The following is a 144,179-nucleotide window of genomic DNA, read 5'->3' as shown; positions in this document are numbered from 1 at the left end:
CTCTCCGAGGGAACCTGGAGGGCGATAAATGATAAGGATGTTAAGCTTGAAAGGGCTAGTAACTGTGACAGCATGGAATTCAAAGGAGGCGATAGACAGATGGGTAAGGGGAGAAAGAGAGAATGACCACTTGGGAGAGATGAGGATCCCGGTGCCACCACCCCGCTGACCAGACGCTCTCGGGGTGTGCGAGAACACGTGGGCGGACGAAGAGAGAGCAGTAGGAGTAGCAGTGTTGTCTGTGGTGATCCATGTTTCCGTCAGTGCCAAGAAGTCGAGGGACTGGAGGGAGGCATAGGCTGAGATGAACTCTGCCTTGTTGACCGCAGATTGGCAGTTCCAGAGGCTACCGGAGACCTGGAACTCCACGTGGGTCGTGCGCGCTGGGACCACCAGAGTAGGGTGGCCGCGGCCACGCGGTGAGGAGCGTTTGTATGGTCTGTGCAGAGAGGAGAGAACAGGGATAAACAGACACATAGTTGACAGGCTACAGAAGAGGCTACGCTAATGCAAAGGAGATTGGAATGACAAGTGGACTACACGTCTCGAATGTTCAGAAAGTTAAGCTACGTAGCAAGAATCTTATTGACTAAAATGATTAAAATGATACAGTACTGCTGAAGTAGGCCAGCTGGCAGTGGGTGCGTTGTTGACACTACACTAATCAAGTCGTTCCGTTGAGTGTAATAGTTTCTGCAGTGTTGCTATTCGGGGGCTAGCAGGCTAGCTAGCAGTGTTGTTTACGTTACGTTGCGTTAAAAGAACGACAATAGATGGCTAGCGAACCTAGAAAATCGCTCTAGACTACACAATTATCTTTGATACAAAGACGGCTATGTAGCTAGCTAAGTAGCTAGCTACGATCAAACAAATCAAACCGTTGTACTGTAATGAAATGAAGTGAAAATGTGATACTACCTGTGAGTGCGACCGGGTAGTTGAGTTCTATACAGAAGACGTTGGCTAGCGTTGGCAAGCTGTTGGCTAGCTAGCAGAGTCACCTACGTTAAGGACGACAAATAGCTGGCTAGCTAACCTCGGTAAATTAAGATAATCACTCTAAGACTACACACTCTAAACCTAAACAACACAATTATCTTGGATACGATGATACGAAGACAGCAAAGACAGCTATGTAGCTAGCTAACACTAAACTAATCAAGTCGTTCAGTTGAGTGTAATAGTTTCTCCAGTGCAGCTAATCAGTGGACGTTAGCTAGCTGGCTAGTGAAGACTACGTTAGGACGGCGAAATACGATAATTACGCAATTATCTTTGATACAAAGACGGCTATGTAGCTAGCTGAGAAGAAATTGCTAAGATAAGACAAATCAAACCGTTGTGATATAATGAAATATAATGAAAAAGTTATACTACCCGTTGGAGCGACGTGCAGATGCGACCACTCGCTCCAACCGGAACCGGAACCATTTGTTGTTTTTGTTGAAAGCAAAACATTGATTTAATCATTGTAAAATGATGACAGTGTGCATTGACACCAATCAACCCAGTAAAACCAACACCCAAATATCAAATAGCAGATTTATGTCGCTCTTGCTAAAAGTAATGAACTATATGGGGAATAGGGTGCAAGTCAATGAGATGGCTGGAGACTCGACCAGTGAGATGAATAGGAATAGATATGCTAGTTCCCTTAATGGCAATGAACTTGACTCTTGCTCTGAGGACATGATAAGGGGAAAAGACACCTTTTAAGATGAGAAGCACATTTTTACTTCCTGAAATAAATCCCTCTCTTGAACCATACTACCTTCTAGTTGAGAAAGATGTATATAATTTCCTGGCTAAGAAACGAGAATACAACTATACATGGTATTCCACAATATATCCAAAACAGAAAAATGATCCCTTATGGTAGTGGTTCCCAACCTTTTCGGTTACTCTATCACCAACTGAATATTGCTCAGCCTGGAGTACCCTTGAAGTACCACCTGCATTTTACCAGTAGACCTATGCTTCCATGAGTCTTCTCAAATACCTCCTGTGGATAGGCCAAGTACCCCCAGGGGTCCTACTACCCATGGTTGTGAACCACTGCCTATAAAACCTGCTGACAAAGGAGGTACAAAAGTCATGCAAAATGCTGCAGACTATGAAAAGGAAATTCTGTGACAACTCAGTGATGATGAATTTGACAATACTCCCTAGGGATCCTTCTAATCATTTCATGTATACACTGAAGGGGAAATTACAGAAACAGAATATGGGTGTATGAAAGTTGACTGCCCAAATACACTTGTCATATACACCCTTCCCAAAACCCGCAAGAGCATGACGTCACCTGTACCAGGCTTGACCATTGTGAGTGGTAACAGATCTCTGACAAAATAAAATGTTTACCTTTTGTAGACCATTTTTGAACCGTGGGCAAGCTCTCTACCCACATACATCAGAGACTCAATTGATTTTGATCAATCTCCTGAAATCTGTGGACCACATACCAGAACATTATATTCTGTGTACTTTTGTTACCAATTTACTGTATATACTAACATCCCCCACCAGGGCAGCTTAGAGGCCCTCAAGTTCTACCTTATTGAACGTCCCCCTAATGCTCTTCCCAGCACCAATTGTATTGCTGAACTGGTACTAACCTCCAACTATTTTCTCTTAAGAGGAGACTTTTTCTGACAGAAAAAGAGGCGAGGTTATGAGATATCAGGTATCTGTGTCTGTAGTATCAGTGTGTCAGTATGTTTACTCAAGCTTCTTCTCATGGGAACACTGTAACCTGATCTCTCTGGGGTCAACTTTCACCACAAAATATTATAGGACAGAGACTGGCTGTGTGTGTGTGTGTGTGTGTGTGTGTGTGTGTGTGTGTGTGTGTGTGTGTGTGTGTGTGTGTGTGTGTGTGTGTGTGTGTGTGTGTGTGTGTGTGTGTGTGTGTGTGTGTGTGTGTGTGTGTGTGTGTGTGTGTGTGTGTGTGTGTGTGTGCGTGTAAATGGCCAATAGGTGGTGCAATTGAACCTGAAAACTCACTGCATCTGTCAAATACTTTCAAATCCTTGAGCTGCCCTTGACTTAAGTACAGTGGAACCAATGGAATAGTCCCAAAAGGGGAAGTATTTTACATATATGACCCAGGTCTGGTATAAATATCTGATTGAATAGGATAAGTAGTACAAACTCTTATATCAATCGATATTCAATAGATGTTCAGGTTACAGTTCACTTTATTTCACAGACCACTACATACCAGAAATTACACTCGATTTGGTCTTATGTAGTAAAATGTTACATTTGTGTTTTTTACATTGGATAAAAGTAGAGACTCAGAAATAGAAAATGGTGCATCATACATTGCAGTTGAGGAACAATGGGAAAGTAATTCTGCATTGAAAGTTGATAAATTGTAATGCCACTTTTGAGAAAATGGCCCTTGAATATTTTGGTACACCTACTGGAGAGCTCTTATTTGTCTACACCTATTCAGAATTGTTCACAGCCTCTTAAGCCTTAGCCCCACCCATCTCTTTAAGGATTTACATTTGAGGCCATGTGCTAAACAGAGTGAGTAAGGTAGTTTAGTAAACAAATAAAAGACTAAAAGTGGTTTAAGTAGTAGTCCACTGACTTTGAAAGTGTGTTCATGAAATACAATAGATGGCTGTAATCACCCTGGCTTACTTGCTGGGCCGTGTATTCATTATTTTGTGAAGTGGAGTCTTTTGTTTAGACTTCCAGCAAGCTAGCTAGCTACCTAAACAATTAACCAAAATCCCAACCCATAGCTACAGTACAGATGAACTGTCATAGCTAGCCACCATGTATACAGTGCTAGAGTATGAATCTGCAGGAAACTAAAGCTAACCAACAAGGTTCAATGTTAGCTAGCTAGCTAACATTAGGCTTTAACTAGCCATGCAAATGGATTTCTAAGATATAAATAATATTACTACACAGATCATACACATAATATTTGGTAGCTAGCCAGCAAGCTAATGTTTACTAACTAGCAAACAGTACGCTTTAACTTGCAATGAAAACTACTTTATGACCAAATCAGAAATGTATAATATCTGAAAATGGATCTAGACTCTTACCCATATATGGATGAATGCTTCATGGCAGTGTGTCTTTACCGTTTGGTTTGTAGCTAGCTAGAGCTTGTTTAGCCCATTGTTGTGTGAAGTCACTCTGGTTCACACTGACCGTGTGCAGAAAGTCACTTTTTCCCACTGATCTTTGTCGATTGCACCGGCTAAATGTTGCGGCTAAGTGGTGGCAGGTAGCCTAGTGGTTAGTGTGTTGGGACAGTAACCGAAAGGTTGCTAGATCAAATCCCCGAGCTGACAAGGTAAATATCTCTCATTCTGCCCCTGAACAAGGCAGTTAACCCACTGTTCCTAGGCCGCCATTGTAAATAAGAATTTGTTCATCACTAACTTGAATAGTTAAATAAAGTTTTAATAAAATAAAATGTAACAATCAATTATGGGCAGCAATGTTGTTGAGAGCAGTAGCAACACTTTTGCATTTTTTCATGGCTAATGTATCTTTCAAAAAATCTGCGGTAGCAAGGATGTTCTACACATTTTTTATTTCACCTTTATTTAACCAAGTAGGCCAGTTGAGAACAAGTTCTCATTTACAACTAAGATAAGGTAAAGATAAAGCAAAGCAGTGCGACACAAACAACAACACAGAGTTACACATGGAATAAACAAACTTACAACCAATAATACAATAGAAAAGTCTATATACAGTGTGTGCAAATGAAGTAAGATTAGGGGGGTAAGGCAATAAATAGGATATAGGCCAAGAGGCAAAATAATTACAATTTAGCAAATAAACACTGGAGTGATAGATGTGCAGAAGATGAATGTGCAAGTAGAGATACTGGGGTACAAAGGAGCAACATCAAATAAATAACAATATGGGGATGAGGTAGTTGGATGGGCTATTTACAGATGGGCTAAGTACAGATGCAATGATCTGTAAGCTGCTCTGATAGCTGATGCTTAAAGCTAGTGAGGGAGGTATGAGTCTCCAGTTTCAGTGATTTTTGCAATTTGTTCCAGTCATTGGCAGCAGAGAACTGGAAGGAAAGGCGGCCAAATGAAGAGTTGGCTTTGGGGGTGACCAATGAAATACACCTGCTGAAGCACGTGCTACGGGTGGGTGCTGCTATGGCGACCAGTGAGCTGAGATAAGGTGGGACTTTACCAAGAAAAGACTTATAGATGACCTGGAGTCAGTGGGTTTGGCGATGAATATGAAACGAGGGCCAGCCAACGAGAGCATACAGGACGCAGTGGTGGGTAGTATATGGGGCTTTGGTGACAAAACGGATGGCACTGTGATAGACTGCATACAATTTGCTGGGTAGAGTGTTGGAGGCTATTTTGTAAATTTCATCACCGAATCGAAGTCAAGGATCGGTAGGATAGTCAGTTTTACGAGGGTATGTTTGGCAGCATGAGTGAAGGAGACTTTGTTGCGAAATAGGAAGCCGATTCTAGATTTAATTTTGGATTGGAGAGGATTAATATGAGTCTGGAAGGAGAGTTTACAGTCTAACCAGACACCTAGGTATTTGTAGTTGTCCACATATTCTAAGAACCGTCCAGAGTAGTGATGCTGGACGGGTGGGTAGGTGTGGGTGAGAGTGGAGGCATATAGCTTAGATTGTAGGGTGGCCGGGGTGTTAAGCATATCCCAGTTTAGGTCACCTAACAGTACAAACTCTGAAGATAAATGTGGGGCAATTCATTCACATTTGGTGTCCAGGGCACAGCTGGGGGCTGAGGAGGGTCTATAACAATTGGCAACAGTGAGAGACTTATTTCTGGAAAGGTGGATTTTTAAAAGTAGAAGCTCGAACTGTTTGGGCACAGACCTGGATAGCATAACAGAACTCTGCAGGCTGTTTCTGCAGTGGATTGCAACTCCACGTCTTTTGGCAGTTCTATCTTGGCAGAAAATGTTGTAGTTGGAGGTAGAAATTTCAGAATTTCTGGTGGCCTTCCTAAGCCAGGATTCAGACACAGCTAGGACATCAGGGTTGGCTGAGTGTGCTAAAGCAGTGAAAAAAAAACTTGGCCTCCCGGGTGGCGCAGTGGTTAAGGGCGCTGTACTGCAGGAGGTCCGTGGGGCAACGCACAATTGGCCTAGCGTCATCTGGGTTAGGGAGGGTTTGGCTGGTCGGGAAATCCTTGTCTCATCGCGCACCCGTGACTCCTGTGGCGGGCCAGGAGCAGTGCGCGCTAACCAAGGTTGCCAGGTGCACGGTGTTTCCTCCGACACATTGGTGCGGCTGGCTTCCGGGTTGGATGGCGCTGTGTTAAGAAGCAGTGCATCTTGGTTGGGTTGTGTATCGGGGGACACATTACTTTCAACCTTCGTCTTTCCCGAGCCCATACGGGAGGTGTAGCGATGAGACAAGATAGTAGCTACTAAACAATTGAATACCACGAAATTGGGGAGAAAACGGGGTAAAATTTAACAACAAAAAAACACAACAACAACAACAAAAAACTTAGGGAGGAGGCTTCTGTTGTAAACATGCATGAAACCAAGGCTTTTACGGTTACAGAAGTCAACAAATGATAGCGCATGGGGAAGGGTGGAACTGAGCAGCTCATGTTATAGTCAGAAGCGAGCTACATGGCAGACCAATAGGAACACATCTCTCGGCATATCCAGCCCAACCATTATATCAGCCAATCACAGCTAGCGGGAAGGTACATGTCTTTTTCCGTGACTAAACCAACTAAGTTCGTAATTTAACAATTTTACTTGTTTTTACAGATGGCATACAAGTTTGTATTAAGGCACATGAAAGTTCATACGTTCCAGAAGGCATTTCGCACACCCCCCCCCCCAAAAAAAAAGTTAAAATGACTAGCTTCTTGAAATGGTTCACAAATGGTAGTTAGATCAAATTGCATCAAACGCAATACTGTGTTCCAGTAAAGCAATGATGTGAGTTAGGATTAGGGCTTTTAACGGCACACTGGCAGTCACGAGTGATGGAGTCAAATTTCACGTGACCATTTAGTCACTACTCCAAGCTCTGCTGTTGCTGATGGTCATTAGTAGCCTACCAAACTTGCTAACTGCCTGACACTTAGCACTCTATTGTCCCTCTAACCACTCTGACATCAATGTAAATATAATCGAAAATCTAATCAAACACTTCATGAGAGCTCTTGACTGTGTCATGGGACCTGCACCTACGCTTGGCACACTCCATTGAAGCAGAATCAGCTCTCACAACTCCTCTCTGATTGCTTCCAATGTCACCAAAGTGCTGTCAAGCCACAATTTGTCCATCACATTTCATATAGCAGTGGCTCCCTCATTGAACGTGGATGCTACCATACTAGCTGCTGCGTCAATGCAGCTTTTGCCCACAAAGACAGTTTTGGGGCATCGCGACCATATTACAGAGTTTAGACATTAATTTGCATTCTGGGTTCCTCCGTGCAACATTCTTTTGAGGATGTTATCATTTGACATCCTATGATATACAGGTACAATTTTCTGTGCAACCTCTCTATTTAAAAATGTATGGCCTTCATGGTTTTGTGACTGGGTGGATCTTCACTATTTTCTAAGGCTCGCTGGTACGAGCACCAATGCACACACCTATCCCGTAGTTGGAAGTGAATCCTCTCTTGTGCCAAGTGCCATCGAAGGATACATGAATGTCTATGATGACATCCTCATCCTCCTTCAGCATTTCTGCTATGTCTGGGTCTATATCTGCGTATGCTCTTCTAATTATCTTTGCAGCACTTTCCATTCACTGTAGCCCTCTGAATCTCTTCAACTAAAGTGGGGGGAAAATGTACTTATTATGTCTGTCGACATTACAGTCATAACTGCATATCAGCATGTATTTACTTTATGTAAAGCTAATTTATCAGTAATCACAGTAGGCTACAGCCCTATGACACTCTGGCCTATGTGACAGTCTCATTGTACAGTTGTGTTTTCCTGTTACTCTGTTTTATTCACTTTGAATACATTTGCTGGAGCAAGAAATTAAATATTATTTATACACAGCAAGTCACCTGACAATAATGTGCTACTCTCCCTTTTAATTTACCTGTCACTTTCCTGTCATGTCTCTGATATGAGCTGAGAAGAAAGGATATGAGCTGCATGACCAAGTCCAAGTTTGTGGGCTCAAAGAACCATCCTCACATTTATATCAAATGCCACATCTCCCCTGGAGCTGTCACGCCCTGACCATAGTTTGCTTTGTATGTTTGTATGTTTTGTTTGGTCAGGGTGTGATCTGAGTGAGCATTCTATGTTGGATGTCTAGTTTGTCTGTTTCTGTGTTTGGCCTGATATGGTTCTCAATCAGAGGCAGGTGTTAGTCATTGTCTCTGATTGGGAACCATATTTACGTAGCCTGTTTTGTCATTGTGGGTTGTGGGTGATTGTCTATGTTATGTTGCTTGTTAGCACAGTGTTTGAGTAGCGTCACGGTTGTCACTTTGTTGTTTTGTAGTGTTCAGTTTTTCCCTTTAAAATGACGAACACTTACCAAGCCGCATCTTGGTCCTCCTCTCTATCTCCAGACGTCCGTGACAGAATCACCCACCAACCAAGGACCAAGCGGCGTGGCAACGGGCAGCAGCAGCAGCAGCAGCAGGGGAATCAACGATACTTGGAGAGATGGACTTGGGAGGATATTGCTGCCACTGCTTTTAATCAGGGCAAGGTGTCTGGTAACATGACCGAATACAAACAGTGCAGCTATTCCCTCCGCAAGGCTATCAAACAAGCTAAGCGTCAGTACCGAGACAAAGTAGAATCTCAATTCAACGGCTCAGACACAAGAGGCATGTGGCAGGGTCTACAGTCAATCACGGACTACAAGAAGAAATCCAGCCCAGTCACGGACCAGGATGTCTTGCTCCCAGGCAGACTAAATCACTTTTTTGCCCGCTTTGAGGACAATACAGTGCCACTGACACGGCCTGCAACGAAAACATGCGGTCTCTCCTTCACTGCAGCCGAGGTGAGTAAGACATTTAAACGTGTTAACCCTCGCAAGGCTGCAGGCCCAGACGGCATCCCCAGCCGCGCCCTCAGAGCATACGCAGACCAGCTGGCCGGTGTGTTTACGGACATATTCAATCAATCCCTATACCAGTCTGCTGTTCCCACATGCTTCAAGAGGGCCACCATTGTTCCTGTTCCCAAGAAAGCTAAGGTAACTGAGCTAAACGGCTTTGAGAGAGTAGTCAAGGACCATATCACCTCCACCCTACCTGACACCCTAGACCCCCTCCAATTTGCTTACCGCCCAAATAGGTCCACAGACGATGCAATCTCAACCACACTGCACACTGCCCTAACCCATCTGGACAAGAGGAATACTTATGTGAGAATGCTGTTCATCGACTACAGCTCGGCATTCAACACCATAGTACCCTCCAAGCTCGTCATCAAGCACCATAGTACCCTCCAAGCTCGACCCCGCCCTGTGCAACTGGTACTGGACTTCCTGACGGGCCGCCCCCAGGTGGTGAGGGTAGGCAACAACATCTCCTCCCCGCTGATCCTCAACACTGGGGCCCCACAGGGGTGCGTTCTGAGCCCTCTCCTGTACTCCCTGTTCACCCACGACTGCGTGGCCACGCACGCCTCCAGCTCAATCATCAAGTTTGCGGACGACACAACAGTGGTAGGCTTGATTACCAACAACGATGAGACGGCCTACAGGGAGGAGGTGAGGGCCCTCGGAGTGTGGTGTCAGGAAAATAACCTCACACTCAACGTCAACAAAACTAAGGAGATGATTGTGGACTTCAAGAAACAGCAGAGGGAACACCCCCCTATCCACATCGATGGAACAGTAGTGGAGAGGGTAGCAAATTTTAAGTTCCTCTGCATACACATCACGGAAAAACTGAATTGGTCCACTCACACAGACAGCATCGTGAAGAAGGCGCAGCAGCGCCTCTTCAACCTCAGGAGGCTGAAGAAATTAGGCTTGTCACCAAAAGCACTCACCAACTTCTACATCTGCTAACCATGTGTATGTGACAAATAAAATGTGATTTGATTTGAGATTCTGGATGGCAAAGGACCCTGGACTCAGCCAGGGGAATATTGCTGTCCCAAAGCAGAGCTGGAGGCAGCAAAAGCAGAGAGGCGCCGGTATGAGGAGGCAGCACGGCGGCGCGGTTGGAAGCCCGAGAGTCAGCCCCAAAAATGTATTGGGGGGGGGGCGCACAGGGAGTGTGGCGAAGCCAGGTAGGAGACCTGCACCAACTTCCCATGCTTACCAGAGAGCGAGAGTGACCGGGCATGCACCGTGTTATGCTGTGGAGAGCACGGTGTCCCCGGTGCGGTACATTCCAGCTCCTTGTATTGGCCGGGCTAGAGTGGGCATCGAGCTAGGTGCCATGAAGCCGGTTCTACGCATGTGGTCTCCAGTGCGTCTTCTTGGGCCGGCGTACATGGCACCAGCCTTACGCATGGTGTCCCCGGTTTGCCAGCACAGCCCAGTGCGGGCTATTCCACCTTGCCGCACTGGCCTGGCTACCGGGAGCATGCAACCAGGTAAGGTTGGGCAGGCTCGGTGCTCAAGAGCTCCAGTGCGCCTGCACGGTCCGGCCTATCCAGTGCCACCTCCACGCACCAGCCCTCCGGTGGCAGCCCCCCGCACCAGGTTCTCTCTGTCTTCTGCCTACAGGTGCTTCCTCCTCTCCAGTGCTGCCTGAGTCTCCAGTCTGTCCTAAGCCGCTAGAGTCTCCCGTCTGTCCAGAGCCGCCAGTCTGTCCTGAGCTGCCAGCAAGCCAGGAGCCACCAGAGCCGTCAGCCAGCCAGGAGCCGCCAGAGCCGCCAGCAAGCGAGGAGCCGCCAGAGCCGCCAGCCAGCCAGGAGCTGCCAGAGCCGTCAGCCAGGAGCCGCCAGAGCCGTCAGCCAGCCAGGAGCCGCCAGAGCCGTCAGCCAGCCAGGAGCCGCCAGAGCCGTCAGCCAGCCAGGAGCTGCCAGAGCCGTCAGCCAGCCAGGAGCTGCCAGAGCCGCCAGCCAGCCAGGAGCCGCCAGAGCCGCCAGCCAGCCAGGAGCCGCCAGAGCCGTCAGCCAGCCAGGAGCCGCCAGAGCCGTCAGCCAGCCAGGAGCCGCCAGAGCCATCAGCCAGCCAGGAGCTGCCAGAGCCGTCAGCCAGCCAGGAGCTGCCAGAGCCGCCAGCCAGCCAGGAGCCTCCAGAACCGTCATTCAGTCCGGAGCCGCCAGTCTGTCCGGAGCTGCCCCTCTGTCCGGAGCTGCCCCTCTGTCCGGAGCTGCCCCTCTGTCCGGAGCTGCCCCTCTGTCCGGAGCTGCCCCTCTGTCCGGAGCTGCCCCTCAGTCCTGTGATGCCCCTCAGTCTGGAGCTGCCCCTCAGTCCAGTGGGGCCCTTTAGCAGGGTTGCCAGTCCTAGGTCGGCGGTGAGGGTCACCGCTCAAAGGACGCAACTAAGGTGGACTAAGACTATGGTGGAGTGGGGGCCACGTCCAACAATATATTTGTTCTTCCAATATACAGTTCTTCCAATATCTTCAATATGCACCTCGGAATTGGATAAGGACACGCGCAGTTGCGTCCCCGATGTGTCTGCCTTCACTTGTAGCCTGTGAGAAAGACCCGATCATATAATTGAGAACCATGTGAGTGAGAGGTGCTTCTGAGCGCGCAGCACTCAGGAGAAGGGCACAACGCAGCACTCAGGAGAAGGGCACAACGCAGCACTCCGGGCCAAGGGCACAACGCAGCACTCCGGGCCAAGGGTACAACGCAGCACTCCGGGCCAAGGGTACAACGCAGCACTCCGGGCCAAGGGCACAATGCAGCACTCCGGGCCAAGGGCACAACGCAGCACTCCGGGCCAAGGGTACAACGCAGCACTCCGGGCCCAGGGCACAATGCAGCACTCAGGAGAAGGGCACAACGCAGCACTCCGGGCCAAGGGTACAACGCAGCACTCCGGGCCCAGGGCACAACGCAGCACTCAGGAGAAGGGTACAACGCAGCACTCAGGAGAAGGGTACAACGCAGCACTCAGGAGAAGGGCACAACGCAGCACTCAGGAGAAGGGTACAACGCAGCACTCAGGAGAAGGGTACAACGCAGCACTCAGGAGAAGGGCACAACGCAGCACTCCGGGCCAAGGGCACAACGCAGCACTCAGGAGAAGGGCAAAACGCAGCACTCCGGGCCAAGGGCACAACGCAGCACTCAGGAGAAGGGCACAACGCAGCACTCCGGGCCAAGGGCACAACGCAGCACTCAGGAGAAGGGCACAACGCAGCACTCCGGGCCAAGGGTACAACGGCCAATGGTTACATAAGCCATGTATTGTTTTAGGGGGCATTACGGCCACACAAAGGGGATGCCGCCAGGAAATTCAAGGCATTATCAAGGTCTTGTCAAATTGTGAAAGAGAGACTGCTGAAGTGTGTACAACCTGTGCAAAAACAACTTAGCAGAGCTAATGCCTTTCAATGTATTAGAGTCGCATCATGCAGCCTTTCAATGTATTAAAAATCTAAACATATAGCCCAACGTTTGTATAACTAAGATTATATTAATAACTCCAAATTAAGCATATAGGAGTACCCATATCTTTGTTAACCACTCAACATCGAATAGCCAGAAAAGCTGCATGTGCGCACTTCCTCAAATGTTTGGGGAAAATATCCTTTTTATTTTATTCAGCTTTGTTCAATTGTATTTTTCATACTATAAAATGTTAAATAATGCCAAGGAATTCTAAGCAAATCTTGTCTGCTAAATTAACTAGTGTAGCCCACAGCCATTTGGCATAGCCAGATCAGGACCCAACATAAGAACAGGCTATGTGTGAAAGCCAGGAGATGTTAAATGTGTTGGTTAATTAACGGTCAATTACCGTGAGAACGACAGTTATTTGCTTGACAATCACCGGCTGATGAAATGTTGTGACCTCCACAGGACGTGTGTTTGCCTGTTGGGTCTAACCACTAGGCTACCTGCCGCCCCAGTATGAGTATGAGCCCAAATAAAATTGAATTAAAATAGTCATTGTGCTGTTATACAATACATAGCCTACTGAATATTACGCACAGCTGATTTAAGATGTCTTTTAAACATCATTGGTCTAGCCTATACACCAAAATTAAACAAACTGTAGTAATTGCCTTTGAGTGTGGACTGTATTATAATGCTCTCGAGTGGCGCTGCGGGCTAAGGCACTGCATCACAGTGCTAGAGGTGTCACTACAGACAACTGTAGTGTTAACTACAGTTAACTGACTTACCTAGTTAAATAAAGATGAAATCAAAATAAAAAACACAAATCAAATGCATCCTAGAAGGACTGTTTATCTTATGCTACGCTCCAAACTTTCTATCCTTTAGTCTGGGATCATATATGCCTGAGTGATGCTTTTGGTTCGTTGATTGTGCAGGGCAGCTTACAGAGTATAGTCGGCCAGCAAAAGTAGTGAATTTGTATTTGATTTTGAATAGCCTTTTTTCATAATTAATTGGATGACAAATGACCTTTTGCTACAGAATATCTCACCACCGTGAGTTTCCAACTCCGCCCTCTCTCCTCCATTCCTTTCCCCTCCCCCTCTCATTATCAGGACAGAGAAACCAGAAACATGCTCATTGCTCACATGGAGCACTCCAAACAAAAGACAAAGAAAACATTGACAAATCGAGTAAATGATGGTTATGAAACAGTGGTGGTCAGTGCGGTTTATGGTGAGGGAGGATAATGAAAAGAATATATGAGCCACAGGAGGTTGGTGGCACATTAATTGGGGAGAACAGACTGGTGGTAATGACTGGAGCAGAATAAGTGGAATGGTATCAAATACAATGTGTACAACATGGCATCAAACCATGTGTTTGATACCATTCCACTTGCTCTGTTCTAGACATTATTATGAGTCGTCCTCCCCTCAGCAGCCTCCACTGGTATGAGCATGGCCTTATTCCTATTACAGCATATTGGACTGTCATTCATATTCCACTCACCCTGCTCAGTGTAACATTGATAGGTTTAGGCTACTACATGACTACTATACTCTAGATTTCCCTTTACCTATGCCCATCATGAGGTTGCTACAACCTAGCCTATGAATGAAACATACGTGCAAATGTCCAGAAAATTTTGATTAATCAAGGTGACAGACAGTGACACATTCAATACCACATTGCACACTCTTGCCAGCATCTAGCTCATCTAGGGTCGATTAGTCCAACAGTTGCAAATTAGAGTTTCTATTGGAGAAATTCAGGTATGCTTATCCCCGTTTCGTTCCTTTGCTTCCATTTATGAAATGTTTTTCAACAGAATCGGCAGAATGAATACACCCCTGATCACACTCAAACACAATTCACTTTCATAGCAGCCACAAAAAACAGCATGATCACTTTGCTCGTTATATATATATATTTGACTCTCGCAGCTATCTACACACTCCTCCTCTCACCTTTTCCCTTCACTTGTGGACTTCAGTGCACAACACATCAGCTGTCTGTAACCAGGCGAAAAAATCTTTACAAGCCAAAGCTTCATATCATGACCGCTAACCACTACACACAGCCTACATCGTTGTCATGTCAAAGTCAAAATACTAGAACTAACGTGTTAGTAAACCCGTTACAATCATCCAGTACAGTGTACAGTCAGAACATAGCATCCCTCTTTGTTTGAGTAGGCTAAACTAGCTAGATGCATTCACTAGCTAAGTGAAAGTGAATTTAAAAAACAAATACTACCAAATACTAGCTATCGCTTTCTCTTGCTTCTCCTTAATTTTGGAAGAAATTAATTTGTTCAAAAGTGTTCAACCACTGTCTTTTTCTCTCTTTGAGTCAACTACTCACCACATTTTATGCACTGCAGTGATAGCTAGCTGTAGCTTATGCTTTCAGTACTAGATTCATTATCTGATCCTTTGATTGGTTGGACAACATGTCAGTTCATGCTGCAAGAGCTTTGATAGGTTGAAGGATGTCCCCGGAAGTTGTCATAACTTCTGTGTAAGTCTATGGAAGGGGTGAGAACTATGAGCCTCCTAGGTTTTGTATTGAAGTCAATGTACCCAGAGGAGGACAGAAGCTAGCTGTCTTTAGCATGCTGCTACCGTACAGACTGCTGCTGAGACGACTGTAGACCATTGCAAAACGGTGTGTTTTAATAAATTATTTGGTGACGTGAATATATTTTGCATAGTTTTATCTAAAAAGTCAAACTTTTTTTATGTTTCACTATTTTTATTTTCATGAAATTCAAAACTTGTTTATTACAAGTGTAGAAGGTTGTTAACTCTGCAAACAACATTTCCACTCAGAGAATGAGAATGGTAAATGACTGTAATTAGTACATACATTAACAGAAGTAAACGTAACCAAATGACAGGAATTAACGGCACATTTACTACTGGTGACGTGAAATAGGGAATTGATTAGAAAAAATTGCTAACAATTAACACAATTAAATAATAAATAATGAATTCCCAAGAATTGTCGGGAGACAGCTGAGCCATTCTGGAGAGAGACAACGATATCTTCACCACACCTCCCCTCTCCCCTTCTTCTTGTCTCAACATTGTAAATTATACTCAAGACATTATCTTCACACATATTTTAGATAGTGTTGCGTTCGAGACCATCTAAAGTGAAACTGATTCAAGACTAAGACCGGAGCAAATCGAGTCAAGGTCAAGACCAGAGAGGGGGAGAGACCGAGTCAAAACCGAGACTAGGAGGGGGACAAAGGGTCCGAGACAAAGTCAAGAATGACACCAGAAAAATGCCAATTCAAGACCATGATTATAATTTTGTCAAATCACCATCATAATAAGAGTTCAAAATGTCCACTCTTTCTGTGTTCATATTTCAGAACAACATATGGATTCTTTAGAAATTCAAAATAGTGAAGAATATGCATGTTGAGGGAACATAGAGTCACTCTACAAATTATCACTAACCCAAACACAGTTTGGAACAATGGGCCTTCTACGCCTTCAGAAAAGGGCTAAGGATTTATACAATAATGATTATAATAATAATAATGGTAATTATTATTTTCAATGATTTTCTGATGTTGTGTTGGAAAGGAAAGGGTTAACACTGAAGAGAAAAAAAGATCCAATCAGCACCTTTCTTTGCGGGTTCTTTGGGGGGATAAATCTAGCAAGCTAAGTCAGCTGTTGGCTAGGCCATCAGAAGCTAGATAAAGGCATCTACCATTTTACTGTATTAGGGAAACATTTTGGAGTGACAGAGGAATCAATCAATCATATTTTGACTTAATGGGTGGAACATTTTTTACAAAAACGCATGGAAACTTCTGTCTTGTCAAAGGCCAACAGGTCACTGCACGATAGCGAGCAGTGGTTTTCCCACGGTCTAGCTAACTAGCTTTTGTTGTCGTCTAGTTTGCACCTGCTGCAGCAGGTGTTATCAAAGAGGATGTTGTTGCTAATTTCTTAGCTTCTCCCTTTCAAGAATAACATTGAACAAGAGGTTTGTAGCGCTCTTGCTGTTGTTAGCCATCTCTTTGAAAATAACTTATGTGTGTGAAACATTGTTGCATTTAAAGTGGAATTGACAGCATTTTTGCAACATGAATTCTTAATCAAAGCTTTTCATATACAACCTCATGAAGAATATGACACATTTTCTGACAAACGACCACTTAGATCAAATCAAATGTTATTTGTCACATATGCCGAATACAACAGGTGTAGTAGACCTTATAGTGAAATACTTACTTACAAGCCCTTAACCAACAATGCCGTTTTAAGAAAATCCCTAAAAAAGTAAGATGTCTTACGATGTCTTTGGGGATACCGCATTCCAGAACATGAGTTAATGTTTCTGTTCTGTATGGTACCAGGGAGACATGGCTCCAGTATGGAGTTGGGGGGCCAGACACTGGTCTCTATACAATGAAAACTGTTGACACAGCAGATGCTGTCTGCTGTGAATTATAAGTATCTTCCATACAAATCTTAACTTTGTGACCCATTCCGTACATCTGTTGTGTGTCATGTAAACTGAAGGAGGATAGACTTTGCTATAAAATGCTGTGGCTCAAACCAACTCGTTGAGTTCTGTTATCGACCAGCTCCATTACTGTAGTAATTAAATAATAAAGTTTGATATCTTTGAATAATTTTAAAAGTCGCTCCTTTTTGATTACAATAATTCCACCACAGGTAGCAGAGAGAACAGACTATGACTGGGGTGGCTGGAGTCTTTGACAATTTTTTGGGCCTTCCTCTGACACTGCCTGGTATATAGGTCCTGGATGGCAGGAACTTGGCCCCAGTGATGTACTGGGCTGTATGCACTACCCTCTGTAGTGCCTTGACGTCGAGGCCGAGCAGTTGCCATACCAGGCAGTGATGCAACCCGTCAAGAGGCTCTCGGTGGTGCAGCTGTAAAACCTTTTGAGGATCAGAGGACCCATGCCAATTTTTTTCAGTCTATTGAGGGGGAATAGGTTTTGTCGTGCCCTCCTCACAGCCATCTCGTGTGCTTGGACCATGTTAGTTTGTTGGTGATGTGGACGCCAAGGAATTGAAGCTCTCAACCTGCTCCACTACAGCCCCGTCGATGAGAATGGGGGCGTGCTCGGTCCTCCTTTTCCTGTAGTCCACAATCATCTCCTTTGTTTTGATCACATTGAGGGAGCACCACAGGGTCAGGTCTCTGACCTCCTCCCTATAGGCTGTCTCATCGTTGTCGGGGATCAGGCCTACCACTGTTGTGTCATCAGCAAACTTAATGATGGTGTTGGAGTCGTGCCTGGCCATGCAGTCATGAGTGCACAGAGAATACAGAAGGGGACTGAAGAGCACACAGCCCTGAGGGGCTCCTGTGGTGAGGATCAGCGTGGCAAGTGTGTTGTTACCTACCCTTACCACCTGGTGGGGTGGCCCGTCAGGATGTCCAGGATCCAGCTGCAGAGGTAGGTGTTCAGTCATAGGGTCCTTAGCTTAGTGATGAGATTTGCAGGCACTATGGTGTTAAATGCTGAGCTGTAGTCCATGAATAGCATTCTCACATAGGTGTTCCTTTTGTCCAGGTGGGAAAGGGCAGTGTGGAGTGCAATAGAGATTGCATCAACTGTGGATCAGTTGGGGTGGTATGCAAATTTGAGTGGGTCTAGGGTTTCTGGGATAATGATGTTGATGTGAGCCATGACCAGCCTTTCAAAGCACTTCATGGCTACAGACGTGAGTGCTATGGGTAGGTAGTCATTTAGGCAACTTACCCTAGTGTTCTTGGGCACAGGGTCTATGATGGTCTGCTTAAAACATGTTGGTATTACATGTTGGTATTACAGAATCAGTCAGGGACAGGTTGAAAATGTCAGCGAAGAAACTTGGTCAGTTGGTCAGTGCATGCTCGGAGTACACGTCCTGGTAATCCGTCTGGCCCTGCAGCATTGTGAATTTTGATCTGTTTAAAGGTCTCACTCACATTGGCTACGGAGCGCGTGATCACACAGTCGTCCAGAACAGCTGATGCTGTCATGCATGTTTCAGTGTTACTTGCCTTGAAGCGAACATAGAAGTAATTTAGCTCGTCTGGTTGGCTCGTGTCAGTGGGCAGCTCGTGGCTGTGCTTCCCTTTGTAGTCTGTAATAGTTTGCAAGACATGCCATATGCGACGAACGTCGGAGCCGGTGTAGTACGATTCAATATTAATCCTGTATTGACGCTATGCCTGTTTGATGGTTCGTCGGAGGGCACCGCGGGATTTCTTATAAACTTCCAGATTAGAGTACCGCTCCTTGAAAGCGGCAGCTCTACCCTTTAGCTCACTGCGGCTGTTGCCTGTAATCCATGGCTTCTGGTTGGGGTATGTACATACGGTCACTGTGGGGACGACGTCATCGATGCACTTATTGATGAAGCCAGTGACTGATGTGGTGTACTCCTCAATGCCATCGGAAGAATCCTGGAAAATATTCCAATCTGTGCTAGCAAAACAGTCCTGTAGATTAGCATCTGCTTCATCTGACCACTTTCTTATTGACTGAGAAATCAATGCTTCCTGCTTTAGTTTTTGTTTGTAAGCAGGAATCAGGAGGAAATAATTATGGTCAGATTTGACAAAGGAAAGGAAGAGCTTTGTACGCATCTCTGTGTGTAGAGTAAAGGTGGTCTAGAGTTTTCCCTCTGGTTGCACATTTAACATGCTGGCAGAAATTTGATGGAGTTTCCCTGCATTAAAGTCCCCGGCCACAAGGAGCGTCGCCTCTGGATGAGCGTTTCCCTGTTTGCTTACGACCGTATACAGCTCATTGAGTGCGTTATTAGTGCCAGCATCGGTTTGTGGTGTTATATAGACAGCTACATAAAATACAGATGAAAACTCTCTTAGTAAATAGTGTGGTCGACAGCTTATGATGAGATACTCAGGTGAGCAACTACATCAGGTGGGCAAAACCTGAAGGCTTCCTTAGATTTCGTGCACCAGCTGTTGTTTACAAATATACATAGACCGCTACCCCTTGTTTTACCAGAGGCCGCTGTGCTATACTGCTGAAACAGCTTAAAACCCGCCAGCTGTGTTATTCATGTCGTCATTTAGCCACGAGTCGGTGAAACATAAGATATTACAGTTTTTAATGTCACATTGGTAGGATATACGTGATCGTAGTTCGTCTATTTTATTTTTGATTGATTGTATGTTGACTAATAGGACCGATGTTAAAGGATATCACCCTCTCGGCGACGGATCCTTACAAGGCACCCGGACCTTCGTCCACGATACCGCCGTCTCTTTCTCCTGCGAATGACGGGCATGAAGACCTTGTCAGGCGTCTCAACTCTTCTTGGGTATGACGCTACAAGCTTGGTAACCTGTATTTGTCGTTGTCCTGTTGTCCTGTTGGTAGGTGAACCTTCGCCCCAGGCTGAGGTCCTGAGCGCTCTGAAGCAGGTTTTCATCAAGGATCTCTCTGTACTTTGCTCCGTTCATCTTTGCCTCGATCCCAGTCCCTGCCGCTGAAAACATCCCCACAGCCTGATGCTGCCACAACTATGCTTGACCGTAGGGATGGTACCAGGTTTCCTCCAGACGTGACGCTTGGCATTCAGGCCAAAGAGTTCAAACTTGGGTTCATCAGACCAGAGAATCTTGTTTCTCATGGTCTGAGAGTCTTTAGGTGCTTGTCATGTGCCTTTTACTGGGGAGTGGCTTCTGTCTGGCCACTTTACAATAAAGGCCTGATTGGTGGTGCTGCAGAGATGGTTGTCCTTCTGGAAGGTTCTCCCATCTCCACAGAGGAACTCTAGAGCTCTGTCATTGTGACCATCGGGTTCTTGGTCACCTCCCTGACCAATGCCCTTCTCCCCCGATTGCTCAGTTTGGCAGGGAGGCCAGCTCTAGGAAGAGTTTTGGTTTCATCCATTTAAGAATGATAGAGGGCACTGTGTTCTTGGGGACCTTCAATGCTGCAGACATTTTTTGATACCCTTCCCCAGATCTGTGCCTCAACACAAACTTGTCTCGGAGCTCTACGGACAATTCCTTCGACCTCATTGGCATGGTTTTTGGTCAAGTTGTGTGACAGTTGTGTGCCTTTCCAAATCATGTCCAATCAATTGAGTTTACCACAGGAGGACTCTAATCAAGTTGTATAAACATCTCAAGGATGATCAATGGAAACAGGATGCACCTGAGCAAAATTTTGAGTTTCATAGCAAAGAGTCTGAATACTTATGTAAATAAGTTATCTGTTTTCAATTTTGTATAAATTTGAAAACATTTCTAAAAAACTGTTTTCACTTTGTCATTATTGGGTATTGTGTGTACATTGCTGACCATTTTTTAAATCCATTTTAGAATAAGGCTGTAAAATAACAAAATGTGGAAAAAGTCAAGGGGTCTGAATACTTTCCAAAGGATCTGTATATTAATACATTGATTTATTAGACTTTTTAAAAATGTAAATGTCCCAAAGGTGTGCATTAGCAACTTGTATGCGCTGAGGACTGGAGGTTTATGTTGATTCATAGTCAATTACCATGAGACGGCAGTCATTTTTATTTATTTTAATTGTATTTTATTTAACCTTTATTTAACCAGGTAGGCTAGTTGAGAACAAGATCGCATTTACAACTGCAACCTGGCCAAGATAAAGCAACAAAAAAAACAACAACACAGAGTTAGTTACACATGGAAAAAACAAACATGCAGTCAATAATACAATAGAGAAATTCTATATACAGTGTGTGCAAATGAGGTAGGATAAGGGGGGTGAGGCAATAAATAGGCCATAGTGGCAAAATTGTTATAGTATGGCAAATTAAACACTGGGGTGATAGATGTGCAGAAGATGAGTGAGCAAGTAGCGGTACTGGGGTGCAAAGGAGGATGCTTTGTTGCGAAATAGGAAGCCGATTCTAGATTTAATTTTGGATTGGAGATGATTAATGTGAGTCTAGAAGGAGAGTTTACAGTCTAAACAGACACCTAGGTATTTGTAGTTGTCCACATATTCTAAGTCAGAACAATATAGAGCAATGATGCTATGCGGGCGGGCGGTTGCGGGCAGCAAGCGGTTGAAAAGCATGCATTTAGTTTTACTAGCATTTAAGAGCAGTTTCAGATCATACTTTTTGGTGAAATGTCCACTGGTCTGATGAAACAAAAATATAACTATTTGGCCATAATGATCATTGGGGGAGGCTTGCAAGCCGAAGAACCTCATCCCAACCGTGAAGCACTTCACAAAATAGATAGCATCATGAGATAGGAAAATGATGTGGATATATTGAAGCAACATCTCAAGACATCAGTCAGGAGGTTAAAGCATGGTCGCAAATGGGTATTCCAAATGAACAATGATCCCAAGCATACTTCCAAAGTTGTGGTAAAATAGCTTAAGGACAACAAAGTCAAGGTATTGGAGTGGCCATCACAAAGACCTGACCTCAATCCTATAGAAAATCTGTGAGCAGAACTTAAAAAGCGTATGCGAGCAAGGAGGCCTACACACCTGACTCAGTTACACCTGCTCTGTCAGAAGGAATGGGGCAAAATTCACCCAACTTATTGTGGGAAGCTTGTGGCAGGCAAACCGAAACATTTGACCCAAGTTAAACAGTTTAAAGGCAATGCTACCAAATACTAATTGAGTGTATGTAAACTTCTGACCCACTGGGAATGTGATGAATTAAATAAAAGCTTAAATAAATCATTCTCTCTACTATTATTCTGACATTTCACACTCTTAAAATAAACTTGTGATCCTAACTGACCTTAGACAGGGAATTTGTACTAGGATTAAATGTCAGGAACTTTGAAAAACTGATTTTAAATGTATGTAAACTTTCGACTTCAACTGTACACAGAATGGTGTCGTCTGCATAGAGGTGGATCAGATAATTACCAGCAGCAAGAGCGACATCGTTGATATATACAGAGAAAATAGTCGCCCGAGAATTGAACCCTGTGGCATCCCCATAGAGATTGCCAGAGGTCCGGACAACAGGCCATCTGATTTGACACACTGAACTCTATCTGAGAAGTAGTTGGTGAACCAGGTGAGGCAATCATTTGAGAAACCAAGGCTATTGAGTCTGCCGATAAGAAAGCGTTGATTGACAGAGTCGAAAGCCTTGGCCAGGTCGATGAAGACGGCTGCAAGGTACTCTCTTTTATCGACGGCGGTTATGATACTGTTTAGGAACTTGAATGTGGCTGAGGTGCACCCATGACCAGCTCAGAAACAAGATTGCATAGTGGAGAAGGTACGGTGGGATTCGAAACGGTCGATGATCTGTTTGTTAACTTGGCTTTCGAAGATTTAAGAAAGGCAGGGCAGGATGGATATAGGTCTATAACAGTTTGGGTCTAGAGTGTCTCCCCCTTTGAAGAGGGGGATGACCGTGGCAACTTTGCAATCTTTGGGGATCTCAGACGATACTTAAGAGAGCGTGAACAGGCTAGTAATAGGGGTTGCAACAATTTCCACTGATAATTTAGAAAGAGAGAGTCCAGATTGTCTAGCCCAGCTGATTTTTAGGGATCCAGATTTTGCAGCTCTTTCAGAACATCAGCTATCTGGATTTGAGTGAAGGAGAAGCAAAGGGGGCTTGGGAAAGTTGTGGCAGGGGGTATAGAGCTGTTGGCCGGTGTAGGGATAGCCAGGTGGAAGGCATGGCCAGCATTAGAAAAATGCTTATTGAAATTCTCGATTATCGTAGATTTATCGGTGGTGACAGTGTTTCCAAGCCTCAGAGCAGTGGTTTGCTGGGAGGAGGTGCTCCTATTCTCCATGGACTTTACAGTGTCCCAAAACATTGGGGAATTAGTGCTATAGGATGCAAATTTTTGTTTGACAAAGCTAGAGTTAGCTTTCCTAACTGACTGTGTATTTTGGTTCCTGACTTCCCTGAAAAGTTGCATGGGGGCTCTTTCAATGCTAATGCAGTACGCCACAAGATGTTTTTGTGCTGGTCAAGTCAAGTCAAGTCTGGGCTGAACCAAGGGCTTTATCTGTTTCTAGTTCTACATTTTTTGAATGGGGAATCCTCTACTGACGGGGTGAGGTCAATATCCTTCCAGGATACCCAGGCCAGTTTGATTAGAAAGGCCTGCTCGCTGAATTGTTTTAGGGAGTAAAAACTCTGAAGATAGATGGTGGCAATCAATTCACATATTGTGTCCAGGGCACAGCTGGGGGCTGAGGGGGGTCTTCGTGTTTTTTTCTGGATTTCAGAATTTTTGGTGGCCTTCCTAAGCCAGGATTCACACATGGCTAGGACATCAAGGTTGGTGGAGTTCGCTAAAGCAGTGAATAAAGCAAACTTAGGGAGAAGGCTTCTGATGTTAACATGCATGAAACCAAGGCTTTTACGGTTACAGAAGTCAACAAATGATAGCACCTGGGGAATAGGTGTAGTGCTGGGGGTTACAGGGCCTGGGTTAACCTCTACATGACCAGAGGAACAGAGGAGGAGTAGGAAAAGGGTACGGCTAAAAGCTATAAGAACTGGTCGTCTAGTGCATTGGGAACGTAGAATAAAAGGAGCAGATTTCTGGGAGTGGTAGAATAGAGTCAGGGCATAATGTACAGACAAGGGTATGGTAGAATGTGAGTACAGTGGAGGTAAACCTAGGCATTGAGTGACAATGAGAGAGGTTGTGTCTTTGGAGGCACCAGTTAAGGCAGGTGAGGTCTCTACATGTGTGGGGAGTGGGACAAAATAGCTATCTAAGGCATGTTGAGCGTGGCTGGGGGCTCTACAGTGAAATAAAACAGTAATAACTAACCAAAACAGCAGTATACATGGCATATTGACATTAGGGAGAGGCACGTGTACCCGAGTGATCATAGGGTCCAATGAGCAGCAATAGGTGTGCCAGGGAGCCATTCGGTAGTCGCTACTAGTGTGGCAAGTGGGAGACACTGCGATTCCGAAGCTAACAGGCAGGAGCTAGCAGATGGGTCTTCGGCGACATCGCAATGGAAAAGCCTGCTGAAACCACCTCGGACGATTAAGTCGGCAGACCAGTCGTGATGGATCGTCAGGGCTCCGTGCCGGCAATAAAGGGTCCAGGCCAATTGGCAAAAGAGGTATTGTAGCCCAAGAATTAGCTGGTATACCTCTTCGGCTAGCCGGGAGATGGGCCTAGCTCGGAGGCTAGCTCAAGGCTAACTGGTGCTTGATTCGGGACAGAAGCGTTAGCCGGCAATAGCCACTCCGTTGCAACTAGCTAGCTGCGATGATCCAGTGTAATGGTCCAGAGCTTGCGGCAGGAATCCGGTGATGTGGTAGAGAAAAGTAGTCCAATATGCTCTGGGTTGATATCGCGCTGTGCAGACTGGCAGGTATTCCCCGAGCTGAAGCTGGCTGATGTCCGAGTTAACGGTGAAGACCGCTAGCAGTGGCTAACTGACGACTAGCTAGTAGCTAGTTAGCTGGCTAGCTCCTAATGTGGGTTCCAGTTCTGAAGTATAAAAATAGCAGATCCGTACCACATCGGGTGAGGTGGGTTGCAGGAAAGTATATTCAGTTAATAGATGGAAAGTGAGATTAAAATATATACAAAAAAACGAGGAAAGCGACTATTTACACGGGAAAAGACGGGACAAGACAAACACATGTCTGACTGCTACGCCATCTTGGATTAGTTCTCAGTAGCATGCTCTGTGTAAAGTAAAGTTATTATGAGAATTTAGCAGCTCCGTTTAACGTTAGCTTTTTACTTAATCCTTCTAGCTGGCTAAGTAATACTAGCCAGAGCGCTTCAATGTTTCTGCAATAGAAGCCTTGCTAGTAGCTAGCCACGACTGACATAAGCGACTACAAGTTGTGTACTCCTTCTCTGAGAGTGAATTTTTGTTTGTTTGGGGGATGTAAAACTTAGCAAAAAAAGAAACGTCCCTTTTTCAGGACCCTGTCGTTCAAAGATAATTAGTAAAAATTCAAATAACTTCACAGACCTACATTGTAAAGAACTTCCGGCGCCGACTGAGATGGCCGCCTCGCTTCGCGTTTCTAGGAAACTATGCAGTTTTTTGTTTTTTACGTGTTATTTCTTACATTAGTACCCCAGGTCATCTTAGGTTTCATTACATACAGTCGAGAAGAACTACTGAATATAAGATCAGCGTCAACTCACCATCATTACGACCAAGAATATGTTTTCCGCGACGCGGATCCTGTGTTCTGCCTTACAAACAGGACAACGGAATGGATCGCATGCAGCGACCCAAGGAAACGTCTCCGAAAAAGAGGGAAACGAGGCGGTGTTCTGGTCAGACTCCGAAAAAGGGCACATCGCGCACCACTTCCCAGCATTCTTCTTGCCAATGTCCAGTCTCTCGACAACAAGGTTGATGAAATCCGAGCAAGGGTGGCATTCCAGAGGGACATCAGAGACTGCAACGTTCTCTGCTTTACGGAAACATGGCTTACTGGAAAGACGCTATCCAGGGCGGTGCAGCCAAAGGGTTTCTCCACGCATAGAGCCGACAGAAACAAACATCTCTCTGGTAAGAAGAGTGGCGGGGGCGTATGCCTCATGACTAACGGGACATGGTGCGATGAAGGAAACATACAGGAACTCAAATCCTTCTGTTCACCTGATTTAGAATTCCTCACAATCAAATGTAGACCGCATTATCTACCAAGAGAATTCTCTTCGATTATAATCACAGCCGTATATATCCCCCCCCAAGCAGACACATCGATGGCTCTGAACGAACTTTATTTAACTCTTTGCAAACTGGAAACCATTTATCCGGAGGCTGCATTCATTGTAGCTGGGGATTTTAACAGTTCATTAGAACGTGCGTCGAAGATGTCGTTCCCATAGCAACGATAAAAACATTCCCTAACCAGAAACCGTGGATTGATGGCAGCATTCGCGTGAAACTGAAAGCGCGAACCACTGCTTTTAATCAGGGCAAGGTGTCTGGCAACATGACTGAATACAAACAGTGCAGCTATTCCCTCCGCAAGGCTATTAAACAAGCTAAGCGTCAGTACAGAGACAAAGTGGAATCTCAATTCAATGGCTCAGACACAAGAGGCATGTGGCAGGGTCTACAGTCAATCACGGACTACAAGATGAAATCCAGCCCAGTCACGGACCAGGATGTCTTGCTCCCAGGCAGACTAAATAACTTTTTTGCCCGCTTTGAGGACAATACAGTGCCACTGACACGGCCTGCAACGGAAACATGCGGTCTCTCCTTCACTGCAGCCGAGGTGAGTAAGACATTTAAACGTGTTAACCCTCGCAAGGCTGCAGGCCCAGACGGCATCCCCAGCCGCGCCCTCAGAGCATGCGCAGACCAGCTGGCCGGTGTGTTTACGGACATATTCAATCAATCCCTATACCAGTCTGCTGTTCCCACATGCTTCAAGAGGGCCACCATTGTTCCTGTTCCCAAGAAAGCTAAGGTAACTGAGCTAAACGACTACCGCCCGTAGCACTCCACTTCCGTCATCATGAAGTGCTTTGAGAGACTAGTCAAGGACCATATCACCTCCACCCTACCTGACACCCTAGACCCACTCAAATTTGCTTACCGCCCAAATAGGTCCACAGACGATGCAATCTCAACCACACTGCACACTGCCCTAACCCACCTGGACAAGAGGAATACCTATGTGAGAAGGCTGTTCATCGACTACAGCTCGGCATTCAACACCATAGTACCCTCCAAGCTCGTCATCAAGCTCGAGACCCTGGGTCTCGACCCCGCCCTGTGCAACTGGGTACTGGACTTCCTGACGGGCCGCCCCCAGGTGGTGAGGGTAGGCAACAACATCTCCTCCCCGCTGATCCTCAACACGGGGGCCCCACAAGGGTGCGTTCTGAGCCCTCTCCTGTACTCCCTGTTCACCCACGACTGCGTGGCCACGCACGCCTCCAACTCAATCATCAATCCCTCTCACCCACCCCCCCCTAAGTTTTAGATGCACTATTGTTAAGTGACTGTCCCACTGGATGTCATAAGGTGAATGCACCAATTTGTAAGTCGCTCTGGATAAGAGCGTCTGCTAAATGACTTAAATGTAAATGTAAGTTTGCGGACGACACAACAGTGGTAGGCTTGATTACCAACAATGACGAGACGGCCTACAGGGAGGAGGTGAGGGCGCTCGGAGTGTGGTGTCAGGAAAATAACCTCACACTCAACGTCAACAAAACTAAGGAGATGATTGTGGACTTCAGGAAACAGCAGAGGGAACACCCCCCTATCCACATCGATGGAACAGTAGTGGAGAGGGTAGCTAGTTTTAAGTTCCTCGGCATACACATCACAGACAAACTGAATTGGTCCACTCACACTGACAGCGTCGTGAAGAAGGCGCAGCAGCGCCTATTCAACCTCAGGAGGCTGAAGAAATTCGGCTTTTCACCAAAAGCACTCACAAACTTCTACAGATGCACAATCGAGAGCATCCTGATGGGCTGTATCACCGCCTGGTACGGCAACTGCTCCGCCCTCAACCGTAAGGCTCTCCAGAGGGTAGTGAGGACTGCACAACGCATCACCGGGGGCAAACTACCTGCCCTCCAGGACACCTACACCACCCGTTGTTACAGGAAGGCCATAAAGATCATCAAGGACATCAACCACCCTAACCACTGCCTGTTCACCCCGCTATCATCCAGAAGGCGAGGTCAGTACAGGTGCATCAAAGCTGGGACCGAGAGACTGAAAAACAGCTTCTATCTCAAGGCCATCAGACTGTTAAACAGCCACCACTAACATTGAGTGGCTGCTGCCAACACACTGTCATTGACACTGACCCAACTCCAGCCATTTTAATAATGGGAATTGATGGGAAATGATGTAAATATATCACTAGCCACTTTAAACAATGCTACCTTATATAATGTTACTTACCCTACATTATTAATCTAATATGCATATGTATATACTGTACTCTACATCATCGACTGCATCCTTATGTAATACATGTATCACTAGCCACTTTAACTATGCCACTTTGTTTACTTTGTCTACACACTCATCTCATATGTATATACTGTACTCGATACCATCTACTGTATGCTGCTCTGTACCATCACTCATTCATATATCATTATGTACATATTCCTTATCCCCTTACACTGTGTATAAGACAGTAGTTTTGGAATTGTTAGTTAGATTACTTGTTGGTTATCACTGCATTGTCGGAACTAGAAGCACAAGCATTTCGCTACACTCGCATTTAACATCTGCTAACCATGTGTATGTGACAAATAAAATTGGATTTGATTTTATTTGATTTAAAGGGTTTAAACACTATTTCCCATGCTTGTTCAATGAACCATGAACAATTAATGAACATGCACCTGTGGAACGGTCGTTAAGACACTAACATCTTACAGACGGTAGGCAATTAAAAGGTCACAGTTATGAAAACTTAGGACATGAAAGAGGCCTTTCTATTGACTCTGAAAAACACCAAAAGAAAGATGCCCAGGGTCCCTGCTCATCTGTGTGAACCTGCCTTAAACATGCTGCAAGGAGGCATGAGGACTGCAGATGTGGCCAGGGCAAAAAATAGCAATGTCCTTACTGTGAGACGCCTAAGACAGCGCTACAGGGAGACAGGACAGACAGCTGATCATCCTCGCAGTGGCAGACGACGTGTAACAATACCTGCACAGGATCGGTACATACGAACATCACACCTGCGGGATGGCAACAACAGGATGGCAACAACAACTGCCAGAGTTACACCAGGGACGCACAATCCCTCCATCAGTTCAGACTGTCCGCAATAGGCTGAGGCTGTACTGAGTGAGGGCTTGTAGGCCTGTTGTAAGGCAGGTCCTCACCAGACATCACCGGCAACAACGTTGCCTATGGGCACAAACCCACCGTCACTGGACCAGACAGGACTGGCAAAAAGGGCTCTTCACTAACGAGTCACGGGTTTTGCCTCATCAGGGGTGATGGTCGGACTCACGTTTATCGTCGAATGAATGAGCGTTACACCGAGGCCTGTACTCTGGAGCAGGATTGATTTGGAGGTGGAGGGTCCGTCATGGTCTGGGGCGGTGTGTCACAGCATCATCGGACTGAGCTTGTTGTCATTGCAGGCAATCTCAACGCTATGTGTTCAGGGAAGACCTCCTCCCTCATGTGGTACCCTTCCTGCAGGCTCACCCTGACCTGACCCTCTGGCATGACAATGCTACCAGCCATACTGCTCGTTCTGTGCGTGATTTCCTGCAAGACAGGAATGTCAATGTTCTGCCATGGCCAACGAAGAGTCCGGATCTCAATCCCATTGAGCACGTCTGGGACCTGTTGGATCGGAGGGTGAGGGCTATGGCCATTCCCCCAGAAATGTCTGGGAACTTGCAGTTATATTGGTGGAAGAGTGGGGCAACATCTCACAGCAAGAACTCGCAAATCTGGTGCAGTCCATGAGGAGGAGATGCACTGCAGTACTTACTGCAGCTGGTGGCCACACCAGATACTGACTGTTACTTTTGATATTGAACCCCACTTTGTTCAGGAACACATTATTCAATTTCTGTAAGATGCATGTCTGTGGAACTTGTTCAGTTTATGTCTCAGTTGTTACAATCATACAAATATTTACACATGTTAAGTGTGCTGAAAATAAATGCAGTTGACAGTGAGAGGATGTTTCTTTTTTTGCTGAGTTTAGTTAGACACGGCAGGAGTCTAGCGATGGTTTTGAAATGACCTTTTATCCGTGTTAAGGGAATTTTTATCAATGATGACTAATTATGTTTACATTTCAATCAGGACTGACTAATCAGAATACTATTATGTTACTGTATATGTACTAATCAGAATACTATTATGTTACTGTATATGTACTAATCAGAATGGTATTATGTTACTGTATATGTACTAATCAGAATACTATTATGTTACTGTATATGTACTAATCAGAATGCTATTATGTTACTGTATATGTATGAATTTTCTTTTCAATCTTAGTACTGAATATAATGTGTGCAAATATAATCAAGAATTAGAACAATGACTGTCTGTACCATGGTAGAAATGAATGAACTTATAGCCAGACTGGCTAGAAGGCTTATCTACACCAGCTGGCCTAGGCTCGGTCATATATCATCTTAATAGGGAGAAACGATGTGAGAACCATACAGCCATTGTACTAGAGCGGAATTGACACGGGCTGGTACTAAAACTAATGACGTCCTTTTCAGTTTATAACCTGTGGTAAAATGTGTAATGGGGAGTACTCTCGTGAATAAAAGCTGCTGGTTGACTTTAAGACTGGGCTCTGTCCATTTTAATACAAATAAGGGTCATTCAAATCCTTATGAATTGACAGAGTGTTTGATTTTAATTGGGTATTAAAACAGAGGAATTTAATTCCTGTAACAATTCGGCAAACACAGCATCAGCAGCGTCTCTAGTTTTGCCTACTTCTCTAGTTAGCCGACTCTAAGCTGGGGTGGTAGTTCATTTCACATCTCAGGGCCTTGGCCTGTGCTGCAACAGGATGGAGTTAGACATTTGAGATAGTGGTGAATGTGCTGCTAAAATGGTAAATCCAGGAGGCAAATCCAGAGGACTCAGGCGAACGTAACGAACAACTACTGATCAAACTTCCACTTACTCGCAAAGAGGAATGCACAATTAAAACTCAGTCAGATCAAGAATATAAGTATTCTGAGCTTTGATCAACGATATACAGTACTAGTCAAAAGTTGACACACCTACTCATTCAAGGGTTTTTCTTAATTTTTACTATTTTCTACATTGTATAAATGTAGAATTACTACATATGGAATTATGTAGTAACCAAAAACGTGTTAAACAAATCAAAATATATTTTATATTTTTGATTCTTCAAAGTAGGAACCCTTTGCCTTGATGACAGCTTTGTACAGTCTTGGTATTCTCTCCACCAGCTTCACCTGGAATGCTTTTCCAACAGTTTTGAAGGAGTTCCCACATATGCTGAGCACTTGGTGGCTGCTTTTCCTTCACTCTGTGGTCCAACTTATCCCAAACCATATCAATTGGGGTGAGATCAGGTGATTGTGGAGACCAGGTCATCTGATGCAGCAGCATACCACCCTGCATACCACTACTGGCTTGCTTCTGAAACTAAGCAGGGTTGGTCCTGGTCTGTCCCTGTATGGGAGACCAGATGCTGCTGGAAGTGGTGTTGGAGGGCCAGTAGGAGGCACTCTTTCCTCTGGTCTAAAAAAAATTCCCAATACTTCCCTGTGTATGGTGCCGTCTTTCAGATGGGATGTAAAATGGGTGTCCTGACTCTCTGAGGTCAATAAAGAACCCATGGCACTTATCGTAAGAGTAGAGGTGTTAACCCTGGTGTCCTGGCTAAATTCCCAATCTGGCTCTCAAACCATCACGGTCACCAAATAATCTCCAGTTTACAATTAGCTCATTCATCCCCCTCCTCTCCCCTGTAACTATTCCCCAGGTTGTTGCTGCAAATTAGAACATGTTCTCAGTCAATTTACCTGGTTAAACAACAGATAAATAAAATGCAGCACTCCACTCTCCTTATTGCTCAAATAGGCCATGCACAGCCTGGAGGTGTGTTGGGTCATTGTCCTGTTGAAAAACAAACAAGTGCAAACCAGATGGGAAGGCATATTGCTGTGGTAGCCATGCTGGTTAAGTGTGCCTTGAATTCTAAATAAATCACTGACAGTGTCACCAGCAAAGCACCCCCACACCATCACATCTCCTCCTCCATGCTTCATGGTGGGAACCACACATGTGGAGATCATCCGTCCACCTACTCTGCGTCTCACAAAGACACAGAGGTTGGAACCAAAAATCTAACGTTTGTACTCATCAGACCAAAGGACATATTTCCACCGTACTAATGTTGATTGCTTGTGTTTCTTGGCCCAAGCAAGTATCTTCTTGTTATTGGTGTCCTTTAGTAGTGGCTTCTTTGCAGCAATTTAACCCTGAAGGCCTGATTCATGCAGTCTCCTCTGAACAGTTGATGTTGAGATGTGTCTGTTACTTGAAATCTGTGAAGCATTTATTTGGGCTGCTGTTTCTGAGGCTGGTAACTCTAATGAACTTGTCCTCTGCAGCAGAGGTAACTCTGGGTCTTCCATTCCTTTGGAACAACACTGGAGTGTGACTTTAACATTTTGATAACAGCTGAAGACATAATTTGCCTATTAACATTGGTTGTTCCCATTCTTGGACATTGCTGACGCATAACAGATCTTCCAACACCTGGATAAGTATTTTACGTATCAGCTAACCTATATGTTATATCAGTCTGGTGCCCCATAGCACAGTCGATGATGCAACCATTGGTTGATGGAGCGAACATCTGAGCAAGGGAACACCATTATATTGATTTGTTTGGTTGGTTCAGACACAGGATTGTTGTGCTGCATTTAAGAATAATACAAATATATATTTTGTACACAATAAAGAAAATCAATTACGGGTCAACGTTTAAATATTGCTCCCAGAGTTCATCAAAGCTAAGAAGGATTTTATTCGTCATCTGATTGTTCTAATCACGCCTGCATCTTTGCGAACGAGTGAACAATAGTTTGTGAACAATGGAATCGTGAACAATGGAATCGTGAACAATGTTTTTTTTATGTTTGCCTGCGTCCCATGGATTTGCCTTTTTAGCAGCACGTTCATCATTCTCTCAAACAGCTAACTCTGCCCTCTTGCGGCACAGGCAAAGGGCCTAAACAAATTATCCCAGCTTGGAGTCGGCTAGAGACACTGCTGACAGTGTGCTTGCGAGATGCTGGAAAAAAGCTATTTTAAAAGCGTCCCGTGACTCCTGCCGTGTCTACAGACATCCCCCAAACAAAGAAAAAAAGATGATCTGAGAATGAGTGCATAACTGGTAGTCTCTTATATGTCAGTCAGGTGGCTAGCTGCTGGTAGAGACTTCTATTGCAGTAACGTTGAAGGGCTTATTTATTAGCCAGCTATGAGGATGAAATAAGAAGCTAAGCAAGCAGAGATAGTGGTTAGTAGAGTGGTTCCCAAACTTGGGGTCGGGGCCCATGTTGGTCCCGTGAGATTTATTTTTATTTTTAATATGAACATCTCCACATGGCCCATCTTCCCTATAGGCCTACATTAAAATGCTATCAACATGCAAACAATACAGTTTTAAAATGTCATTCGTCTCATTTAATATCTGTCGTTTCTCTTATCTCGATCGCTCAATGGAGTTTAGAATTTATCCATTGCCCACTTTTTTTACCAATACATCACGGATATTAATGCAGAATTGTAAGTCATATTTTAATAAATCATGTGAATGTAATAATATGATCATCTGTGTGCTCCATTGATGTCTGTTTGTTCAATGCTTGATTAGTAATGCCTAGGAATACGAATGTGAACACTATGTCATTTGAGAAAATAGATATCTATGTCAAATCAAATCAAAGAGTATTGGTCATGTACACAGTTTAGCAGATGTTATAGCGGTGCAGCGAAATGCTTACATTACTAGCTCCTAACGATGCAGTCAAATGTCAAAACAATTCAAATGTAAAGAAAAATACAACACAGAAAAGTCAAGAAATCAAAAGATTTCTGAACGAATCCAATTAAAAACACAAATAGCACTTTAACAGTAATCCAAATGCAATCTATAAGTATCTACACCAGATAAATGTACACAAGATAAACTAAGAATGATATGTACAGCAGTAGATATTCGAGTGAGCAAAGTCAAGAATCCAGTATATAAATAAATATGTGGTGTTTAAAAACAGTGTGAAATACAACATACAGTAGTAGAAATATTAAAATGATCTATGTCAGGATACAATATTTAAATACAGTGTGAAATGGGAAGTGACCAGTGGTTTAGTGTCTCAATAATCAAATCAATATATGTGCCATAATACACATGGTTAGCAGATGTTAATGCGAGTGTAGCGAAATGCTTGAGCTTCTAGTTCCACCTAACCAACAATTCTGTTTAAAAACAATATGAATAAGAATAAGAAATAAAATAACAAGTAATTAAAGAGCAGCAGTCAAATAACAATAGCAAGACTATATACAAGGGGGTACCGGTACAGAGTCAATGTGCGGAGGCACCGGTTAGTTGAGGTAATATGTACATGTAGGTAGAGTTATTAAAGTGGCTATCATAGATGATGATAACAACAGAGAGTGGCAGTGGTGTAAAAGGAGGGGGCAATGCAAATAGTCTGGGTAGCCAATTGATTAGGTGTTCAGCTGTCTTATGGTGTGGGGGTAGAAGCTGTTTAGAAGACTCTTGGACCTAGACTTGGCGCTCCGGTACCACTTAACATGCGGTAGCAGAGAGAACAGTCCATGACTGGGTGGCTGGAGTCTTTGACCATTTTTAGATCCTTCCTCTGACACTGTCTGGAACAGAGGTCCTGGATGGCAGGAAGCTTCGCCCCAGTGATGTACTGAGCCGTTCGCACAAGCCTCTGTAGTGCCTTGAGGTCGGAGGCAGAGCAGTTGCCATACCAGGCAGTGATGCAACCCGTCAGGATCCTCTCGATGGTGGAGCTGTAGAACCTTTTGAGGATCTGAGGACCCATGCCAAATCTTTTCAGTCTCCAGAGAGGGAATAGGTTGTGTTGTGTCCTCTTCACGACTGTCTTGGTGTGCTTGGACCATGTTCGTTTTTTGTTGATGTGGACACCAGGGAACCTGAAGCTCTCAACCTGCTCCACTGCAGCCCCGTCGATGAGAATGGGGGCATGCTCGGTCCTCCTTTTCCTGTAGTCTACAATCATCTCCTTTGTCTTGATCACATTGAGAGAGAGGTTGTTGTCCTGGCACTATATGGCCAGGTCTCTGACCTCCTCCCTATAGGCTGTCTTGTCGTTGATCAGGCCTACCACTGTTGTGTCATCGGCAAACTTAATGATGGTGTTGGAGTGGTGCCTGGCTGTGCAGTCATGAGTGAACAGGGAGTACAGGAGGGGACTGAGCACGCAACCCTGAGGGGCACCTGCATTGAGGATCAGCATGGCGGATGTGTTGATACCTGCCCTTACCACCTGAGGGCGGCCCGTCAGGAAGTCCAGGATCCACTTGCAGAAGAAGGTGTTTATTCCCAGTGTCCTTAGCTTATTGATGAGCTTTCAGGGCACTATGGTGTTGAACGCTGACCTGTATAACATGGAAAAGCAGCATTGGCTGTGAGTGTGTATGAGGTGTGTGTGTGTTTTGTGTGAGTGATTGTTCATCACCTGGTAGACAGACGGCAAATGGTGGCTGTTCAAAAGTCTGGTAATAGAAGCTCTTGAACATTCTGATGGCCTGGTAATAGAAGCTGTTCAACAGTCTTTCCAATGGAAAGCTTCATTTGCCTTGCATTGCATTGCAGAGGCAGTTGCAGTGCGTTTTGATTTATCGAACGTATCCGTCAAACTGTATGTGTAGAAGGCTTTACAGAAATGGTAGTAAAAGGTGAATGTTGAATGTTTGTTGCACACATATCCAGATAGACCTGGACTTTAAACTACTCCCCTCTTGGTGCAGTTATAGGGTACCCCTCAGCTGGAAAAACAGAACTAGACAATCATTTGTGCCAGGTGTGATATCCCTCCTAAATAGCTCGGGCTAATTCCTTTCGACTCCGTAAGGCCAACAGGCTAGTCTTTTAAAAAACATTTTTGTATTTCTTTATTTATTTTAATAATATTTAAAAAATGTATTATTGGTATTTAACTGTTATAAAAGTTGTATTGTCAATTTTGTTTTGTATTTAAACGGCACTATAAATGTGTACATGACACTGTGTAACGGCTTTCCTCTTCCTCTTCTGGGGAGGAGTAGCAAGGATCGGACCAATACGCAGCGTGGTAAGTGTTCATATTGGTTTTAATAAGAACACTGAACAAAACAATAAACGACAAAGTGAAAAAAACTAAACCGAAACAGTTACGTGTGGAAACACACACTGACACGGAAAATAAGCACCCACAACTCAAAAGTGAAACCAGGCTACTTAAGTATGGTTCTCAATCAGGGACAACGATTGACAGCTGCCTCTGATTGAGAACCATACAGGCCAAACACAGACATACCAAATCATAGAAAAACGAACATAGACAACCCACCCAACTCAAGCCCTGACCATACTAAAGCAAAGACATAACAAAAGAACTAAGGTCAGAACGTGACACACTGCAATAAAATTTCGCCATAGGGACAATAAAGTCAGTAAGGTAAAGGAAAGTAAAGATGAGGCTGCGTACCATTTTGCGCAATGACACTGTAGGTGTGATGGAGGCATTAGCCCTGTCCACTGCTGCCGCTTTGCAGTGAGGTATATTTAGGGGCAAGGCCTGTGTGCAGGGCCATTACCAGGGTTTGAGTTTTAGTGAGGTCAGGAAAGTTGAAGCTCATTTACTGCATTTCTATAGAACAACAAAAAACTGCTGTTGGTTCATTCACCTCAGTGGAACTACAAACACATAGCCTATTAGCTATACAATTGTAATGTTATACACCTGAAAGGACGGAATTATAATACATGATTAACTCTGACATGTAGCATCAGTGACGAAACTAAAACGTATGACATTTTTTAACTGTATTGTTTGTATGTTGATAGCATGTTAATGTTGGCCTATAGGGAAGATAGGCCATGTGGGATGTTCATATTGAAACATAACTTATTTATTTAAGTTCCTAACTATTGCAGAAACGTTAAAGGGCTCTGTCTAGTATGACTTAGCCAGCTAGAAAGATAAAGTAAGATGCCAGGAGAATGCTACCTGCCCAAATGCATAGTGCCAACTGTAAGGTTTGGTGAAGGAGGAATAATGGTCTGAGGCTGTGTTTCATGGTTCAGGCTAGGCCCCTTAGTTCCAGTGAAGGTTAATCTTAACGTTACAGCATACAATGACATTGTAGAAGATTCTGTGCTTCCAACTTTGTGGCAACATGTTGGGGAAGGTCCTTTCATCTTTCAGCATGATAATTCCCTGGTGCTCAAAGTGAGATCCATACAGAAATGATTTGTTGAGATCAGTGTGGAAGAACTTGACTGGCCTGCACAGAGCCCTGACCTCAACCCCATTGAACGCCTTTGGGATGAATTGGAACACCGACTGTGAGCCAGGCCTAATCGGCCAACATCAGTGCCCGACCTCACTAATGCTCGTGTCTGAATGGAAGCAAGTCCTCACAGCAATGTTCCAACATCTAGTGGAAAGTCTTCCCAGAAGAGAGGCGGCTGTTATAGCAGAAAAGGGGGGACCAACTCCTTATTAATGCCCATTATTTTGGAATGAGATGTTCGACGAGCAGGTGCCCAGATACTTTCGGTCATTTGGTGTATGTGTGTAGGTGTAAGCATGTGTGTGTGTGTGTGTGTGTGGTGTGTTGCTGCTAACTGAATTGTATGCATTAGTCAGAGTTTAATATTAGAAATTTACGGAGGCGTAAATTGGAGCCATCAATCAAAGCAGACATTTACAGTGGGGTTGAGATCTGGAGACTGGCTAGGCCACTCCAGGACCTTGAAATATTTCTTATGCAGCCACTCCTTCGTTGCCCGGGCGGTGTGTTTGGGATCATTGTCATTTGAAAGACCCAGCCACGTTTCATCTTCAATGCCCTTGCTGATGGAAGGAGGTTTTCACTCATTCAGTCGTCCTGGTCCCTTTGCAGAAAAACAGCCCCAAAGCATGATGTTTCCACCCCCATGCTTCACAGTAGGTATGGTGTTCTTTGGAAATGACATTCTCCCAATCTTCTTCTGGATCATCCAAATGCTCTCTATGTATTTCTTTGGATCTTGCACTCAGCCACCAATTGTGCAAGTTCTCCCACTTAAAAAGATGAGAGAGGCCTGTAATTTCCATCATAACTACACTGGTGTCCTATGACAGCTCTTTGGTCTTGGCCATAGTGGAGTTTGGAGTGTGACTGTTTGAGGTTGTGGACAGGTGTCTTTTATACTGATAACAAGTTCAAACAGGTGCCATTAATACAGGTAACGAGTGGAGGACAGAGGAGCCTCTTAAAGAAGAAGTTACAGGTCTGTGAGAGCCAGAAATCTTGCTTGTTTGTAGGTGACCAACTACTTATTTTCCACCATAATTTGTAAATAAATTCATTAAAAATCCCACAATGTGATTTTCTGGATTTTTTTTCTCATTTTTTTCTGTCATAGTTGAAGTGTAGCTATGATATATTACAGGCCTCTCTCATCTTTTAAAGTGGGAGAACTTGCACAATTGGTGGCTGACTAAATACTTTTTTGCCCCACTGTACCTATTGGTCCAACAGTTTAGGATGTTGGTTGTTCCTGTGGGAGATCTAGGTTCATATCCTGCGTGTTACACATACAATGCATTCAGAAAATATTCTGATCCATTGACTTTTTCCACATTCTGTTACATTACAGCCTTATTCTAAAATGTATTAAATTGTTTTTTTCCCCTCATCAGTCGACACACAGTACCCCATAATGACAAAGCAAAAAAACAGGTTTGTAGACATTTTTGCAAATGTATCAAATAAAATAAACTGAAATATCACATTTACAGTACTCAGACCCTTTACTCAGTACTTTGTTGAAGCACCTTTGGCAGCGATTACAGCCTCGAGTCTTCTTGGGTATGGCGCTACAAGTATGGCACACCTGTATTTGGGGAGTTTCTCCTATTCTTCTCTGCAGATCCTCTCAAACTCTGTGAGGTTGGATGGGGAGCGTCGCTGCACAGCTATTTTCAGGTCTCTCCAAATATGTTCTTATCGAGTTCAAGCTGGGCCACTCAAGGACATTCAGAGACTCCTGTGTTGTCTTAGGCTCGTTCTCCTGTTGGAAGTTGAACCTTCTCCCCAGTCTGAGGTCCTGAGCACTCTGGAGCAGGTTTTCATTAAGGATCTCTCTGTACTTTGCTCCATTCATCTTTACCTCGATCCTGACTAGTCTCCCAGTCTCTGCAGCTGAAAAACATCCCCACAGCATGATGTTGCCACCACCATGCTTTTTTTTCACCTTTATTTAACCAGGTAGGCTAGTTGAGAACAAGTTCTCATTTGCAACTGCGACCTGGCCAAGTTAAAGCATAGCAGTGTGAACAGACAACACAGAGTTACACATGGAGTAAACAATTAATAACACAGTAGAAAAAAAAAGGAAAAAAAGTCGAGTCTATATACATTGTGTGCAAAAGGCATGAGGAGGTAGGCGAATAATTACAATTTAGCAGATTAACACTGGAGTGATAAATGATCAGATGGTCATGTACAGGTAGTGATATTGGTGTGCAAAAGAGCAGAAAGGTAAAAAAATAAAAACAGTATGGGGATGAGGTAGGTAAAAATGGGTGGGCTATTTACCGATAGACTATGTACAGCTGCAGCGATCGGTTAGCTGCTCAGATAGCAGATGTTTGAAGTTGGTGAGGGAGATAAAAGTCTCCAACTTCAGCGATTTTTGCAATTCGTTCCAGTCACAGGCAGCAGAGAACTGGAACGAAAGGCGGCCAAATGAGGTGTTAGGGATAAGGATGGTGCCAGGTTCATCGTAAGGATGGTGCCAGGTTTCCTCCAGACATGACACTTAGCATTCAGGCCAAAGAGTTCAATATTGGTTTCATCAGAGGACATAATCTTATTTCTCATGTTCTGAGAGCCGTCAGGTGCCTTTTTCAAACTCCAAGCAAGCTGTCATGTGCCTTTTACTGAGGAGTGGCTTCTGTCTGGCCACTATCATAAAGGCCTGATTGGTGGAGTGCTGCAGAGATGGTTGTCCTTCTGGAAGTTTCTCCCATCTCCACAGAGGAATTCTAGAGCTTTGTCAGTGACCATCGGGTCAGCTCCCTGACCAAGGCCCTTCTCCCCTGCTTGCTCAGTTTGGCTGGGCGGCCAGCTCTAGGAAGATTCTTGGTGGTTCCAAACTTCTTCCATTTAAGAATGATGGAGGCCACTGTGTTCTCAGGAACCTTCAATGCTGCAGAAATATTTTGGTACCCTTCCCCAGATATGTGCCTTGACACAATCATGTCTTGGACCTCTACAGACAATTCCTTCAACCTCATGGCTTGGTTAATGAGGAATCAGGTTCAACCTCATGGCTTGGACTATCAGGAATCAAGGTAAGACCCAGATGCAGACACGTCGAATTGACAATGGTTTAATATTCCAACAGCGGCAGGCAATGGAGAGGTCAAGGCAGGCAGGGGTCAGTAAACCGGAGGTGGGGTAAAGGTACCGGACGGTAGGCAGCCTCAGAGGTCAACAATCCAGAGGTGGGGCAAAGGTACAGGTCGTCAGGCAGGCGGGCTCAGAGTCAGGACAGGCAAGGGTCAAATCCAGGAGTGCGAGAAAACGAGAGACTGGGAAAAGCAGGCGCTGAGAACAAACACGCTGGTTGACTTGATAAACAATACAAGCTGGCAATGGACAAAAAGAGAACACTGGTATAAATACACAGGGGATAATAGGGAAGATGGGCAACACCTGGAGGGGGGTGGAGACAATCACAAGGACAGGTGAAACAGATCAGGGTGTGACACTGACATGCACTGTCAACTGTGGGACTTTCTATAGATAAGTGTGTGCCTTTCCAAATCATGTCCAATCAATTGAATTTACCAAAGGTGGACTCCAATCAAGTTGTAGAAACATCCGAAGGATGATCAATGGTAACAGGATGAGCTCAATTTCAAGTCTTATAGCAAAGTTTCTGAATACTTATGTAAATAAGTTTTTTTCTGTTTGAAATGTTTAATACATTTCCAAAATGTAAAAAAAAAATCAGTTTTCACTTTGTCATTATGGGGTATTGTGTGTAGATTGATGAGGATTTGTTTTCATTTAATCCATTTTAGAATAAGGCTGTAACATAACAAAATGTGGAAGAGGTCCAGGGGTCTGAATACTTTCCGAATACCCCACACATACACATACTCACATATTTGACATATAAAACTTAATTCAATTGCATCATGTAAATGATTTTTTACACACAAGTACTTGATGAACTCTGAAACGCTTAAGCAGTATGTGAAAACATATTGGTTTAATGGCCATCAGAATGAGTAAGAAAATCAGATTTCATGAACAGAATCACATGAATCAATTAACAATGTGCAATTTCACAGTTGAAATACATAACTGCCTCTGAAGCCACATTGGCAAATATATTAAGTCAATATAGCTTGGAGTCGGCTCAAGTAGGAAACTAGGGACACTGCTGACAGTGTGCTTGCGAGATGCTGGAAAAAAAGCTATTTTAAAAGCGTTCCGTGACTCCTGCCGTGTCTACAGACATCCCCCAAACAAAGAAAAAAAGATGATCTGAGAATGAGTGCATAACTGGTAGTCTCTTATATGTCAGTCAGGTGGCTAGCTGCTGGTAGAGACTTCTATTGCAGTAACATTGAAGGGCTTATTTATTAGCCAACTGTCACGAGTCCAACCTAGGGTTTCCCCTTCCCGGGCGGGTGGAGCTCGGCGCTCGTCGTCACCGGCCTATTAGCTGTCACTGATTGTTTTTCCTCCCCCTCCTTGTATGTTTAGTGGTAGCACCTGTTCATGTTAATTAGTTTGTCTTTATTAGACAGCCGGCCCGCCTGGTTGTTGTGCGGGGTTATTTCAATGTAACCTTCGGCTCTGTTGTAGAGGTACGTGTTAGTGCCTGGTCGTGATTTTTTTCCCCATTGTATTTTTTGATTCCCTGTGGTTGGGAACGTAACTTTTGTGAGCACCCTGTGGTGCGTTGGTGCTATTAAAAGACACACAGCATTGAACTCTTGTCTCCTGCATTTGACTCCACACCCACGACACCCGGAGCATTACACCAGCTATAAGGATGAAGTAAGAAGCTAATGTTAATCGGAGCCTACCTCAGCAGGAGTAAAATATACACTACTAAGTTCTCATAACTTTGCTTTACAGAGCGCATGCTACTGAGACAGACAGTGATGTGGCCCTCAGTGGTGAGGCTGAGGCAGGCTGAAATACATGCAGGAGGAAGCAGACAAGACATGGAGAGAGAAAGCAAGCAGAGATAGTGGTTAGTACAGTGGTTCCCAAACTTGGGGTCGGGCCCCATGTTGGTCCCCTGAGAAAGAATATATGTTTTAATATGACCATCTCCACATGGCCCATCTTCCCTATAGGCCTACATTGAAATGCTGTCAACATGCAAACAATACAGTTTTAAAATGTCATACGTCTCCTTTAATATCTGTCGTTTCTCTTATCTCGATCGCTCAATGGAGTTTAGAATTGATCCATTGCCCACTTTTTTTTACCAATACATCACGGATATTAATGCAGAATTGTAAGTAATATTTTAATAAATCATGTGAATGTAATAATATGACCATCTGTGTGTGTTACGCCCTGACCATAGAGAGCTGTTTATTCTCTGTTGGTTGGGGCGTGATAGTGACTAGGGTGGGTCATCTAGGTGATTAATGGTTTATGTTTGCCTGGTTTGGTTCCCAATCATAGACAGCTGTTTATCATTGTCTCTGATTGGGGATCATATTTAGGCAGCCATTTCCTCATTGTGCTTTGTGGGATCTTGTCTACGGATAGTTGCCTGTGTGCACACCAGTAGCGGCACAATTCGCTTGTGTAAGTTTCGATTAATTAAAATATGTGGAACTCTACGCACACTGCGCCTTGGTCCAATCATTATGACGAACGTGACAGTGTGCTCCATTGATGTCTGATTGTTCAATGCTTGATTAGTAATGCCTAGGAATACAAAAAGTGAATGCTATGTCATTTGAGAAAAGAGATAACTATGTCAAATCAGAGTATTGGTCATGTACACAGTTTAGCAGATGTTATAGCGGTGCAGCGAAATGCTTACGTTACTAGCTCCTAACGATGCAGTCAAATGTCAAAACAATTCAAATGTAAAGAAAAATACAACACAAAGTCAAGAATCCAGTATATAGATATGTGGTGTCTCAAAACGGTGTGAAATAAAACATGCAGTAGTAGAAATATTAAAATGATCCGTGTCAGTGAGTGTTCATCACCTGGTAGACAGACGTGAAGTTGTGGCTGTTCAACAGTCTGATGGCCTGGTAATAGAAGCTGTTCAACCGTCTTTCCAATGGAAGGCTGCGTATGCCTTGCAGTGCGTTCTGAGTAGTCCAGACGTTGGCTTTATCCAACGTATCCGTCAAACTGTATGTGTAGAAGGCTTTACAGAAATGGCAGCAAAAGGTGAATGTTGAACTTTTGTTGCACACATCCAGATGATGCTGCGTCCCATTTTGCGCAATGACACTAGGTGTGATGGAGGCATTAGCCCTGTCCACTGCTGCCGCTCTGCAGTGAGGTATACTTGGGGGCAAGGCCTGCAGGTAACTTGGACTTGGTTGCGCTCTCTTGCAAAGACGTTGCATGCATCAACCAATGGTTGTGTGCCAGGTCATGGACTCTGGCATCAACTGACAGATTGTTATATATGTGGTTAGCTGATACTTAAAATACCTATTCATGCGCTGTAAGATCTGGCAGGTGTCAGAAACGCCTGGGCAGAGGAATGCACCCCTTATTTGACCGGAGAGGTGCCAGCGGGAGCACACTGTATGTCCCAATAATATCTCATTTACCCTGAAGTGTAGGCATAACCTCGTTCACTAACCTACTTTACACAAATCTAAAAGCATTGGAATGGTGGAGGCGAGTAGCAGTTTCCACCATATTTTCTATACCAGTCATTTCCTTTCAAATCAGTGAACAAGTGCACACATTGTGAGGAATGACATACTTCGGACATAGACCCTAGGTAGCGAGTCCATTAGGCTATTACAGCGCTTTCTGTAATAGACGGGACTGGAAAGTGAAAGCTATTGGTGTCAGTGACGGAAGTTAAGTATATTGTCATGCTGGCCAAGCAGGGAGATTGATAGATAAACAAGCCCAGCTAGTTATTATAGGCTTATTATAGCTAGAAAATAAAGGGATTCATTTCAGTAAGAAACACTACAACGCATGAACATTTTACTGCTGTATGGAAAACGCAACAACGCAGCCAGAGTGGTGGGAGTGGCACCGTTTTGTGAATATGAACCAAGAATGGTAGCCTACATACAAATGGTAGGTAACATAATAGGCTACTGTATAGTCTAGCCGAAGTTCAGTTGACTCACATAATTATAAATACCATAACTCACTGGGAACGGACTTCAATTCAACGAATTCAACATATTTCAGATATGGAAATATCAAAGTTAACCTACCACCATCACTTGTTTTCAGTTTGAACATTGGTTTGATATTCGGAGTTTGCTTGTCAATGTCCTTAGATGGTTAGTGATTTGCCTCGAATCTGATGATAATAGAGTAAGGTACAGCCTTTGTTTTGTCCATTCCGTTTTCAAAAAGTGACTAGATTGGGGCATATTATGCACACGCAGCTAAGGGACCGTCTTAAAAGTTCAATTAGCAGAACCAGGTGTTAACAGAAAATACTTTTTTTGCCGCAGTTAACTAATATTGATCTCAAGCCACCTTTGTTTTTTCCACACAACAATTCCATTTTTAAATTGTATGTTTATTATTCATGAATTGCAAAAATGAGAGTTCCAAAAATATAAATAGAACTATGATCGTTCTCTCGAATGCAACCTACGCAGCCTACTTGCATAACCTACAGAGCTAAAATCACTTGTAGCAAAATCCCTTTCATAAGAGAGGTAAAGGAATCACTGAATCTTTAAAAGTGGTTAACACCGCACGCCTGTAGATCTGTAGCTCAAATAGAAAGTTCCAACTTTTTTAATACCTTCCTATCACAAGAAATATGCCTATAAAATCAGGGAAGAGGTGAACTGTAAATATCATTAATGTAACATTGATGAGGGGAGTCAGTCACTTCACATTGTGGTTTTCCATCTCCATTTCACCTGGATAGGAAGCTTTTGAAAAGTATCCCTGTAAATGGGTCAAATATAGCACTAGAGTTAACTAATAAAAATGTTGGGCCCTTCAGCAACTGAGGGCCCAATGCAGTGTGTGCAGGGCCATTACCAGGGTTTGAGTTTTAGTGAGGTCAGGAAAGTTGAAGCTCATTTACTGCATTTCTATACAACAACAAAAACAACAGTGGAACTACAAACACGCAGCCTATTAGCTATACAATTATAATGATATACACCTGAAAGGACGGAATTATAATACATGATTAACTCTGACATGTAGCATCAGCGACGAAACTAAGACGTATGATATTTTAAAACTGTATTGTTTGTATGTTGATAGCATGTTAATGTTGGCCTATAGGGGAGATAGGCCATGTGGGATGTTCATATTGAAACATATCTTATTTAAGTTCCTAACTATTGCAGAAACGTTAAAGGGCTCTGTCTAGTATGACTTAGCCAGCTAGAAAGATAAAGTAAGATGCCAGGAGAATGCTACCTGCCCAAATGCATAGTGCCAACTGTAAGGTTTGGTGAAGGAGGAATAATGGTCTGGGGCTGTGTTTCATGGTTCAGGCTAGGCCCCTTAGTTCCAGTGAAGGTTAATCTTAACGTTACAGCATACAATGACATTGTAGAAGATTCTGTGCTTCCAACTTTGTGGCAACATGTTGGGGAAGGTCCTTTCATCTTTCAGCATGACAATGCCCTGGTGCTCAAAGTGAGATCCATACAGAAATGGTTTGTTGAGATCAGTGTGGAAGAACTTGACTGGCCTGCACAGAGCCCTGACCTCAACCCCATCGAACACCTTTGGGATGAATTGGAACACCGACTGCGAGCCAGGCCTAATCGCCCAACATCAGTGCCCAACCTCACTAATGCTCTTGTGTCTGAATGGAAGCAAGTCCCCACAGCAATGTTCCAACATCTAGTGGAAAGTCTTCCCAGAAGAGAGGAGGCTGTTATAGCAGAAAAGGGGGGACCAACTCCTTATTAATGCCCATTATTTTGGAATGAGATGTTCGACGAGCAGGTGCCCACATACTTTAGGTCATTTGGTGTATGTGTGTAGGTGTAAGTGTGTGTGTGTGTGTGTTGCTGCTAACTGAATTGTATGCATTAGTCAGAGTTTAATATTATAAATTACGGGGGTGTAAATTGGAGCCATCAATCAAAGCAGACATTTATATATACAGGACTTCTGAGCGCAATGTTGGCAAGCAAAATACACTTCTCAAAATCAAGACACCAGGCTGATTTGATATTGAAATGGACTCTGGAAATTACCGATTGTTTCTTTAAAACTTAATCTAATTTTAATGACATCATGGTGTGACACACACACACATCTACAGAATGGAGCGGACTTGAGTCGGTCATGATCATGTGATGAGGTAGCCCCGCCTGCGAACTTCAAAACCAGTGTCTGCCTTCATCCTAAAAGGGAATTACCTATTGGTCTAACAGTCTAGGATGTTGGTTGCTCCTGTAGGAGATCTAGGTTCATATCCTGTGTTACACGTAAAATGTATTCTGAAAATAATCAGACCCATTGACTTTTTCCACATTTTGTTACGTTAGTTTTATTCTAAAATTGACAAAATTGTTTTTCCCCTCGTCAATCTACACACAATACCCCATGATGATAAAGCAAAAACAGGTTTGGAGACATTTTTGCAAATGTATGAAACTGAAATATCACATTTACAGTACTCAGACCCTTTACTCAGTACTTTGTTGAAGCACCTTTGGCAGTGATTACAGCCTCGAGTCTTCTTGGGTATGACGCTACAAGCTTGACAGACCTGTATTTAGAGAGTTTCTGATATTCTTCTCTGCAGATCCTCTCAAGCTCTGTCAGGTTGGATGGGGAGCGTCACTGCACAGCTATTTTCAGGTCTCTCCAAAGATGTTCAAGTCCAGGCTCTGGCTGGGCCACTCAAGGACATTCAGAGACTTGTCCCGAAGCCACTCCTGCATAGTCTTGGCTGTGTGCTTGGGGTTGTTGTCCTTTTGGAAGGTGAACCGTTGCCCCAGTCTGAGGTCCTGAGCGCTCTGGAGCAGGTTTTCATCAAGAATTTCTCTACTTTGCTCTGTTCATCTTTCCCTCGATCCTGACTTGTCTCCCAGTCCCTGCAGCTGAAAAACATCCCCACAGCATGATGCTACCACCACCATGCTTCATCATAGGGATGGTGCCAGGTTTCTTCCAGATGTGACGCTTGGCATTCAGGCCAAAGAGTTCAATATTGGTTCCATCAGAACAAATAATATTTTTTCTTATGTTCTGAGAGCCTTTAGGTGCCTTTTGGCAAACTCTAAGCAAGCTGTCATGTGCCTTTTACTGAGGAGTAAAAGGCCTGATTGGTGGAGTGCTGCAGAGATGGTTGTCCTTCTGGAAGGTTCTTCCGTCTCCACAGAGGAACTCTAGAGCTTTGTCAGTGTGACCATTGGGTCACCTCCCTGACCAAGGCCCTTCTCCCCCGATTGCTCAATTTGGCCAGGTGGCCAACTCTAGGAAGAGTCTTGGTGGTTCCAAACTTCTTCCATTTAAGAATGATGGAGGCCACTGTGTTCTCGGGGACCTTCAATGCTGCAGAAATGTTTTGGTACTCTTCCCCAGATATGTACCTCGACACAATCCTGTCTCGGAGCTCTACAGACAATTCCTTCAACCTCGTGGTTTGGATTCTGCTCTGACATGCACTGTCAGCTGTGAGATTTGATATAGACAGGTGTGTGTCTTTCCAAATCATGTCCAATCAATTGAATTTACCACAGGTGTACTCCAATCAAGTTGTAGAAACATCTCAAGGATGATCAATGGAAACAGAATGAGCTCAATTTTGAGTCTCTGCAAAGGGTCTGAATACTGATGTAAATGAGTTTTTTCTGTTTGAAAGAATTAATACATCTTCAAAAATTTCAAAAACTTTTTTAACTTTGTCATTATAGAGTATTGTGTGTAGATTGATTGGAATATGTTTCCATTTAATCGATTTTAGAATAAGGCTGCAACATAACAAGATGTTGGAAAAGTCCAGGGGTATGAAAACTTTCCGAATTCACTGTATATTCACATGTTTTAAATATAAAACCTAATTCAATTGCTTCATGTAAATGATTTCAATTTCTGTGATATTTTTACTAGCAAGGACTTGATAAGCTACTGAAACATTTTAGCAGTCTTTGAAACCATATTGGTTTAATGGCCATCAGAATGAGTAAGAAAATCAGATTTAATGAACAGAATCGCATGAATCAATTAATAATGTGCAATTTCACAGTTGAAGGACATAACTGCCTCTGAAGCCACGCTGGCAAATATATCAAGTCAATATAAGCAGCTGTGTGTGTTTGCACGTTTGGCTCTCATCTGTCTGTATGCCTCGCATGGTTCCAAACCAAAAATGTAATTATTAGAACGATGGCTCATGTAATCAGAAGAGTCAAACATTTCTGAATACCCACAGCTGGTGGGATCATTTTTTACAAACATTTGTCTTTGAAATTTGATAGTGTAATACTCTCTTACGGACCAAATGAGCCAAGTGAAGGAGACAGAAAATGAAGCTTTAGCGAGTCTGTAGTCTTTCTTATGAAGTTTATTTATTTGCCACCCCCCCCTCTCTGGGTGTCTGGTCCTCTTGAATACACTAGCTGCGTGTTGACCATGGCTGTGTGCCAGGGCAGAATAGAATGTTCTCTCCATCCAGTCCTTGGTTACAATATCTTCTCAGGAATAATTGCCTCTCGGAATCCATCACCTTCCCGTTAGAAAACAAAAGACTTTGGAACTGTGGAGTTTTTTTGCAACATTTCTGTTTCATCCTCATTTATCATTATGAAATGACATGATTTTGACCCTAAACTTCAATGAAAATGTTTTGCCATCCACTTTTCCCTCTCCATTCCCTCAGTAACTCGTGTCAGTTTCCCCCAGGTTGGAACATCTTATTGCAGGTCTGAACGGGGTTTTTGGTGAGATCATCAGTGTGACAGGGACACACTGTTTAAAATCAGCTGTCTGTGTGTCAGTGGGCTCTCTTCTCTGTCCAAGATAATTTGACCTTTTTGAGGGTGTGTTTGTGCATGCAGTGGCACACTGTCAGTGGTGGAAAAAGTACCCAATTGTTATACTTGAGTAAAAGTAAAGATGTCTCATTAGAAAATTACTCAAGGAGGTCTCTCGAGTGGTACAGTGTTGCGGTGTCACTACAGCCTGGGGTTTGATCCCAGGCTGTGTGATTACAGGCTGTGGCTGGGAGTCCCATAAGGCGGCGCACAATTGGCCCAGCGTCATCCGGGTTAGGGGAGGGTTGCGGGGGGGCTTAATTTGGCTCATCATGCTCTAGCGACTTCTTGTGGCGGACTGGGCGCCTCCAGACTGACTTCAGTCATCAGTTGAACGTGTAACCTCCGACACATTGGTGCAGCTAGCTTCCCGGTTAATCGAGCAGGTGTTAAGAAGCACCGCTTGGCAGGTCATGTTTCGGAGGATGCATGACTCAACCTTTGCCTCTCCCTAGCCCGTTGGGGAGTTGCAGCGATGAGACAAGATTATAATCACAAAATTGGGGAGTAAGAAAAAAAATATATATATATATATATATATATATATATATATATGAAAAGTGGGTAAGAAATGATATATATATATATATATATATATAGACAATACAAAAGTTTGGACACACTTACTCATTCCATGTTTTCCCCTTCATTTGACTATTTTCTACATTGTAGGATAATAGTGAATACATCAAAACTATGAAATAACACATATGGAATCATGTAGTAACCAAAAAAGTGTTTAACAAATCAAAATATATATTATATTTGAGATTCTTCAGAGTAGCCACTTGATGACAGCTTTGCACACTTGGCATTCTCTTGGCATTCTCTCAACCAGCTTCATGATGTAGTTACCTGGAATGCTTTTCCAACAGTCTTGAAGTTATTTATACATATGCTGAGCACTTGCCAGCTGCATTTCCTTCATTCTGTGGTCCAACTCATCCCAAACCATCTCAATTGGGTTGAGATCAGGTGATTGTGGAGGACAGGTCATCTGATGCAGCACTCCATCACTCTCTTTCTTGGTCAAATAGCCCTTACACAGCCTGGAGGTGTGTTTTGGGTCATTGACTTGTTGAAAAACAAACAACAGTTCCACTAAGTGCAAACCAGATGGGGTGGCGTATTGCTGCAGAATGCTGTGGTAGCAATGCTGGTTAAGTGTGCCTAAATCACCAACAGTGTCACCAGCAAAGCACCCCCACACATCACACCCCCACACAAAGCACCCCCACACATCACGCATCTCACAAAGACATGCTGGTTCGAACCAAAAATCTCAAATTTTCGGACCACAGGACAGATATCCACTGATTTCTTGTGTTTCTTGGCCAAAGCAAGTCTCTTCTTATTATTGTTGTCCTTCAGTAGTGGTTTCTTTGCAGTAATTCAACCATGAAGGCCTGATTCATGCAGTCTCCTCTGAACAGTTGATGTTAAGATGTATCTGTTACTTGAACACTGTGAAGCATTTATTTGGGCTGTAAGCTGAGGTGCACTTAATTGCCAATTTCTGAGACTGGTAACTCTAAAGAACGTATCCTCTAGACCTCATGAGAGCCAGTTTCTTCATAGCGCTTGATGGTTTTTGTGACTGCACTTGAGGAAACTTTCAAAGTTCTTGAAATGTTCGGATTGACTGACCTTCATGTCTTAAAGTAATGATGGACTGTCGTTTCTCTTTGCTTATTTGAGCTGTTCTTGCCATAATATAGACTTGGTCTTTTACCAAATAGGGCTATCTTCTGTATACCAACCCTACCTTGTCACAACGCAACTGATTGGCTCAAATGGATTAAGAAGGAAAGAAATTCCATAAATTAACTTTTAACAAGGCACACCTGTTAATTGAAATGCATTCCAGGTGACCTCCTCATGAAGCTGGTTGAGAGAATGCCAAGAGTGTGCAAAGCTGTCATCAAGGCAAAAGGTGTGGTATGTGGTATTATTCCATATGTGTTATTTCATAGTTTTGATGTCTTCACTATTGTAGAATATTAGTGGAAAAAAAGTAAAAATTTAAAAAAATCATGGAATTTACATTTACATTTAAGTCATTTAGCAGACGCTCTTATCCAGAATGAGTAGGTGTGTCCAAACATTTGACTGGTACTGTATATAAAATATTTTTTTAGAAGGATTCAGGAGCCCGTGCTCAGTGAGTGTAGACAGCCTGCTGCCACTCTGCCAATCGTCAGATGGGCCCCCTACCTCCTCTCCTCCCCCATGTGGGTAACTGGGGGGCCCTGATTTGTTTGGGTAACTGATTAATAATAAATTAAACTGCATAATAAATAAATGGAACTGGCCAATTGTGTGAGTCAGTGGCTGGGCTCAAACCCATAGGGGCCCAATAGTTTATTACTATTTTTTAAATCTAACCACAGGAGCCAACTCGCCATGTTCAAAATACACCAGAGAGAATAATATATATATATTTTTAAAACTAAGCCCAGGGCCTATGATTTCTTAATCCGGTCCAGAACACGGTATAATCGGTCTGTAGTTTCGCTGTGGACTACTGCCAGACCAGAGGTCCGAGATGTCTCGCAATGGCACTCACCTTGATCGGTAAAGTATGAGTAGATCAAGATAAATCAAAATAATATTTAGCATGAGCCATGTGTCTGTAACTACTGTGGATAATGCTAAGACTGTTGTATACTTACACCTCTCTCTTTCCCTCTCTCTGTCTGTCTTTCTCTCTCACACAGAATATTCTTGGCATCTCTGTCTTTTCTCTCATGCTGCTACCTCTGGTGTTGTCTTGTGAGAGCAACAGGACTATGAGAGAGATCGCTGAGGACTACGAGACTGTCATCTACCCGCTTCTTCAGAACCTTGTAAGTACCATGACGGACAAGGGGTTTTCCTGTTGCCATGGAGATCTCAAAATTGACTTTAAAATGGAGCTCTCTGCTTTCACTCATAGGAGAACAACATCACGGAATCATTAAAAGTGGTTAATAAAACCTGCACGGAGAAGGAAATCGCTGAATGTGAGAAGGATAAAGTGAGTATTTACAATATTATGAACAAACTTCTTTCCAGTGGTGTAAAGTACGTAAGTAAAAATACTTTAAAGCACTACTTAAGTAGTTTTCTGGAGTACCTGTACTTTACTATTTCTATTTTGGACTACTTTACTATATTCTTTAAGAAAATATTGTAATTTTTACTCCATACATTTTCCTTGACACCCAAAAGTACTAGACACATTTTGAATGCTTAGCAGGACAGGAGAATTGTCCAATTCACGCAATAATCAACAGAACATTCCTGGTCATCCCTACTGCCTCTGATTTAAAAATAAAAATAAAATATTTAACCTTTATTTAACCAGGTAGGCAAGTTGAGAACAAGTTCTCATTTACAATTGCGACGTGGCCAAGATAAAGCAAAGCAGTTCGACACATACAACAACACAGAGTTACACATGGAGTAAAACAAACATACAGTCAATAATACAGTATAAACAAGTCTATATACGATGTGAGCAAATGAGGTGAGAAGGGAGGTAAAGGCAAAAAAGGCCATGGTGGCAAAGTAAATACAATATAGCAAGTTAAACACTGGAATGGTAGATTTGCAATGGAAGAATGTGCAAAGTAGAAATAAAAATAATGGGGTGCAAAGGAGCAACATTTATTAATTAATTAAATAAATACAGTAGGGAAAGAGGTAGTTGATTGGGCTAAATTATAGGTGGGCTATGTACAGGTGCAGTAATCTGTGAGCTGCTCTGACAGTTGGTTCTTAAAGCTAGTGAGGGAGATAAGTGTTTCCAGTTTCAGAGATTTTTGTAGTTCGTTCCAGTCATTGGCAGCAGAGAACTGGAAGGAGAGGCGGTCAAAGAAATAATTGGTTTTGGGGGTGACTAGAGAGATATACCTGCTGGAGTGTGTGCTACAGGTGGGAGATGCTATGGTGACCAGCGAGCTGAGATAAGGGGGGACTTTACCGAGCAGGGTCTTGTAGATGACATGGAGCCAGTGGGTTTGGTGACGAGTATGAAGCGAGGGCCAGCCAACGAGAGTGTACAGGTCGCAATGGTGGGTAGTATATGGGGCTTTGGTGACAAAACGGATTGCACTGTGATAGACTGCAACCAATTTGTTGAGTAGGGTATTGGAGGCTATTTTGTAAATGACATCGCCAAAGTCGAGGATTGGTAGGATGGTCAGTTTTACAAGGGTATGTTTGGCAGCATGAGTGAAGGATGCTTTGTTGCGAAATAGGAAGCCAATTCTAGATTTAACTTTGGATTGGAGATGTTTGATATGGGTCTGGAAGGAGAGTTTACAGTCTAACCAGACACCTAAGTATTTGTAGTTGTCCACGTATTCTAAGTCAGAGCCGTCCAGAGTAGTGATGTTGGACAGGCGGGTAGGTGCAGGTAGCGATAGGTTGAAGAGCATGCATTTAGTTTTACTTGTATTTAAGAATAATTGGAGGCCACGGAAGGAGAGTTGTATGGCATTGAAGCTTGCCTGGAGGGTTGTTAACACAGTGTCCAAAGAAGGGCCAGAAGTATACAGAATGGTGTCGTCTGCGTAGAGGTGGATCAGAGACTCACCAGCAGCAAGAGCGACATCATTGATGTATACAGAGAAGAGAGTCGGTCAAAGAATTGAACCCTGTGGCACCCCCATAGAGACTGCCAGAAGTCCAGACAGCAGACCCTCCGATTTGACACACTGAACTCTATCAGAGAAGTAGTTGGTGAACCAGGCGAGGCAATCATTGAGGATGTGGTGATTGACAGAGTCGAAAGCCTTGGCCAGATCAATGAATACGGCTGCAGAGTAATGTTTCTTATCGATGGCGGTTAAGATATCGTTTAGGACCTTGAGCGTGGCTGAGGTGCACCCATGACCAGTTCTGAAACCAGATTGCATAGCAGAGAAGGTTTGGTGAGATTCGAAATGGTCGGTAATCTGTTTGTTGACTTGGCTTTCGAAGACCTTAGAAAGGCATGGTAGGATAGATATAGGTCTGACGACACAAATGAGAGGTTGATCAGGCTAGAAAATAGGGGTGGCAACAATTTCAGCAGATAATTTTTGAAAGAAAGGGTCCAGATTTTCGAGCCCGGCTGATTTGTAGGGGTCCAGATTTTGCAGCTCTTTCAGAACATCAGCTGAACGGATTTGGAAGAAGGAGAAATGGGGAAGGCTTGGGCGAGTTGCTGTGGGGGGTGCAGTGCTGTTGACCGGGGAAGGAGTAGCCAGGTGGAAAGCATGGCCAGCCGTAGAAAAATGCTTATTGAAATTCTCAATTATGGTGGATTTATCAGTGGTGACAGTGTTTCCTATCTTCAGTGCAGTGGGCAGCTGGGAAGAGGTGTTCTTATTCTCCATGGACTTTACAGTGTCCCAGAACTTTTTGAGTTAGTGTTGCAGGAAGCAAATTTCTGCTTGAAAAAGCTAGCCTTGGCTTTTCTAACTGCCTGTGTATAATGGTTTCTAGCTTCCCTGAACAGCTGCATATCACGGGGGCTTTTCGATGCTAATGCAGAACGCCATAGGATGTTTTTGTGTTGGTTAAGGGCAGTCAGGTCTGGGGAGAACCAAGGGCTATATCTGTTCCTGGTTCTAAATTTCTTGAATGGGGCATGTTTATTTAAGATGGTTAGGAAGGCATTTAAAAAAAATATCCAGGCATCCTCTACTGACGGGATGAGATCAATATCCTTCCAGGATACCCCGGCCAGGTTGATTAGAAAGGCCTGTTCGCTGAAGTGTTTCAGGGAGCGTTTGACAGTGATGAGTGGAGGTCGTTTGACCACTGACCCATTACGGATGCAGGCAATGAGGCAGTGATCGCTGAGATCTTGGTTGAAGACAGCAGAGGTGTATTGAGAGGGCAAGTTGGTTAGGATGATATCTATGAGAGTGCCCGTGTTTAAGGCTTTGGGGAAGTACCTGGTACGTTCATTGATCATTTGTGTGAGATTGAGGGCATCAAGTTTAGAAGGTAGGATGGCTGGGGTGTTAAGCATGTTCCAGTTTAGGTCACCTAGCAGCACGAGCTCTGAAGATAGATGGGAGGCAATCAGTTCACATATGGTGTCCAGAGCACAGCTGGGGGCAGAGGGTGGTCTATAGCAGGCGGCAATGGTGAGAGACTTGTTTTTAGAGAGGTGGATCTTGTTTTTAGAGAGGTGGATCTATCTTGTCTGAAAATGTTGTAGTTTGGAATTCAAATTTCAGAATTTTTGGTGGTCTTCCTAAGCCAGGATTCAGACACAGCTAGAACATCCGGGTTGGCAGAGTGTGCTAAAGCAGTGAATAGAACAAACTTGGGGAGGAGGCTTCTAATGTTAACATGCATGAAACCAAGGCTATTACGGTTACAGAAGTCGTCAAAAGAGAGCGCCTGGGGAATAGGAGTGGAGCTAGGCACTGCAGGGCCTGGATTCACCTCTACATCGCCAGAGGAACAGAGGAGGAGTAGAATAAGGGTGCGGCTAAAAGCAATAAGAATTGGTCTTCTAGAACAGAGAGTAAAAGGAGGTTTCCGGGGCGATAAAATAGCATCAAGGTATAATTTACAGACAACGGTATGGTAGGTTGTGAATACAGTAGAGGTAAACCTAGGTATTGAGTGATGAAGAGAGAGCTATTGTCTCTAGAAACATCATTGAAAACCAGGAGATGTCATTGCATGTGTGGGTGGTGGAACTAATAGGTTGGATAAGGTATAGTGAGCAGGACTAGAGGCTCTACAGTGAAATAAGCCAATAAACACTAACCAGAACAGCAATGGACAAGGCATATTGACATTAAGGAGAGGCATGCTTAGTCGAGTGATCAAAAGGATCCGGTGAGTGGAGAGGTTGGTAGCAAGCTAGCATAGGATGGAGGTCTGTTATTAGCCACCTCTTGCGTTCCGTCAGTAGATTAGTGGGGTTCCGTGTGGTAGAGGACAACAAAAATAAAAACAATAGATATAGTTATAGAGGCCCAAGAAGAATAATAATAATAATAATAATACAAATAAATAAATAAATTGTCCGATTGTCTATTCAGATAGCAGCCGGTAAGACAGCTAACGTTTAGCAGGCCGCAGATGGACTTTCAGGTAACGTCGCGATGGAGGAGCCATCCGGATAACTCCTTCGGGTAGATAACATTGGCAGTCCAGTTGTGAAGGCCCGGTGGGGCTCCGCGTAGGCAGTAAAACGGGTCCGGATAGGTGATTGTAGCCCAGGAGTGATTGATGGAACTCTTCAGCTGGCTAGCTCCGGAATAATTGATGTTTGCTCCGGAATCGATGAAAGCCGATAGTCACACGGATAGCAGCTAGCTAGCTGTGAGATCCAGGTATGAATGTCCAGAGTTAGCGGTTGAAATCCAGGGACAAGGAGAGAAAAATTGGTCCGGTATGTTCCGTTCCGAGCCGCACTGCGCAGTACAAAACTGGCGATAGATTTTCGAGCTAAAGGATAGCTGATGACCACAAACCGTGGTTAGCTGAATACTAACGATTTGCCAGTAAAGAAGCTAACTAGCTTCTGAACTAGCTTCTGATTAACTTCTGGGTTAGCTTCTGGCTAGCTCCTGGCTAGCTTCTGGCTAGTTTCTGGCTAGCGTCTTGGAGTTTCTGGCTAGCTTCTAGCTAGCTTCTTGGAGTTTCTGGCTAGCTTCTTGGAGGATTACAGATTTGAGGTAAATAATACTTTTTTATAAATAGAAATTGGTGAGGCGGGTTGCAGGAGAATGTTTTGAAGATGAGTTTATGGAAAATGTAAAAAATGTATGTGAAAAAAAGTTGTAAATATATATATATATATATATATATACGGGACACGACGAGACGAGGACAAAAGACGTCTGAACTGCTATGCCATCTTGGATGACCAAGTGATCTGGTGGACTTACTAAATACACATGCATCCTTTGTAAATTATGTCTGAATGTTGGCGTGTGCCCCTGGCTATCCATAAATTTAAAAAACAAGAATGTAATGATGTACGCTGAGAGTCGGGAAGCAAGTTCAGGGAGTGCTTCAATAAATAAATTAAACAAACACGTAACACAAACAACAGACCCAGGAACAGAAACGTTGACAACTGGGGAAGAAGCCAAAGGGAGTGACTTATAAAGGGCAGATAATCAAGGAGGTGATGGAGTCCAGGTGAGTGTCATTATGCGCAGATGAGCGTAACGATGGTGACAGGTGTGCAACATAACGAGCAGCCTGGTGACCTAGAGGCCGGAGAGGGAGCACACATGACAAAGAAATTGGTGCGTCTGGTTTGCTTAATATAAGGAATTTTGAAATTATTTATACTTTTGGTGCTTAAGTATATTTTAGCAATTAAATTTACTTCTGATATTTAAGTATGTTTTAAACCAAATACTTGTAGACTTTCACTGGGTGACTTTCACTTTTACTGGAGTCATTTTCTATTTAAGTATCTTCATTTTTCCACCACTGCTTCCTTCCATCTTTTCATCCCTCGCTCCTTTTCTCATCTCTCACCTGTCCAAAGATCAACCCCATGGCAATGGTCCTGCTATTTTAGATTAGGAACTGCATCACCAGAGTAGACAACCAACACAGAACGTTGACTTGAATGGGAATGTCCACTGTAGTCCATCTAATTCTCCAGATGACTCTGATCATTGTTTTGTAGGAGAGACAGTTCATCCACAACATGCTGTGTAGCCATACCAGACTCATCAGGCTCTATAAGCTAGAGAGGCTCAAGAGAGACATCCTGTGCTCACTGGGCCGCCACTGTCTTAGAAAACAGGTGAGATCCATTCATTAGTAGTTAGCCAACTACACTACATGTACAGTATGTCTTTCTTACAAATGTTGAGACTCTTCTTATATCGAATCGCTGTATTATTACTGCCCATAGATATTGATTGGCCATTATTATTGAGTTGTCAATGTTCCCTTTTCTCAACATCCAGAGGAGTTCACAAGGACACCATCAGAATAGAAAGAAGTCAGGAGGAGAAAGGGAGGAGGAAAACAAGAAAACTGAGGAGAACAGAGGGACCACGGAGGAAGGAGGGGAGAGGGTGGACAGTGGGAAACAGCAGAGACGAGATAAAGGGAGGAGCACAGAGGCAATGGAGCGGAGGAGGAGACGGTGTGGACAGAAGGTGTTTGTGGACAGCTTGAACGGATGCTACATGTCCCTGGCCGAAAGATATGGAGGCCTGACATGAGAGGAGAGACGTGGCCTGGAGCTAACCGCACCAAGAACCAACAAACTTACTGTAAAGTGTATAGTTACTGTAAAGAAAACAATGATACCATACGTCCCGTAAAGTAGTATCGTCTTGCCAGACACTTACTTAGAATAAAAGTGTCTGCTAAATATTCATCCTATTATAATAGACAAAGGCGAAAATCTCTGTGCTACCTAACAAAGTGGTGTTCTATTGCGATGATGAAACTAGTGTCGTAATGATAAGTCTGTGGCACAGTGCAATTATGCTAAAGCAAACAAACAAAGATGATTGATTGCTTGTGTACAAATGAAGTGCACTTTTGAGTAGAGAGACTTGTAGCTCATGATGTCCCTCTTTCTGCTGCAGTGAGTGGTATTGGGCAGTGAGCCTGGCCTCAGGTGTGTGACAGCGTTGCTTTATTATTATAGAATGGCAGTTTGAAAGCCTATTACGCCAAGGATGTTTGCTTTCAAGTCGGTGTCTTAACTGAAATCCACATAGGGCTACTAAAAACCTTCCCCGAAAGCTTCCTGGGAAATTCAACCAACGCCTTTCGCACAAGCCCTTATTTGATGAATGAAACTCATCTTGACCTGATTTCAAGCTTTGTAGAGTAGTTTTCCAAGCATAAGGCACCATGATATCCAATGTTGTCTTATTGTAACTGTAGCATTGGTTTTAGTACTATTTATTTCTATTCTGAAATCATATTGACTCAAGTGTTAACTGTACCCCTGTAATGCTTTTATTGTGTAGCACTTAAGTTTTGATGTTGATGTGATCCTTAGGCCACTATAACTCTACATTAATAGAGTTTAAACTGCCATTGTGGTTTTGCCTGGGTGCCAGTCTGATTCTGCTGTTGCCATATAACACTTTCAAAGCCTGGGGAAGAAGGAGAATATGTGCATTAATTACTCTGATCCTTATAATGTGACAAAGTGGTAGTTGTACATGCTAGCATGATTAATTATGCATTTATATTGTAACATTTTAGTTTGTTTAGTGTTTTGTTGCTCAAGTATTTGATGAATAGTGTCTTATGTTGCATTCATAACCAAGTGGGAAGGTGGTAATTACCTGTTGTGAAGTCGTATTGAGTTGGATGCATTCACATGCTTTGAACTCGTTGAGAAAGCTGCGTCAAACCAAGAAACTGAAAGTATAGCTATCATGCTTAAACGAATGATAGTCTTCAAAAACAATAAGAATAGATTGCTTTTCATAAATAATGTTTCTTGTTGCATTTAACTGTTGAAAATGCCGTTAGAGGTCATTTCCTTAATAGGTGAATTCAGCATGTGGGAGAAGTGGTAGCTCAGGGATCATAGACGAGTTTCCTACTAGTAATTGCGAGTTGGAAGGGCATTCCAGGGGATTTTTCCCAGTCTTATAGTCCTATGTACGAATTTATGAGATCTTATATAAAGAGCTTCAAAATAAAAAACAAAACAACCAATACAAATGAGTAGCTTAGCTATAGTAAAGGTCAACTAGAGGTCAAGTCTGAGTGCATGTATCCTCCAAAGATGGAGAGGGGCAGTTCATGGCTTGATCAGGTGGTCAGGGAATTGGTTGACGAAGAGTCTGGTGACGATCATGTAGAGGGCTACTCTGGGAAACAGCCTAAGTCATGTAGCTACTGGACTTCTCCCTCACAATGCATGGCACCCACTTGGGTGAACCCCCAGCAGGTCTAGGCATCAGTCATCCTCATTATGAGCCCTTTGCCTCAGCACTCCAATTCCTCTCAAGTGTGAGGTGACTCTTCAATTGATGTTTTCAAACTCCAAAGATCAGGAACCAGCAGCTAGGTGAAACAAAGAAGCTGGTACAATGTCTAGATGCATCATTCAAACAAAAACAATGTGCCAGCTAACTAGCTAGCCATGCCAAAAAGAGTGGACCTGCCAGTCCATCTTCAAATCTGTGGGTTAAAACCCCCATGGATATTCAATAAAACTCAATGTTATAAAAAAAAACAGCTGATAAAAAATATATATTTAAAACACTTACAAATGATGAAATATGTTCATATTTACAGGATCTCTTAGGTTGCTACTGGGGCGCTATGGAAACTATAGAACTAATAATAAGCCCATTTGGGCTGGCCACCAAATGGTGTATGACATGGAAAACAAAAAGAGAACAAACAGATATCAGGCTGATTGTGTTATCCATGTACTGTATGCTATGTATTATACTCTACCAAGGACTGCAAATACCTTTTATGGTGTATTCCTTCTTTAAAGATCAACTAACCCGCAACTTAAGGGACACCTACAACCAGTCTGCTGTTTTTCCTTAGCTAAAGATGACAACACACACGTTGAATGACTAATACACAGCAGATTCTTTAGAAATGTTTATTGTTAAATGTTCAGGACGGAAGTCCGACAGTCAATTTCCAGCATAGGAATGTCCTATCCATTCAGGTAAGCATTGCATATAATCTAAATAATGCTTTTACAGTCATTTGCAAGTTCTTTAAAATGACACAAATGAAGATGTTTCGATACAGCTCAATATAAAGATGACTACAATAACATTAATGATATGTATGAAATTAGATGAGTTCCTTATAGTGTAAATTATTATTTACCCATATCATGAGTTGGGTAGATGTCTTTACAGTCTTACTGGTGGGCAGCAGTGTGTGCAGGCTTTTGTTCCTGCCCAACACTAACACGATGATTCAGCTAAATGAACCACCATGAGCCTCATCAAGAACAGTAGAAACAGGTGTGTTAGTGCCGGGCTGGGTCAAAAGCTTGCGCAGCCTGTGGGGTCCAGGACCATGATTGAAGATCATTGATGTGGTCTGGGCAACTGGATGAATGTGACCTGTAGGGACAGTGTTGGTGAGGACTGGTCAATGTTGGTGAGGACTGGTCAGTGCATGTACCGGCCCGTACCATAAATCTCAGATTATCCCATTCAATAGTGATTCAAAATTAACACAGAGTAGGTTTACATGCACAGTAAGAACTCGATACTAAAACAGACTATTGCAGTTGGCAGACTATGCAGTAGTAATATAAACACCTTACTCTGATGTTAAATCGGCGTACGGTCAAAATCTAAGTAAGCATACGGTTTTCTGAGTAATCTTTCAAATGATTAGGACATGTAAACACCTTAATCTGTGTTCCAGCCGTGTATTTGATCAGCACGTGTTGGGCACCAGCTCAGCGAGCCTCCCATTTTAATGTGAGTGAAGTGAATTTGAGAAGTGGTTTTCACATACAAACGTTATATGTCTGAACTCCGAATCAAATATGCTTCCCAAAACTAACATGGTCACTGTGATAGAACATAGATATTTTGATTGGCGATTTTCTGCATTTATCAGAGTGCCATCAGGTAATCTGACTATCCACAATAGTCGCATTACTGTGTGCACGTAATCGTACTCACTGAAGGAAACACAGAACACATGTAGGTAGATACAGAAAACATCTTTCACAAAACCATGAAAAAAATACATTTTGATTTCTTAGTTAAAACAAACACAGAGCGATTAAATAAATGAACCCATTTCCTTGTATACAGTATGTGGAAATAGCAGTATATGAATGATGGTCAATTTTAACACCTTGTTTCGTATAATTGTATCAGAAATGTTATACTGTGTATTGAAACTGCTGCCTTTAAAATCATTTAAAAAACCTGACCTGTACCACAACTATTTAAACAGCAATGACCTCTTATGCTGCATGTGAGTGGAGGGTTTTTTCTTCATACATTTTGTTCTGGAGGCAGCGCTGCAGTCATAAAATCTGATTTTAAACATAACCCTTACCCTCACCATAACCACACCGCTAAACCTAATGCCTAACCCTAAATGAAGACCAAAAAGCTCATTCTTGGTTTCAGGAATTTTTACAATATAGACAATTTTGACATTGCAATCTGTCCTAAGGGGAAATCACTCGGGCCGTGTCTAGACTTGACAGTTCATGCAGCTTTTGTATTCTGATCAGGTCATGTGTCTACACCTACATTTAAATGTGTCTGCCGTGTCCACAGTGTGTCGGGATTCCCTTTTTTTCACACCATATTCAAATGACAGTATGCATTCTACAAACGGTGGTATAGGCGAAATATGATAATAACTACTGTAGCTAACTAGCTAGCTAACCTCTGTAGCTAGCCAGCAAGATAGTGAGCAACACTAAAGGGATTGCAAACGCTAGCCAAACAAAAATGTTTTTCTAAATATTAGCTAGTTGGCTACCATTTGAGACCAGAAAATACGTTCCTCTCACACTAAGAACGTATTCCCTCCAACGTTATAATGAAAAGGTGCCTCTCTGTCCCAAAACACACGTTTTCTGGGGATTTGGTGGAGGAGTGCTGATGATGTTGCCCACTGTTTGCGCTTTCTGTAGCCTGATTGCGTCCAGACTGAGGAGAAATCCACACACAATGCATCCCTGACCACTTCAGATGTGAACACAATTAGGCCACAAAGTGACTTTTGTGCGTCTAGACCCGTCTTTTCAATGCGATCTTCGTATTCTGACAGCAGAAGTCGCATGAAATTGTCAAGTGTAGACACAACCTCAGTTCTGCCTCCAGGACAAGATTCATAACAATAAAAGGCCAACCTGCTCTTACACTGGTCCTGTAAAACCCATGTGTATTGTTTTCCAAATACTTAACATTAATTCTACTCATGACTCAATGAAAAGAATGAGTCCACTTTGCCACGTCACACATTCCATTCAAGAATTAAACTCCTTTTGTAAAATCAGTAGTCAATCATATTGCACTTCAATAGTAATACATTGAATATGTGAGTCAGCAGAGAAATGGGTGGGAGGGAGTAGATGGGATGAGTGTGTTTCTACCTAGGGTTATACTGGAGAGGGCTTGTAGATCATGGTACATAGGCAGTGGTTGGGATAAGAATGGGTTAGGGTGGACATTTGGGGTAATTATGTGCTCGAGTCTTCTGTAGTAAAGCCTACATAACACTGTCATAATAATGACATTAACAGTTATGAGAGCTGATATCAAACTGACTTTACAATATTATGAGAGGGGGGGGGGGACTCCTGCTTGCCATGTACTATTTTAACTAGGTAAGTGTCATAACAGCATCATGGCCCAGGGTTCTAGTGAATTGCCCTTCTTTAATTTAATTTCCTTCCTCTCCACCTATCTTTCCCCTTTTCCCTATCCTCCTACTCCTTTTTCTCTCCCTCTCTCTTCTCCTCCTCCTCCATCTCTCACCTCTATCCCTCACTCTCCTCCTTTAAATACACATCCTACGGACCCCACACTCACAGCAGAACTTGGCCCAGTCTACAGGGTACTGTGTTCCACACTCGTGGCAGAACTTTGTCATCATTCCCCCGTTATCCACGTTTTCACTTTTGCCATCGCTCCTGAAGTAGAGAAAGACAGGGAAGGGGAAAAAAGTAGAGAGTGAGATATAAAACACACACACACACAGAAGGAGGGGGTGAGAGAAAGAGAGAGTGGGGAAAGAGCAAGATAGGAAATTAATGCATTAATAATGACTCTAAATGACATCATTACATCTGACGTCAGTGAGAGAGAGAAAGAGAGAGAGAGAAAGAGAGAAAGAGAGAAAGAGAGAAAGAGAGAGAGAGAGAGAGAGAAAGAGAGAGAGAAAGAGAGAGAGAAAGAGAGAGAGAAAGAGAGAGAGAAAGAGAGAGAGAAAGAGAGAGAGAAAGAGAGAGAGAAAGAGAGAGAAAGAGAGAGAGAGAAAGAGAGAGAAAGAGAGAGAGAGAGAGAGAGAGAAAGAGAGAAAGAGAGAAAGAGAGAGCAGAAGGGCGTTTGAGTTGAGTCATCCGCTAAAGCCACTATAAGACATATTGACTGATGTCACCATGTAAATGTGGACAGCAGGACAACACTATTGGAGAATCTTATTTGCATACTCCTTCCGTCCTCTCTCCTTGCCTCCTTCTCAAAACCCACTGGAGGAGAAGGTCAGAGGGGAGGGTCCTTTGAGCGATACCAACACCAACCACCAGAGGACAGTGTTTATTGTCTGGACTTCTATTTTGTCTAACATTTCAACTACAAGTAAAGCATCACATACAATCTCCCAGTCACACTCATATAGGCCTTTTCCTACCTGGAGTTGTATTTGTCTGTGTTGTAGGCTTTCCTGTTGTTGAGTCCCCCTGCTGTCTGAGAGATTTTCACAGAGCTATAGGAACCTACTGGACGAGGCTTACCTCCAACACTGGGAGAAGGAGAGGAGGAAGAAGGAGAGGAGGAAGAAGAAGAGGAGAAAGAAGGGAAGAGTTTTTACTGGTGGTCTTAAACGTACAGTGGGGCAAAAAAGTATTTAGTCAGCCACCAATTGTGCAAGTTCATGAGGCGCGAGCACTTCGTCCAGACAAAAACTCGAAAAGTTCCGTTACAGATCGTAGAAACAAGTCAAACGATGTATGGAATCTATCTTTAGGATGTTTTTAACATAAATCATCAATAAGGTTCCAACCAGAGTAGTTCATTGTCTGAAGAAAAGCACTGGAACGAGAGCTAACTCTGTCGGGAGTGTGACACGAGCCTGAGACACCCTGCCAGACCACTGACTCAATGGAGTTAAGTGCAACTTGACTCCATAGACACTGTGTATTCGGTAGGCCAAGCTTTGAAAAACTACAAAGCTCAGATCTCCCACTTCCTGGTTGGATTTCTCTCAGGTTTTTGCCTGCCATATGAGTTCTGTTATACTCACAGACATCATTCGAACCGTTTTAGAAGTGTGAGCATGGTGTGTATGTGTGTTAGTGTTGTCAGCATGGTGTGTGTGTGCACTAACCCTGAAGGTGGACTAGTGAGGCCAGAAGTGGCGCTGCGGTTAGGAGAGTAACCAGACGGAGCGCTCCTCACTGATCCTGCAGAGGGAACCTTACTGGATGAAATCCCTATAGGGACAAGAGTAGAGGAGAGGAGAGGAACACAGGGTGTAGACTTAAAAACATCTCAGTCATATCTCTCCAGCAAAATGGCTTAAATTCAGTGACATTGTATCTGAATGGCCGATGTGCCCAGCCCAAGAGGTTTTGTTGATTCTGCTTCAGTCAGTGTGGCCTAGCACAGAAGAGACAGGGTCTACTTGGAGTTGTCCTCTGTAAGACAGAGGGACAGTGTTCTTAAAGAGACTGAGCAGAAATAGAGACAAGCATGTGAAATAACCCCTGGGTTACACCAATATCTGCACCATCATCTGACTTGAGACACCGTGTGTGAGTTACCGGAGGGCTGGCCCAGGACAGATCTCTGGGGTAAACGGGAGGAAGAGGGCACAGCAGGAGAGTTAGCCTTCTTCACAGGAGCAGGAGGCTTGAACTGTGGAGCGCACACACACACAGACACACACAGACACACACAGACACACACAGACACACTTGTTTTATGCTATGCAACACTCACTGTGCACTTTACTGTCAGTGTATGGCTCACACACTTAAAGAAACGTTAAGCAACCACACACACATCCGTGCTGTCCTACCTGTGTGCGTGCAGGTGTTTTCTTGGCATCCACAACCCCGGGTACCTTGGCCTTATTCTGCATGCGAGCGTGCTGCTCCTTACAGAATTTCATGTGTCTGTCTGCTGCATTCTCACTGAACCGCCGCTCGCAGAATGGACACTGGATATAATCTGGAACAACACAATCACCGGATATAATCTGGAACACAATAACCGGATACAATCTGGAACAACACAACCACGGGATACAATCTGGAACAACACAATCACTAGATATAATCTGGAACAAACACAATAACACAGTCACCGGATATAATCTGAAACAAACACAATAACACAGTCACCGGATATAATCTGAAACAAACACAATAACACAGTCACCGGATATAATCTGGAACAAACACAATAACACAGTCACCGGATATAATCTGGAACAAACACAATAAAACAGTCACCGGATATAATCTGAAACAAACACAATAACACAGTCACCGGATATAATCTGAAACAAACACAATAACACAGTCACCGGATATAATCTGAAACAAACACAATAACACAGTCACCGGATATAATCTGAAACAAACACAATAACACAGTCACCGGATATAATCTGAAACAAACACAATAACACAGTCACCGGATATAATCTGGAACAAACACAATAACACAGTCACCGGATATAATCTGGAACAAACACAATAACACAGTCACCGGATATAATCTGAAACAAACACAATAACACAGTCACCGGATATAATCTGAAACAAACACAATAACACAGTCACCGGATATAATCTGAAACAAACACAATAACACAGTCACCGGATATAATCTGGAAACACATGAAGATATTATGTATTTGTGTCATGGTGTGAATAGTACGAATGTGTCACTACCAAAGTCTAATGGTTTTAAATGACTGTTTTGTATTGTCTGGAAACTCACTTGTAGAATTCGCTTGCAGTAGGTCTCTTAAGAAAGAGAAGTCATGCAAGGTTATTAAACCGGGGTGCCTAGTTATTCTTCTTTTGTTGATATCAGGTAACGTGCAACCTAACCCTGGCCCTGATATGCAATGTCTCCAAACCCCCTCTGATTTTAAATCAAGATCTGGTTTTGGTATTTTCCATTTAAATGTACGCAGCCTGTTGTCACAAATTGATGGGGTTAGGATTTGGGAAAAATCAACTGATGCTGGTGTAATTGTGTTTTCTGAAACCTGGCTCAGCAAGTCTGTTTTTGATAAGGATATTTGCATAAGTGGTCACAATGTTTACCGCACTGATCAAGTTAAGAAAGGTGGGGGTGTGGCTATATATGTAAAAACTTATATAAAAATATATATATTTCACGCACCTTATGTCTAAACTTCTTTACAGTGAAATGATCTTGATTGGTGATCTCAACTGGTGTTGGTTAAAGCCGGTGTCTGATGATTTAAAAATGTTTTGTAATTCTATGAATCTTACCCAGTTGATTAACTCGCCCACACTCGCCCAAATCTTAAATGACCAGATAAATCTACCCTGATTGATTTGATATTGACAAATGTTCCACATAAATATTCTGAGGTTGGTGTTTTTTGTAATGATTTAAGTGACCATTGTGCTGTTGTTGCTGTTAGAAATACGAAGGTTCCTAAGACAAACCCACGTTTTATCCGTAAGAGAAATTTGAAGTGTTTTAATGAGCAGGCTTTCTTTCATGATTTGTTTTATTTTGACTGGAGCAAGATTGAGCTTATTCCTGACGTGGAAACTGCCTCGAAATTCTTTCATTATGGTTTTTTCCAAATAGTAAACAAACATGCCCCATTCCGCAGGTTCAGGGTTAAAGGGCGGGATAATCCATAGTTTTCTTCTGAGCTGTCTTGTATTATTCACAAACGTAATCTAGCCTGGGCTAAAGCAAGGAAAACATGTTCTGATGCTGATTGGCTTATTTTTAGGCAGTTACGAAACAAGTGTTCTTTTCTTCTCAGGAAGGCCAAGTCTGAATATTTTATGCCTGTTTTAATAAACAGATTGCTTTTTTTGTTTGATTATCAAGCCTTCAATTGGCTGCCCTTACCTGAGGCTACTAAGGCTGGTTCAACAGCAATGCGTTGTGTTTTTTAGCCTGATGGCCTGAATGACCCTAGAAAGTTTTGGAAGGTTATTAAGTCTATGTCTGGCAACAGTAATGTTAATGAATTACCGTCATGTGTTTTGAAGTGCTCTGATGCTATATATGACAAAACTGAAATGCTGAATTGTTTCAATGAGCACTTTGTATCATCTGGTAGGCTGTTTGATTCAGTGTCCTCTATCTCTGTACAACCCTGTGTGGATGAACCAGTGAGAGCTGGTCAAACTCTTAGCTTTTAGCCATTCTCAGTGCAGGTGGTACATAAAGCCCTGAAATCCTTAGATCAGAGAAAACCTGCAGGTCCTGATCTTTTGGATCCCTGCTTTTTAAATCTGGCAGCTGATTTCATAGCTGAACCACTTACATCTCTGTTCAATCAGCATTTGTCCTGCCACTTTTAAAAGGGGGAGATCCAACTATTTTAAATAATTATAGGCCAAACTCAAAGCTGTCACCCCTGGTGAAAATACTTGAAACCCTTGTAAGTGAACAGCTAAAAGAGTTTTTATTTACTAACTCTATTTTATCAATGTACCTATCGGACTTCAGGAAGAAGCATAGCACAATTACAGCAGCCATGAAGGTTTTAAATGATATCACTGAAGCCATTGACAAAAAACAGCTTGAAGCTTATCCTCAAAACAAAACTAATGGTGTTTTCTAAAGCAAGAAATAGACCTCTGAACCTTTAACCTATTACTACCCGTCAGGGCAAGGAGATTGAAGTTGTAACCTCATAAATATCTTGGAATTTTAATTGATGATGGCCTCTCTTTTAAATTGCATATTCAACAACTTACAAAACAATTTACGCTGCAATTGGGATTTTATTTTAGGAATAAGGCCTGTTTTCCTTTTGAAGCCAGAAGGAGGCTAGTATCAGCTACATGTATGTCTTTACTAGACTACGGGGAGATTTTATTTTTGCATGCTTCCGCTCAGTGTTTGAGATCAATTGCCACTCTTTACCACGGCACTTTGAGATGTATTTTTAACTTCAAGAACCTTACACACCACTGCACTTTGTATACCAGGGTTGGCTGGCCTTCTCTAGTCACTCGTAGGCTCTGGTACTGGTATGCTTTTATTTACAAAGCCATTTTGGGTTTACTACCTTTTTATTTGGGCATTTTTATTTTCAGAAATGTGGTGGGTACTCGCTTCGTTCGCTGGACTTTATCCTGCTAACTGTTCTAAATTTCAGAACTGAATTTGGTTAAAAAAAAGGGCTTTTATGTACTCTGCGTCATCGTCTTGGAACGCCTTACAAAATACTTTTAAACTGGAAGAACTTGTCCCGATTGTTATTTTTAAATCACTGATGAGTGATCTTGAGACTGATTCCCTGACCTGTCAATGTTTTTAATTTGCTGTTTTATACTCTTGTGAATTCTATGGTTTTTACTAGATTACTTGTAGCTTTTCATGTTGTTTGTCTGTCATTTTTGACTTGGTGCTGCCTATCTTGGCCAGGATGCTCTCGAAAAAGAGATTTTAAAACTCAATGAGCCCTTTGTGGTTAAATAAAGGTAAAAAATATATATATACATGTTGTTCAGTGACCTCAATCTCCAATTTTATGTGTCAGACAGGTAATCTCTAAACAAAAAATGACCTGCGTAAAGTTTTTGTTACCTGGGTCGTACTGAGGGGGGAGTAAGGGTGTTGTTACCTGGGTCGTCCTGAGGGGGAGTACGGGTGTTTTGTTACCTGGGTAAGGGTGTTGTTACCTGGGTCGTACTGAGGGGGAGTAAGGGAGTTTTGTTACCTGGGTAAGGGTGTTGTTACCTGGGTTGCACTGAGGGGGAGTAAGGGTGTTTTGTTACCTGGGTAAGGGTGTTGTTACCTGGGTTGTACTGAGGGGGAGTAAGGGTGTTTTGTTACCTGGGTAAGGGTGTTGTTACCTGGGTCATAGGAGGGGGCTAGAGGAGGGGGTAAGGATATTGTTACCTGGGTCGTACTGAGGGGGAGTAAGGGTGTTTTGTTACCTGGGTAAGGGTGTTGTTACCAGGGTCATAGGAAGGGGCTAGAGGAGGGGGTAAGGATATTGTTACCTGGGTCGTAGGAGGGGGGTAAAGATTGTGTTACCTGGGTCGTAGGATGGGGTAAGGATTTTGTTACCTGGGTTGTAAGAGAGGGGTGGAGGAGGGGGTAAGGGTGTTGTTACCTGGGTCGTAGGAGGGTGGTGGAGGAGGGGGTAAGGGTCCCCCATCCTTCATGACCTGAGTGATGCCCTTGGCAGCTCTGATGGTGGCAATGAAGTCCTCGTGTTTCCTGCGCCAGTTAGATTGCTTCTTAGGAGGCTCCGGCTGGAACGACACACACACACACACACACACACACACACACACACACACACACACACACACACACACACACACACACTTCAGTAACCCATCCGCCTGGAATGATGAAGGGAAACTGGATCCAAAGTGGTGCCTTTTAATGACTTTAGAATAGAGAAAGAAACCTCACAGCAACATCTCTCACTTGCTTCTAATACCTCATTCACACAGGATTTACAGTATGTTACCTGTTTGTTTTTTTCCAATGCTTATATGCTACCCTTTCAAACAGTCTCATTCTTACCACATTATTGCTGGCATAAGCCTTTAATACCTCCTGTGCGCATGCCGACACCTGGGACGAGCGGGAGTAGGGGTGTGGGAGTGTGGCTGGCCTATTTTAATAAGTCCATTGAATAGAAACCATCACAAAGAAATGCATTATTCATTTGTTCAGGCAGGTCCTAAGTGACTAATAGAATGGCATATTTTTGAGTTTAATTATGTTACTGGTCTGTACTGTCCATAGGCTGCTACATGGCTGTGCCATGCAAATTAAATCAATAGTTCATGATTTTGTTCATTAAAACAGACAAGAAACACATACATTCCCTGCCCTGACCACAGTCAACACACATATATTTTATATACTGAACAAAATTATAAAAAACACAACATGTAAATCAAATCTAATTTTATTTGTCACATACACATGGTTAGCAGATGTTAATGCGAGTGTAGCTAAATGCTTGTGCTTCTAGTTCCGACAATGCAGCAATAACCAACAAGTAATCTAACTAACAATTCCAAAACTACTACCTTATAGACACAAGTGTAAGGGGATAAAGAATATGTACATAAAGATATATGAATGAGTGATGGTACAGAGCGGCATAGGCAATATACAGTAGATGGTATTGAGTGCAGTATATACATATGAGATGAGTATGTAAACAAAGTGGCATAGTTAAAGTGGCTAGTGATACATGTATTACATAAGGATGCAGTAATGATATAGAGTACAGTATATACGTATACATATGAGATGAATAATGTAGGGAACATTATATTAGGTAGCATTGTTTAAAGTGGCTAGTGATATATTTTACATCATTTCCCATCAATTCCCATTATTAAAGTGGCTGGAGTTGAGTCAGTGTGTTGGCAGCAGCCACTCAATGTTAGTGGTGGCTGTTTAACAGTCTGATGGCCTTGAGATAGAAGCTGTTTTTCAGTCTCTCGGTCCCAGCTTTGATGCACCTGTACTGACCTCGCCTTCTGGATGATAGCGGGGTGAACAGGCAGTGGCTCGGGTGGTTGCTGTCCTTGATGATCTTTATGGCCTTCCTGTGACATCGAGTGGTGTAGGTGTCCTGGAGGGCAGGTAGTTTGCCCCCGGTGATGCGTTGTGTAGACCTCACTACCCTCTGGAGAGCCTTACGGTTGTGGGCGGAGCAGTTGCCGTACCAGGCGGTGATACAGCCCGCCAGGATGCTCTCGATTGTGCATCTGTAGAAGTTTGTGAGTGCTTTTGGTGACAAGCCGAATTTCTTCAGCCTCCTGAGGTTGAAGAGGCGCTGCTGCGCCTTCTTCACGATGCTGTCTGTGTGGGTGGACCAATTCAGTTTGTCTGTGATGTGTACGCCGAGGAACTTAAAACTTACTACCCTCTCCACTACTGTTCCATCGATGTGGATAGGGAGGTGTTCCCTCTGCAGTTGCCTGAAGTCCACAATCATCTCCTTAGTTTTGTTGACGTTGAGTGTGAGGTTATTTTCCTGACACCACACTCCGAGGGCCCTCACCTCCTCCCTGTAGGCCGTCTCGTCGTTGTTGGTAATCAAGCCTACCACTGTTGTGTCGTCCGCAAACTTGATGATTGAGTTGGAGGCGTGCGTGGCCACGCAGTCGTGGGTGAACAGGGAGTACATGAGAGGGCTCAGAACGCACCCCTGTGAGGCCCCAGTGTTGAGGATCAGCGGGGTGGAGATGTTGTTGCCTACCCTCACCACCTGGGGGCGGCCCGTCAGGAAGTCCAGTACTCAGTTGCACAGGGCGGGGTCGAGACCCAGGGTCTCGAGCTTGATGACGAGCTTGGAGGGCACTATGGTGTAAAGTGTTGGTCCCATGTTTCGAGCTGAAATAGAAGATCTCAGAAATGTTCCATACGCACAAAAAAGTGCACTACTTTCAAATGTTGTGCACAAATTTGTTTAAATTCCTGTTGATTTCTCTATTGCCAAGATAATCCATCCACCTGACAGGTGTGGTATATCAAGAAGCTGATTAAACAGCATGATCATTACACAGGTGCACCTTGTGCTGGGGACAATAAAAAGGCCACTGTAAAATGTGCAATTTTGTTAAACAACACAATGCCACAGATGTCTCAAGTTGAGGGAGTATGCAATTAGCATGCTGACTGCATGACTGTCCACCAGAGCGGTTGCACAAGATGTTAATTTCTCTACCATAAACCACTTCCAATGTATTTTAGAGAATTTGGCAGTACATCCAACCGGCCTAACAACCGCAGACCACGTGTAACGACGCCAGCCCTCCACATCTGGCTTCTTCACCTGCGGGATCGTCTTGAGACCAGCCACTGGCATGCTGGGGAAGTGTGCTCTTCTCGGATGAATCCCGGTTTCAACTGTACCGGGCAGATGGCAGACAGCGTGCACGGTGTTGTGTGGGCAAACGCAATTACATTTTATCAATGACAATTTGAATGCACAGATATACTGTGATGAGATCCTGTGGACAATTGTCGTGCCATTCGTCCACCATCACCTCATGTTTCAGCATGATAACACAATTCTTGAAAGTTGAAAATGTCCCAGTTCTTCCATGACCTGCATACTCACCAGACATGTCACCCATTGAGCATGTGTGGGACGCTCTGGATTGACATGTGTGACAGCATGTTCCAGTTCCCACTAATATCCAGCAACTTCACACAGCCATTGAAGAGAAGTGGGACAACATTCCACAGGCCACAATAAACTCTATACGAAGGAGATACATTTGCATGAGGCAAATGGTGGTCAAACTAGATACGGACTGGTTTTCTGAGCCACGCCAAGGTATCTGTGACCAACAATTGACTGATTTCCTTATATGAACTGTAACTCAGTAAAATCGTCGAAATTGTTGCACGTTGCATTTATATTTTTGTTCAGTGTAGTAAGACTATAACTAATAATATAAATAATAATAACTTGTGTCACTGGAATATGTGGAACTGCTGTGATATAACAAACAAGGGATATGCCCCCATTTTATTTGAGTTTGTATGTGCTTTAGAAACCTTCAGATCTGCTGTTTCAGCAAGAAATACAACATCTGACCTTGATGAACATTTTGTTCCACGTTTCCTACCCTCACTCTGCTTTGTTAGATATCATGCACATTGCCTGCTAGCAAACATCCCTGATAACTGTCTGCTGCTACTATAAACAAAATCAGTTATCTAAACAGGATTAATTGTAGCAAAACATGCTCAACATAAATATCCAACAAGATATTGCAGCCTATAGCTTTTGTGACTCCAGGGGCCGGTTAAAAATAAATAAATAGGGGGATCAGAATGAGCCGGATTCTGTAATCTTTTTTTTCTATCCAGGATCAGATCGATCTGACTGTTTGAGCCAGTTTTTCGGAAAATTATGAGATATAAATCATTTGTATCAGATACCACAATATCAAGAAAAAAAGCATACAGATTTTCAGTGCATTGAACAGGCCTACACCTCGCCATCTACTGGACAGGTTGAGGTACTACTTATCCACTGTCATAGGGAAACATGAGTAAACTACATGAATAAAAGGTACCTTGATTAAAAATTAAAGAGCCTGCATATCACTTATAAGTAAGTCGATGCATTTATTTGACAGTTCTCAATATAAAAACTGACCACATACCTATACTGCAGTCAATTTAACATAATGAACTTTTGGTTTTCAGATGTAAGAAAACCATTTTTACTTTCTCACCTTTCTTGGTTGTAGAGCCTTTCACCTTTCTAAACACACCCTGAATCCACCCTTCCAGTGGGATAAAGCTAATCCAGATTTTGGGGATTAAAAAAATTATCCTAATCACTACCTTTGAGATTTGAAAAACACAAAAACAACACACAAAAGGTCAAATTGGATAACTAAATCCTTATCCCTATGAGGAAGATCAGAATCAAATGTTCCAGTTTTGAAAAACGTAATGCTAACATTTAATCCCATCCGATTTGCCAAAAAACAATAAGATACCTTTAAAAAAAACTGGCACATGATGAACTACATGACGATAGCCAAGACAAAATAGCTTGCATGTCACTTGTAAGCTCATTTATTTGCATAACTTTTAATATAACACTTTAAAAAAGTTCCAATATTTTTCGACTAAATTTGCCATCTCACCAGAAGTCTTCATCATCTGAAAACGCAACCCCAGCATCTTTCAAGCGTGCTTGAAATAAGAAATGCACAGTTGTCTCTTTTTGTTGGAGCACTATCAACTTGATCTGTTCTTCAGCTAGAAAAGTCATCTTTTCTGCCCTCTCCGTTTCCTGGTTTACAAGATTTCTATAGGCAGCATCATTGGTGTCATTCTCAAGATGCCTTCTGTCCTAATCACTACCCTTTATGTGAAGAAAAACGCAAAAACTACATTTAATCCCGATTAAAAGGTGAGATTGGATTACCAAATCCTTATCCCTAGCCATAAGATCAGAATCTAATTTTTCCGTTATGAAAAACACAATTCTAACATGTAATCCTATCTAATTGGGGAAATCCTAGCAGATTACTTTAGAAAAACTGGGAGAAAACCCAGGAGAAAAGGAATAGAGGAGAGGCTTGTGTAATTGCGAAAGGGCTCATCTGGAAAAGATAGGCTATGTGTAGCTGAAGAAGCTCATTCATATCAACCCATCATTCATTGGCTAAATATTAGGCATAATACTGCAGTAAATGTATCATCACCAGCCAATGTGATCACACCATCACATGCTTTCTCTCCTTTCAAACTCCCTACCTATTAGGCTATTTTGTCTAAAGACAGATTGCCTACTAGTGATTTGTAGTTAGTTATAAAGATATGCATATTTTTAAACCCATAACTTATTAACTAAATATAAGGGTGTTTAAACATTTACCTGTCAAAGTCAAGTAAAAGGATGAAATGGCATATGTGTTCCCCGGGCTCAATGTCAAAGCATATGTGTTCCCCGGGCTCAATGTCAAAGCATGTGTGTTCCCCGGGCTGAATGTCAAAGCATATGTGTTCCCCGGGCTGAATGTCAAAGTATATGTGTTCCCCGGGCTGAATGTCAAAGCATATGTGTTCCCCGGGCTGAATGTCAAAGCATGTGTGCCAATAGACAAGTACAGCTCAGAGCAACATGATTTAAATGGGGAGAATTAATGTATTACAAGCACTTCTGTGAAGCTTTGTGATTGACAAGGATAAGTTTGAAGTCGGACATCAGAATGTTCATGACTTAATGCGTGCCAAAGCTGGTGAAATACCAGAATCCAAGCAGACCAAACTCTTTGGTCATTTAAAAAATGTACTGTATGTAGAATATTGTTTGCTATAGCTTGGAAAATAAATAAACGTGACTTTGAATGACAACATCATGTTTTGGGCTGTTTTCCTACAGAAGTTAAATAAGCTTTGTGTTTTGTTTCCTTGCCACGATACTAACGAGTATCGTGATACTGGTATCATCCAGGCCCTAATGTAAAGCCCTCTATACCGGGGCTTTAGGTCTTCACGGGATCGGAAACAGACCGCTAGTGACAGAAGTGGTTCAGCGTCATACCACTTCACGGTTGGTCACATGACAATCCCAGTGACCTCATATCAACCCTATCTGGTTACAGCTTAGATCAGATGCTTGTTTCCCTCACCTGTGATTAAACTGTGTTTTATACAGAGTACACTGCAAGTGCACGTCCAATACGTGTCATCTCCATTTAAGTGCAGTGCAATTCACCAGTCCCAATTCAAAGGGATTATTTATCCTCCAGATATCTGCATGCTCTGGTTTAGTGCACTAATTTAGGACAGTCCCAAACCATTGCATTTACCATGATGTTTAAGTGCTAAAAGAGTACATATTTTCAAGCCCTGGAGAATAGTGCCATTAGTGTGCATTCGAATCCTAAATAGAAATTAATGTCATAAAGTACGTACCAAACTAACCACAGTATATACCTGGGATTTGGTTTATCCCATGAAAACGACACTACTGGAGAACACACCTAGGTTCCCTCCCAAAAGTAGTGCACTATATAGGAAATAGAGTACCATTTAGGACACACCATCGCCAATTAGTATTCTGGTAGCCAGCAGGGAGGGAACAGCTGTTCAGGACATAATACAGTATTGTTTTCCTTTTCCGTTCCCATTAAAATGCATGTCAGGCAGCGTGGCTAGCTGTCAGAAGCAGTAGAGTATAGGATGTAGCCTAAGCATCTAGCTACTCCTCTTAAATCAGACTACTGTTATCACCTAGATTTAGACTACACAACCAGCAATAAGAGCTAGAACTCAATAGCGTTGAGCTAAAGCACATACAGACAGATATGGGACCAGTCTAGGAGTGTATAGCTCTGGTTTGGATGGCCCAAGCACATACAGACAGATATGGGACCAGTCTAGGAGTGTATAGCTCTGGTTTGGATGGCCCAATCACATACAGACAGATATGGGACCAGTCTAGGAGTGTATAGCTCTGGTTTGGATGGCCCAAGCACATACAGACAGATATGGGACCAGTCTAGGAGTGTATAGCTCTGGTTTGGATGGCCCAAGCACATACAGACAGATATGGGACCAGTCTAGGAGTGTATAGCTCTGGTTTGGATGGCCCAATCACATACAGACAGATATGGGACCAGTCTAGGAGTGTATAGCTCTGGTTTGGATGGCCCAAGCACATACAGACAGATATGGGACCAGTCTAGGAGTGTATAGCTCTGGTTTGGATGGCCCAAGCACATACAGCTTAGTTCTGAATGCAGGAGAGCTTTTAGTATTTATTACCTTTCTAGTTTAGAAAATGAATTGTATGAAAAAAGATCATTTAAAAACTGTCTGTTAAAGACTAGGGAAAGAGTGGAAGGGGATTGGTGCATGCAGATGTTAGATGACAGTATTGGATTGGTCGATATTCTGACCAGACTACTGACCAGCCTACTGTTTCAAATAGAGCTTCTGACAAAATAGAGCAAGTTACAGTGCAAAAGGACCAATACATTTTTGAATACCTTATACAGACAGCAATGTTGTGTTAAAACAACGTAAAATAAAGACTATTCAACTTACTTTCACAGTCTTAGCAGTGGTGGTAGAAGTGTGTGACTGAAATACATAAGTGGTTTAAGGTGTATAACAAATGATCAGGAAACAGAAATGTTGATGGTCACATCTAGCTAACATATGTGGACTTGTTTCACAGTAGAGTGGATCCTTGTCTTAAACCTAGGTCCCTTCAACAGCCTCTTTCACTGTGGTCTGAGGCACGTTTTGGCATGTCTGTGGCCTAACAGTTATTGGAGCTGTGTGTATGTGTGTGTGTGTGTGTGTGTGTGTGTGTGTGTGTGTGTGTGTGTGTGTGTGTGTGTGTGTGTGTGTGTGTGTGTGTGTGTGTGTGTGTGTGTGTGTGTGTGTGTGTGTGTGTGTGTGTGTGTGTGTGTGTGTGTGTGTTGTTATGTTGTCTCACCTTAGATTTGATAGGTTTGATAGTGGAGATCTCTGTTCCCTCAGCTCTCTGCCTGCCAGAGTCAAACACCTTCCTCTTCTTAGCTGCTGCTTTCTGACAGATTGGGGTATGTTTCTTCTACAGGGCGAGAAGGAAAGGGACAGGGAGTTTTAAACCTCAAAATACACATACATGCTATAGTGTGTGTGTGTGTCTTACCAGGACTTTAGTGAAGAAGCTCCTTCCACAGATTTTACAGGGGATCAGCTCTTCGTTGGAGGGCGGAGCCTCTTCCACATCTGTACAGAAGTGAATGGATGCAGAGAAGATGAAGAGCTGTCATACAGTAGCCTTGGCTAGGATACACCACCAGGGGCATACGAGTACTTGACAGAAATATGCTTAGGCCTAATGGGTAACAGAATATATGGCAAGCAGGAATATAGCAACGCTATTTGTTTGTTTGTGTGAAATGTATTGTCATGAAACAGCAGGGAGCAGGTCTCGAACCGTCGACCTTCGAGCCCGAGGTCCGGCGCGCTATCGACTGTGCCGCAAAAGCATGCTAGTGCGGCAGAGTCGATTACAGCGATTATAAACCCAGAGTCGTTACAGTATTTTACCAAATTCTATTTTATTTTAAATGATCAGGTAGGCACCCAGGCAGCCTAAATCATAACAGCATTTGACATAAATATGAAGCGAGAGGTGCCAGGTTTAAGCAAAAAATGTATTCAAGTAACAAACACTATTATGCACTGGTTCAAAATAGCATCAATAATTGCATAAAATAGTAGCATTAGACAATTAGTCAGAATGGCTAAGTAATATAAGTGCTTTATTCTAGCAATGCATCAAGGCTGTTGGTGATGGTTTCAGTGGCTTTACTGTCTGAGAAGCATTTTAGATGTAGCTAGCTAGGTTGTGCCATACCCATTTTTAGGCTATTGTTTAGGCTATGAGATAAAATAAATATTGATCTAGGCTATTCCATCAATATTAGCTAGCCGGTTAGCATGAGGCTGCCGAGCCTGCCATTCCAAGCAAACAACATGTCCTTTCTTCAAGCGTTGTGGCCTATGAAAGGCTATCAAATAGCTTTGGAGCTATCAAAGAGTAATCAGCTATTCAACTATTAAAAACAAGGTAAAAGCATGCATTACGAACAACTAGTGCCACTAATACTGGGATAACGCCCTAACCATAGCGTCATACTCCGCCCTGTTTTGGCCAGACACCGCAAAGAAAGAGGTCGGTAAACGACAATATTGCAGTTCTGCGACACTGAAAAATCCCCGAAAATGAACACAACAAAATAAGAAGTCGCATTGAAAACCTAGGATTTATTCAACAGTAAAATAGATAACTGTTTATCTCCTCAATGTATTATTTACTTAACGTCTTACCTTCAAAGTCCTCCATCTCTCTTGTCTGTGTCGGTCGCTGATGCTGCTGTAGCAACTAACTTGTCTAGGAGACGGCACCACATCCCAACATCCGAGGATATCATTGGCCATTCCTTTGCTGTTAGCAAAACAGGAACGGGTGCATTGTTTATTTTGAACGGCAGGTGGGGCGTGGGAGGCGACCCTTTCTCTCTGTCTCTGTCTCTGTCTCTGTCTCTGTCTCTGTCTCTGTCTCTGTCTCTGTCTCTGTCTCTGTCTCTGTCTCTGTCTCTGTCTCTGTCTCTGTCTCTGTCTCTGTCTCTGTCTCTGTCTCTGTCTCTGTCTCTGTCTCTGTCTCTGTCTCTGTCTCTCTAAGTTTCACGTTTTAATGTCATGTGCACAAGTACAATGAGTAAAATTCACCCAATGGGAAGAAAGCTCATTCCATAGGCCTACTTGGACAAGTTTTATTTTTAATTTGCTAACATCAGCACATATCTTTTGGGGGTTTACTGTTTTAGCCTATAAGAACATAAGAACATGTCAGGGCAAAGATAGCATGGCCTATAATTTAAACAAATAAAACTAACAAGTCACCTGAGTGTTGGTAAAACTGCAGTATAATCATTTAGCCTTGAATTAGGCCTTTATGTCAATAAACTTGAGCAGCCAGACTTCCATATTGGACACATGTGTTGAGTTTGAATGGGATCTTTCACACGCTGCCACAATAAACCACATTCTTAGGCCTCAATATGTTTTTCTTCTTGGCTGTGCGGGTCAGTATCTCACACACTGACTGCTCAGTACTCTCTCTTTCTAGCTCTCTCTCGCTTTCTCCCGCTCTCTCTCTCTCTCTCTCTCTCTCTCTCTCTCTCTCTCTCTCTCTCTCTCTCTCTCTCTCTCTCTCTCTCTCTCTCTCTCTCTCTCTCTCTCTCTCTCTCTCTCTCTCTACACTCTCAATTCAATTACATTTAAAGTGCTATATTGGAATGGTAAACATATGTTTATATGTGAAATACATAATAAACCAAAGTTAAATAAACCATAAAAAGTGAACAGTAAACATTACACTCACAAAGGTTTCAAAGGAATAGGGGCATTTCAAATGTCATATTATGGCCATGTACAGTGTTGTAACGATGCGTAAATAGTTAAAGTACAAAAGGGAAAATAAATAAACATAAATATGAGTGCTATTTACAATGGTGTTTGTTCTTCACTGGTTGCCTGATTTCTTGTGGCAACAGGTCACAAATGTTGCTGCTGTGATGGCACACTGTGGTATTTCACCCAGTAGATATACTGAAAAAATATATAAAACGCAACAAGTGTTGGTCCCATGTTTCATGAGGTGAAAGAAATGATCCCAGAAATGTTCCATATGCACAAAAGCCTATTTCTCTCCAATGTTGTGCACACATTTGTGTACATTCCTGTCAGTGAGCATTTCTCCTTGCCAAGATAATCCATCCACCTAACCGGTGTGGCATTTCAAGAAGCTGATTAAACAGCCTGATCATTACACAGGTGCACCTTGTCCTGGGGACAATAAAAAAAAGGCCACTCTAAAATGTGCAGTTTTGTTACACAACACAACGCCACAGAGGTCTCAAGTTTCAAGTCTCAAGACGGAGCATGCAATTGTCTAGCTGACTGTAGGAATGTCCACCAGAGCTGTTGCCAGAGAATTGAATGTTAATTTCTCTACGATAAGCAAACCACCAACGTCATTTTAGAGAATTTGGCAGTACATCCAACTGGCCACACAACCGCAGACCAGGTGTAAACACTGCAGCCTAGGCTTCTTCACCTTTGAGATCGCCTGAGAACAGCAACCCAGACAGCTGATGAAACTGAGCATTTCTGTGTGTAATAAAGCCCTTTTGTGGGGGAAAACTCAGTCTGATTGGTTGGACCTGGCTCCCCAGAGGGTGGGCCTATGCCCTCCCAGGCCCACCCATGGCTGCGCCCCTGTCCAATCATGGAAATTCCTAGAATAGAGCCTAATTTATGTATTACAATTTAGTGATTTCCTTAAACGAACAGAAACTCAGTAAAATCGCTGACATTTTTGCATGTTGTGTTTATATTTTTGTTCAGTATATATTGAATTATATTATTGAGTTAGTGTAATAATTGATTTTGTTAGGCCTAAGAAATCATACGAATAGCGTTATACAATGTAAATAGGTCTACATCTTGCACTACAGTAGCCTAATTGCACAGACGAGCCAGTGCACGAGCAGTGACCAACCACCGAACCATTGTGCCCAGCGCTCAAACGTCATGCCCTACGTGCGGCCACTGCGCCCGTCGTGCAGCAAGAAAGGTCCGGTTGCATCTGTAGACGCGAGTCGCGACGTAAATCACAGACGACAGTCGACTTCCTCATGTCGCTGTGTGATTGACCGTGCATAGCAGCTTCTGTTTGGAAGTCCTCAGCACACACAGGTAAGACTTTAATGAGATTTCAAGCTTCGATTTCGTGTTTGTGTTACCTGTTTAAATGGTGCCGATTTCGCTCTGCCTCACAGGTTGTCAAGCTACAGCTTTTAGAGGAGTCTTTGTCAGTAGCTCAGCGACATTCTCTGCTGTTTTGATTTAGCCTGGTTGGAACCCGTCTCATTGTTGTGCAAATAAAACATCGCCACACAATTGATTACAGTGTTGCCAAACAGCCGGATGTTTGCTATTACAGGGTTGACACATAGTAACAACAAATTGCACGCACTGTCGCGCTCTTTAATGTACATTCGTTTGAAATGAATTAACATAGGCTAGATACATATCATAATGACCATGCAATGAATCCCCAAAGCCTTATAATTAATACTGAGAATGGATGGTTTTGTCAGAGATGACTGGACTATATGTAGGCCTATTGCATCTTGGAACATCCTTCAGTCTGGAGTACACAACTACAGGTCTGCCATCATATGTAACTGAAATGTGAGCGAGAGGGGAGGGGTTTTTACAGAAGAGAGATTTCCAAGCCTTACATTTCTATTAGCTAGATTTGGCCGTAAATACTTCCTTTAATGCCATGGATCCAATTTGTTCCTTCAGATTGCGTCAGACCTATGAATAACCAGATTCAATGCTGCATGGTAAATAGCCTGTGTTCATCAGTTATGGTCATTAAGATATGAATACTGAAGGATGTGTGTGGCTGTCTGTACACATTTATTTCACTTGTTGAATTATTCAGCTGAAGGCAGTTTGTCTGAAGGCTATTTTAGGAAGGCTGTTGCCCTTAATGCTACAGGGACATGCTCTGGCATCTTGCGAATGGCATGTTCCTTGGTAATGACTACACTTTTGTCAATCAGTGAACGGGGAAAACACACACACAAACCGAGCTCATAGTCTATGCTGATCTTAGCTCCTCGGGTGTATTGGTGTGTGTAAATGATGTAAAACATGAATATTTCAGAGTGCAGGTTGCCAGGTACATCCCAGTCCCACCACTAAAACCAGTCCTGTAGCCTACACGCCACATTGACCTCTCACAGCAAAGGAATGTACAGTATGACTCTAAGACACTGTACTTCACACCACAACTCTTAGCATAAAGTGTTTTCCACCCCAGCGACGATGAGTATTGGTAATGCCAGCTATCCCAGTTACAGTAATAGGTACTGTATATCAGTCGTCCTTCTCAGTCCCCCTCCAATTCCTGATCTTGTACTTCTGACACAAATATGCAAGACCAGAATCACAAGGACATTAAGACATATCAATAAGATGCTGTCTTTGTACCTTAAACACTCAAATAAATACGTGATGCAAATACTCTGTTATTTTAGTATCAATTGTTTATTTCCCCTGCAAGTTAACCTTATTGTCAAATAAGTATTGTTGATATAACAACCAATCCAAAGGAACCCCAGTGTATGACCAGTGTGGGGTGACTGGGTTCCTCATTAGTAGTGAGTGACCCAGTGTTTACTAGTCCAACAGCTGTTCACCATCGCTGCCACGGTGACACCATTTTGAGCATCACAGCTGAGTGCCAAGCAGCTGAGAGGAGAATAGAGGCCTAAAATAGCACCTGGCGGTCACGGTTTGGCACTGCATTCTGGGTATAACCTCTCTCTAATAGGGTGTTATCATGTCAGCAGTGGGGCTTAACCTCAATCTCCCTGGCAATGGTTACTGTATATGAAATCATGTTGTTTAAGGATTTGGATTTTGTCCAATGCATGCTAATACTAAACAATAGTGTTTCCTTAATTGGGCAAGGAATTGTAGAATATTGAGAAATAGAGTTGCTTTTGAATTCAGAGGTGTTTTATACTGTTCATAAGGGAAGGTAATGTCAGTGATGGCAATGCCACTGACTAAGTGTGTGTTTGTAGTACAAGGTTTCATATTGACTTAATAAAACACATTTCCTGCAATTCTGTGTCGTTTGACATTACTTTTTATGCCTCTATTGAAGGGTATTTTGAAAACACAATATAGACGATGATGCCTCCTGAGGAGGATGAGATTGCCAAACAGCAGTCTACTCGCATGAATATTTTTTTAATGACTGGTATATGGCCACATCATTCTGTTGTTGGGGTATGCCCACACCATTCTGTTGTTGGGGAATGCCCACACCATTCTGTTGTTGGGGAATGCCCACACCATTCTGTTGTTGGGGAATGCCCACACCATTCTGTTGTTGGGGAATGCCCACACCATTCTGTTGTTGGGGAATGCCCACACCATTCTGTTGTTGGGGTATGCCCACACCATTCTGTTGTTGGGGTATGCCCACACCATTCTGGTGTTGGGGTATGCCCACACCATTCTGGTGTTGGGTATGCCCACACCATTCTGGTGTTGGGTATGCCCACACCATTCTGGTGTTGGGTATGCCCACACCATTCTGGTGTTGGGTATGCCCACACCATTCTGTTGTTGGGGTATGCCCACACCATTCTGGTGTTGGGGTATGCCCACACCATTCTGGTGTTGGGGTATGCCCACACCATTCTGGTGTTGGGGTATGCCCACACCATTCTGTTGTTGGGGTATGCCCACACCATTCTGGTGTTGGGGTATGCCCACACCATTCTGGTGTTGGGGTATGCCCACACCATTCTGGTGTTGGGGTATGCCCACACCATTCTGGTGTTGGGGTATGCCCACACCATTCTGGTGTTGGGGTATGCCCACACCATTCTGGTGTTGGGGAATGCCCACACCATTCTGGTGTTGGGGAATGCCCACACCATTCTGGTGTTGGGGTATGCCCACACCTTTCCAACACAGAAAAGCTGCATTTTAACATAATAACAAAACTAAGTAATTATTTCACATATTGTAATTAATTATAGGTCAAATTTATAGAAATCTGTAAACACTGGACAGCTACTTTAAAGCTAATTTCCTGCTTTTTTATTTTATTTTAAATAAATTACATGTCCCCCTAACCCCCATGGCAATATCACTTATGTTGTAGGGACTGGGTGCACTGGGTGCTAACTAAAAAAACCAGCAAGGCTTTCCCTCTGGCTCCGCTCAGCAGATGGCTGGTTTATGGCACAGGGTAATCCCTCCACTGCCCTGGGAGACTGTAAGTGTGTTTCCATTGTGTGTGTGTGTTCCCCTGTCTCCCAGGCCCTGCTATGTTGAGGTGTATCAGCTATGACTGATGTGGAGGCGACATATGAAGACTTCATCGCTTCACAGCGGACCGGCCGACGGAACGCCGTACACGACATCCCACAATCCCCTGAGGCACAGGGACCCAGCGACCTATCACACGACCTGGCTCAGCTCAACATCAACAAATCCGGTGAGAGCATTGGACAAACACTCTGTTTCAAAACTTGGCTAGCATAATTCAGCTGTTGGTCAGGAAGCTAATGAAAGATTCATTTGGTGTTTCAACTTGAGACAAAATCCAGACTTGCCAGGACCTGTGTTTTATAAATTGGCCTATATTATCTCTTCATCTCTTTCTGTAGCAGGGCGATGTGTTGTTTTACATGACATATGGGAGAAAGTGTGACAATGCCAAGATAATGCCAATTTGGCCAACGCAGGAAGTTGAAACCGACAGGCGGCCAGATGAGCCATGCGTTTCCCTTGATAACTCATAGGGAGAATCTCAATTGCATATTCCTCACCCCTCTCTCCTGACCTTCTTTTCAAAACCCATTGGATGAGAAAGCCAGAGGACCCTCTCCTCTGACCTTCTCCTCCAGTGGGTTTTGAGAAGGAGGCAAGGAGAGAGGACGGAAGGATTATGCAATTAAGATTCACCAATAGTGTTGTCCTGCTGTCCATATTTACATGGTGACATCAGTCAATATGTCTTATAGTCGCTTTAGCGGATGACTCAACTCAAACGCCCTTCTGCTCTCTCTCTCTTTCTCTCTTTCTCTCTTTCTCTCTCTCTCTCTGACGTCAGATGTAATGATGTCATTTAGAGTCATTATTAATACATGAATTGTATTCCTCTTTCTCTTAGGTGAAGGAGAGGATGCTGAAAAGAGCCAGGCCCCGTCAGAGTCTTCATCCCAACTAGAAGAGGGGGGTAAAGCGTAGGAGGGCTAGCAGACGATCAGTGGTCATCAGTGGACAAACTGCTGCTCTTTTTCCAAACTTCTAATCTGTGAACTGATCTTTCACCCTACTATTGTCCAGTAGTCCCTCCCCAACTTCTCTCAAAACTCTGCCCTGAGCCAATAATATGAATTGTTGGGTTTACTTAGGCAACTGCAGCACACTGAGCCCTCTGTGCTGGTCCGCGTCCCAACAGTCTTAAAAAGCTCCCTTTCCTTACCTACTTTCCTTCTAAACCACTGAACCTGAAATTAGACAAGACCCCAGTTCCGATTCTTCCCTCTCTCCTTGAAGTGTGTTCACTTCAAGGAGATGAATGGGAAGGAACAGAATTGGAGTAATATGGTACGACAGATGAAAACAATGTGGTGGAATCTTACCCATTGACTTTTCGGTGGTCCTTCCTAAAGGAAAGGAAGCCATTTAATGTGATTGGGACATGGCTGAAGATGTTTTCAATAGAGGAAGTGGAACTTGCCTAACCCGCCTTGGGGATTCTCTATGGTTACCACTATAAACACAGAACTAAACTGTAACAATGAACAGTGATTGGACACTGACTCCAGCTCTTTCCTCTCTGCCCTGATGCCATTGGCCCAGGCCCCCTGTCAATCATGTGGACATCCTTACAGTAACAACAACCTCCTTTCACTCTCTAAATGATTGAACCTTCATTAATCCAAGTGATCTCCTGAGCTTGAGAACCTCTTTTACCAGAGACTTGACAAGGCACGGCACTGGGGTTGGAAACAAAAATGTCATATACATTGTCATGACGTGATAATTGGACACACTGACACTAAAAGATGTCCGTTAATTTCGCTGCACTGTTTTGCTTGTCTCCAACAGGTTTGCTATGTAGGTGTACACTGCTAGCTGATGTCCCCTCCATAGCGTGTGGCTGATCAGTGTGTTTACTGTCCCATGGTCGTGTCCTGTCTCACCCACTGTACCAGGAATTGAGCTGTGACTTACTCTTTTTTTGTTGTTTTTTGTCTGTATTTCATAAAATAAGTTATTAATCCAAATTCATAGGATACAATTTCCGTAATGGATTATTTAATCAGTTTGGATTAGTAACTCGTGACGAGAAGAACACTAGTTTTGAAGGTGAGACTTACATCTATGCTCGACGCCATTGTTGAGTTGTTTGTTTGGATGTACAAATAAAGATCATTCATCATTGATAGGAGGTGAGTGAGTTTATTGCCAGTGGCTCCCTCTTGTGGTCAACACGGTCTTGTGGTCTACATTGTTTATTTGGCATTGCAGTTCAGACTTGGTGACAGCCAGCTCCACTCTGTTCCACTGCCATGTCTCTCAGCTCAGTCCAGATGTTAAGGGTCATCTGGATAGCTTCAAAGTCTTCAACGCCAGTAGAGCTATACAGCCCCTGGTTACAACAGGTTTGATAAGACCTAGCAATGTGCTGTTAGCTCAACTTTTATCAGGATGCGTCTATGTCACCCCTATTATCATTAGAAATGGGAACATCGGCTCGCCCATACGTTTGATATGTTAATGAAGGACCAGCCCGCTATTATGAGGGCTCTCCTGGCTTGCCCCATGTGATCAATGTGTAATTCAACCCCTGACAGTACGTAATATAATGACAGTATGGACAGCTGATCGCCGTGCCAGACCACGTGTTTCAACACCTTCACAGGATTGGTACATCTGAACATCACACCTGCGGGACAGGTACAGGATGGTAGCAACAACTGGCCGAGTTACACCAGGAACGCACAATCCCTCCATCAGTGCTCAGACTGCAATAGGCTGCAATAGGCTGAGAGAGGCTAGACTGAGGTCTTGTAGGCCTGTTGTAAAGGCAGGTCATCACCAGACATCACAGGCAACAACGTCGCCTATGGGCACAAACCCACCGTCGCTGGACCAGACAGTCGCAGTTTGGTCTCACCAGGGGTGATGATCGGAGTCGCGTTTATTGTTGAAGAAATTAGTGTTACACTGAGGCCTGTACTCTGGATCAATTTGGAGGTGGAGGGTCCATCATGGTCTGGCTTAGTGTGTCACAGCATCATCGGACTGAGCTTGTTGTCATTGCAGGTAGTCTCAACGTTGTGTGTTACAGGGACGACATCCTCCTTCCTCATGTGGTACCCTTCCTGCAGGCTCATCCTGACCCTCTAGCATGACAATGCCAACAGCCATACTGCTCGTTCTGTGCGTGATTTCCTGCAAGACAGGAATGTCAGTGTTCAATCCCATTGAGCACGTCTGGGACCTGTTGGATCGGAGGGTGAGGGCTAGGGCCATTCCCCTCAGAAATGTCCGGGAACTTGCAGGTGCCTTGGTGGAAGAGTGGGGGTAACGTCTCACAAGGACTGGCAACTCTGGTGCAGTCCATGAGGAGGAGATGCACTGCAGTACTTAATGCAGCTGGTGGCCACACAGACTGTTACTTTTGATTTTGACCCCCCTTTTGTTCAGGGACACATTATTCCATGTCTGTGGAACTTGTTCAGTTTATGTCTCAGTTGTTGAATCTTGTTATGTTCATACAAATATTTACACATGTCCGGGAACTTTTTTGCTGAGTTTACAATTATTAACTTCCACAAATGTAATAACTGTAGTTGGATTGTAGGCTGTGCCGATGTTGTTGTAGACTAGGGTGGTTTCAGTAGGGACCCACATATCTTCCATTCATCAAAGCAGTATAGGCCACCTTTGGTCCGTCTGTGAGCACAGGAGATCGAACACACTGCTGGATGACTGCAGCATTCAACATTTTGAAAGATGAACATTCCAGCCTGATATTTATTTCAAATAAGTATAGAAAGATGAAATATTGACTGTTCATACACTACTTTAATGTCGTCTTCTGGAATAGTCAGTGTATCATTAGTAATGAATGCTTCTCTACTTTTAAATTGGAGTATTAAGCAGGACTGACGGGGCAGGGATCAATATTTTCTGGACGGTTACTTTGCTAAACTTGAAAGTCTCATTAACACTATTATCCCAGAAACCCTAGACCCACTCCAATTTGCATACCACCCAAACAGATCCACAGATGATGCAATCTCTATTGCACTCCACACTGCCCTTTCCCACCTGGACAAAATGAACACCTACATGAGAATGCTATTCATTGACTACAGCTCAGCGTTCAATACCACAGTGCCCTCAAAGCTCATCACTAAGCTAAGCATCCTGGGATTAAACCTCTCCCTCTGCAACTGGATCCTGGACTTCCTGACGGGCCGCCCCCAGGTGGTGAGGATAGGTAGCAACACATCTGCCACGTTGATCTTCAACACTGGAGCCCCTCAGGGGTACTTGCTCAGTCCCCTCCTGTACTCCCTGTTCACCCAAGACTACTTGGCCAGGCACTACTCCAACACTATCGTTAAGTTTGCAGACGACACAACAGTGGTAGGCCTGATCCCCAACAATGACGAGACCGCCTATAGGGAGGAGGTCAGCGACCTGGCCGGGTGGTGCCAGAATAACAACCTATACCTCAATGTAATCAAGACAAAGGAGATGATTGTGGACTACAGGAAAAGGAGAACCGAGCACACCCCCATTCTCATCCACAGGGCTGTAGTGTTGCAGGTTGAGAGCTTCAAGTTCCTTGGAGTCCATAACACTCCTGAACAGGTAATCGAATGGCTACCCGGACTATTTGCATTGTGTCCCGCCAACCCCTCTTTTACGCTGCTGCTACTCTCTGTTTATCATCTATGCAGTCACTTTAACTATACATTCATGTACATATTACCTCAATTAGCCCGACTATCCGATGCCCCCGCACATTGGCTACCCGGACTATTTGCATTGTGTCCCTCCACCCCCCAACCGCCAACCCCCTCTTTTACTCTGCTGCTACTCTCTGTTTATCACCTATGCATAGTCACTTTAACTACATGTACACATTACCTGAATTAGCCCAACTTACCAGAGCCCCCTCATATTGACTCTGTACTGGTACCACCTGTATATAGCCTCGTTACTGTTATTTTCACTGTCATTTTACTGTTTTGTTTTTATTTCTTTACTTATCTATTGTTTACCTAATATTTACTTAAACATTGCGCTGTTGGATAGGGCTTGTTAGTAAGCATTTCACTGTACAGTCTACACCTGTTATATTTGGCGCACGTGATAAATAAACTTGGATTTGATTTGAGTCTTCTTGGGTATGACGCTACAAGCTTGGCAGACCTGTATTTGGGGAGTTTCTCCCATTCTTCTCTGCAGATCCTCTCAAGCTCTGTCAGGTTGGATGGGGAGCGTTACTGCACAGCTATTTTCAGGTCTCTCCAGAGATGTGAGATCGGGTTCAAGTCCAGGCTCTGGCTGGGCCACTCAAGTACATTCAGAGACTTGTCTCGAAGCTACTTCTGCTTTGTCTTGGCTTTGTGCTTAGGGTCGTTGTCCTGTTGGAAGGTGAACCTTCACCCCAGTCTGAGGTCCTAAGCATTCTGCAGAAGGTTTTCGTTAAGGATCTCTCTGTACTTTGATCCATTCATCTTTCCCTTTTACATGCTTTTACGGGTAGGCTATGAGGATTATACGTTTCTATTCATAGCTACAGCCATTGTAACATGAAATAGGTGACAATGGTCAACTCGTATTGTTTTTCAAACCACTTTGACTGATTGGTGGTGCAGTCTGTTAAAACAGTTGACTCATTGTTCAATGTTTGTGAATTATAATCAATCAATCACACTTTTATAAAAGACCTTTTTACATCAGCAGTTGTCACAACGTGCTTATAAGAAACCAAGCCTAAAACCCCAGAGAGCAAGCATTGCAGATGTGGAAGCATGGTGGCTAGGAATAACTCCCTAGAAAGGCTGGAACATAGGAAGAAACCTAGAGGAACCAGGCTCGGGGGGGTGGCCTGTCCTCTTCTGGCTAATGGAGCAGATTTTCTTCAATCCCTTTATTTTCAATATTCATCCCGTGTCCACACAATTCTAATTCTGAAAGTGAAATCATGCCAGTGAGAGGGGTCGCCCTGATAGTAGTTGTTGGTTTTTATACTGTACCCAAGCCCAATCCATGAGTTAATTTGACTATTGGAAAAATACATACTGCGTAACTACTTCAATGCGGGTTGGATTTAATTGAGCCACTAATCTTAATTTTCAATGAATGAGAATTAAAATTTCTACGTTTTTTTGCGCGCCATGGGCATTCGAACTTACACTGCAAGTGGCAATAGTTATCCGTAACTCGGCGCCTTACCAATATGAACAAACTGTACAGAACCATATTTTTTTGCGAGTGCCAGTGGACTTCTGGTAAGTATGATTTAGTGAGAAAGCGTTGGGATCAGGTACAACTACGTTTACCCAATGGTGTAAAGTACTTTTAAGTATGAATACTTTAAAGTTCTACTTGAGTCGTTTTGGGGGGTATCTGTACTTTACTATTTATATTTTTGACAACTTTTACCTTCACTACATTCCTAAAGAAAATAATGTACTTTTTACTACATACATTTTTCCTGACACCCAAAAGTACTCGTTACATTTTGAATGCTTAGCGGGAGAGAAAATTGTTAAATTCACACACTTATCGAGAGAACATCCCTCGTCATCCCTACTGCGTCTGATCTGGTGGACTCAAATGCTTTGTTTGTAAATTATGTCTGAGTGTTGGAGTGTGCCCCAGGCAATCCATACATTTAAAAAACGAGAACATTGTGACGTTTGGTTTGCTTAATACAATGATTTTTTTTTGTTATTTGTACTTTTACTTTTGATACTTAAGTATATTTTAGCAATTACATTTACTTTTGATACTTCTGTATATTTAAAACCAAAAACTTTTAGACTTTTACTCAAGTTGAAATTTACTGGATTACTTTCACTTTTATGTGAGTCATTTTCTATTAAGGTATCTTTACTTTTACTCAAGTATGACAACTAGGAACTTTTTCCACCACTGCGTTTACCTACCCCCAAAATGTATATTTATGACTGGTTATAAGAGGTCCCTACCAGATTTCAACCAGTAAATGATTATTTAATCTTAATTTAACTAGGCACGTCAGTAAAGAACAAATTATTATTTACAATGGAGGCCTAATGTATGGAGTAAAAAGTACATTATTTTCTTTAGGAATGTAGTGAAGTAAAAGTCAAAAATAAAAATAGTCAAGTAAAGTACATACACCCCCCAAAAAGACTTAAGTAGTACTTGAAAGTATTTTTACTTAAGTACTTAACACCACTGGGTAATAGTTGTCCCCGACCCCAACGCTTTTCTAGGCTGACCGTGCACGTTCATCCAAGTGCAACATATTTCCAGCCTCCAAACAGTGGTACATGGAAAGAGACATCTGTTACACAAAATAGCATAATGCCATTTGTCGATTGTCTTTAGGCCCGAAATTATGAGACCAGTGCTGTCAGCGCGTCTGTGAAATTGGCCACACGTCTCTGCATTGGCAAAATGTCAGTGTTTTCGTGGAACCACATCGCATTTAGTATAGGTAGGCTATACCATCCGTATTCAAGTCCATTCGCTCCATTTTCATCCCTCTGACATGTGGAATATTTTTTTTAAGTGGTGTAATAGCCTAGTTTTCCTGACATTTTGTTATTGTGATCGGCTCATGCTTTACTGGTACAGTTCCCCCACTATTTACCAGACCGTACCGTTTACTTTCACCCGTTTATTAGCAATTTCCCCCACCCACAATTTCTCACCTGAATACATTTTTTTATATTTTATTTGAAGGGCTTAGGCAATGGCTAAAATTGGGATTTGAGTGTTACTATTTATTTAATAGATCACTTATTTGGCCACTTTATTGTTATTTCTGACTAAAACTCATACTCTGAAACGGGGACTTTGTAGAATGAAATGTAATTTTTTTCCCTTCCCGCTTAGAGTTCAGTTGAGTTTTTCTTCTGAGGCTGAAGATAATCATGCGAATCCTGGTCACCTGCTGACCGCAAGGAACGCCCTGTTCAAATAGCGAGTTACATTTGTTATTACCCAGTCTGAAGTTCATTCAAAAAAAATTGAACGATTTAAAAAGCGCTTTTTGAGTGTAAAAAATACAAACGTGTAATAATCATTCAAGACGCCTCAACCTGTTTCAGCTAGCACACTTCCGAACTGTATTAATTTACCGTCTCAAAAAGGCACTGCTGAGATTCGAACTCAGGATCTCCTGTTTACTAGACAGGCGCTTTAACCAACTAAGCCACAGCGCCAGTGATGTAATTGGTATGACATAAGTTACTCATACTTGACCTTTGGTAATGTGAGGATTTGTAAGGTATACTATGTGCAGTTACCACATTACATTCCGGTATGAACTGTAAAGACCAGAACGGTGTGTAAAGTGGTGGATCAGACATCAATCGAAAGGAAAATGGTATTCAGTCACATATTGGTATGATGTAGTAACAGCGAAATACCTCAGGGTGTCACTATCTACACGTGTCAGAAAACACAATCCCCACGTAACATTACGTGACCAAATCCAAAAGCTGCCACCGCGGCCAGAAAGCGGCGCACACTGTCGCAAGGCATCAATGTTGTGACGGGTCAAAGGGATCTAGCTAGGTACCTAATCGTCGCCTTGATCGTGTTGAATTTTAAAGTAAAAGGTAGCTAGCTATGCTTGCTATTGATCTCCGTTTGACAACTGCTACCGGTCCAACATACATTAGCTTGCAGTGAAAAGGAACCTCGATCGTGTTCTGACTGCGCGTGTCACGAAACAAGTCAAGACTGTGATTGTAGTGTCCATCAAAGTGGACACCATTTTATCAAGGATAGCTAGCTAGCTAGTCTATTCCAAATCGACTAAAAACACTGGCCTTCGCGTTGTGAATGGGTTTGCGATAGCAAACTACTGCTACAGAGAGGGGAGCGCGTCATCCAGTAAAATGGAAACGGCAGATGAAGGTAAATGTCATTTTACAGTCAGTCTAACGTTACTTGTAACGTCAGCTAACGTTAGCTGATTCACACTACTATTAGAGACCACATGTTTGAGACTGTGGGTAACGTTAGTTTACCTTGCCAACGTCAGCTGCAAACACATTTTTCTTCGGCAGACGCCCAAACAGTGACACGAGCCATCCAAAATGAAATAAGGTGTTTCTCTGAACAAATTAACGAATATCTTCCTACTTTGTCTGTTTGTAGCAGATATATGTCGTGTGTGTCGTTCGGAGGGGACTCCAGACAAGCCCCTGTACCACCCCTGTGTATGCACCGGCAGTATCAAGTTCATTCATCAGGAATGGTGAGTGGCTATTTGTCTGACTTGACCACACTGTGAGTATGCAGTCGTCAGGAGCAATTACGATGAATGTCATTGAATTGGGACCTCAAGATTGTTTTACTTATCATGAGTCCACTGTATGTAGGCCTAATATTAATAGCCCTCCCCCTCCCTAGTTTTTACCTAAGACTGTCCTGAGGTGATGGTTTTGGCCTGCGTCCAAGTGACCACCCTACATTTGTCTGCTTTCCCAGCTGGTTTCTCTGCAGTGTGGCTCTAACAAAGGAAAAACAATTAGCTGGGTGTGCTGAAATAACACAAAGGATAGCAGCCAGTCATTGAGACTATTTTAGACTGAGGTCTAAAATAACAATGTGTTTTTCCATTGAGTGAGAATGATAGGCTTAGCCTCAAGGCCTGCTAGTGTAACTCTACATTACACACACAGTGTGGCAACAGCTAGGGCACAATCATTGACTTACATAACCCAGTAGTTAATTGTTCAGCGCTGGGGAGTTAATGCCATGCTGCTGGTACATTTATTGGGTAGTGTGTGCTGGTTCGGGATACAGAAGTAGTGACAGTATTGTTATTCCTCTCATCTCACTTTCCAACCAAGGGTGGCAATACAGAGGAGCAAACTGAAGATTAGAAAAACATTCAGGCCTAGCTACACTTTTTGACAATTAGTGGCTTCTAAAATAGCATACTTTGTTATTAAAATTAGAACCTGGGGTACTGTGGAAAGTTGCTGATTTGTCATTTAAGCTATTAGCTACAGATTATTGATGATAAGCAGCAGAGGTTGATCGATTAATCGGAATGGCTGATTAAATAGGGCCCATTTCAAGTTTTCATAACAATCGGAAATCGGTATTTTTGCCAATTTTTTTTTTTTACACCTTTATTTAACTTGGCGAGTCAGTTAAGAACACATTCTTATTTTCAATGACTTCCTAGGAACGGTGGGTTAACTGCCGCGTTCAGGGGCAGAACGACAGATTTTCACATTGGTTCCCCTGAGCTCACAATCTTGCAACCTTACAGTTAAACTAGTCCAACGCAATAATGACCTGCCTCGCTCTCGTTGTGGAGACTGCCTGTTACGCAAATGCAGTAAGCCAAGGTAAGTTGCTAGCTACCATTAAACTTGTCTTATAAAAAACAATCATTCATAATCACTAGTTAACTACACATGGTTAAAGATATTACTAGATATTATCTAGCGTGTCCTGCGTTGCATATAATCTGACTGAGCATACAAGTATCTAAGTATCTGACTGAGCGGTGGTAGACAGAAGCAGGCGCGTAAACATTCATTCAAACAGCACTCTCGTGTGTTTTGCCAGCAGCTCTTTGTTGTGCGTCAAGCATTGCGCAGTTTATGACTTCAAGCCTGTCAACTCCCGAGATGAGGCTGGTGTAACCGAAGTGAAATGGCTGGCTAGTTAGCGCACGCTACTCGCTCTGAGCCTTGGAGTGGTTGTTCCCTTGCTCTGCATGGGTAACGCTGCTTCGATGTGGTGGCTGTTGTCATTGTGTTGCTGGTTCGAGCCCAGATAGGAGCGAGGAGAGGGACGGAAGCTATACTGTTACACTGGCAATGCTAAAGTGACTATAAGAACATCCAATAGTCAACGGTTAATTAAATACAAATGGTATAGAGGGAAATAGTCTTATAATTCCTATGATAACTACAACCTAAAATTTCTTACCTGGGAATATTGAAGACTCATGTTAAAAGGAACCACCAGCTTTCATATATTCTTATGTTCTGAGCAAGGAACTGAAACGTTAGCTTTCTTACATGGCACATATTTGACATGGAACATATTACACTTTTACTTTCTTTTCCAACACTTTATTTTTGCATTATTTAAACCAAATTGAACATGTTTCATTATTTACTTGAGGCTAAATTGATTTTATTGATGTATTATATTAAGTTAAAATAAGTGTTCATTCAGTATTGTTGTAATTGTCATTATTACAAATACATAAAAAATATTTTAAAAAGGCAAATTAATCTGTATCGGCTTTGAAAAAGCATAATCGGTCGGCCTCTAATAAGCAGTCAGAACCCTCCTGAACTACAGTTTACTGCTGCAGACTCAGGTTATGAAATGTGATAAGCCTGGGTTACTGCAGGTCACAAACACACTCTGCTTCTCTGGGTATAGAAGTACTGTGTCATTGACATCATCCCCTTTCTGAGAATATTTTAACTTTATTTAACTAGGCAAGTCAGCTAAGAACAAATTCCTATTTTCAATGACAGCCTAGGAACAGTAGGTTAACTGCCTTGTTCAGGGGTAGAACTACAGAATTTTACTTTGTCAGCTCGGGGATTCAATCTTGAAACCTTTCGGTTACAAGTTCAATGCTCTTACCACTTACCTGCCGCCACAATATCTCCTCTGTTATTATGTCACTGATCTCTAATAGCCCCTGTTGGGTCAGAATACTGGTCACACACTATTCATTAAGCTGGACATATAGATACCATGTTACCTAGGCTTAGTTAGTTACACTTAGAATTCATGGTGTTATTAACATGTAGGCCTAACTGGGCACTACCTGTGTGTGTGTGTTGTAATATTTTATTCACATTACAGCGCAAATTAGTACCACAGAATCACGAATACTAGACAGCTCAGGGTTACAGTAGCAAGCGTTATACTCAGTCTTATAGAAGGCATTATAGGATGGTGGGCTTATGAATGAATGGACTGAGGTGTATGTATGAAAGAGTCTTGTGGGCGGTTCAGTGTGGGCTGTTCTCTGTTTCACTCGCGTTCACACGCACCACACCCCACATACCACCCACACATCGCCCCATGTGAGTTGAACTGAATTGCCCTGCTTGAGTGAGGAAGCCAGTATTCCATGCCTGCACTTGCACATGTTAGTTCCTCCCCTACAACACACCTCTTTTACTATTGTTGTTGTTTACAGTTTGGTCCAGTGGCTGAAGCACAGCAGAAAGGAGTACTGTGAATTATGCAAGCACAGATTTGCTTTCACACCAAGTAAGTACCCGTCCGTGGCATTGACCTGTCAGTTTAAAAACGTGCTCCGTTACAAGGGGATGACTTCAGACTGGGAAGCTCTGCCATTGAATACAGTCTTAGAAACCGGTTTTCTATTTGGAACCCAAACGGGTTATTCAAAGGGTTATCCTATTGGGACAGACTCAAAAAACCTTTTAGGTTCTACACACTTTTTGTTATTTTTAAGTCATTTCTCAACCTTATTATTCTGTCTAAGTTATTGACTAAGTTTGTAACTTTGAACATGGAGTGTCTCATCCCTCTCTCTCTGTCCCTGCTGTCTGTGCTCCAGTTTACTCCCCAGACATGCCCCCCCGCCTGCCCATCCAGGACATCTGTGCTGGCCTGCTGACCAGTGTGGGCACGGCCATACGATACTGGTTTCATTACACACTGGTGGCCTTCGCATGGCTGGGGGTGGTTCCCCTCACTGCATGTGAGTAGACTGACATACGCGGACACACACACCAATACGTCAACACTTTACTCTTAAGTACTGTATCACTCACATAAGAACCTGTACACACACACACACACACACACACACACACACACACACACACACACACACACACACACACACACACACACACACACACACACACACACACACACACACACACACACACACACACACACACACACACACACACACACACACACACACACACACACACACTAAGTAAAGTTTCAGTGTGTAATGGTTTTACAGGATCAGGAGAATTAGAAGTGGACCAGCGTTGTATTATCATTTCCCAGTTCGGTAAATCCCACTGGTGCGTTTCATTATTTGTACTAGGCTTGTCATGATGCTAACATTTTACAAACGATACGATACCAGGCCAAGTATCACGATTCCGTGGAGAATAATGAAACCATGGTGGTAAACAAATCAGTGGCCTAGCATTCTGTTTGCTCCGTCCATAGGACGCTTGTTCAAGTTTTCTAAATGTTGTCCAAAAACCTTGAATTGAAATGCACACCTCTACTCAATAAAACACATTGAATTTAACTGACCACTGTTCAGTATATAATATAACACTGAGGGTTATTCAAAGGGAATTTAACTGACCACTGTTCAGTATATAATAGAACACTGAGGGTTATTCAAAGGGTCATTCAAAGGGAATTTAACTGACCACTGTTCAGTATATAATAGAACACTGAGGGTTATTCAAAGGGAATTTAACTGACCACTGTTCAGTATATAATAGAACACTGAGGGTTATTCAAAGGGAATTTAACTGACCACTGTTCAGTATATAATAGAACACTGAGGGTTATTCAAAGGGTTATTCAAAGGGAATTTAACTGACCACTGTTCAGTATATAATAGAACACTGAGGGTTATTCAAAGGGACTTTAACTAACCACTGGTCAGTATATAATAGAACACTGAGGGTTATTCAAAGGGAATTTAACTGACCACTGTTCAGTATATAATAGAACACTGAGGGTTATTCAAAGGGAATTTAACTGACCACTGTTCAGTATATAATAGAACACTGAGGGTTATTCAAAGGGAATTTAACTGACCACTGTTCAGTATATAATAGAACACTGAGGGTTATTCAAAGGGTTATTCAAAGGGAATTTAACTGACCACTGTTCAGTATATAATAGAACACTGAGGGCTATTCAAAGGGAATTTAACTGACCACTGTTCAGTATATAATAGAACACTCAGGGTTATTCAAAGGGTTATTCAAAGGGAATTTAACTGACCACTGTTCAGTATATAATAGAACACTGCATAGAATGGCTGATTTGCTCATATTTGGTGCCAGTATAACAACCTCTCCCTCAACGTGATCATGACAAAGGAGTTGATTGTGGACTACAGGAAAAGGAGGACCAAGCACACCCCCATTCTCATCGACGGGGCTGTAGTGGAGCAGGTTGAGAGCTTAGAATTCCTTGTTGTTCACATCACCGACAAACTATCTTGGTCCAAGCACACCAAGGCAGTCCTGAAGAGGCCACAACAAAACCTATTACCCCCCCAAGAGACTGAAAAGATTTGGCATGGGTCCTCAGATCCTCAATGTTCTACAGCTGTACCGTGGAGAGCATCCTGACTGGTTGCATCACTGCCTGGTACGGCAACTGCTTGGCCTCCGACCACAAGGCACTACAGAGAGTAGTGCTTACAGCCCAGTACATCACTGGGGCAAAGCTGCCTGCCATCCAGGACCTCTATACCAGGTGGTGTCAGAGGAAGGCCCTCAAAATTGTCAAACACTCCAGCCACCCCAGTCATAGACTGTTCTCTCTGCAACTGCACAGCAAGCAAAAATGCTTCTAAACAGCTTCTACCCCAAGCCAGACAGGAAGATCACGACAGTGACTGTATATTGTCTTCAGGATGGCAGTGAGTTGCTGCGCAACAGCTTTTCAACATTTTTTGAGAGCAATGGGAGATTTGATATATAGGCCGATAGTTTTTTATATTTTCTGGGTCAAGGTTTGGCTTTTTCAAGAGGCTTTATTACTGCCACTTTTAGTGAGTTTGGTACACATCCGGTGGATAGAGAGACGTTATTATGTTCAACATAGGAGGGCCAAGCACAGGAAACAGCTCTTTCAGTAGTTTAGTTGGAATAGGGTCCACTATGCAGCTTGAAGGTTTAGAGGCCATGATTATTTTCATCAATGTGTCAAGAGATATAGTACTAAAACACTTGAGTGTCTCCCTTGATCCTATGTCCTGGCAGAGTTGTGCAGACTCAGGACAACTGAGCTTTGGAGGAATACACAGATTTAAAGAGGAGTCCGTAATTTGCTTTCTAATGATCATGATCTTTTCGTCAAAGAAGTTCATGAATTTATCACTGCTGAAGTGAAAGCCATCCTCTCTTGGGGATGCTGCTTTTTAGTTTGCTTTGTGACAGTATCAAAAATACATTTTGGATTGTTCTTATTTTCCTCAATTAAGATGGAGAAATAGGATGATCGAGCAGCAGTGAGGGCTCTTCGATACTGCACGGTACTGTCTTTCCAAGCTAGTCGAAAGACTTCCAGTTTGGTGTAGCAGCAGTGAGGGCTCTTCGATACTGCACGGTACTGTCTTTCCAAGCTAGTCGGAAGACTTCCAGTTTGGTGGAGCAGCAGTGAGGGCTCTTCGATACTGCACGGTACTGTCTTTCCAAGCTCGTCGGAAGACTTCCAGTTTGGTGGAGCAGCAGTGAGGGCTCTTCAATACTGCACGGTACTAACTTCCCAAGCTAGTCGGAAGACTTCCAGTTTGGTGGAGCAGCAGTGAGGGCTCTTCGATACTGCACGGTACTGCACGGTACTATCTTTCCAAACTAGTCGGAAGTCTTCCAGTATGGTGTTGCGCCATTTCTGTTCCAATTTGGAAGCTTCAGAGCTCAGGTATTTTCTGTATACCAGGGAGCTAGTTTCTTATGACAAATGTTTTTTGTATTTAGGGGTGTGACTGCATCTAGGGTATTATGCAAGATTAAATTGAGTTCCTCAGTTAGGTAGTTAATTAACTGATTTTTGTACTCTTGACGTACCTTGGGTTGGTGGAGGGAGTCTGGAAGGGCATCTAGGAATCTTTGGGCTGTCTCAGAATTTATAGCATGGCTTTTGATGATCCTTGGTTGGGGTCTGAGCAGATTATTTGTTGCGATTGCAAACGTAATAAAATGGTGGTCCGATTATCCATGATTATGAAGAAAAACATTAAAGATCTACAAAATATATTCAACAGGACAAAACTAGGTGCAGAGCATGTCTGGCAGTGAGTAGGTCCGGAGACATGTTGGACAAAACCCACTGAGTCGATGATGGCTCCGAAAGCCTTTTGGAGTTGGTCTGTGGACTTTTCCATATGAATATAGGTCCGATAGGAACTCAGTGAGGAACACTGTATCTGGCCCAGGAGGCCTGTAAACAAAAGCTATATAAAGTGATTGAGTAGGCTGCATAGATTTCATGACTAGAAGCTCAAAAGACAAACTCAGTCGTTTCTTTTTTTGTAAATTGAAATTTGCTATCATAAATGTTAGCAACACCTCCGCCTTTGCGGGATATGCGGGGTATATGGTCACTCGTGTAACCAGGAAAATTCATCAGGTGTAACCTCTTGATCTTAGCCATCCCGGATCCGGGATCGTAACTACACCCTCAGGCTCATTACCAAAACGCAACGTTAACGATTTCTAAAAATCGCAAATGAAATGAAATAAATATGCCTGTTCTCAAGCTTAGCCTTTTCTTAACAACACTGTCATCTCAGATTTTCAAAATATGCTTTTGAACCATAGAAAATCAATCATTTGTGTAAGAGTATTGATAGCTAGCATACCATTTAGCATAGCATTTAGCACGCAACATTTTCACAAAAACCAGAAAAGCAATCAAATAAAATAATTTACCTTTGAAGAACTTCAAATGTTTTCAATGAGGAGACTCTCAGTTACATAGCAGATGTTCAGTTTTTTCCTGAAAGATTCTTTGTGTAGGACAAATTGCTCCGTTTTGTACATCACATTTGGCTACCGAAACTAACCGAAAATTCAGTGACCAAAACGTCGAACTTTTTTCCGAATTAACTCCATAATATCGACCGAAACATGGCAAACGTTGTTTGAATCAATCCTCAAGGTGTTTTGTCACATATCTCTTCATTGATATGCCGTTCGTGGAAGCATGCTTTTGTCTCAGAATCCCATGGAAAAATACCAGCAGCTGAGTTTTGCGCACCAATTTCCACGCAAGACACTTGGCAAATGTAGTCTCTTATGGTCAATCTTCCAATGATATGCCTGCAAATACGTCACAATGCTGCAGACCCCTTGGGGAAACGATAGAAAGGGCAGGCTCATTCCTGTTGCATTCACAGCCATATAAGGAGATAATGAAAAACAGAGCCTCAGAAATCCTGTTCATTTCCTGGTTGCAGTTTCATCTTGGTTTTGCCTGAAGCTTCTGTTCTCGGGCACTCACAGTGAATATCTTTGCAGTTCTGGAAACGTCAGTTTTCTTTCCAAAGCTATCAATTCCATGCATAGTAGAGCATCTTTTTGTGACAAAATATTGCGCTTAAAACTGGCACGTCTTTTTATCCGAAAATGAAATACTGCCCCTAGAGTATGAAGAGGTTTCAGTCAGGCCAATCACATTAAGATTATGATCAGTGATTAGTTTGACTATAACTGCCTTGGAAGTGAGGGATCTAACATTAAGTAGCCCTGTTTTGAGATGTGAGATATCACAATCTCTTGCAATAAGAACAGGAATGGAGAATGTCTTTATAACAGTGAGATTGCTCAAGCGAACACTGCCATGTTTAGTTTTGCCCGACCTAGATCGAGGCACAGACATGGTCTCAATGGGGATAGCTGAGCTGACTACACTGACTGTGCTAGTGGCAGACTCCACTAAGCTAGCAGGCTGGCTTACCGCCTGCTGCCTAGCCTGCACCAAATTTCATTGTGGAGCTAGGAGAGTAAGAGCCCTGTCTATGTCCGTAGATAAGATGAGAGCACCCCTCCAGCTAGGATGGAGTCCGTCACTCCTCAGCAGGCCAGGCTTGGTCCTGTTTGTAGTTGAGTCCCAGAAAGAGGGCCAATTATCTACAAATTCTAAAAAACAGTTTTCAACCAGCGATTGAGCTGTGAGACTCTGCTGTAGAGCTCCTCACTCCCCCTAACTGAGAGGGGGCCAGAGACAGTTACTCGACAGTTACTCTTTCTAGCTGATTTACACGCTGAAGCTATGTTGCGCTTGGTGACCCCTGACTGTTTCATCCTAAAATCATTGGTGCCGATGTGGATAACAATATCCCTATACTCTACACTCGCCAGTTTTAGCCTTAGCCAGCACCATCTTCAGATTTGCCTTAACGTCCGTAGCCCTGCCCCCTGGTAAACAGTGTATGATCGCTGGATGGTTATTTTGAAGTGTAATACTACGGGTAATGGAGTCGCTAATGACCAGGGTGTTCAATTTGTCAGAGCCAACGGTGGGAGGCTTCTGCTTCTCAGACCCTGTAACGGGAGGAGTTGAGACCAGAGAAGGCTCTGACTCCGACTCGCTGCTTTTAATGGGGAGAACCGGTTGAAAGTTTCTGTCAGCTGAATGAGCGACACCGGTTGAGCATTCCTACAGCATTTCCTTCCAGAAGCCATGAGAAAATTGTCCGGCTGCGGGGACCGTGCGAGGGGATTTATACTATTATCTGTACTTATTGGTGGCACAGATGCTGTTTCATCATTTCCGACACTTAAATTACCCTTGCCTAACGATTGCGATCATTCTCCTGTATATTGTGAGTACAGCAACTCCAATTGGAAGGCATAATGTTAATGTTACTACTTAGCTTCGGCTGTTGGAGGTCCTGATGAATCACGTCGAGATAAAGCATCCGGGGTGAAGAAGTTGAGCGAGCGAGCGAGGTAATTAAAAAATTTAAACGGTGAAGTTAGGCAGGTAGCAAAGTAAGGTTAGCAACAAACCGCATGTTCTCATCAATCTACACACACCACGCCATAATGACAAAGCAACAACGTTTTTTTATTTTTTTCATAGGTATTCAGACCCCCTTTACTCAGTACTTTGTTGAAGCAGCAATTACAGCCTTGAGTCTTCTTGGGTATGATGCTACAAACTTGGCACACCTGTATTTGGGGAGTTTCTCCCATTCTTCTCTGCAGGTCCTCTCAAGCTCTATCAGGTTGAATAGGGCGCGTCGCTGCATAGCTATTTGCAGGTCTCTCCAGAGATGTTAGATCGGGTTTAAATCCTTGCTTAAGTCCTTGCAAGAGACTTGTCCGGAAGCAACGTTTGGGGGGGAGGGCAGCACCATTTTTATTTTTTCAATCCGGTTGGATAAACACTCCAAACAGCCTACTCAACCACTGAGGCGTCTGCATGGTCATAAAGCACACCATTGTTAAAAAGATGGGCCGACAGCCATGGCAGCTCTGCTTCTAGCTCCTAAGCTACTTTGCAGTATTTTTTGATGTTGTGTTATTTCTTGTTGTTGTGTGTTATTTCTTACATTATTAGCCCAGGATGTTTTTTGTGTTATTACATACAGCCAGAAATAACTTTTGGATATAAGAGCGGTAACTACTGCTGGTAACGCACCAGCATTACCACCAGGAATACGACTTTCCGGAATTGGATCCTTTGTTCGTACTCCCCAGGGCAATTTAACTTTTTCCAGAGCCTGCTCCAAGACGCTGCCGGCAGACTTAAATGTAAATGTAAATGTATATTACTCGCTAATGTTCAGTCTCTGGACAATAAAGTAGACAAGCTCAGGGTGAGGATCTACTTCCAGAGAGACACCAGGTACTGTAACATTGCTGTTGCTCCTTCTTCACCACACTGTCTGTGTGGGTGGACCATTTCAGTTTGTCTGTGACGTGTACGCTGAGGAACTTAAAACTTTACACCTTCTCCACTGCTGCCTGTTCGATGTGGATAGGGGGTGCTCCCTCTGCTGTTTCCTGAAGTCCACGATCATCTCCTTTGTTTTTTTTTTATGTTGTGTGAGAGGTTGTTTTCCTGACACCACACTCCGAGGGCCCTCTCCTCCTCCTTGTAAGCGGTCTCGTTGTTGGTAATCATGCCCACTACTGTTGTGTAGTCTGCAAACTTGATCGCACTGTATTATTCTCAAAGCGGGCAAAGAAGGTGTTTAGTTTGTCTGGAAGCGTGACGTTGGTGTCCGTGACCTGGCTGCTTTTCTTTTTATAGTCCGTAATTTCGTGTAGAGTCTGCCACATACGTCTCGTGTCTGAGCCGTTGAATTACGACTCCACTTCGTCCCTGTCCCGGAATTTTGCTTGTTTGATTGCCTTGTGGAGGGCATTACTACACTGTTTATATTCAGCCATATTCCCAGATCTCTTTCTGTGTTTAAATGTGGTGGTTTGTGTGAATGCTGCCGTCCATCCACGGTTTCTGGTTAGGGTAGGTTTTAATAGTCACAATGGGTACAACCTCTCCAATGCACTTCTTTATAAACTCACTCACCGAGTCAGCATACAGATCGATGTTGTTATCTGAGGCTGACCGGTACATATCCCAGTCCGCGTGATCAAAACAATCTTGAAGCTTTGATTCCGATTGGTCAGACCAGCGTTGAATGGTTCTAGTCACTGGTACATCCTGTTTTGAGTTTCTGCCTTTAAGACGGCAGGAGCAAGATGGCGTCGTGGTCGGATTAGCCAAAGGGAGTGCGGGGGGGGCTTTGTATGCATCGCGGAAGTTAGAGTAGCAGTGTTCGAGTATATTACACCCACGAGTAGTGCAATCAATATGCTTTTAGAATTTAGGTACATTGTAGCCTTGTTCTCAAATTTGCTTTGTTAAAATCCCCAGCTACAATAAATGCATCCTCAGGATATATGGTTTCCAGTTTACATAGAGTCCAGCGAAGTTTGTTGAGGGCTGTCTTGGTGCCTGCTTGAAGGGGAATGTACACCGCTTTGACGATAACTCACAAGATTATCTAGGGAGATAATATGGCCGGCATTTGATATGTAAGGAATTCTAGGTCGGGTAAGCAGAAGGACTTGAGTTATGTTATGATTACACCATGAGTCGTTAATCATGAAGCATACACCCCCGCCCTTCGTCTTCCCAGAGAGGAGTTGATCTCTGTCGGCACGATGCATGGAGAAGCCCGGTGGCTGAACCGATTCCGACAATATATCCTGAGAGCCATGTTTCTGTGAAACAGAGAATGTTGCAATCTCGGATTTCTCTCTGGAAGGCAACACTTGCTCTAATGTTATCTATCTTGTTGTCAAGAGACTGGACATTGGTGAGTAGTATACTCTGGAGCGGTGGGCGATGTGCACGTCTACGGAGCCTGACCAGGAGGCCGCTCTGTCTGCCCCTTGTGCGGCGACATTGTTTTGGGTCGGCTTCTGGGATTAGATCCATTGTCCTGGGTGGTGGTTCAAACAGAGAATCTGCTTTGGGAAAGTCGTATTCCTGGTCGTAATGTTGGTAAGTTGATGTCACTCTTATATCCAATAGTTCTTCCCGGCTGTATGTAATTAGACCTAAAATTTCCTGGGGTAACAATGTAAGAAATAATACATAAAAAAACTAAATACTGCGTAGTTTCCTAAGGAAGCGAGGCGACCATATCTGTCAGCGCCATCTTACTGTAGTTTGTACACTATCCACTCTATTAGGACTGTGAGGAAAACATTCAGGATTACAATTGTTAAAGGAATTTAATAATTCCTATATGTGTTGATTAACCAATTCAATTTAAATCACTTTAAATCATTTATTCTCGAGAGCCCTGATCATAGTACCATGTACATCAGTTTATATATTACATATGATGTCATAGGTTTTAAAATGTCCCTCCTCTCCGACCAGGACAAAGCAGCTTCAAAAGTTCATTCCAACTCACTAACACACATACATGACACACAATATATCTGGATTATCTCCTGAAGTCTCACCACAGTTTATTACCACTTAGCAGACACTTCCAGTCCCCCCCAGATACGGAAAACCTGGAGGGGCTCTTGCTGTCTTATTTTATATCCACAGAGTTCTTGCCGGGTCGGTTCAAACATAGGTTAAGGAGCCTCTTTGTTTTCGTTAGGCACAAACATGCATTCCTCTCTTCCCCCCTCCAACCTGGAGCTGTGTTTATTATTTTTAATTACTCCTTATTCATGCTACATAACCTCTAACCCCTAATGGTTACGTTTCTAGGTAGAATTTATTTAATCATTTATCTTAAACCTACAATATAAGGGTTTCTCATACAATTACTCAGGCTGCCCCCAACTAAACACATTTGGCTTCAGTTGTCAGTTAATGTTTTAGTTGTTCAATTGATTCTAAGAGGGAGCTGTGCTCCTAACCAAGAATGGATTGTGGTACTTTATATACATCTCTCTTCAGTGTTTCCTCCAATGGTGAGATGATGCCCATAGCTCCTCTCGGTCTCCCTCTTCTCTTCAGGTCGAATCTACAAGTGTCTGTTTACCGGCTCCGTGAGCTCGCTCCTGACGCTGCCATTGGACATGCTTTCCACGTGAGTTCTGATGTCATATCCTCCTCATTCGCCAATCAGACTCTGTAACTCCTCACCCCCTCCTCATATGAGATGTTTTCTCCATTTCCAGTACTGTAGGTAATCATAAAAAAGAGAAACCCTCACACTGCTCTTGCTGGCATCACTTGTTTAAGCTCTTAGAGCTTTTTGATATTGTTGCATTATTCCTGCCAACCTACAACAAGAACTCAGATGTGAATGCCTTTTTGAATCACAGTGTTGTAGAACATTCATCTGTCTTTCTCTCCTCCCCCTCCTGGTAGAGAGAACCTGCTGGCGGACTGTCTACAGGGCTGTTTCGTGGTGACGTGTTCGCTGTGTGCTTTCATCAGCCTGGTGTGGTTAAGAGAGCAGATTGTCCATGGTGGTCCCCCACTGTGGCTGGAGCACCACCAGCAGCCCCAGCCCAACGCAGCCGGACAACAGCCCAACGAGGTAACACACGCACACAAAGTAACACGTACATGCGCACACAAGATCTCACACACACTTACAGCCCCTCCATCCACATTCCTCCCCCAGGCTGCAGGTGCAGGTCAGGGAGCAGCTGATGACCCCCCTGCAGTCCCCCCTGCCCCCGCCGCCCCTCCAGCTCACAACGAGGCAGAACCAGAGCCCCCAGACGGCCTCCCAGAACAGGGGGAGGAGCCAGAACTAGACAATGAAGAAGAGGGAGCGGCGGCTGAAGATGCGGACGCCAACAATGGAGCTCAAGGTAGGAGACTCAGGCCAGCCCTCAGCTGACGGGTAACATAGGACAACGGCAGTACTAAGTTATAGAATGTCTTTCTCTCCATCTCTTTCTCGCTCTATCAATCTCTATCCTTATCTCTCTCACTTTCTCTCTTTCTACATCTCTGTTTCTGTCTCTCTGTCTACATGTAGATGATATGAACTGGAATGCTCTAGAATGGGACAGAGCAGCAGAGGAGCTCACCTGGGAGAGGGTAAGAATGGTTTAGTTTCAGCATCTCCAACACATCTGTCATGACTCAACTTCATGACACAACACTGTCCATGACTACATCGATCACCTCGTAATGTCTCTCTCCACCCCTCAGATGCTTGGACTGGATGGCTCCTTGGTGTTCTTAGTGAGTAATATTTACACACCTGGTAAAGAGTAATTAATATTTACACACCTGGTAAAGAGTAATATTTACACACCTGGTAAAGAGTAATATTTACACACCTGGTATAGAGTAATATTTACACACCTGGTATAGAGTAATATTTACACACCTGGTATAGAGTTATATTTACACACCTGGTATAGGGTATGATTAACACACCTGGTATGGTGTATGATTAACACACCTGGTATGGGGTATGATTAATAACACACCTGGTATGGGGTATGATTAATAACACACCTGGTATAGGGTATGATTAACACACCTGGTATAAAGTATGATTAGCAGACTTAATATGGGATGTTATTGCAGTGAAGGAAGGGGTTGTCTTGTTTTCTAAGCAGTAGCACAAGAAAGTAGTGACGTGACATTTTGCATTGTCTCGTCTTCCAGGAGCATGTGTTCTGGGTTGTGTCTCTGAACACTCTCTTCATCCTGGTGTTCGGTAAGTACACGAACACAAACTCTCTCTAGCGTAATACCCTTCTTAAAACCAACTAGCCTGGTACGGTGGTCGGGCTCAGTATAAGCCTGGGAGCTTTGATATATCTTCTTGTTCTCTCTTCCAGCGTTCTGTCCATACCACATTGGTCACTTCTCTGTCGTGGGACTTGGCTTTGAGGAATATGTAAGGAGACGTTTGTGTCACACTTCTCCTGCCTTTCTGAGCAAAACTTACAGGTATAATGATATGGAATTTTTGTGGAAAATTTGATCCAAAGATTAAGACGGTGACTATTGTTATGATGTAATAGAACGATCTTTAATCAATCGGCTGCAGGGGAGATCTATCTCTGATTTCACAGGGAAGAACTCCAAGAGTAAATGGTTCCATGTCCCTTATTTAGTGGGAGGTAATAATACTATCATATTGTTTTACATAACAGTTCTTTATACAAGCAACCATTCCCAGAGCGCAATGGCCTTGTGTTAGGTTGCAGACATACCAGGAGTCTATGAAAGGCATGACATCACAGTCCAACACAGAACATATCCCTGGAGAAGTTACAACAGCTCACCCCAAATTCTGCCACCACAGAATGATATTGAATGTGTGTGTCTTCTCTAGGTTCAAGCTTCCCATTTCGAGGGCCTGATCACGACCATCGTGGGGTACATCCTGCTGGCCATGACGCTCATCCTCTGCCACGTATCCTTCCGCCTACTGATGGCGATCACTTCCTGTGACCATGCAGTTTTACCTTGGAGACCTGGGTGCGCAGTGTTCAAGAAATGAAAGAGAGTATTGTTAGTCATCTAGCTTTCCTTGCCTGTCCAGATGACAAAGCCCTATTATAATGTTTTAAATAGTGATTGACTGAATAAGGTGTCTTAATGTTGGGAGGAGGAGCAGGGATGTGGGGGGAAAAAAAACATTCAGAATGATATTTCCTTTTATAACTGCTTATAACACAAAATAACTCCAGTGAAAAGAATCGCTGTCTGTTCCTGTGGACTGTTGATCCTGTCCTGAACTTGACTCTACAATTTCACTCTTGTTCTCGTGTCAACCTGTGTTTGTTCTTAACTGGTGTCTCTCAGGGGTTTGCGGCTCTGGTCAGGTTCCAGAGGTCCCGCCGTCTACTAGGGGTCTGCTATATTGTTGTCAAGGTAACATTTTGGTTTTAAATCTAGGTTTTAAATCTATTTCTGTAAATCTGAATTAAATTAAACACTGAGCGTACAAAACATTAGGAACGCACTTTCTCCTTCCATGACACAGACTATGATTCCTTATTGATGTCACCTGTTAAATCCACTTCAAGATGAAGGGGATGAGATGTGTAAAAGAAGAATGTTGAGACATTGATTGTGTATGTTTACCATTCAGAGCGTGAAGAGATTTTCCTTTTGAAAGGGGTATGGTAGTAGAGTGTCAAGACCAGCAACACTGCTGTTTTATTCCCCACTCAACACTTTCCCATGTTTATCAAGATTTTATTACCTTTATTTAACTAGGCAAGTCAGCTAAGAACAAATTCTTATTTTCAATGACTGACTAGTGGGTTAACTGCCTTGTTCAGGGGCAGAACTACAGATTTGTACCTTGTCAGCTCGGGATTCGATCTTGCAACCTTTCGGTTACTAACTAGTCCAACGCTTTAACCACTAGGCTACGCTGCCGCCCCAAAGAACAGTCCACCAGCCAACTTGACACAACTGTGTAACAACATTGGAGTCAACTGGGCCAGCATCCCTGTGGATCACTTTCAACACCTTGTAGAGTTCATGTCCCCAACAAATTGAGGCTGTTTTTGAGGGCAAAAAGGGGTGCAACGTAATATTAAGGTGTCCTTAATGTTTTGTTCACTCGGTGTAGAACTACTTGACGTTAAGAGGAAAACTAAATGAAGGTTGTAGCGCAACTTCTTTAAATGTAAATCTTCCTTTGACATCAATGAATGATTTATGAATTGTCTGTGTTTTCCTGCATAGTCCCTGTTGTCATGTGTGTGTTTAACATGGTGTGTGTGTGTTCCAGGTCTCTTTGCTGGTCGTCGTGGAGATAGGAGTTTTCCCCCTCATCTGTGGCTGGTGGCTCGACATCTGCTCTTTAGTACAGACATGCCTCTTCTTTCTTCCTAATCTGTCTCTCTTCTTGCTCTCTACCTCTCTCCCCCTGTCTCTCTCTACCTCCCCCTGTCTCTCTCTACCCCCCCTGTCTCTCTCTACCCCCCTGTCTCTCTACCCCCTGTCTCTCTACCCCCCCTGTCTCTCTCTACCTCCTACCCCCTGTCTCTCTCTACCTCCTACCCCCTGTCTCTCTCTACTACCTCCTACCCCCCTGTCTCTCTCTACCCTCCCCTGTCTCTCTCTACCCTCCCTGTCTCTCTCTCCCCCCAGTCTCTCTCTACCTCTCCCCCCGTCTCTCTCTACCTCTCCCCCCGTCTCTCTCTACCTCTCCCCCCGTCTCTCTCTACCCCTCCCCCTGTCTCTCTCTACCTCCCCCTGTCTCTCTCTACCTCCCCCCTGTCTCTCTCTACCTCCCCCCTGTCTCTCTCTACCTCCCCCTGTCTCTCTCTACCTCCCCCCTGTCTCTCTCTACCTCCCCCCTGTCTCTCTCTCCTCCCCCCTTTCTCTCTCTACCCCCCCCCCTTTCTCTCTCTACCCCCCCTGTCTCTCTCTACCACCCCCTGTCTCTCTCTACACCCCCCTGTCTCTCTCTACACCCCCTGTCTCTCTCTACACCCCCCTGTCTCTCTCTCTACACCCCCTGTCTCTCTCTACCTCCCCCCTGTCTCTCTCTACCTGTCCCCCCTGTCTCTCTCTACCTGTCCCCCCTGTCTCTCTCTACCTGTCCCCCCCCTGTCTCTCTCTACCTGTCCCCCCTGTCTCTCTCTACCTGTCCCCCCCTGTCTCTCTCTACCTCTTTATCATCAAACATTGCTCTCTCTCTCCTCCCTGCTTTCTTAAATAAAAACATGTTTCTCTTCCATCTGTTCTGCAGGAGATGTTTGATGCGTCTCTAAAGGACAGAGAGCTGAGTTTTAAATCTGCTCCAGGCACCACCATGTTCCTCCACTGGCTGGTGGGAATGGTCTACGTCTTCTACTTCGCATCCTTCATCCTCCTACTGAGAGAGGTAGGGGACAGGGCTGAGACCCAAATGACACCCTTTTCCCTTTTATAGTGTGGTACTTTTGACCAGGGCCCATAGGGTTAGTTCTGTGGGCCGTACAGCCTAGTGCTAACAGATTTGGGCGTTGGTTAGAATCCGAATCTTGCCCTTCTGACTCGCAAACTCTTCTAACTTTCCTGTCTCCTCGTCACTATCCTGTCTCCTCGTCACTATCCTATCTTAATAAAATACATAAAACCCCTTAAAACATTTCTTATTATAAAAATAAAGCAGTGCACTATATAGGGTGACATTGGAGACCTTCTCATTGACTGCATTGTTAGTGTGTTGATGAGTTGCTGTGTTGGGTCAGGTGCTGAGGCCTGGGGTCCTGTGGTTTCTGAGAAACCTGAACGATCCAGACTTCAACCCAGTCCAGGAGATGATCCACCTACCTATCTACAGACACATCCGCAGGTTCATCCTGTCTGTGGTACGTACATCTACAGACACATCCGCAGGTTCATCCTGTCTGTGGTACGTACATCTACAGACACATCCGCAGGTTCATCCTGTCTGTGGTATGTACATCTACAGACACATCCGCAGGTTCATCCTGTCTGGTACGTACATCTTAAGACACATCCGCAGGTTCATCCTGTCTGTGGTACGTACATCTACAGACACATCCGCAGGTTCATCCTGTCTGTGGTACGACACATCCGCAGGTTCATCTACAGACACATCCGCAGGTTCATCCTGTCTGTGGTACGTACATCTACAGACACATCCGCAGGTTCATCCTGTCTGTGGTATGTACATCTACAGACACATCCGCAGGTTCATCCTGTCTGTGGTACGTACATCTACAGACACATCCGCAGGTTCATCCTGTCTGTGGTACGTACATCTACAGACACATCCGCAGGTTCATCCTGTCTGTGGTACGTACATCTACAGACACATCCGCAGGTTCATCCTGTCTGTGGTACGTACATCTACAGACACATCCGCAGGTTCATCCTGTCTGTGGTACGTACATCTAGGTTCAGACACATCTACAGACACATCGCAGGTTCATCCTGTCTGTGGTACGTACATCTACAGACACATCCGCAGGTTCATCCTGTCTGTGGTACGTACATCTACAGACACATCCGCAGGTTCATCCTGTCTGTGGTACGTACATCTACAGACACATCCGCAGGTTCATCCTGTCATCTATCTACAGACACATCCGCAGGTTCATCCTGTCTGTGGTACGTACATCTACAGACACATCCGCAGGTTCATCCTGTCTGTGGTACGTACATCTACAGACACATCCGCAGGTTCATCCTGTCTGTGGTACGTACATCTACAGACACATCCGCAGGTTCATCCTGTCTGTGGTACGTACATCTACAGACACATCCGCAGGTTCATCCTGTCTGTGGTACGTACATCTACAGACACATCCGCAGGTTCATCCTGTCTGTGGTACAATACATTGTTCCTAACAAGTAGTTCCATGCCAGCTCTGGCTCTACTTTGATTATGTGCCGATCATTAAAGGTGTGTTTGATCTCTCCTCTTGTCCCCCTAGGTGGTGTTTGGTTCTATCGTCCTCCTGATGCTGTGGCTGCCCATCAGGATGATAAAGGTCTTCCTCCCTGCCTTCCTCCCCTACAACGTCCTCCTCTACAGGTACACGCCCTCCTCCCCTACAACGTCCTCCTCTACAGGTACACTCCCTCCTCCCCTACAACGTCCTCCTCTACAGGTACACGCCCTCCTCCCCTACAACGTCCTCCTCTACAGGTACACGCCCTCCTCCCCTACAACGTCCTCCTCTACAGGTACACGCCCTCCTCCCCTACAACGTCCTCCTCTACAGGTACACGCCCTCCTCCCCTACAACGTCCTCCTCTACAGGTACACTCCCAACTCCCCTACAACGTCCTCCTCTACAGGTACACTCCCAACTCCCCTACAACGTCCTCCTCTACAGGTACACTCCCTTCTCCCCTACAACGTCCTCCTCTACAGGTACACTCCTTCCTCCCCTACAACGTCCTCCTCTACAGGTACACTCCCTCCTCCCCTACAACGTCCTCCTCTACAGGTACACTCCCTCCTCCCCTACAACGTCCTCCTCTACAGGTACACTCCCTCCTCCCCTACAACGTCCTCCTCTACAGGTACACTCCCTCCTCCCCTACAACGTCCTCCTCTACAGGTACACTCCCTCCTCCCCTACAACGTCCTCCTCTACAGGTACACTCCCTCCTCCCCTACAACGTCCTCCTCTACAGGTACACTCCCTCCTCCCCTACAACGTCCTCCTCTACAGGTACACCTACGTGGCTCAACTGTGGCCAGCAGTGGTTGCCACCCCTGGTCCTGGAGAGCTGCAGTGTGTATTTGTATTTGGATTCGAGTGTTTCCTAACACCCTCCCGTCTCCTTCCTCTATCCTCTCCTTTCTCTCCCCCCTCCTCTGTCCTCTCTCTCTCTCTCTCTCTCCAGTGATGCCCCAGTCAGTGAGCTCTCTCTCTCTCTCTCTCCAGTGATGCCCCAGTCATTGAGCTCTCTCTCTCTCGCCCCCTCTCTCTCCCTCTCTCTCTCTCTCCAGTGATGCCCCAGTCAGTGATCTCTCTCTCTCTCTTCCTCTCTCTCTCCAGTGATGGCCCAGTCAGTGAGCTCTCTCTCTCCCTCTCTCTCTCTCCAGTGATGCCCCAGTCAGTGAGCTCTCTCTCTCCAGTGATGCCCCAGTCAGTGAGCTCTCTCTCTCTCTCCCTCTCCAGTGATGCCCCAGTCAGTGAGCTCTCTCTCTCTCTCTTTCTCTCTCCAGTGATGCCCCAGTCAGTGAACTCTCTCTAGAGCTGTTGCTGCTGCAGGTGGTTCTGCCAGCTCTCCTAGAGCAGGGTCACACACGGCAGTGGCTCAAAGGTCTGGTCAGGACCTGGACTGTTAGTGCTGGATACCTACTGTAAGTCTATACATACTTCTATACACACTTAGACACTACTTCAGGGTACCTACTGTAAGTCTATACACACTTAGACACTACTTCAGGGTACCTACTGTAAGTCTAATCATCTATACACACTTAGACACTACTTCAGGGTACCTACTGTAAGTCTATACACACTTCGACACTACTTCAGGGTACCTACTGTAGGTCTATACATACTTCTATACAGACTTAGACACTACTTCAGGGTATCCCAACTGGCAGTGATTTCATATAATTGCAAAAATATATTGTTGGACATTGAAGACTGTAAAATACCAGGAAATTGGTTCCAAAGTATTCCCACACGTAATAGAAAGAGATACTGTGCCTTCGGAAAGTATTCAGACCCCTTGACTTTTTCCACATTTTGTTACGTTACAGCCTTATTCTGGATGCCCTTTTTTTAATCCTAAACAATCTAAACACAATACCTCATAATGACAAAGCGAAAACATATTTTTCAAAATAAAAAATATATTATTCACTTAAGTATTCAGACACTTTGCTATGAGACTCAATTGAGCTCAGGTGCATCCTGTTTCCATTGATCATCCTTGAGAGATGTTTCTAGAACTTGATTGTAGTCCACCTGTGGTAAGTTTAATTGATTGGACATGATTTGGAAAGGCACACGCCTGTCTATGCGAGGTCACACAGTTGACAGTGGCTTCCATCATTCTTAAATGGAAGAAGTTGGGAATCAGCAAGAATCTTCCTAGAGCTGACCGCCTCTGCCAAACTGAGCAATCTGGGGAGAAGGGCCTTGGTCAGGGAGGTGACCAAAAACCCGATGGCAAGTGGTGTAAAGTACTTTAGTAAAAGTACTACTTAAGTAGTTTTTGGGGATATCTGTACTTTACTTTACTATTAATATTTTGGACAACTTTTACTTTTACTCTACTACGTTCCTAATGAAAACTATGTACTTTTTACTCCATACTTTTGATACCCAAAAGTACTCGTTACATTTTAAATGATCAGCAGGACAGAACATGGTCCAATTCACACACTTATCAAGAGAACATTCCTGGTCATTCCTACTGCCTCTGATCTGACACACTAAACACATGCTTTGTTTGTAAATGATGTCTGAGTGTTGGAGTGTGCCTCTGGCTATCTGTAAATAAAATAAAAGATTGTGCTACTGGTTTGCTTAATATAAGGAATTTAAGAAATTATTCATACTTTTACTTTTTATACTTAAGTATATTTAAAACCAAATACTTTTAGAATTTTACTCAAGTAGTATTTTACTGGGTGACTTTCTATTAAGGTATCTTTACTTTTACTCAAGTATGACAATTGGGTACTTTTTACACCACTGCCCGATGTAACAAAATGTGGAAAAAGTCAATGGGTCTGAATACTTTCAGAAGGCACCGTGACCATATACAAATGTTCGGTTTGAAATAATGTTTTTGTAAAATATGTTGTTTGTTTGGCCGTCTTGTGGTCAATTTGCAGTCTACATGTTCTGGCACCCTGACCATCCGCTCAAGAAAGAATCGGCCAGCGGCTGAATCTAGTTGATGATCCCTGCACTGCATATTCACACTTATATACACACACTTCCAAACAGTATAGTATATATTTATTAACTCTCTCTACCCCCCCCCATTCCTACCCCTCTCCTCATTTCCCCCCCCCCTTCAAGAGACCTCCACTCTTACCTGCTGGGTGAACAGGAAGACAATGAGGCCAACCAGCCTGTCAACAACAACAACAACCCTGCTCCCGGTCACCATAACAACAACCCTGCCCATGTTGTGGGGGAAGGGCTTCATGCAGCCCATCAGGCCATATTACAGCAGGGTGGACCTATAGGCTTCCAACCCTACCAACGCCCTCTACGCTTCCCCTTTAGGGTGAGTCACACATTACAGCAGGTGGACCTATAGGCTTCCAGCCCTACCACTTCAGGAAAAGTCCCCCCCTATAATTTGTCTCTTTCCTCCTGTCTGTAGATCGTCTTGCTGATAGGCTTTATGTGTGTCACTCTGCTGGTGGCCAGCCTGGTGTGTCTGACATTACCAGGTGAGACATGGTGATGGACACACTCCATTATTTATTGATTAATTTTTATCATTTTTAGCAGAAGCTCTTATCCAAAGCAATTAGGGATAAGTGCCTTGCTCAGGGGCACATAGACAGATTATTCACCTAGTCAGCTTGGGGATTCGAACCAGCGACCTTTCGGTTACTGACCCAACGCTCCTAACCACTAGGCTAGCTTCTTAATTTAAATCAAATGAGTATAATTGATTCATCTCGAGCTAGGAAATGTATTGTATGCCCTTTTTCTACCCTGAATGTCTAGAACATTTTGGTACATTACAGCCTTATTCTAAAATGTATGAAATACATTTTCTTCCCCATCAATCCTCACACTACCCCATAATGAGAAAGCAAAAACAGTTTTTTTAGAAATGTTAGCAATTGTATTACAAGTTAAAAACAGATACCTTATTTACATAAGTATTCAGACCCTTTGCTATGAGACTCGAAATTGATCTTAGGTGCATCCTGTTTCCATGGATCATCCTTGAGATGTTTCTACTACTTGATTAGAGTCCACCTGTGGTACATTTAAATTGATTGGACATGATTTGGAAAAGCACACACCTGTCTATATAAGGTCCCACAGTTGACAGTGCATGTCAGAGCAAAAACCAAGCTATGAGGTCGAAGGAATTGTCTGTAGAGCTCCAAGACAGGATTGTGTCGAGGCACAGATCTGGGGAAGCGTACCAAAACATTTCTGCAGCATTGAAGAACACCAAGACTTCGTAGAGCTGGCTGCCCAGCCAAAGTGAGCAATCGAGGGAGAAGGGCCTTGGTCAGGGAGGTGACCAAGAATCCGATGGTCACTCTGACAGAGCTCTAGAGTTCCTCTGTGGAGATGGGAGAACTTTCCAGGAGGACAACCATCTCTGCAGCATGCTACCAATCAGGCATTTATGGTAGAGTGGCCAGACTGAAGCCACTCCTCAGTGTAACAGCCCGCTTGGAATATGCCAAAAACCACCTAAAGATTCTCAGACCATAAGAAACAAGTTTCTCTGGTCTGATGAAACCAAGACTGAACTGTTTGGCCTGAATGCCAAGCGTCATCTCTGGAGGAAACCTGACACCATCCCTACGGTGAAGCATGGTGGTGGTGGCAGCATCGTGCTGTGGGGATGTTTTTCAGTGGCAGAGACTGGAAGACTAGTCAGGATCAAGACAAAGATGAACGGAGCAAAGAACAGAGAGATCCTTGATGAAAACCTGCTCCAGCGCACTCAGGACCTCAGACTGGGGTGAAGGTTCACCTTCCAACAGGACAACGACCCTAAGCACACAGCGAAGACAACGCAGGAGTGGCTTCGGGACAAGTCTCTGAATGTCCTTGAGTGGCCCAGCCAGAGCCCAGACTTGAACCCGATAAGAACATCTCTGGAGAGACCTGAAAATAGCTGTGCAGCGACTATCCCCATCCTACCTGACGGAGCTTAAGAGGATCTGCAGAGAAGAATGGGAGAAACTCCTCATACAGATGTGCCAAGCTTGTAGCATCATACCCAAGAAGACTCCAGGCTGTAATCGCTGCCAAAGGTACTTCAACAAAGTACTGAGTATTGCGTGTAGATTGATGAGGGAAAAAAACACATATATACCATTTTAGAATAAGGCTGTAACGTAACAATGTGAAAAGTCAAGGGGTCTGAATACTTTCCGAATGCACTGTATATCTGTTTCATAAGTATCTGAAGCCTATCTGTGTACTGTAGTTTTTGCGGGCCGTTGGCTGATGTCGTTCTGGACGGGTAGCTCTAAGATCCATGAGCTGTATACAGCAGCGTGTGGTCTGTACGTGTGCTGGCTGTCCATCCGCGGTGCCACCGTGCTGTTGGCCTGGATGCCCCAGGGACGCACCATCATCATGATCAAAGTCCAGGAGTGGACTCTCATGGTAAGACCTACTCTCTGCTGGATCTGTATGTGGACAAAGATATGGTAGGCTGTACTCATTATGAAGGTGGCTGGATGGATACCTTTTATGTGGCTGTGTGTCCAAGGCCGAGATGTCCATGCCAATATACTTTAGGTAATATTTTAACATCCGATCATCTCGTGCCTTTAATTTTGTGTGTGGGTTTGTGTAGATTCTGAAGACCCTGGTAGTAGCATTGCTGGTGGCAGGTGTTATTCCTCTACTGCTGGGCCTGCTGTTTGAGCTGGTGATCGTTGCTCCGCTACGCGTTCCTCTGGACCAGACACCTCTCTTCTACCCCTGGCAGGTACTGAGTGTGTTAGAGAGCTACAATGTAATAGTAGTGATCAGTGTATTTTAAACCATAAAACTCATTGTACCTTGTGTGTGTGTGTGTAGGACTGGGCTCTGGGGGTGCTCCATGCCAAAATCATCGCTGCCATCACCCTCATGGGTCCCCAGTGGTGGCTAAAGTCTGTCATAGAACAGGTGTGTTACCTTACTCATTATTCCTTAACCCTGGCGTTCCTTCCAGCATTGGGGAACATCCCGTGCCACATCTATTTCTATGGGCACAAGCACTGTTCATGACTCAAAACTGTTCACACTGCTCTTGTTGGCAGAGAGAAAAAGCTTATTTTCTGCAATTCTAAACAGTTTGTCATGGGGTGCAGAGAACAATTTGCTGTTTTGAAGCTAATTTTCTTCCAGTTCTATACATCTTGACATGTCTAATGTCTATTCATATGATATTTGAGTGACTCAAACATTAGAACAAAATCTATGGGCTAAAAACCATGAGCTGACATGGTCTAGTTGATCTGGGCATTTCTGACAAGTTAAAAATACCTCTAAGGTAGACTGACATGACGAGGGAAACTGTTGATGCACAACCCAATTTAAAAATGACATTCTACCATTTACAATTTAAGAGTAATCTGAAAGCCAGACTGAGTTCCTAAAAAAGACAACACTGCCTTAACCGAATAGAATTAGAATTCTCCATCTCACACTGTTTATCCATCTTACATTGTGACTGTAATTGAACCTGTGGAAACCAATGAGACATGTCCACTCCCTCTACATGATCAATATAGCCTTTAACCTTTTGATACTGTGTAAAGTGACCAGTGAGGGGTAACATTGCCACCTCTCCTCCTGTCAGGTGTATGCTAACGGCATCAGGAACATCGACCTCCATTTCATTATCCGTAAGCTGGCTGCCCCTGTCATCTCAGTGCTGCTGCTGTCCCTGTGTGTCCCCTACGTCATAGCAGCCGGGGTCGTACCTACCGTAGGTCAGTCGTGTTTGTGTGTGTGTGTGCTTGCGTGCGTTCGTGCGTGCTAATAACACTGGACCCCTCCTGGTGTATCAGGTGTGACTCCAGAGATGCAGATTCTGATACAGAGGAGGATCTATCCGTTCCTCCTGATGGTGGTGTCCATCATCGGCATCCTCTCATTCCAGATACGACAGTTCAAACGCCTTTACGAACACATCAAGAACGACAAGTAACCACCCACCCTTATCTCCATATCTGGCCTGTTCATTGAGTGATAGTACAACCCTGGTCCTGGGGAGCTTCAGCTTATGCAGGGTTTTGTTTCGGCCAAGACTACCACACCCGATTTAACTATTCAAGGTCTTGATCAGCTGCTGACACACAAACTTTGTAAGTGCTCTAGTATTGTGATTGACATGACTCTTTTCTCCCATGTTCCCTCTCTGCCTTTCCTGCAGGTACCTGGTTGGCCAGCGGCTTGTCAACTATGAACGCAAGGCGAGGGGAGCCAGCTCTGTCCCGCCCCCTAACCCTATCCCAGAGTAGTCATGTTTGTGTGAGGTCAAGGCTTTTGGAAATGACCCTTCTCGTGTTCTCCCTCCCTCTCTCGTTCTCTGTGGTGTTCATGCCTTGCTTTGGTTAAGTGCAACCTGAGAACTGTACATGTGTAAATACTTTGGACGCACTCTGTTGTCTGAAATGTAAAAGACTTGAATTAATGCAGTGACCATTGTACATCTTAGTGTATTTATGAAATCAAACTGACAATTTGCCTCCTGTTTGTGTCCTGTTGATTGTCATGTTATAAAATTGTACAGTAAAAAAAATGTTTTTACATAATGGAGCTGGTGTGATAGCTTCTTCTTTTGGGATAAGTGGAGATTCCAGCACATTTCCAAACTTCTGCATGTCAGGTATCTCATCTGTCAGCTCTCTGGTGGTTTTAGTTACGTTCCGTCCTTCCTCTGAGGGGAACTAGGTGGTGATGAGTCTGGCCCATGTAGGTGAGCCTCCTGTTGGGCTTCAGGATGGAGCAGAGAGACTCACAGAAGATGGAGCTTGGGGAGCTCTGATGGTAGCCACATTTCTCTGTCTTGGATCCAGAGTGAACTTGTATAGCTCCGTCCAGAGCCCAGTTTCTCTTTTCATCTGGCCACTCCAGAATGGGCATCTCTCCCTCCTGTCTGATCCTGTATACTCTGGGGTTCTGCCTTATTATCATGTGATGGCGTTTCTCATCTCCCGCTAGGATGGTGACATCGAATCCCATTTCTGACGAGCCGTTATTCTCAAAGCAGAACCCTCGGTTCAAGTCTCACACGCCCGCCACTGTGGATGGTGAGGTTCTCGAATGGGACCGTCATCAGGTGACAGCTGTGTGCACGCTAGAGAGCAGACACATTCCCACACTCTAATCAAAGTTTAGACCTATTTGTTACGTATAGTTGATACAACAGGTGTAAGTAAACCAAGGACCAATAAATAACCAATATGCCTTTATTTTCAATTGGAAAATACTCTGGTCATGGATGAAATCACTGTAGCTGTCCCATCTGTGAATCTGAAAGTGAAAAAACAGGTAAGTCATTTCTATGTATCATTCCTTTAAGGTGGTTTATGCATTCAAACAGGAGCATGTGACCTGGGGGTCCATTCAATCGCAACTGAATAGTAACTGTGGTGGCCATATAGCAGTGTTGGGGAAACTGCTCTGAAAATATAGTTGACCAATTACATCACACTGGAAGTTCATCTATGCTAAAGGTGAAGAAACAGTTTACTTAACTAAAGCTACTTGTAAAAAAAAGTGTTGACTCAACTTTTTTTGTGGAAAATGATCATATAATCCCAAATGTCATAGAATACTAATTGCAAGAACAGATCACTCTGTAGTCAGAGGTTAACAGAATGTGTAATTTATCCTATTGAACACAAAACAATGTTTCAATTGAGAATTTGGCAGGTCGGATGCCTGAAAAAGAAAATAAATTCTTGCCTACTTCACCCATATTTAAATTTAGCCAAAAAAGTTGTTGATTTAGATGCACTATTGTAAAGTGACTGTTCTACTGGATGTCATAAAATGAATGCACCAATTTGTTAAGTCGCTCTGGATAAGAGCGTCTGCTAAATGACTTAATTGTAAATTGTACTGAAAACACTACACGTTTCAATTTAGTTCAACTATCACCAAGCTACTGCAAAATGTAATTCACTTACGAGTTGAAATATATTTAGTTCACTACGTTCCAACAGTGCCATATAGTATTCATATTCAGCATTTTTTATCCCTTTTTCATGATATCCAATTGGTAGTTACAGTCTTGTCCTATCGCTGCTCCCGTATAGACTCAGGAGCAGCGGGCCTTAGGTGTCTCCAACTGTGAGTCTTGGACAACCATGGTTTGAACTGGTAAGTACGTACATACTGTATCAAAGCCTAGTGTGAAGACCCGGCCACTCAAATCAAATAAAATTGTATTAGTCACATGGGCCGAATACAACAGGTGTAGGTAGACCTTGCAGTGAAATGCTTACGTACAAGCTCCTAACCAACAGTGTAGTTTCAAAAAATATGGATAAGAATAAGAGATAAAAAGAAACAAGTAATTAAAGAACAGCAGTAAAAATAATAATGTATACAGGGGGGTGCTGGTAAGAGTCAATGTGCGGGGGCACCGGTTAGTTGAGGTAGTATGTACATGTAGGTAGAGTTAATTAAAGTGACTATGCATAGATGACAACAGAGAGTGGTGTGGAGAGGGAGGGGGGGGGGGCAATGTGAATAGTCTGGGTAGCCATTTGACTAGAAGTTCAGGAGTCTTCTGGCTTGGGGGTAGAAGCTGTTAAGAAGCCTCTTGGACCTAGACTTATCGTAGGAGTGTTAACCCTGGTGTCCTGGCTAAATTCCTAATCTGTCCCTCCAAACCATCATGATCACCTAATAATCCCCAGTTTCCGTAACTATTCCCCAGGTCATTGCTGCAAATGAGAACGTGTTCTCAGTCAACTTACCTGGTTAAATAACAAATAAATAGAATAAATGAAGTCCGCCCCCCTCATAAATCAACGAGGTGTGAAAGATCGTTTGACATAATAGCTTCAATAACTACTAATGTGTGTGTGGGAGTGTTGTTATAGTGTGTGTGCGCAGGGTCAGTGTAGATAGTCTGGGTACCATTAATTGACTATTTAACTGTCTGGCTATTTAGCAGTCTTATGGCTTGGGGGTAGAAACTGTCTCGGAGTCTGTTGGTCAGTCTATGGAGTGAACAGTCTATGGTTTGGGTGCCGGGAGTCTTTGGCAATTTCAGGCCTTCCTATGAAACCGCCTGATAAAGAGGTCCTGGATGGCAGGGAGCTCGGCCCCAGTAATGTACTGGGCTGTCCGTACCACCCTTTGTAGTGCTTTGCGTTCAAGGGCGGTGAATTTGCCATACCAAGTGGTGGTGCAGACAGTCAAGATGCTGTTGAAGATGCAGCTTTAGAACTTTGAGGATCCAAGGGCCCATGCTAAGTATTTTCTGCCTCCTGAGGGGGAAGAGTTGCTGCCATGCCTTTTTCACGACTGTGTGGGTGTGCGTGGACCATGTTAAGTGCTTTGTCGTGACATGACTATCAAATTCACCCAAGTTATTGTGGAAAGCTTGTGGAAGGCTACCCAAAACGCTTGACCCAAGTTAAACAATTTAAAGGCAATGCTACCAAATACTAATTCAGTGTTTGTAAACTTCTGACCCACTGGGTGATGAAATAAATAAAACTGAAGTAAATCATTCTCTCTACTATTATTCTGACATTTCACATTCTTAAAATAAAGTGGTGATCCTAACTGACCTAAAACAGGGAAATTAACCAGGATTAAATGTCAGGAATTGTGAAAAACTGAGTTTAATTCAATTAATTTGGCTGTATGTAAACGTCCGACTTTAACTGTAGGTAGGCTACATGGAGAAAGTGTTTACTTTTTGCAATAAAAGTGATATTGTCATATAATTTAACTGTAATCCAAAGTGTATTACAGTGAGTGAATCTGAAAAGAAAAGGTGGTACTCATGCCAGGTTCAGTAATGTTCTTGCCTGTAAAACACACATACTTCTGCAGTCACTTAAATATAGATACAACTACCATAAGAAGCCATTTAATCGAATGATATAGCCTACAATAAAATAAACATTTGTCGCTCTGTTGAAATCAAATCAATTGTTATTTGTCACATGCGCCGAATACAACAGGTGTAGTAGACCTTACAGTGAAATGCTTACTTACAAACCCTTACCCAACAATGTCGTTTTAAGAAAAATAAGTGTTGAGTAAAAAAATAAAAGTAACAAATAATTAAAGAGCAGCAGTAAAACAACAATAGCGAGGCTATATACAGGGGGTACCGGTACAGAGTAAATGTGTGGGGGCACCGGTTAGTCGAGGTAATTGAGGTAATACGTATGTGTAGGTAGAGTTAAAGTGACTATGCATAGATAATAAACAGAGGGTAGCAGCATCGTAAAAGAGTGTGAGGGGGAGGGGGGACAATACAAATAGTCTGGGAAGCCATTTGATTAGTGTGTTCAGGATTCTTATCGCTTGGGGTAGAAGCTGTTAAGAAGCCTTTTGGACCAGACTTGGCGCTCCGGTATCGCTTGCCGTGCGGTAGCAGAGAGAACAGTCTATGACTGGGGTGGCTTGAGTCCTTGACAATTGTTAGGGCCTTCCTCTGACACCGCCTGGTATAGAGGTCCTGGATGGCAGGAAACTTAGCCCCAGTGAGGAACTGGGCCATACGCACTACCCTCTGTAGTGCCTTGAGGTCGGAGGCCGAGCAGTTGCCATACCAGGCAGTGATGCAACAAGTCAGGATGCTCTCGATGGTGCAGCTGTATAATTTTTGAGGGTCTGAGGACCCATGCCAAATCTTTTCAGTCTCCTGAGGGGGAATAGGCTTTGACGTGCCCTCTTCATGACTGTCTTAGTGTGTTTGGACCACGATAACTTGTTTTTGATGTGGACACCAAGGAACTTGAAGCTCTCAACCTGCTCCACTACAGCCCCACTTTAGAGGCGGGAAAACAACTAGTTGGCTGTCCAGGCCAGCTTTGCTGTTTGGACTGCACTTGCAAGTGTGGGACACTTGCGCACACTACCGGGAGACGAAGGGAATTGCACATGGGAGTTTGGTACGTGACGTCACGCAAACACTCCCTTCGGTTTGGTGGAAGAGTAAAGATGGCGCCCACCCACGTATTGAGATGCTGTCAACGGGGCTTAGCTTGGATACCTGTTATTTTTATCGCCCTAGTCGTATGTTGGTCTTACTATGCCTACGTCGTAGAGCTCTGCATTTGTAAGTATAAAAAAAAATGCTTTTCACTGCGAGTGTCGTTGTGTTATGGTTGCTATTTGTGCTAGCTAGCTAACGTTAGCTGGCCACAGGAAGTGAATGGAGCGACTACTGCTAGATAACAAAGGCTTGGCTAGTTAGCTATTTTGATCCTGCCAATGTAGCGCTATAGCTAGCCAAATAATCTGTTTCTGTATCCACCCGTTAGCTAGCTATGGAATTAAACTGTTCAATTTTAGCACTTCATTAAAAGCTATCATACATTGGTACAACGATAGCCTACCAACCTCAGTTATCTGTTATTCTGTTGACATCTTGCCAGATGTAGAGAACTGTTCACATTATTTTCAACCTGCAACAATGTACCTAAGTAAAAGACGAAGAAGCAAAGATAAAGAATGCTTATTGTTTGTTTCAAGTGGGCGTGGCTTCCCTCTCCTTCCTCTGCATTGATGTCCAAGAACTGGACAGGTGAAAGCGTGCCAGGAATGCCAGAAAAATAATGTTGAATGGCTCAATGTCCACAGGAATGTGTCTTGTTGTTGCTATCTGCATACAGTATGTCTGCATACAGACACCCACAACATACACCAGATGCAAACGTAACATTATTTTATCTCCTTCCCCCCCCTGCAGTCACCATCCCCAGCATAGCAGAAAAGAGTAAGTAGTGGCTATTGGATGGGATTGATTTCTACTGGTTGATTGGCTTTTACTGACATGGGCCCATTTGCTGCTCATTGGGATTGTTGTTCAAGGGCCATGGATGAAGTTCGTTTTTATTTACTCTGGCTGGACTGGGCTCAATTTGGACACACGTAAACACACATACACACTGTAGACACTACTAAATTGCGCCCTTAAACTTGATCTACACTTGATGCATGTGCAGGTAGCCAATATTCATATTTTGACTATGTTGAAGCCAGGTGTGAATGTGTCTCTGACTCTGTCTGTGTGTCTCTTACAGTCATCTACATGGTGTTCTTCCATCTGTCCTTCGTCATGTTTGTGTGGTCCTACTGGAAGACCATCTTCACCAGACCAGCCAACCCCTCCAAAGAGGTACCCTGCCTTTTTAGATACCTGCCCTGAAACATCCACAAGGCTGTAGCTCACAGCTTCACTGGATAGATGTCTATGAGTAGATTTATTCCAATGACACAGGTGGATGGACAATGTTGCTAAGGGACTAACCATAATTTAATTGTTTTTCCTGTGTCTGTTTTGTTTATCTCTCCTCTCTCTCTCTGCCATCTTTCTCTCCTGTTAGTTCTGCTTGCCAAAGGCAGAGAAGGAGCAGTATGTGAAGGAGGAGAGACCAGAGTCGCAGCAGGAGATCCTGTGGAGGGCTGCCGCTAACCTGCCCCTCTACACACGCACCGGGGCTGGAGGTCTGTCTGTCTATCTGTCTTGTCTATCTATGTTTGTGTGTGTCAGTCTGTCTCTCTCCCAGTTAATTGATCCAGCCCTGGCCCGTTGAGTGTGTAGCTTATCAGTTGGATTAATGTGTTGTGTACAGCGATCCGCTACTGTGACCGGTGTCAGGTGATTAAACCAGACCGCTGCCACCACTGTTCTGCCTGCGACATGTGAGTCTGCTATTTCCGGTCTCCTCTCCTCTCTCTTCCAGTCTTGCTTTTCCTGTTGAATGGCCTGATTCAGAATTTATTATTTGTTTATTCTTCTTTCTCTTCTTCCATGTATTAGGTGTGTGCTGAAGATGGACCATCACTGCCCCTGGTATGTTGTCTGTTTCCTCACGTCCACAGTATATCAAAGTATTCTAATGTTCAGAGGAAGTATGATCATAACTCAACTTACTTTTTCTCTCCTCTCGCTCTCTTTCTCTCTCAGGGTGAACAACTGTGTGGGATTCTCCAACTACAAATTCTTTATTCTGTTCCTGTGCTACTCTCTGGTGTACTGTTTGTTCATTGCAGCCACCGTACTGCAGTATTTCATCAAGTTCTGGACAGTGAGTAATGGTCTCACACTCACTGCAGCCTGCATCTGTTCTGGCATCCATTGCTTTAGTCTTGTTATTCCCCACCCACCCATACATTCAATGCTGCAGATGTGGGTGTGTGTGTGTGTGCTTTTTCCCATATATAAGATAGTGTATGAAATGCTACAGTGTGGGTGTGTGTGTGTGTGTGTTAAATGCTACTATTTGTGTTTGTTGTAACCACTTGGATTGTCCCACATCCTGCTGCTTAACACTGTGGCCTCACAGCTGTACTGCTTCACTGTTATGCAGCTCCTTCTTTCTTTCTTTTGTCCCCCCCCCCTTCCGCTCCTTGTTCTCTTAGTTCTTGGCCTCCCTCCCAGCTTTTCACATTTTGCTCTCCCTCTGACCCCCCCTCTTTTCCTCACACACATTATTATTGTTCTGTCTACCCCACTCCTCTCTCTCTGTTCATTTCTACCATGTCCTCCTGTCCATGCCATCTCACCAGCCCCTGACTCTGCCTGCTCCTCTGTCCTCTTTTAATACACCTTCTTTCTTTCTTCCACCTCGTTTTATTTCACTCCAGGTGACTCCTATATGATCCCTGAACCATTTTCCAACACTTCACCACCTCCCCCTCAATCTCTACCTTTCTCTCCCTCCGTCTGACCTCTCCTGGTGTCTAACAGTCTTGTCTCTGTTTGTACTAAAGCTTTGCCGGAGGAAATCGGCAGAGAACTGCCCCAAGGTAACCCAGCCTCCAGAGCCTTAGTGTAGCTGTTGCGGGGCATGAAGTGCACCTGTGGATGTTGTGTGATGGCGTTGTGTGTTTGCTGTGTTTTGTTGTGTTGACATGGTTATCAAGGCGCCCCGCCTCTCTCCCTCTCTCTCCCCCACCCCTCCCTCCATGTGGTTTTTGACATTGACTCTCCCTCTCTCTTTTTCTCTTCTCCTCCTCTCCTCCCCAGAATGAGCTACCAGACACTCACGCCAAATTCCATGTCTTGTTTCTCTTTTTTGTGGCGGCCATGTTCTGCATCAGCATTCTCTCCCTCTTCAGCTACCACCTGTGGCTCGTAGGGAAGAACCGGTCCACCATAGGTAACACACACAGTCCCACACGCACTTTTTTTAAGGGCTCCCAAGTGGCGCAGCGGTCTAAGGCACTGCATCTCAATGCTAGAGGCGTCACTACAGACCCTGGTTCGATTCCAGGCTGTATCACGTGATTGGAAGTCCCATAGGGCGGCACACAATTGGTCTAGCGTCGTCCCTGTTTGGCTGGGGTAGGCCGTCATAAATAATCATTTGATCTTAACTTTACTTGCTTAGTTAAGTAAAGGTTCAAATAGAAATAACTCATGCACAGTCCCTCAACACACACACACACTCATTCGCTCCTCAGACACTCACTCCCTCACCCTCTACCCCCTCTCTCTTTCTCTCACTCCCCATCTATCCCTCTCTACACCCCCCCCTCTCTCTCTCTCCCTCAGAGGCATTCAGGGCTCCAGTGTTCAGAACAGGTTCTGATAAGAACGGTTTCTCTCTGGGCTTTGGGAAGAACATCGCCCAGGTGTTTGGAGACGAGAGGAAGTTCTGGCTGCTACCCATCTTCACCAGGTTAGTGTGAGGGATGTCTCTAACCCAGAGTTTCTGTTATCTTCTTTCTCCTCTCTCACGGTGTGGCGTGATACTGTGTGATGTGATACTGTGTGATGTGATACTGTGTGATGTGATACTGTGTGGTGTGATACTGTGTGATGTGATACGGTGTGGTGTGATCTGGTGTGATACTGTGTGGTGTGATACTGTGTGGTGTGATGTGATCTGTGTGATACTGTGTGGTGTGATACGGTGTGGTGTGATGTGATGTGATGTGTTCTGTGTGGTGTGATACGGTGTGGTGTGATACGGTGTGGTGTGATACTGTGTGGTGTAATACGGTGTGGTGTGATGTGGTGTGAGACGGTGTGGTGTGAGACTGTGGTGTGATGTGATCTGGTGTGGTGTGATGTGATGTGATCTGGTGTGGTGTGATGTGATGTGATCTGGTGTGATACGGTGTGGTGTGATACGGTGTGGTGTGGTGTGATACGGTGTGGTGTGGTGTGATACGGTGTGGTGTGATGTGATCTGGTGTGATCTGGTGTGATACGGTGTGGTGTGATACGGTGTGGTGTGATACGGTGTGGTGTGATACGGTGTGATGTGGTGTGATACGATGTGGTGTGATGTGATACTGTGTGGTGTGATCTGGTGTGATACTGTGTGGTGTGATCTGGTGTGATACTGTGTGGTGTGATCTGGTGTGATACTGTGTGGTGTGATCTGGTGTGATACTGTGTGGTGTGATATGGTGTGATACGGTGTGGTGTGATACGGTGTGATACTGTGTGGTGTGATACTGTGTGGTGTGATACTGTGTGGTGTGATACTGTGTGGTGTGATACTGTGTGGTGTGATACGGTGTTGTGTGATACGGTGTGGTGTGATACGGTGTGGTGTGATACGGTGTGGTGTGATACGGTGTGGTGTGATACGGTGTGGTGTGATACGGTGTGGTGTGATACGGTGTGGTGTGATACGGTGTGGTGTGATACGGTGTGGTGTGATATGGTGTGGTGTGATACGGTGTGATACGGTGTGGTGTGATCTGGTGTGATACTGTGTGGTGTGATACTGTGGTGTGATACGGTGTGATACTGTGTGGTGTGATACTGTGTGGTGTGATACTGTGTGGTGTGATACAGTGTGATACGGTGTGGTGTGATACTGTGTGATGTGATCTGGTGTGATACTGTGTGGTGTGATACTGTGTGGTGTGATACAGTGTGGTGTGATACGGTGCGGTGTGGTGTGATACTGTGTGGTGTGATCTGGTGTGATACTGTGTGGTGTGATGTGATCTGGTGTGATACTGTGTGGTGTGATGTGATCTGGTGTGATACTGTGTGGTGTGATGTGATCTGGTGTGATACTGTGTGGTGTGATACGGTGTGATACTGTGTGGTGTGATACGGTGTGGTGTGATACTGTGTGGTGTGATACTGTGTGGTGTGATACTGTGTGGTGTGATACTGTGTGGTGTGATACGGTGTGGTGTGATACGGTGTGGTGTGATACGGTGTGGTGTGATACGGTGTGGTGTGATACGGTGTGGTGTGATACGGTGTGGTGTGATACGGTGTGGTGTGATACGGTGTGGTGTGATACGGTGTGGTGTGATACGGTGTGGTGTGATACGGTGTGGTGTGATACGGTGTGGTGTGATACGGTGTGGTACGGTGTGGTGTGATCTGGTGTGATACTGTGTGGTGTGATACTGTGGTGTGATACGGTGTGATACTGGTGTGATACTGTGTGGTGTGATACTGTGTGGTGTGATACGGTGTGGTGTGATACTGTGTGATGTGATCTGGTGTGATACTGTGTGGTGTGATACAGTGTGGTGTGATACGGTGCGGTGTGGTGTGATACTGTGTGGTGTGATCTGGTGTGATACTGTGTGGTGTGATGTGATCTGGTGTGATACTGTGTGGTGTGATACGGTGTAATACTGTGTGGTGTGATACGGTGTAATACTGTGTGGTGTGATGTGGTGTGAGACGGTGTGGTGTGAGACGGTGTGGTGTGAGACGGTGTGGTGTGAGACGGTGTGGTGTGAGACGGTGTGGTGTGATACAATACTGAGTCATGTGATGTGATACAGTCAGGGTGATGGACTGACGTTCCCATCACGGCTTGTCAACATTGACCCAGAACAGCCCACAGTCAGCTTGCAGCCAGAGGCCAATAAAAGGTAATAAAATATGATCAATAGGTTAATCAATGCCAACAAATGGCTGTCAGATTTAAGATTAAGATGAAACCTGAGAACTTCTATTTGACATATCATCAAATATGATCTAAACATGTTCAGTAATGCATTATCAATCAGATGTTTTTAAATAGATTATTTTCTTCCCAGTATTGAAGACGTCCCGGCCAGTCCTCTCAGCGAGTCGCAGAACCATCTCCTTGGCAACGAGCAGCATGCCAACAACGTCACAGAACACCTGGAGAATGACAGTAGGTATCTGCTCACAATTGATCTGTAGGTTCTGCTCTGAATGGTGTTGATGGTAGCTTCAGTTTTGGTCATAAAGACATCTGGCCTCCTTGTTACAGCTGGGAGTGAGACCATCACAATCATCATGGAGAGGGAGTCATAACAAGGTGAGCCAACACGAGTTCTGCCCCTGACTACATCTGTCTTCTATGAGGCTAGATTTAATCAACTAAATGTATCTCTGTCTCTTCTCAGGAGAAGAAACCAGCCATCTAATATGATGCCTTAAGTATACCACCATTTTTTTCTTTTTTTTGGCACCATGGAAACAGTCTCCCAACGCGTCCCTGTAGTTCCAAAAATGTCACACTCAGCATAACCATGGAAACGGACTCCTTTCACGCATCACCATAGATATAGCCTTGTCTTTTAATCATCAGAAAGTTACACACACAACTATTTATGCAGTTGCACAGAAGAACCACGCACAGCCTACTGTAAGCATATTCTTATTTTAGTTGACTGTGACCCCATTGTCCACCCAGGACTGTTAATGGATCTCAGCATCACTTGATGATGGCAGGAAAAGTCATCAGTCTTCACACTTCAGAGTGGAGAATGCCTGTGCCAAAAGCTGACAGACTGGGTGTTAAATGGACCAGGGCCGAGGAAGGACCTGGACTGGGAGAAGACTAAATCTGAGCTGGGAGGTACTGGGACATAATCATTTTGTACAGATTTTTCACCCAACGTTTATAAAATGGATGTTATGAAGCTGGAAGATATCACCAAGAAACCTAATTTTGTTTACAAATAATTTAGGGGTGTTTGGTTTGTACTATCGATAGACGTTACAACGGGTGCTTAAAAGACAACCTGGACTATACAAAGAAGACCCATTGGAGGGGATGCTGGACTAAACCAATTTTAAAATGAAATGGGGGGTCTCCAACCGGGTTTTGATCATGTCATCACACATGGCGCATTTGCACTCTCAAGATTACGTTTTATTATCCATCATGTTCTGCATTCTTCATGTCCAAAAACAGATTAAGAAAGGTGTGTCCTTGAGTGGGTGTGTGTAGTCAGATTTGTGAAGAGGGAGAGAGGGAGTGTCTGCATGAGTGTATGTAGGCAGATTTGTTAGGACAGAGAGAGAGAGAGAGTGTGTGTGTGTGCGTGCAGGCAGGTGCTTGCTGTAACTAACAGCCTAGAAGGATCAGCTTCAGATGTTAGTTGATGGATGGATTGATAGTTTGGTTTACATTCATTCCCAAGCTGCTGAAGGGTGTCTTATGTGAGAGTATACAGTATAGCCTCAAGCTCCTCAACCAGTTCTAGCTCATGGTCAAGTTATTACACGTTGATCAATGATTATTTTAACGTATCAGAGACTACAACCTTGAACATCACTTTTTACGAAGGCTGTGTCTGAAATTACACCCTATTTCTCCATATAGTGTACTTTTGACCAGAGCTATGTAGGGTTTGTGGTTAAACTTGTTTGTTATATGGGGAATAGGCTGTGATTTGAGATCAGCCCGAGGTCACCATTCATTGCCAAATAAAGTGCTGACCAATCAGCTGCTCTGACCTCTGAACTGGGAGTGTTTGTTGTAAACACTGGGAGTGTTTACAACACCAGATGCCATATAATTAGAATCATAGACCATTGAATGGGAATGTCCATTTTAGTATTCTGGTCATTCTAGTTCTATGCTTGATACATCTCTGCTCTCACGTCATTGGCCTGTGTCATGGAAACCAAATTAAACTGCTTATCGTTGTGACTTGATGTTTTTAAGGTTTACCCATATGTGCCCAGTGCCTACTTGTTGAGGCTTGGCCACACTGCGGTACTGACGCTGGCCAGCAGGTGGTGACACCTCTCAGCTGTCTAGCGACCTTCTGTTGTACAGTACTTGTTGTTCCTCCAAAACGAGGTGCCTCGCAGTTTAGGTCTAAAGTGGACCAGTATGTATTATATGCAGTAAGATTCCCTGTGATGTGAAAGTGTTCGGGGCTCAGTTTGCGTGAACTGTGAGGTGGTGGTGTAGTGTGTCCATGTGTCAAAACAGCTGTGATTGGAAGGTGTCAGTGACAGGGGTGGACAGAATCTGCGGGGGGGAGGGGCATATTTTTCTCAACTGGTTTTAGATAAATGGAAAAGCGTTTCAAAACTTTACAGTTTTATCCTCAGTTGAAGTCAAAAGTGAAGATAACCGTTATAAAGGTAGTGATATAGGACATTTCCCGTAGATTACTCCTGGCCATAGCAATGTACACGTTTACAGACCAGAGGTGTGGGGTAAGTTAGTTGTAGGCATAGAGGTGTGTGTCATTGCGTATTGTGGTTTAAGTTCTGAATGTAATAAGTAGGGATAATGATATTTTATACAGTTATGGAACCCCTACCTCTAGGTTCTTGTGTAATTCTGGAACGATTGGATAGGTATAAGCAATATGGTGAAAAGCTACCACCATATTGCTTATACCTATCCAGTCCTTTGCATCTCGACAAGTGCTCTTGGTTGAGTGGCAAGTGATCCAATTTGGAATGAGGCCTTTGAGTGTGTGGCCTTTTGAACCTCCTCTAGTTGTTCTTTCATTCTAGTTTGAACTCCTGACCCCGGCGATGGTCATTGTTTGTTTAGCTCCTGCCTCATAAGCCAATGAACCCGAGACAGGATTATTTCACTCAGAATGGTGACCTTAGTATAACCATGGTAAGGTTGCTACCGGACAAGGTTTATAAATTCACTCTGCTGGAACTCTGAATAGTTATCCCTGTGTTCTACACTTTGTGTTCTAGAACCCATAATTAAAATGCTGTTTCTTTTCATATGGCCACTTTTTTTCTACCTAATAGATTTACTTCCAGCTACACTCTGAACTACTTGACCCAGAGACTAAGAAGTCGTTGTTTGACATTAATTGGAGTGCTCTGTTTTAATTCTGGGAGAATACACTTCATTAAACATACGTGGCCTTTACATTAGATTTGGATCAAAGTCTGTGTAAATAACATGCGGCTAATGCTCATCAGCATGGAGCTCAGCTGGAAATGTGTTTATGGGGATAGATGGGAGGTTGTGGTGTTAAAACAGCCATATTATTTATACAACTAGATCCATTTAGTTTGACCCTACAAGACTCCGTCAACTGTTCCCACCATTATACCTGAATCCACAATAGTGACTCCTGTCAAAACGGAAGAAGATTCGGATCATTCTTGTCATATTTTAGGTGGGTTGATTTGACTAACCCACACTCATGTGTCTTCTGCATGTACAGTGCAGATGTATTTGTACTCTGCTTATTGCAAGCTTTGACCTATAATTTTTTTCAATGTCATGTTTTACAAAGTGTACTGTGTGTAATATATATATATATATATATTGATAATGTAAAAAAAGGGGGGAAAAGGTGCCAGCCTATCTATTTTTCTTGTCTGATTTTAATTTTTCCTGTTCCTATTTTGTGAATGAAGTACATGCCTCTATAAACTATTAACGTGAAAAAAATAACAATAAATGTTTTTTAAAACCTGCAGGCTGACTCTATCTTTTGGAAAGTCACAATTTACAGTGCATTTGGAAAGTATGCAGACCCTTTTCTACATTCTGTTACTTCACAGCCTTATTCTAAAATGAATTAACAATTTTTTTCCCCCTCATCAATTTACACTCAATACACGGTAATGTCAACGTGAGAACAAGTTTGTCAATTTTTGTACATAAAAAAACATACCTTATTTACATAAGGAATCAGACCCTTTGCTGTGAGACTTAACATTGAGCTCATGTGCATCCTGTTTCCATTGATCATCCTTGAGATGTTTCTACAACTTTATTTTAGTCCACCAAATTCAAGTGATTGGACATGATTTGGAAAGGCACACACCTGTCTATATAATGTCCCACAGTAGACAGTGCATGTCAGAGCAAAAACCAAGCTATGAGGTTGAAGGAATTGGCCGTAAAGCGCTGAGACAGGATTGTGTCGAGGCACAGATCTGGGGAAGGGTACCAAAAAATATCTGCAGCAATTGAAAGCCTCAATCATTCTTAAATGGAAAAATGGACCCATGGAGCAGCCAGCTGCAACAGAGGCTGGGCTCGAACCCAGAATCTCTGGTGGCCATAGACCACTGCGCCACCCGGGAAGCCCTGTGGCGGAATTATCATGCTTTGTGGATGTTTTTCAGCATCAGAGACTGGGAGACAAGTTAGGATCGAGGCAAAGATGAACAGAGCAAAGTACAGAGAGATCCTTGATGAAAATCTGCTCCAGAGCGCTCAGGACCTCAGACTATGGCAAATGGTCACCTTTCAACAGGACAACGACCCTAAGCACACAGCCAAGGCAAACGCAGGAGTGGCTCCGGGACAAGTCTCTGAATGTCCTTGAGTGGCCCAGCCAGAGCCTGGACTTAAACTGGACTTGAACCCGATCTAAAATCTATGGCGAGACCTGAAAATAGCTGTGCAGTGACGCTCCCCATCCAACCTGACAGAGCTTGAGAGGATCTGCAGAGAAGAATGGGAGAAACTCCCCAAATACAGATGTGCCAAGCTTGTAGCATCAATCGATGCCAAAGGTGCTGCAACAAAGTACTGAGTAAAGGGTCTGAATACTTATGTAAAATCTTAACCTGTTTTTGCTTTGTCATTATTTTGCATAGATTGATGAAGGAAAACAACATTTTTTTAAAAAGATCAATTTTAGAATAAGGCTGTAATGTGGAGAAAGTCAAATGGTCTGAATACACTGTAACATGGCAAAGTAATCATTTTCTTTTACAGCACGTAATTCACATACTACTAGAAAATTGCACATAGCAGTTTTCTGGTGCTCTAAAGGGTTTTGACACTGCTCTAAAGCGATTGGAATTCTCTGGTACTTTTGTATACTTTTTAGCCCGTAGTTCTGAAAGTAACACTCACGAGCCAAGAGTGGTCCCCAAAAATGGCCTAAATTACATATGTGCACCACTTCATTGCTCTTTCTCTCGCTCTGTTGTGTTTGCATCATGTGCATCTTGCTAGCTGTCACTCATATGGCGAGGGGCCGAAGTTCATTGGTTGACCTCAAATTGCTAGGGGGCTGGCCCACGTGGGGGGGGGGGATGGCACAGCACAGCTTCCAGAAAAGTTGCTTTCAAACTAGGCATTTAATGGCTAATTGAGGTATTTCTTTCCATAGACTATGCATATATGAACTACACATTGACATATCTAATCCAAAGTGGGAGGATTCAAAAATACTTAGTTGCCAAAGTTCCGGAGCACATCTTTAAGAGTGAAAGGTAGACAGGAGTCAGTCTTGGTATTGCAACATTGGTTAGTCACTCACACACACACATAATCATTCTAATTTCATCATAATCTGCAAGAACACACACACACTTCCGATGGGACCCATCCCAGGTTAGTCAGAGCAGTGCCACTGATCATTATCATGATCCTCATCATCCTCTCTCCAGACCTCTAACACTGTTGTACTGGATTGCTACCGTGTTACTTTCCTGATTATGTTAAATGCCCAGTGCAGTCAAAAACTAGATTATCCTGTGTTTATTTCCACACTGTGAGGTTGGAATAATATTTTGAAAATGATTATGATGCCCTTTTAGCGTAAGAGCTGTTTGAAAGAGCTTTGGCCTGCCTTGTGCCATGAGTTAATACACCAATAAGAAAGAGTTCCAAACCGCTCTGCTAATAACAGCTGGTTGTAATTTTCCCCCTCCTTACTTAGACCACTCCCAAGCAATCCTAGCACAATTCTTGCTTGAGAAATTGCTCTTAGCTAAGAAGCCATTCATATAGATGCAGAACTTTTGTGAAATAGCACAGTTAAAAATATATGGCAAAATGAAATCAAACTGGATGGACTAGTCAGACTAGTCAGAACTAGTTGGTGGAGGTTAGAGGTGGAGGCCAGGACTTAAAGCAAACAAAATAGAACTATTGTAAAATAAATTGTGTCTGTAAAATGTATATAGCAGTGGTTACCAAACTTTTTATAGTCCCGTACCCCTTCAAACATTCAACCTCCAGCTGCATACTGCCTCTAGCACTTTGCTCTTAATTTAGCCATTTGACATATAAAACTTTTTCTTCATCGGAAATGGTGAATAACTCACCACAGATTAATGAGAAGGGTGTGCTTGAAAGGATGCACATAACTGCAATGCTGGGTTGTATTGGAGAGAGTCCCAGTCATAAATCATGTTCCACACATGGTCTGTGCCTGTATTTAGTTTTCATGGTAGTGAGGGCCGAGAAGCCACTCTCACATAGGTACTGTGGTTGCAAAGGGCATCAGTGTCTTAACAGCACGATTTGCCAAGGCAGGATACTCTGAGCGCAGCCTGATCCAGAAATCTGGATTTGATTAAATTCAATTTTCACAGAACCGCTTATTGCAATTTTGATGAGTTCAGATATTGGTAAGTGGAATGGAGGCAGGGCATGAAAGGGATAACGAATCCAATTGTTTGTGTCATCCATTTCGGGAAAGTACCTGTGTAATTGCGCACCCAACTCACTCAAGTGTTTTGCTATATCACATTTGACATTGTCTGTAAGCTTGAGTTCATTTGCACACAAAAAAAATCATACAATGATGGAAAGACCTGTGTGTTGTCCTTGTTAATGCAGACAGAGAACAGCTCCAACTTCTTAATGATAGCCTCAATTTTGTCCCGCACATTGAATAAAGTTGCGAAGAGTCGCTGTAATCCTAAATTCAGAACATTCAGGCGAGAAAAAACATTGGCCAGTCGTGTCAAGTGAGAATTATGGTCAGTAAAAACTTTAAGCTCGTCTCTCAATAAATAAAAACATGTCAGTACTTTTCCCCTTGATAACCAGCACACTTCTGAATGTTGTAAAAGCGTTACATGGTCGCTGCCCATATCATTGCATAGTGCAGAAAATACACGAGAGTTCAGTGGCCTTGCTATAACAAAGTTAACCATTTTCCCTGTAGTGTCCAAAACGTCTTTCCCTTGGCAGAAAGAGCCCCTTGGTGGATGCTTCAGGGTACACAAGTGGCGTCGGGAGAAACTGCTTGCACGCGCGTTACAACTCCACTATGTCTCCCTGGCTTTTGCACCATCAGTACAGTATATATTATATATTATATATATATTTACCTCAAAAATATATGGGGGATTGGAAATTATATAGACAATTACATTGATGGAAGCTACAGTCTATCTGCAAAATTAAAGCTGATCTACCCACTAATTTTTTTTTTAATAAAAAGGTAACTTGTTTTATTTTTGACAATTTTAATTGAAATCAATCACAAAAAGATACTTACGTTGTACCCAGAAATGATTTGATATTGTGATAAAAACAGCTGCATTGGACCTGTAACCCTTTACACTCGTACCTGTATATGTGTTGAAAATGGTGCCATAATTTGGAACGTAGTGGCTGTACAGTAACACCTGCTATTTCTAACTCTGAATGCTCGGCTATGAAAAGACAACTGACATTTACTCCTCAGGTTGCACCCTATCAAATCAAACCAAAGTTTATTTGTCACGTGCGCCGAATACAACAGGTGTAAACCTTACAGTGAAATGCTCACTTACAGGCTCTAACCAATAGTGCAAAAAATATATTAAGTGAACAACAGGTAAGTAAAGAAATAAAACAACAGTAAAAAGACAGGCTATATACAGTAGCGAGGCTACATACAGACACCGGTTAGTCAGGCTGATTGAGGTAGCATGTACATGTAGATATTGGTTAAAGTGACTGAGACGCCTTTTTGTCCTAGACTTGGCACTCCGGTAGCGCTTGCCATATGGTAGTAGAGAGAACATTCTATGACTGGCCTGGCTGGGGTATTAGACCATTTTTAGGACCTTCCTCTGACACCACCCTGGTGTAGAGGTCCTGGATGGCAGGCAGCTTAGCCCCAGTAATGTACTGGGCCGTACGCACTACCCTCTATAGTGCCTTGCGGTCAGAGGCCGAGCAATTGCCGTACCACGCAGTGATGCAACCAGTCAGGATGCTCATGATGTTGCAGCTGTAGAACCTTTGGAGGATCTCAGGACCCAAATCTTTTCAGATTCCCGAGGGGGAATAGGCTTTGTCGTGCCCTCTTCATGACTCTTGGTGTGTTTGGACCATTCTAGTTTGTTGTTGATGTGGACACCAAGGAACTTGAAATTCTCCACCTGCTCTACTACAGCCCTGTCGATGAGAATGGGGGCGTGCTCGGTCCTCCTTTCCTGTAGTCCAGAATCATCTCCTTAGTCTTGGTTACGTTGATGGATAGGTTGTTATTCTGGCACCACCCGGCCAGGTCTCTGACCTCCTTCCTATAGGCTGTCTCGTCGTTGTCGGTGATCAGGCCTACCACTGTTGTGTCGTCTGCAAACTTAATGATGGTGTTGGAGTCATGCCTGGCCATGCAGTCGTGGGTGAACAGGGAGTACAGGAGGGGACTGAGCACACACCCCTGGGGAGCTCCAGTGTTGAGGATCAGTGTGGCAGATGTGTTGCTACCTACTCTCACCACCTGGGTGGCGGCCTGTCAGGAAGTCCAGGATCCAGTTGCAGAGGGAGTTGTTTAGTCCCATGCTTCCCTTGACACTTTATTTTGGTGTGCCAGGACCATTCACAGTTGAGCTCACTCAGTTTAGCTCAACACTGATTGTCTATTATTTTATTTAAAAAATGATCAAGGGAAGCCAAATGCCCTGCCGTCTTCCTTTGCATTCAATGCCACATGCGGCAACAGTGTCATACTATTTTTGTCCAGACAGCCTCAGATAGATGGCCAACACATACAGAGACAACCTCTTACCAACTGAAGGAAAATGATGAAACACAGAGAAACGAAAGATTAATCATTTTTTAAAATTTGTTGGTAAATCTTTTGGGGAAACCTGCCTTCCCTTGGCATCCATGAATACATGTCACTGCTTGTGAAAGACTAACAATGTAGATTGTATTTTATAACTTAGCTACAAAACAACTGCTTGCTCTAGTTCCTTAACAGCATAGCTCGGGGGGGGGTGCTAAAAAATACTTACAGTTGAAGACTCTTCTTTGAGTTATACAAGTGCATTGAAATTACTTAAGAACTGTGCTAACTTTGGAGAGGTGTGTGGCCACTTGTAGAGACCAGTTAGACCTCTCACTCAAGCCCTTGTAATTATTTTGTCTTATGTTGCACCTACCCCACATTTTCCATGAATAGTCTTCTCATATTACTGAATGTCTGCAGAGTATTTTCAGATTTTGCTATCAACAAATTCCTGTGACAGAACAGTAAATGTAAAATGCACATGGATTGCATGTGTATTGGCATTTTTCCTATTTTGTTGCCTTACAACCTGGAATTAAAATAGATTTTGGAGGGGCTTCTATCATTTGATTTGTGCAACATGCCTACCACTTTGAAGATGCAAAATATGTTTTAATGTTAAACAAACAAGAAATAAGAAAACGTAAACATGCATAACTATTTACCCCCCAAAGTCAATACTTTGTAGAGCCACCTTTTGCAACAATTACAGTTGCAAGTCTCTTGAGGTATGTCTCTATAAGCTTGGCACATCTAGCTACTGGGATTTTTGCCAGTTCTTCAAGGCAAAACTGCTCCACCTCTTTCAAGTTGGATGGGTCCACTGGTGTACAGCAATCTTTAATTCATACCACAGATTCTCAATTGGATTGAGGTTTGGGCTTTGACTTGACCGTTCCAAGACATTTAAATGTTTCCCCTTAAACCACTCGAGTGTTGCTTTAGCAGTATGCTTAGGGTCATTGTCCTGCTGGAAGGTGAACCTCCGTCCCAGTCTCAAATCTCTGGAAGACTGAAACAGGTTTCCCTCAAGAATTTCCCTGTATTTAGTGCCATCCATAATTCCTTCAATTCTGACCAGTTTCCCAGTTCCTGCCGATGAAAAACATTCCCACAGCATGATGCTGCCATCACCATGCTTCACTGTGGGGATGCTGATCTCGGGGTGATGAGAGGTGTTGGGATTATGCCAGACATAATATTTTCCTTGATGGCCAAAAAGCTCAATCTGACCAGAGTTCCTTCTTCCATATTTTTGGGGAGTCTTCCACATGCCTTTTGGCAAACACCAAACATGTTTGCTTATTTTTTCTGGCTATTCCGTAAAGCCCAGCAATGTAGAGTGTACGGCTTAAAGTGGTCCTATAGACAGATACTCCGATCTCAGCATTGCAGCTCCTTCAGGGTTATCTTTGGTCTCGTTGTTGCCTCTCTGATTAATGCCCTCCTTGCCTGGTCTGTGAGTTTTGGTGAGCGGCCCTCTCTTGGCAGGTTTGTTGTGGTGCCATATTCTGGAGCCCTGTGGGATGTTCAAAGTCTCTGATTATTTTCATAACCAACCCTGATCTTGGTTGCACCAGATCTTATTTCGGGGCTTCATAACAAAGGGGGTGAATACATATGCACACACCACTTTTCAATTTTATTTTATTTTTTTGCATTTTTTAAAACAAGTTCTTTTTTTATTTCACTTCACCAATTTGGACTATTTTGTGTATGTTCATTACATAAATTCCAAATAAAAATAAATGTAAATTACAGGTTGTAATGCAACAAAATAGGAAAAACACCAAGGGGGGTGAATACTTTTGCAAGGCACAGTAAAATCAACAGTGTAATGTTTGGATTCAGTCTTCTGTCAGGTGTTGTGTATTCACCTTTGGTCTAATAATTTGGTCTAATCATTTTCCCTTTAAATGCACATAAAATCAACAGTGTAATGTTTGTATATAATGTTTCTGTTACAGTCTCTGATGACCTAAAGGAGCTTCTAGATATCAGGACAGCTATTACTCATTTCATACGGGAAGGATTTACTTCAGACACCTGACAAGGCCCAACTCTCCGTGATTCGCATGCAAAGAGACAGAGATATTGGGGACGTACGTCGGGGTGCCTTGTAAGGATCTGACGGCGAGTGGGTAATCTGCATCTACCATCAGTCCTACTAGCCAACGTACAATCATTGGATTACAAAATAGATGAGCTACGATCAAGAATATCCTACCAACGAGACATTAAAAACAGTAATATTGTATGTTTCAAAGAGTTGTGGCTCAACGACGACATGAATAACAAACAGCTGGTGGGGTATAAGCTGCTTCGGCAAAATAGGAAAGGTGCCTTCGGTAAGACAAGGGGTGGCAGTCTGTGTATATTTTTAAACAACAGCTGGTGCACGAAATCTAATATTAAGGAAGTCTCAAGGTTTTGCTCGCCTGAGGTAGAGTATCTCATGATAAGCTGTAGACCACACTATTTATCAAGAGAGTTTTCATCTATATTTTTTGTAGCTGTCTATTTACCTCCACAACCCGATGCTGTCACTAAGATCGCACTCAATGAGCTTTATAAGGCCATAAGAAAACAGGACAATTCTCATCCAGAGGCGGCGCTCCTAATGGCCGGGGACTTTAATGCAGGGAAACTTAAATCCATTTTACCTCATTTCTACCAGCATGTTAAATGTGCAACCAGAGGGAAACTCTAGACCACCTTTACTCCACACACAGAGATGCGTACAAAGCTCTCCCTCGCCCTCCATTTGGTAAATCTGGCCATAATTCTATCCTCCTGATTCCGGCTTACAAACAAAAACTAAAGCAGGAAGCACCAGTGACTCGGTCAATAAAGAATTGGTCAGATGACACAGATGCTAAGCTACAGGACTGTTTTGCTAGCACAGACTGGATTATGTTCCGGGATTCTTCCAATGGCATTGAGGAGTACACCACATCCGTCACTGGCTTCATCAACTCGTCCCCACAGTATGTACATACCTCAACCAGAAGCCATGGATTACAGGCAACATCCGCACTGAGCTAAAGGGTAGAGCTGCCGCTTTCAAGGAGCAGGACTCTAACCCAGACGCTTATAAGAAATCCCGCTATGCCCTCTGACGAACCATCAAACAGGCAAAGCATCAATAGAGGACTAAGATTGAATCGTACTACACCTGCTCCGACACTCGTCGGATGTAGGCAGGGCTTGCAAATCTTTACAGACTACAAAGGGAAGCACAGCCACGAGCTGCCCAGTGACACGAGCCTACCAGACAAGCTAAATCACTTCTATGCTCGCTTCGAGGCAAGCAACACTGATGCATGCATGAGAGCATCAGCTGTTCCAGACGACTATGTGATCGAGTGCTCTGTAGCCGATGTGAGTAAGACCTTTAAACAGGTGCACAGTCACCAGGCCACATGGCCAGACGGATTACCAGGACGTGTACTCCAAGAATGCACTGACCAACTAGTAAGTGTCTTCACTAACATTTTCAACATGTCCCTGAGTCTGTAATACCAACATGTTTCAAGCAGAC

At 43.5% G+C, this 144,179-nt stretch overlaps 4 protein-coding genes, 1 non-coding gene and 1 pseudogene across 28 annotated transcripts; 3 read left to right on the top strand and 3 right to left on the bottom strand.

Moving 5' to 3' along the window:
* Positions 1 to 44,299: 44,299 nt before the first annotated feature.
* On the top strand, positions 44,300 to 60,906 carry LOC123990225. Its single transcript, XM_046290799.1, has 5 exons — positions 44,300 to 44,539; positions 52,158 to 52,286; positions 52,376 to 52,456; positions 58,085 to 58,204; positions 58,371 to 60,906. Exons 1-5 carry the CDS (start codon positions 44,435 to 44,437, stop codon positions 58,629 to 58,631), a joined length of 696 nt encoding a protein of 231 aa, XP_046146755.1. The 5' UTR covers positions 44,300 to 44,434; the 3' UTR covers positions 58,632 to 60,906.
* An 89-nt stretch (positions 60,907 to 60,995) lies between these two features.
* Positions 60,996 to 79,772, bottom strand: zc2hc1a (zinc finger, C2HC-type containing 1A). 4 transcript variants are annotated; one of them, XM_046292621.1, is made up of 11 exons: positions 79,647 to 79,772; positions 78,460 to 78,539; positions 78,262 to 78,378; positions 77,865 to 77,900; positions 70,417 to 70,558; positions 66,139 to 66,290; positions 65,882 to 65,975; positions 65,446 to 65,551; positions 64,750 to 64,860; positions 63,930 to 64,030; positions 60,996 to 61,481 (listed from the first exon to the last, which is right to left on the bottom strand). In XM_046292621.1, the coding sequence occupies exons 1-11, from the start codon at positions 79,660 to 79,662 to the stop codon at positions 61,333 to 61,335; spliced, it is 1,104 nt and encodes a 367-aa protein (XP_046148577.1). In that variant the 5' UTR covers positions 79,663 to 79,772; the 3' UTR covers positions 60,996 to 61,332. The 4 variants fall into 4 exon arrangements, with proteins under 4 accessions (XP_046148577.1, XP_046148578.1, XP_046148579.1 ...); XM_046292622.1 differs by lacking the exon at positions 77,865 to 77,900 and having other exon boundaries at positions 79,647 to 79,770; XM_046292623.1 differs by having other exon boundaries at positions 61,338 to 64,030; positions 79,647 to 79,771.
* A 13,548-nt stretch (positions 79,773 to 93,320) lies between these two features.
* Positions 93,321 to 93,394, bottom strand: trnat-agu. The gene has a single exon. It is a non-coding gene; the product is annotated as a tRNA-Thr (tRNA).
* Positions 93,395 to 93,683: 289 nt separating this feature from the next.
* On the top strand, positions 93,684 to 121,300 carry LOC123991233 (E3 ubiquitin-protein ligase MARCHF6). 16 transcript variants are annotated; one of them, XM_046292612.1, is made up of 29 exons: positions 93,692 to 94,094; positions 94,341 to 94,437; positions 97,372 to 97,445; positions 97,759 to 97,902; positions 107,424 to 107,496; positions 107,781 to 107,952; positions 108,040 to 108,232; positions 108,403 to 108,464; positions 108,579 to 108,611; positions 109,044 to 109,095; positions 109,220 to 109,278; positions 109,720 to 109,800; positions 110,193 to 110,261; positions 111,133 to 111,207; positions 112,099 to 112,233; positions 112,583 to 112,904; positions 112,962 to 113,225; positions 113,285 to 113,416; positions 113,453 to 113,688; positions 113,795 to 113,895; positions 115,042 to 115,179; positions 116,861 to 117,071; positions 117,171 to 117,240; positions 118,977 to 119,158; positions 119,352 to 119,486; positions 119,579 to 119,668; positions 120,345 to 120,477; positions 120,556 to 120,691; positions 120,921 to 121,300. In XM_046292612.1, the coding sequence occupies exons 1-29, from the start codon at positions 94,076 to 94,078 to the stop codon at positions 121,006 to 121,008; spliced, it is 3,576 nt and encodes a 1,191-aa protein (XP_046148568.1). In that variant the 5' UTR covers positions 93,692 to 94,075; the 3' UTR covers positions 121,009 to 121,300. The 16 variants fall into 16 exon arrangements, 10 of the variants coding, with proteins under 10 accessions (XP_046148572.1, XP_046148573.1, XP_046148574.1 ...); XM_046292613.1 differs by having other exon boundaries at positions 94,338 to 94,437; positions 112,583 to 112,860; positions 112,962 to 113,137; XM_046292610.1 differs by having other exon boundaries at positions 94,338 to 94,437.
* On the bottom strand, positions 121,102 to 123,974 carry LOC123990400 (annotated as a pseudogene).
* Positions 123,975 to 125,657: 1,683 nt separating this feature from the next.
* On the top strand, positions 125,658 to 135,353 carry LOC123991232 (palmitoyltransferase ZDHHC20-B-like). Of its 6 annotated transcripts, XM_046292605.1 has the most exons (16): positions 125,658 to 125,804; positions 126,438 to 126,464; positions 126,560 to 126,619; positions 126,772 to 126,866; positions 127,075 to 127,195; positions 127,324 to 127,393; positions 127,512 to 127,544; positions 127,659 to 127,779; positions 128,465 to 128,500; positions 128,721 to 128,853; positions 129,249 to 129,375; positions 131,465 to 131,554; positions 131,723 to 131,823; positions 131,923 to 131,970; positions 132,059 to 132,092; positions 132,349 to 135,353. In XM_046292605.1, the coding sequence occupies exons 1-14, from the start codon at positions 125,687 to 125,689 to the stop codon at positions 131,964 to 131,966; spliced, it is 1,176 nt and encodes a 391-aa protein (XP_046148561.1). In that variant the 5' UTR covers positions 125,658 to 125,686; the 3' UTR covers positions 131,967 to 131,970; positions 132,059 to 132,092; positions 132,349 to 135,353. The 6 variants fall into 6 exon arrangements, with proteins under 6 accessions (XP_046148561.1, XP_046148559.1, XP_046148562.1 ...); XM_046292603.1 differs by having other exon boundaries at positions 132,059 to 135,353; XM_046292606.1 differs by having other exon boundaries at positions 131,723 to 131,827; positions 132,059 to 135,353.
* Positions 135,354 to 144,179: the final 8,826 nt, after the last annotated feature.

The sequence above is a fragment of the Oncorhynchus gorbuscha genome, linkage group LG12, assembly GCF_021184085.1.
Source record: "Oncorhynchus gorbuscha isolate QuinsamMale2020 ecotype Even-year linkage group LG12, OgorEven_v1.0, whole genome shotgun sequence".
Taxonomy (NCBI): domain Eukaryota; kingdom Metazoa; phylum Chordata; class Actinopteri; order Salmoniformes; family Salmonidae; genus Oncorhynchus; species Oncorhynchus gorbuscha.
This window is presented reverse-complemented; position numbering and strand designations above follow the sequence as displayed.

What these genes read in the sequence shown, in the direction of transcription:
- zc2hc1a (XM_046292621.1), bottom strand. An exon ending in ACCACCCTCCTACGACCCAG is followed by an intron (nt 66,291 to 70,416) that starts GTAACAACACCC and finishes GTGTTGTTCCAG; the next exon opens with ATTATATCCAGTGTCCATTC. An exon ending in ACAGACAAATACAACTCCAG is followed by an intron (nt 64,031 to 64,749) that starts GTAGGAAAAGGC and finishes TCTCTACTTCAG; the next exon opens with GAGCGATGGCAAAAGTGAAA.
- LOC123991232 (XM_046292605.1), top strand. Translation starts at nt 125,687, where the DNA reads ATGGCGCCCACCCACGTATTGAGATGCTGTCAACGGGGCTTAGCTTGG. An exon ending in TGGGCTCAATTTGGACACAC is followed by an intron (nt 126,620 to 126,771) that starts GTAAACACACAT and finishes TGTCTCTTACAG; the next exon opens with TCATCTACATGGTGTTCTTC. An exon ending in AGAACACCTGGAGAATGACA is followed by an intron (nt 131,824 to 131,922) that starts GTAGGTATCTGC and finishes TCCTTGTTACAG; the next exon opens with CTGGGAGTGAGACCATCACA.
- LOC123991233 (XM_046292610.1), top strand. An exon ending in CCATTGGACATGCTTTCCAC is followed by an intron (nt 107,497 to 107,780) that starts GTGAGTTCTGAT and finishes CCCTCCTGGTAG; the next exon opens with AGAGAACCTGCTGGCGGACT. An exon ending in TCTGCTATATTGTTGTCAAG is followed by an intron (nt 110,262 to 111,132) that starts GTAACATTTTGG and finishes TGTGTGTTCCAG; the next exon opens with GTCTCTTTGCTGGTCGTCGT.
- LOC123990225 (XM_046290799.1), top strand. Translation starts at nt 44,435, where the DNA reads ATGAACATTTTACTGCTGTATGGAAAACGCAACAACGCAGCCAGAGTG. An exon ending in TGGTAGCCTACATACAAATG is followed by an intron (nt 44,540 to 52,157) that starts GTAGGTAACATA and finishes TCTCTCACACAG; the next exon opens with AATATTCTTGGCATCTCTGT. An exon ending in CTGAATGTGAGAAGGATAAA is followed by an intron (nt 52,457 to 58,084) that starts GTGAGTATTTAC and finishes ATTGTTTTGTAG; the next exon opens with GAGAGACAGTTCATCCACAA.